Consider the following 144179-nt stretch of genomic DNA (forward strand, 5'->3'; position numbering starts at 1 on the left):
CTAACTTTCTAAATTATCTCCCCCCTCCACATGTCCCCTTTGGTAATCATAAGTTCGTTTCCAAAGTCTGTGAGTCTGTTTCTGTTTTGTAAATAAGTTCATTTGTATCATCTTTTTAGATTCCACATATAAGTGACATCATATGATATTTGTCTTTCTCTGTCTGACTTACTTCACTTAGTATAATTATCTCCAGGTCCATCCATGTTGCTTCACATGGCATTATTTCATTCTTTTTTATGCCTGAGTAATATTCCACTGTTGTATATATGTACCACATCTTTATCCATTCCTCTGTTGATGGACATTTAGGTTGCTTCCATGTCTTGGGTCCTGTAAATAGTGCTGCAATGAACATTGGGGTACACGTATTTTTTCAAATTATGGTTTTCTCTGGATATCTGCCCAGGAGTGGGATTGCTGGATCATATGGTAGTTCTGTTTTTAGTTTTTTAAAGAACCTCCATATTGTTCTCCATAGTGGTTGTACCAATTTACCTTCCCACTCACAGTGTAGGAAGGTTCCCTTTCTCCACACCCTCTCCAGCATTTATTGTTTGTAGACTTTTTGATGATGGCCATTCTGACCAATGTGAGCTGATACCCCATTGCAGTTTTGATTTGCATTTCTCTAATAATTAGTGATGTTAAGCATTTTTTCATGTGCTTTTTGGCCATCTGTATGTCTTCTGTTTTATTCCACTGAACTGTTTGTCTATTTCTGAGCCAGTACCAAATTATTTTAATATTTATAACTTTATAACACATTTATTTTCTTTTTAAAAATGGCTTATTTAGTGAAAGTATAATATACTTAGGGAAAAGGGCTCAGATCATAAGTGTAGGGGCCAGTGAATTATTTCAAAGTGAACACAACCATGAAATCACCACCCAAATCAAGAAATAGAATGTGACCAGCTCCCCTACAGGCCACCTATACTCATTGCTGGTCAGAATGTGTGGTTTGAACTGTGTCAATCTAATTAAAGTGGAACTACATTTTCCAGAATTCCTTTCTCTGAGTGGTTCCATGTTAAGTTTGGCCTGGGGAGTTTGTGTGTGTGTGTGTGTGTGTGTGTGTATAAAATTTATGTTTGTGCAGTTGACTGCTCCCCCTAACACCACCCCACTGCATTAGAAAATCCATGTGCTGCCATTTCTGCCTGAAAGACAAAGGAATTGATAGATGCCTCACTCAAGGGCAGGAAGGTAAAACCGTTTGTATAGAATCAGGACTCAAATCCTAGTTCTTTTTGATTCTACATATTGTGATCTCTAATTGAACACAGACTTTTCCCCACACTTAGTTAATTTAAGGTTTTGTAAAATGAAAATACAAGTGCTATATTTATTGAAAAAATTTGCATGCAAATGGACCTGTGCAGTTCAAACCCATATTGTTTAAGGATCACCTATGTGTATACACACACACACACACACACACACATATATACATATATATATAAATGTATAATTTTATATAATATATTTTATAAACATATATATTTATAGATAAATAAAGTGAAATCTGTATTTTTATATATATTTGCTCTTGTTAAAAACTCAATTCCTATTTTCTTGAATATTTTTATCTTCAATGGATGTTGATTTTTATTGAAGGCTTTTTAAGCAGCTATGAAAATAATTATGATATTTCCCATAGATTTTTAATATTTTTCCCTTTTGGTTTTTAATATGGTATATGATATTAACAGATATCCCAATATTGAACCAACCTTGCATTCCTGGAATACATCCCAGTTGGTTATACTATATTACTTTCTTGGTATGGTGTTGAATTCTGTTTGCAGATTCTTTAGTATTTTTGCATGAATATTCATGAGTGATATTGCTCTGTAGTTTTTTTATCATCTTTATCAGGTTTAGGTATCAATGTTATACTTGCCTTAAAAAAGGTATTAGGAAGTTTTCCTTCATTTTAATGTTCTGGAATAATGATGAAGCATTTGGGTACCAGTCTTTGAAGCTTTGGTAGAATTCCACGTTTATGTTAGGTAATTTCTTAATAACTTTCTCTATTTCTTCTACAGAAATTCATCTGTTTAAGCTTTCTATAATTAAGGGCATCAATTTTTTTTTTATGGTACGGGGGCCTCTCACTGTTGTGGCCTGTCCTGTTGCAGAGCACAGGCTCTGGACGCACAGGTCCAGCGCCCATGGCTCACGGGCCTAGCCGCTCTGCGGCATGTGAGATCTTCCTGGACCGGGGCACGAACCCATGTCCCCTGCATCGGCAGGCAGACTCTCAACCACTGTGCCACCAGGGAAGCCCAAGGGTATCAATTTTGATCAGCTGTATTTCCCTAGGAAATTATCCCTTTCATCTAAGTTTTCAAATTTATTTGCAACAAGATGTGCAAAGTAATCTCTCATGACTTAAAATTTCTTCTGTTTCAATGGTTATTTCTACCTTGTCATTTTTCAGTATTTATGCTTTTTCCCTTTTTTTTTTTTTTTTTTGCTGTACGCGGGCCTCTCACTGCTGTGGCCTCTCCCTTTGCGGAGCACAGGCTCCGGACACACAGGCTCCGCGGCCATGGCTCGCGGGCCCAGCCGCTGCGCGGCATGTGGGATCTTCCGGGATAGGGGCACGAACCCGTGTCCCCTGCATCGGCAGGCGGACTCTCAACCACTGCGCCACCAGGGAAGCCCCAACTTTTTCCCTTTTTAATGATCAAATTAACTAGTGGTTTTGTCTATTTTGTTAATTTTTTAAAATAGGATTTTAATTTATTTACTAGATCTATTTTTTAAATTCTCTATCATCAATTTCTGCTTTTATCTTTATTATTCCCTTCTTTGTATCTTCTTTTGGTTTACTTTTTTCTTTCACTAGTTTCTATGAGCTTGAAACTTGATTTATTGGTTTTCAGTTTTTCATTTTTATTGATAAAAATGTTTAGTGCTATGAATTCTGATCACTGCTAATATTTTGGTAAGGATTTTTGCATCTCTATTCATCAGGGATATTGGCTTGTAGTTTTATGGTATCCTTGTCTAGTTTGGTATTAGGGTAATGCTGGACTCATAAAATGAGTTTTGGAAGTGTGCCTTCCTCTTGTATTTTTTTGGGAGAGTTTGACAAGGATTGGTATTAATTATTCTTTGAATGTTTGGTAGAATTCACCAGTGAGGCCATCTGGTCCTGGACTTTATTTTGTTGGGAGGTTTTTGATTACTGATTCAATCTCCTTATTTCTCTTCAGTATATTCAGCTTTTCTATTTTTCATGATTCAGTCTCAAGGGTTGTATATTTCTAAGAATTTATTTCTTCTAGGTTGTCAAATTTGTTGGTGTGTAATTCTTCATAGTAGTCTGTTATGATCTTTTGTATTTCTGTGGTATCTCTCTTTTTTTCTTGGTGGGTCTAGCTTAAAATTTGTCAGTGTTGTTTATCTTTTCAAAAAACCATCTCTTAGTTTCATTAATCTTTTATGTTGTCTTTTTAGTCTCTATTTCATTCATTTCTGCTCTGTTCTTTATTTCTTTCCTTCTACTAACTTGGGCTTCATTTTTTTCTTTTCCTAATTTCTTGAGGTGTAGTGTTAGGTTGTTTATTTGTGATTTTTCTCATGTCTTGAGGTAGGTGTTTATTGCTATATACTTCCTTCTTAGAACTGCTTTTGCTGTATTCCATAAATTTTGGTGTGTTTTATTCCCATTTTCATTTGTCTTAGGTATTTTTTATTTCTCTTGTGATTCCTTCTTTGACCCACTCGTTGTTCCATAGCATGTTGTTTATTCTCCACATATATGTGAGTTTTCCAGTTTTCTTCTTGTAATTAATTTCTACTGTTATACCATTGTTGTTAGAAAAGATGCATGATATGATTTCAGTCTTCTTAAATTTATTAAGACTTATTTTGTGGCCTAACGTATGATCTATCCTAGAGAGTATTCCAAGCGCACTTGAGAAGAATGTGTATTCTGCTGCTTTTGGATGGAATGTTTTGTGTGTATCTGTTAAGTCTGTTTGATCTAATGTGTCATTTAAGGTCTATGTTTCCTTATTGATTTTTCATCTGGATGATCTATACATTGATGTAAGTGAAGTATTGTAGTCCCCTACTATTATTGTATTGCTGTCTATTTCTCCTTCTTTTTAGCCTGTTAATATTTGCTGTATATATTTAGGTGGCTGTTATGTTGGGAATGTAAATATTTATACCTGGTATATCCTTTTGCTGGACTGACCCCTTTATCATTATCTCCTTCTTTGTCTCTTATTACAGTCTTTGTTTTAAAGACTATAATATTTTGTCTGATAAGTATAGGTAACTCAGCTTTCTTATCGTTTCTGTTGCATGAAATATCTTTTTTTATCCCTTCACTTTCAGTCTGTGTTCTTACAGATGGAGTGTCTTGTGAGCAGCATAGATGGGTCTTAGTTTTTATGTGTGTTTTTTAATGCATTTAGCCACTCTTTGTCTTTTGATTGGAAAATTGAGTTCATTTACATTTAAAGTAATTATTGATAGATATGTATTTATTGCCATTTTGTTAATTGTTTTCTGGCTGTTTTGTACTTCTTCTCTGTTCCTTTCTTCTCTTGATCTCTTCCTTTGTGGATTGGTGACTTCCTTTAGTGGTATACTTAGATTCCTTTCTCATTATCTTTTGTGTATCTACCATAGGTTTTTGCATTGTGGCTACCATGAGGCTTATATATAACAAATTATAACAGTCAATAAGTTGATAATAAGTTTGAACATATTTTTAAGTTCTACCTTTTTATGCACCCCCAACGTTTTATACTTTTGATGTCACATTTTACATCTTTTAATCTTATGTATCCCTTAACTAATTATTATAGTTATTTTTACTACTTTTTTCTTTTTAGTTTTATAAGTGAATGATCCACTACATTTACCAGTGAGATTTATACTTTCATATGTTTTTCTGTTACTAATTAGTGCCCTTCCTTTTCAGCTTAAAGAAATCCCTTTAACATTTCTTTTAAGGCTGGCTTCATGTTAATGTTTCCCTTTAGTTTTTGCTTGCTTGGAAAACTCTTCATCTCTCCTTCAATTCTGAATAATAATTTTTCCAGGTAGAGTATTCTTGGTTGGAACATTTTTTTTTTCTTTTAACACTTTAAATATATTGTGTCACTACCTTCTAGCCTGTGAAGTTTCTGCTGAAAAATCTGTTCAGAGTCTTATGGGAGGGTTCCCTTGTATGTAAAAATCTGTTTTTCTCTTGCTGTTTTTAAGATTTTTTCATTGTCTTTCACTTTTGAAATTTTAATTGTAATGTGTTTCAGTGTGAATCTCTTTGGGTTCATCTTTTTTGGAACTCCCTAGGCTTTCTGGATCTGGCTGTCTATTTCCTTTCCCATGTTAGGGAAGTTTTAAGCGATTATTTCTGCAAATAAGTTTCCTGCCCTTTTCTCTCTCTCTTCTCCTTCTGGGACCCCTTTAATGTGAATGTTAATATGCTTGATGTCCCATAAGTCGCTTAGGCCATCTTAACTTTTTTCATTCTTTTTCTTTTTGCTGCTCTGATTGGGTGAGTTCCACTGCCTGGCCTTTGAGTTGATTGATCTTTCTTCTGCTTCATCTACTCTGCTGTTGAAACCCTTTAGTGTATTTTTCAATTCTGTTACTGTGTTCTTCAGTTTTGTGACTTCTATTTGGTACTTTCTTATATTTTTCATCTCTTTATTAAAGTTCTCACTAGGTTCATCCATTGTTCTCCCCAGTTTGGTGAGCCATTTTATTACCATTATTGAACTATTTATCAGCTAAATTACTTATCTCTGTTTCATAGGTTTTATCTTCTTCCTTTATTTGGAACATATTCCTCAATTTCTTCATTTTACGTGACTCTGTTGGTTTCTATATAGTAGATGAAACAACTACCTCTCTGTCTTGAAGGAGTGACCTTGTGTAGGAGATGAACCTTATCATTCAACCCTGCCCCAGCTCTTCGTTGTCTCTCAATCCTTTGTGACTGTCCATACGGCCTATTTTATTTTTAATAGTTCCCAGTAGTTGAGGGTGTGCCAAGACCTGTCAGTGTTACAAAGAGGGGTATTTCAGTCAGCACCTTGATTCAGGAAGATTTAGAATCCAGACCTTCAGGTAGCAGCTTTTAAAGCATGCAAATATACACAGTCCTGTGGAACTGCAAGTATAAATCCTGCTGGCCCCTAGAGCCAGGTGATCTGGAGGTGTTCCCTGGGCAACAGCTGCAAAAATCAAGGCTCCAGAGGAGTGTATAAGTTCCTTTTCTGGGAGTGAGGCAGAGGGAGAGAGTGTAGCTGGTGTCCTCTTGCCCATATTTCTTGAGAGCACCTCCACATGCCTCTAAATGCATGCTATACCTGAATCCTGTCCCTTAGGCCAAAGCTCCAGGATAAGTAAATACCTCTTTCACAGAAAGACCAAAGGTGTGTTTCAGGCTTCTGTCTGTGCAGTGCCCTGGGGGTGGCAGTCTGCCAAGAATTCTCTCTTCTATTGTTACAGTCCTGTGGAACCCAGGAAGGTGAGCCCCTGTGGCTACCAGAGCCAGATGATAAAGGGATGTTTCCTGGGTGGCAGCCACAGAAACCAGGGCACCAGAGGTAAAAAGTGGGGCGCTAGACATGTGTAAGAGCTCCTGCCCAAACAATACTGGCATTCTGGAGTGCAAGTCCCTGCTCTGGAGGGAGAGCATGAAGGCTGTGCCTGCCCTCTGCAGTCTCTAGAAAGGTTTACAGTCAGCCCTTGGTGTGTTTTTAATTAGAAGCCTTGCCCCTATGCTGAATCAGTGATGCTAATCTTTTAGGCCTCTTTCATAAGAAGACTGGGCTCCTGGCTCTCCTGAGCTCCTTGCCTCTTGCTGTGCCCTAAGGGTGGTAGCTGTTTAAGAATTCTTTCTCCTGGCTATAGTTCTGTGGGACCCATAGTGTAAGCCACCAGAGCCAGAAAATGTAGAGGTGTTCCCTGGTGGCAGCTGCAAAAATTGGGGCACCAAAGAAGGGTATAAGCTCCTTTCTGGAATATACCAGCAAGCTGGAGTGAAGCAGCGGGAGAGCCCAAAGATTGTGCCCTCCAGCCTGTCTTACCCAAGGTCACCTCCTAGAAGCATGCCAGACCAGTAAAGCCTGCCGCTCAGGTCAGAGCTCCTGGACGAGCAAATAGGCTTCTTTCTCAGAAACACTGTGAGTATGTTTTAGTAGGCTATCTTTGCAGTGCCCTGGGGGTAGTAGTCTGCCAAGAACTGTCTCTGATTGTTACAGTCCTCTGGCACCCAGGAATGTAAGCCCCCAGGCCTCCAGAGCCAAGTGATCAAGGGGCATCCTGTGGGCGGCACCCACAAAAACCAGGCACCAGATGCATATAAAACCTCCCCTCTGGGAGATGCTGACACTCTGGAGCACAGTAGAGAGAGAGCACAAAGATGGAGCCCACCCCAAGAAGAGAAAACAAAGGTCTAGAGTGGGGAAAAAAGATGGCACCTCTAGGTTTAACAAAATTAAAGTTTTAGTGAGGATGCCATTCCCTGGTTGGAGGGTAGAGATGACACCTGCCAAGGGGTGAGGAGAAAAGGCACCCACTGGCTATAGCAATGCAGAGGGAGAGTGTGAAAATGGTGCCCCCCATCCTCCGTCCCTGGAGAGTATTGCAGTGCATCCCACCCTTCTGATGGATGCTTTAAGATTAGCAGTTGCATCTCTTTCTTGTAAAGTCGAAGTGCTTTTCAAATGGCTGCTTCTGTGCTGGGCCCCGTGGTAAGTGAGTTCATGCAAGCACTTCAAGGGCCATTTCTCAGATTGTTGCAGCCCTTTGGGTCTCATGGACATGAGCCCTGTTGGATTTCAAAGCCAGATGTTCTGGAGGCTTGTCTCTCATGTGCAAATCTTAAAAGTTGGGGTGCCTTTTTTTGGGTACAAACCCTTCACTCCTCAGGGAGAAACTCTGGGTTTATGTTTCCTCCTGATTGTGGGTTGCCATGCCAGGGATGGAGTTTGTGATGAAATTGGATCTCAGCTTCTCCTACCGCTTTGATGTGGCCTTTTGCTCATTTTCCCCATGTAGAGAAGCTCAGCTAGTTTTCAGAGGAAATTGTTCCATATATAGCTGTAGATTCAGTGTGTCCGTAGGAGGAGGTGGGTCCAGAATCTTCTTACATCATCGTCTTGAACTGCCTCCCTTGCTTGTACTTTTTAAAAAGCTGTTAGTCCAGTTTCCTTATTTAACCTTTGGCTATCTGGTTTATCAAGTTTTTTTTTTTTTAATCCTCTAATGCCCTCCTGTGGCCTACATAGCATTATTCTATTTTTGTATTTCCTTCTAATTTTTGCCATTTTTGTAGTTGCATTTCTGCTTTGTCATAATATGTAACATTTGTACATCAGTTTTCCATTGTCATTCCGACCTTTGCTTCATATATTGCTTTATATATTTTAAAATGCTCACACCATCAGTCCTTTGCCTGAAATTTTCCCAGTTATCACTTGGTTGGATGAGGCTCATCTTTAATACAGAGGTTGTTCAAATAAGGCCCACAGGCCAAATATGGCCCATAGCCCATTGTTATATGGCTTATGAGCTAAGAATTTTTCTCCTTATTTTTAAAGGATTGTATAAAACACACACACACACACAAGCCAAAGAATAATGAGTGACAGAAACCGTATATGACCCTCAAAGCACATAATATCTACCATCAGGCCCTTTACAGAGAAAGTTTGCTGACCTCTGCTCTTGCAAATTCCTTAAGAAGGGCTGATGGGTACAGAATTCTCTGTTTTTATATGTTTCTAACCAATTTTCTTAGTCTTGTTATTTGAAGGACAATGTATCTGGATATAAAATCCTTGGTTCGGGCTTCCCTGGTGGCACAGTGGTTGAGAGTCTGCCTGCCGATGCAGGGGACAAGGGTTCGTGCCCCGGTCTGGGAAGATCCCACATGCTGCGGAGCGGCTGGGCCTGTGAGCCATGGCTGCTGAGCCTGCGGTCTGGAGCCTGTGCTCTGAAAGGGGAGAGGCCACAACAGTGAGGCCTGTGTACCGCAAAAAAAAAAAAAAAAAATCCTTGGTTCACACACATTCTTTGAGGGTTTTTTTAACACATTCTTAGAGTTTTAAAAAAATGCTACTTGTATTAACTTTTTATTGCTGCTACCTTAAACCCTTAAAATAATACACACTTATTATTTCATAGTTTCTCTGCATCAGGAATACAGACACAGCGAGGCTAGAGTCTCACTCGGGGTTTCATAGGCTGAAAGCAAGGTATCAGCAAGGCTCTGCTTCTCTCTGGAGGTCTAGGGAAGAATTTGCTTTGAAGCTCAACCTGGTTGTTGGCAGAATTCAGGTTTTTTCTTGGAGTTTTAGGACTGAGGTCAACATTTCCTTGCTGGTTTTCAGCCGGGGGCTGCTCTCAGCTCCTAGAGGACTCCTGCATTCTTTGCCATGTGGCCTTCTCCATCTTCAAGGCAGCAAGGGCATGTGAAATCTTGTGCTTCAAATCTCTGACTTCCCCTTCTGTAACCAGGTGGGGAAAACAGTTTTTAAAAGACTCACGTGATTAGACCAGGATACTCTTCCTTTCTTAAAGTCAATTGTAACATATAATTGAATCATGAGTAAAATCACCATTTTCACAGTCCCAGGGATGGTGTAGGCATGCATATCAGAGTGTAGGAAATCTCAGGGCCTTAGAATTCTGCCTACCACACTGCTGCACTTGTTGCTTTGCTTGGTGTGTTGGTTTTTAAATGTCTATTGCCAGTTTCTTTTGCCTTTTAAGTCATTTGATCTTTTTGCCTGTAGACTTTGATAACATTTTGTCTTTGAAATCTAATAGTTTTATTAGAATATGTCTCAAAGTTGATCAGTTTTCCCAGGGTACCCACAGCGTCCTTATAATGTAGATTCAGATATACATTTTTTTTCTATTTTTGGAAAGTGTGCTTAGGCTGTAGGTTAAAATATTACTTCTATTCTACTGTTTTTTCTTCCTCGGGGCCTCCAATAACACAATTATTATTCCTTCTTTGCCTATTTTCCATTCCATTTACATTTTCTCTGAACTTCTTTATACAATTTTCATTTTCTTGGTTGTTTTCCTGCCTTTCTTCAATGACTGTTATTTTCATCTGAATCTGTTCTCCCTTGAGCATCTTGTAACTTATTCCTCATTTCTGAGACAATTTTGTCTTTTTCTTCCATTTCTTTCCTGAGTTTAAACAACTCTCCTTTTACTTCTGATTTTTTTCCATTTCTGGTCTGTTTTTGAATTTGTTTCCCAGTGGTTTATCGTGTCCTCAAAAGTTTGTCTGAAATACATTTGTTTGGAATGTTCACTTTTCGTGTCCTCCTCCATGAATGCTTATTGGAAATTTTCCTCAGTTGAAATGTAGGGAATTTCACTTCCTGACTTTCTGCAGTAGCTCTGTATGGACTTAACTTTCCTCTTGTTCACAGGTATGGTATTTTATGCTTGTCTTTTTTCTTACTGGCCCTAAAATTCTCCTTTTTTCTCTTTCCCCTTAACACTTTCGAAAGAGGGCTTCTCCCTTTTGCCTTTATTACTCCTCCAGAATCTATGCATTTTGATTACTGCCCCCTTAAATCATGCCTGTACCTTTTAAATCATGTATGTACTTTGAAGTCCCTTTCCTGTAGTTCATGCTCTGATCTGCCTGCACACTTTTTAGTATTTCCAGATTTAGGGTGCATTTAGTCTTTGTGGTGGCAGTTCCAGATCAACCTTAGACTCCTTCCCTAGTTTCCTTTTTCTGTCTTCACTGCAGTTATTTTGGTCTACCTTTGTCTGCCACAGAGCCTTTTATTGAGGGAGGTGGGGCAGAAGTGTGAGAGAGCCATGCATGGGGATTTGGTGATTTTTTTCTCCTCATTTTACTTAATTATTTTGAAGATTTGACATTATCTGCCTTCGAGTTATATATAGTATGGTTTTGTGTAGAATTTACTTTTTCTTTCTTGTTTCATGTTGCTTGTGAAGGGAATATTAGGAGGCAGACAGCTAAGTAGCTGCCATGTCTTTAGTTACCTGAAAGCCCCTATACATAGGTTACTAACAAAATAGTTTTAAAAGCTTCAGGAAGAACTTGACAGCTTGTGGCTATCCATTAGTGCTCTGGAGGAAAACGAGTGTCAGTATGAGGACCCTATCTGCTACTCAGAGCTTTCTGGCTGCAGTGTAAATGAAGTTCACTAGTGACCTTGGTGTATTTTCTCCACTTACAAACTTTTGACATCTATGGTTTTGATCTGGTCCACCTCCATTTCCCCTTTCTTCTGGAAATATCACTTAGATTTCCTTTGGGGACCACCCTCAGTTTCAGAGATGGACACATCTCACATAGAGACCTAACCAGTCAGTATACAATTCATCTTTTAAGTCACAGTGATTGTTTGAGGGTGGCATTGAACCAATCCTTCCAATGAGACTCAATCCTGATCTCTTATTAGAACTATATAAAAGAAAAACACTCTGCTGGGGTTGGTAATCAGGAAATATTCCAGTCTGTTTTAGTCTTCTATATATTGTTCATCGTTTCTGACCATTTAGAAAAGGGATTACATTAGCAAATGGTTTACAGAATCCCTATTGCCCACGGAAATCCAAGGTGGAGAAAATATTATAGTGTGGTGCCACCATAGAGCCATCTCACTCAATGAAGTGAGAGATCACCAGAGATAAAAGCCCAGAATAAACACTCTTGAGAAGAGAGATGTCAAATATTATCAAATAGTCAAATTTCTTAGAAAATCTCCTCTTTTTTCCGAAAGTATTCTGGGGTAGACCCCAAAGCTGAAGTAAAGGAGGACTAGTCCTCCCTTTTTTTTAACAGGCTCAAATATAAACTAGGGAACTTATTAAGAAAAAAATTGAAATGTGAAACTATTTTTAGAAAATATATAATATGTGGTCAGAAGTTTTTAGAGAGGCTTAGAGAGTAAACAAGCTATGGCTCTCTAGATAAAAATTGACCCCTGAGATAAAAACTAGACCAAAAGGTCTTCTGTTAAGAATTGGAAGCCTGTAGGTAAAGAAGCCAGGAGAATAGTGCAAGTGAAAGGAGCACTGAAATAATAATTGTTCAATTCTGGCTAAGAAGCTGAAGGACAATCCAAAATCTGTCTAATCATGGCCACTCTGAGGGAGACCTGAGTCCACAACAGTTCCTCGTCCTTCCTCTAAACTCCCAAGTGGAACAATATGGCATTCTTGTTGATATTAGTGTTCTCTATCCTTAATCCTGCTACTCTGGAACATCAGATCCTCAGAGGAGTTTTGAGGGTGTCTAAAAAGCAAAATGACTTACAGTGAGAGAGAGAGAAAGAATTTTGTCTTAATGTAAAAATGACTGACAGGATAAAAGATGATGAAGAATTTGAAAATGTAATCATAGAAGCTTGAGAAGAAATAACCTTTATTTGATTTGGTCTACTAGAACCACTCTGAAAACTGAGAATTTACAACAGCTCTAAGTCTCAACCCATATCTGATACTTTGGGATCTCTGTTGGAGAAATATTCCTTTATTCTTTGTGGCACTTACAGATTTAATAGGCAGGATCTACTTCCAGAGAAAATATACTGCAGCCCTTTCATATTATCAGATTATAGCTGATGTGACATTAGATTACCTACACTAGCCTAAAGAAATGACTCAAGGAATTACCAAAGATACTTACATGTGGAATCCCCCCAAAAAATGTCAAACTCATAGAAATAGAGATTAGAAAAGTGATTTCCAGGGGCTGGGAGGTAGAGGAAATAGGAAGCAGTTGGGAAAACGGTACAAACTTCCAGTTATAAGATAATGTATAACATGATGATTGTGGTTGAAAATACTGTCTTGTATAACTAAAATTTACTAACAGAGTAGAAATTAAGTGCTGTCACCAAATTTTTTAAAAAAAAGATGTGAGGTGATGGATGTGTTAATTAGCAAGATGAGAAGAATCTTTCACAGTGAATATCAAATTATTAAAATGTATACTTTAAATATCTTATAATTTAATGTCAGTTATACCTCAATAAAGCTGACCAAAAAATTACCAAAGAAATAGCTATGGTCTCAGAATCCCCAAGGGTAAAAGACTTTACAGACAGGCTAACTGGAACAAAGTCAATTAGAGTTCAGATGGATTCTTCCTAGATTTTCATAAATCTCTTTTTGTACTGACGTGAAAAGGTTAGGCCATGCTCTAGGGGTGTTAAAAACATGGCACTGCCTGTCCCTTAAATCAGTAGAAGCCGTGGCTTAGTCTCCTTGCTTCAGAACAATTACAGTCTTCAAGAAATTAGTCAAAGCATCTTCAGATCTTGTGTTAGGCTCACCTTTAAATCCGATGTTACCACAGGCAGTAAATCTCTATTGCTAAAGGAAATCACTCATCATTTTTCTACTAGTTAAATAAATAATTATAAACTATTTACACTTTCTTTTTCTCATATTACCATCTACTGGTATAATATTCTTTGAATATACAGAATAGTTACAATAATTGTTTTAATGTCCTTTTCTGTCAACTCTAATGTTTGTGTTAGTTCTGGGTCAATTTTGATTTTCTCATTATGGGCCCTATTTTCCTGTTTCTTTGCATGCCTGATAATTTTGCCAGAAATCGTGATTCTACCTTGATAGGTACCATATTTTTTTGTATCCTTCTAAATATTCTTAAGCTCTGTTTTGGAACACAGTTACTTGGAAATGGGTCATTTGCGGCCATGCTGTTAAGATGTGTTAGGAGAAGAGCTATGTGGACTCCAGGGCTCACTATTCACTACTACTGAGGCCAGGCTCTGTTGTATACTACCCAGTGCCCGTAAATCACAAGGTTTCCAATTCTGGCTGGTGAGAACTGGTACTGCACACTTGTGTGTGTGTGCACGTATGTGTGCGTGCATGTGCATGCTGGGCACTGTCACTTCTAACCCTTTTGGATGGCCTTTTCTCCAGCCTTAGGTAGATTCCTCAAAGGCATGTGCTGCTCAGTACTCAGCTCAGTACTCAGAGAGGACCGTGTGGGCGTCTCTGATGTGCTCCCTCTGTGCGGCTCTCTCCTCTCCCGTCCTCTGTCCTGGAACGCTTGCAGCCTGTGTCTCCCTGGACTCTCAATTCTCATTCCTTAACCCAGGGAAACCATCCTGATTTCCACTCCTTGCATCACAGCCTGAACTCCCTCAAGGCTGTAAGTCGAGGCAACAATAGGGCTCACCTCACTTGTTCCCTTTCTTTCAGGGATGAGAGTGCTTTGTTGCTTGATGTCCAGTCTCTTAAAAACAATTGTTTCATATTTTGTCTGTTTTTTTTCTGTTATTTCAAATGAAAGTAGAGGGTCACAATAGAAGCTAGTATATATGACAGACACTCTAAACGTACTATAGAAACACTTCTAAAGTATCATAGAAATGCTTTAACAAATCATCACACTATATAGGCTGTTTTAACTATAATCTTGACTAGAAATGATCACCAGTCTAACTCTATAATTCTCCTCTTGTTCCGGAGGAGGATATTAATATTCTTGGCATGTGACTGTCACGACAACACTCATTTGCAACCCATTAAGATTGATCATCTCTCCTGTGCAATTGGGATCTTTGTTCCTATGCATAATTCAGGACAAAGGTTTTCAGTGCCACCCCAGGACCAAGGCTAATTGTTCTCTGGGGCTCTTAGTTAGGCTGTTTCAAGATTCTGACTCCCCAATACCATCAAATTGACAATACCTCCTTACCTCCAAAGGGATAAATACTATAGGAGTTAGACAGCTTAAAGAGGCTTTTACCAGCCTGCCAATCAGTGAGTCCCTCACTCTTGAAAGTCAGACACAGAAATGGATGCCCTCCAGGAAACTTGCCTCTGAATGTCAATTAATCAACAATAGTCTCACTCAAGTACTACACATCTGCAGATGATGTCAACCCACTTAAACCTCTGAAACTCTTCAAGTGCTTGAACTCCATGCTTCCTCAAAACCCTATATAAGTTCAGTAGTTTGCTCTGATCAGGGAGGCCACTGTCTAACCTCTCTCCCCTACCACAGTAAGCAATAAATTCAGCTGTGTTTTTTAATTTTTTAGTATTTTGTTCTATTTTATTTATTTATTTATTTTGGGCTGCATTGGGTATTCGTTGCTGCGTGTGGCTTTCTCTAGTTGCAGAGAGCAGGCACTACTCTTTGTTGCAGTGTGTGGGCTTCTCATTGTGGTGGCTTCTCTTGTTGTGGAGCATGGGCTCTAGGCGCACAGGCTGCAATAGTTGCAGCATGCGGGCTCAGTAGTTGCAGCACGCAGGCCCTAGAGTGCAGGCTTCAGTAGTTGTGGCACATGGGCTTAGTTGCTCTGTGGCATGTGGGATCTTCCTGGACCAGGGATTGAACCTATGTCTCCTGCATTGGCAGGTGGATTCTTAAACACTGCACCACCAGGGAAGTCCCCAGCTGTGTTTTTTTTTATATTAGATATTGAGTAGTGGGCTTATCAACCTCTGAGTCTTATATTTGATATTCTAATTTTATAATTGCTCATTTGATTTAGGTCCTAATACTATTATCAGCAGCTACCATTACTTGAGCATCAATTAAGCCAGGTATTATGCCAGCTGTTTACATACTTTAAATCTGGATTACTTAATCTGAAATGAGAATATAAAGCTGAATTTATTGCTTACTATAGTAAGGGAGAGCTACATTGGTCAGGCATAATCTCCTGGAACAGAGTTGAATAAACTTCTTTGTAAATGTCCAAGGAACCTGCAAATACAACCTCTGAGATATCTTATATACGAATAGAGATATGGTCTTATAAAAGGTGTGCTAGAGGGCTTCCCTGGTGGCGCAGTGGTTGAGAGTCCGCCTGCCGATGCAGGGGACACGGGTTCGTGCCCCTATCCCGGAAGATCCCACATGCCGCGGAGCGGCTGGGCCCGCGAGCCATGGCCGCGGAGCCTGTGTGTCCGGAGCCTGTGCTCCGCAACGGGAGAGGCCACAGCAGTGAGAGGCCCGCGTACAGCAAAAAAAAAAAAAAAAAAAAAAAAAAAAAATGGTGTGCTAGTAATTACCCAGCATAGAATGGTATATGTTTACTAGACAGTGGGAGAGTTTTTACCACTTTTCAGGTGATCGTATTTCCAGGGAGTATCTACTAGATGTTAGACTAGGACATCTCACTGAAATAAAGTATCATATCATTTAGTTGCCAAATCATCCAGTACCTCATTAAATGCATTTTGATAAAATTTACTTAAAACAATAGCCAGGTATCATGCAACAGCATCTCCTATCATACAACGCATTAATATAAATTTACTGGTTGGAAAATGGGGAAAGGGACAAAAAAGATGGGGTGGTTCTGTATTGATATCAAAGAGTTCATAAAAGGATAAACTCAGGTCCAAAATCTTCAGTCCACATCAAAGACTTCATGTCCTGATGACAGTGGAAACAGCCCAGCACTAGTTGCTGGGCTCAGGGAATCAGGGTGATGTAGATGTTCTAAGCGAAGAAGCTCCTCTGTCAAGGACACCACCTCTCTTTAGTTCAGAATGACACTTCTTGGGCACAAGCCTAAGGTTCTGTATATTCTCCCATTGATGTAGAGCAGACTGATCAGATATGCTGCTGTGCCTTTTATCTTGGTCCTATTGGAAAGAAAACACACCCCAAAACTGTTAGAAACTAACTGCAGAGCTGAGAACCTATTTTGTCTTTATGGACGTCATTTTTTTTTCAAGATAGGTGGTTCTAAACTAGACAGCTTGGGAGAGGTAGAACTTTTAAGAAAGAAATTCAGTTCATTGGTTTTCCAAACAGTAGTTTAAAGAGATCTACAGATTAGTGGAGAGTAGCTGGATGAAGAGAGAACTTGTGTAATTAGAAATCTGAGAAGGAACAAATCCAGAATTGCTTAAGACAGACAAATATTCCACCTCTTTCTGCCACCTGTCTTCCCTCTGCAATGGGTTTTTGGTCAGCTCAAGTTGTAGGCCATCGCATTTGCACTTAAACCAGCGCCAAGCTTCTTCCAGGTTAGCTGTTATCTGCACATACAAATGTTCTCATTAAAATTTACAAGAAAGGAACACTTAATCTTTTTGTGTATTAGTTAAAGAGACTCTTTTTTTTTTTTTGCGGTACACGGGCCTCTTACTGTTGTGGCCTCTCCCGTTGCAGAGTACAGGCTCGGGATGCACAGGCTCAGCGACCATGGCTCACGGGCCCAGCCACTCCATGGCGTGTGGGATCTTCCCAGACCAGGGCACGAACCTGTGTCCCCTGCATCAGCAGGCAGACTCTCAACCACTGCGCCACCAGGGAAGCCTGAGACTCTTTTTACACTGTATAATTTAAAAGCTTTATTTCCCCCCACAGTTAGCAAATGGGCTTCATATTAGTTAAACTGGAAGTTTTATTCCCATAGTTGCCAGTTCAAGAGACTTTACCTAGATATTAAAAGACTCAAATTCTAACTGCATGGTCTTTGCAACCTGTTTGCATAATACACATCCTCCTATAGATGAGAGAATAATTTCTGAATATGGAGTTAAACAATGAATGCAAACCTGATTTTCATGCATTTGTTAATATTTCCTGGATGTGAACTGAGGTGAGAGGGCTCGGGAGAAAGTTAAGATAGGAGTGAAAGTACAAGATGGCATTGAAAATTCATGTGGTAGTTCAAACCACACTTTGAGTTCTGTTCTCTAAGAAGACTAAACACTTCTCCAAAGTCCCTGAACTGTAAAGCCTAGAATTTCCTGCTGTGCTTTATAAAGGTAATAGAATGAATTAGTAAAAACACTGGACCAGCTTAGTGTAAATGGTATTTTTTATTTCCTTTATCAAAATATTTTATACTTTAGCTCCTAAGCACAAACTTCCAAATGATCTGTTAGACTTGAAAACAGTCCCTCTAATAGTCTGCCTTTGAAGATGATCTAGAATCAGTATTCATTTACTTGACAAATATTTATTGAGTGCCTATATGTGCCTAGCACGTTTCTATGTATTTGGGATATTTTGTTATTTTGAAGGTAGAGCCAACAGGTTTTTATTATATATAAAGGTTGCTTCAAAATAGCTGCAGAACATATCCTCTAGAATAAAAAGTAAAATGACTGGTTTTCCCCCTTTGATTATTTATGTTTCATGGACAGCATTTTCATGTTTTAACTCTGAGGTCTCAGAGACTAGTGTATTTCTCTCTTGCTTGGGAGAAGGCAAGTTCGATGAGACGAGGGGCTTTTTCTGGCTTATTCACCCTATAGCTCCATCACCTAGCATGGCACCAGCCATATAATAGGTCCTTTATAAATTTGTGCTACTATGTACTTGTCCCATATTAACCAGGTCACAGTGTGAGTAGAAAATAGTGAGATAAGAAAATAGAGCTCTGCTTGTCATTTAACTTTTAGAAAGCTACAAAGCTAAAGTATTTTCCAGGTCTGTTTGTGCATCCTGACGACAGACACACTCCCATCCACGCCCAAACCAAACCCCACTTTTCTCTTTATCAGAAGTGGAGGGAAAGATGCTTGAAATGACATTCATTGTACATCATGTCTCCTCTTGTATGGTGAATGAGAATGGAGCCAACATTTATTGAAACTTACTCCAAGCCATCTATCAGAGTAACAGTGGTAGGTAATAACTTCCTGACTATTATAGAAGTGGTAACTGATGAGTTACAGAAAGTAAATGTAACTTCCTTAAGGGCCCAGTAAGTGTCATTGTTGGCAAACTCACAAGAGACGAGTCCATATTCCTTTTAATTAATTAATTAATTAATTAAACATCTTTATTGGAGTATAATTGCTTTACAGTGGTGTGTTAGGTTCTGCTTTATAACAAAGTGAATCCGTTATACATATACATATGTCCCCATATCTCTTCCCTCTTGCATCACCCTCCCTCCCACCCTCCCTATCCCACTCCTCCAGGTGGTCACAAAGCACTGAGCTGATCTCCCTGTGCTATGCAGCTGCTTCCCACTAGCTATCTATTTTACGTTTGGTAGTGTGTATACGTCCAAGCCACTCTCTCACTTCGTCCCAGCTTACCCTTCCCCCTCCCTGTATCCTCAAGTCCATTCTCTAGTAAGTCTGTGTCTTTATTCCCGTCTTGCCCTTAGGTTCTTCATGACCATTTTTGTTCTTTTTTTTTTAGATTCCATATATATGTGTTAGCATATGGTATCTGATTTTCTCTTTCTGACTCACTTCACTCTTTATGACAGACTCTAGGTACATCCACCTCAGTACAATAACTCAATTTCGTTTACTTTTATGGCGAGTACTATTCCATTGTATATATGTGCCACATCTTCTTTGTCCATTCACCTGTTGATGGACACTTAGATTGCTTCCATGTCCTGGCTATTGTAAATAGAGCTGCAATGAACATTGTGGTACATGACTGTTTTTGAATTATGGTTTTCTCAGGGTATATGCCCAATAGTGGGATTGCTGGGTCATATGCTAGTTCTATTTTTAGTTTTTTAAGGAAACTCCATACTGTTGTCTATAGTGGCTGTATCAATTTACATTCCCACCAACAGTGCAAGAGGGTTTCCTTTTCTCCACACCCTCTCCAGCATTTATTGTTTGTAGATTTTTTTTTTTTTTTGCAGTACGCGGGCCTCTCACTGTTGTGGCCTCTCCCATTGCGGAGCACAGGCTCTGGATGCGCAGGCTCAGTGGCCATGGCTCACGGGCCCAGCTGCTCCGTGGTATGTGAGATCTTCCCAGACCAGGGCGTGAACCCATGTCCCCTGTATCAGCAGGTGGACTCTCAATCACTGCGCCACCAGGGAAACCCAATTGTTTGTAGATTTTTTGATGATGGCTATTCAGACTGGTGTGAGGTGATACCTCATTGTAGTTTTGATTTGCATTTCTCTAATGATTAGTAATGTTGAACATCTTTTCATGTGTTTGTTCGCCATCTGTATCTTCTTAGGAGAAATGTCTCTTTAGATCTTCTACCATTTTTGGATTGGGTTTTCTGTTTTTTTGATATTGAGCTGCATAAGCTGCTTGTATATTTTGGAGGTTAATCCTTTGTCAGTTTCTTCATTTGCAAATATTTTCTCCCATTCTGAGGGTGGTCTTTTCATCTTGTTTGTGGTTTCCTTTGTTGTGCAAAAGATTTTAAGTTTCATTAGGTCCCATTTGTTTTTGTTTCTATTTCCATTTCTCTAGGAGGTGGGTCAAAAAGGATCTTCCTGTGATTTATGTCATAGAGTGTCCTCTAAGAGTTTGATAGTGTCTGGCCTTACATTTAGGTCTTTAATCCATTTTGAGTGTATTTTTGTGTATGGTGTGAGGGAGTGTTCTAATTTCATTCTTTTACATGTAGCTCTCCAGTTTTCCCAGCACCACTTATTGAAGAGGCTGTCTTTTATCCAATATATATTCTTGCCTCCTTTATCAAAGATAAGGTGACCATATGTGAGTGGATTTATCTCTGGGCTTCCTATCCTGTTCCATTGATCTATATTTCTGTTTTTCTGCCAGTACCATACTGTCTTGGTAACTGTAGCTTTGTAGTATAGTCTGAAGTCTGGGAGCATGATTCCTCCAGCTCTGTCTTTCTTTCTCAAGATTGCTTTGGCTATTCAGGGTCTTTTGTGTTTCCATACAAATTGTGAAATTTGTAAGTTGCTTTGGGTAGTATAGTCATATTCACAAATGTTGATTCTTCCAATCCAAGAACATGGTATACCTCTCCATCTGTTTGTATCATCTTTAACTTCTTTCATCAGTGTCTTATAGTTTTCTGCATACAGGTCTTTTGTCTCCTTAGGTAGGTTTCTTCCTAGGTATTTTATTCTTTTTGTTGCAGTGGTAAATGGGAGTGTTTCCTTAATTTCACTTTCAGATTTTTCATCATTAGTGTATAGGAATGCAAGAGATTTCTGTGCATTAATTTTGTATCCTGCTACACTACCAAATTCATTGATTAGCTCTAGTAGTTTTCTGGTAGCATCTTTAGGATTCTGTATGTATAGTATCATGTCATCTGCAAACAGTGAAAGTTTTACATTTTTTTTCTGATTTGCATTCCCTTTATTTCTTTTTCGTCTCTGATAGCTGTGGCTAAAACTTCCAAAACTATGCTGAATAATAGTCGTAAGAGTGTGCAACCTTGTCTTCTTCCTGATCTTAGAGGAAATGGTTTCAGTTTTTCCCCATTGAGGACGATATGCCTACTTCCTGGAAGGTTTTTATCATAAATGGGTTTTGAATTTTGTCAAAAGCTTTCTCTGTATCTATTGAGATGGTCATATGGTTTTTCTCCTTCAGTTTGTTAATATGTTGTATCACATTGATTGATTTGCATATATTGAAGAATCCTTGCATTCCTGGGATAAACCACACTTGATCATGGTGTATGATCCTTTTAATGTGCTGTAGGGATTCTGTTTGCTAGTATTTGGTTGAGGATTTTTGCATCTATGTTCATGAGCGATATTGGCCTGTAGTTTTCTTTCTTTGTGACATCTTTGTCTGGTTTTGATATCAGGGTGATGGTGGCCTCATAGAATGAGTTTGGGCTTGTTCCTCCCTCTGCTATATTTTGGAAGAGTTTCAGAAGGATAGGTGTTAGCTCTTCTCTAAATGTTTGATAGAATTCATCTGTGGATCCATCTGGTCCTGGGCTTTTGTTTGTTGGAAGATTTTTAATCACAGTTTCAATTTCAGTGCTTGTGATTGGTCTGTTCATATTTTCTCTTTCTTCCTGGTTCAGTCTCGGAAGGTTGTGCGTTTCTAAGAATTTGTCCATTTCTTCCAGGTTGTCCATTTTATTGGCATAGAGTTGCTTGTAGTAATCTCTCATGATCCTTTGTATTTCTGCAGTGTCAGTTGTTACTTCTCCTTTTTCATTTCTAATTCTATTGAGTCTTGAGTCTTCTTCCTTTTTTTCTTGATGAGTCTGGCTAATGGTTTATCAATTTTGTTTATCTTCTCAAAGAACCAGCTTTTAGTTATATTGATCTTTGCTATTGTTTCCTTCATTTCTTTTTCATTTATTTCCGATCTTTATGATTTCTTTCCTTCTGCTAACTTTGTGGTTATTTTGTTCTTCCTTCTCTAATTGCTTTAGGTGTAAGGTTAAGTCGTTTATTTGAGATGTTTCTTGTTTCTTGAGGTAGGATATTTTTGCTATAAACTTCCCTCTTAGCACTGCTTCTGCTGCATCCCATAGGTTTTGTGTCATCGTTTTCATTGTCATTTGTTTCTAGGTATTTTTTTGATTTACTCTTTGATTTCTTCAGTGGTCTCTTGGTTATTTAGCTGTGTATTGTTTAGCCTCCATGTATTTGTATTTCCTACAGATTTTTTCCTGTAGTTAATTGATATCCAGTCTCATAGCATTGTGGTCAGAAAAGATACTTGATACGATTTCAATTTTCTTAAATTTCCTGAGGATTGATTTGTGACACAAGACATGATCTATTCTGAGTGTTCCGTGAGAACTTGAGAAGAAAGTATATTCTGTTGTTTTTGGATGGAATGTCCTATAAATGTCAATTAAGTCCATCTTGTTTAATGTATCATTTGAAGCTTGTGTTTCCTTATTTCTTTCCAGTTTGGATGATCTGTTCATTGGTGAAAGTGGGATGTTAAAGTCCCCTGCTGTGAATGTGTTGCTGTTGATTTCGCCTTTTATGGTTGTTAGCATTTGCCTTATGTTTTGAGGTGCTCCTATGTTGGGTGCATACTTACAATTGTTATGTCTTCTTCTTGGATTGATCCCTTGATCATTATGTAGTGTCCTTGTCTCTTGTAATAGTCTTGATTTTAAAGTCTATTTTGTCTGATATGAGAATTGGTACTCCAGCTTTCTTTTGCTTTTCATTTGCATGCAATATTTTTTCTATCCCCTCACTTTCTGTCTGTATGTGTCCCTAGGTCTGAAGTGGGTCTCTTGTAGACAGCGTATATATGGGTCTTGTTTTTGTATCCATTCAGCCAGTCTGTGTCTTTTGGTTGGAGCATTTAATCCATTTATATTTAAGGTAATTATTAATATGTATGCTACTATTACCATTTTCTTAATTGATTTGGGTTTGTTATTGTAGGTCTTTTCCTTCTCTTGTGTTTCCTGCTTAGAGAAGTTCCTTTAGCATTTGTTCTAAAGCTGGTTTGGTGGTGCTGAATTCTCTTAGCTTTTGCTTATCTGTAAAGGTTTTAATTTCTCTGTTGAATCTGAATGACATCCTTGCTGGGTAGAGTAATATTGGTTGTAGGTTTTTCCCTTTCACCACTTTAATTATGTTCTACCACTCCCTTTTGGGTTGCAGAGTTTCTGCTGAAAAAGCAGCTGTTAACCTTATGGGGATTCCCTTGTATGTTATTTGTTGCTTTTCCATTGCTGCTTTTAATATTTTTTCCTTGTATTTAATTTTTGATAGTTTGATTAATGTGTCTCAGCATGTTTCTCTTTGGGTTTATCCTGTGTGGTACTCTCTGTGCTTCCTGGACTTGACTGACTATTTCATTTCCCATGTTAGGGAAGTTTTCAACTATAATCTCTTCAAATATTTTTTCAGTCCCTTTCTTTTTCTCTTCTTCTTCTGGGACACGTATATTTCGAATGTTGGTGTGTTTAATGTTGTCCCAGAGGTCTCTGAGACTGCCCTCAATTCTTTTCATTCTTTTATTCTGCTCCCTGGCAGTTATTTCCACCATCTTATCTTCTAGCTCAGTTATCCATTATTTTGCCTCAGTTATTCTGCTACTGATTTCTTCTAGAGTATTTCTAATTTCAGTAACTGTTTGTTTGTTTGCTCTTTAATTCTTCTAGATCCTTGTTAAATGTTTCTTGTAATTTTTCCATACTGTTTCCGAGATTTTGGATCACCTTTACTATCATTACTCTGAATTCTTTTTCAGGTAGTTTGCCTATTTCATCTTCACTTATTTGTCTTTTAGGTTTTCACCTTCTTACTTCATCTGTAACATTTTTTTGTCATTTCATTTTTTTTTTGATGGGTGGTGCTGTATTCCTATCTATCTTACTGGTTGTCTGGCCTGAGACGTCCAGCACTGGAGTTTGCAGGCAGCTGGATAGAGCCGGGTCTTGGTGCTGAGATGAGGACCCTCCAGGATGCCTCACTCCCATTAATATACCCTGGGGTTTGAGGTTCTCTGTTAGTGCAGCGGACTTGGAGCTCCCACCACAGGAGCTCGGGCCTGACCTCTGTCCTGGGAAACAAGATCTTGCTAGTTTTGTGGCATTGTAAAAAATAAAAAGAAAAAGGAAAAAAAGGACCAGAGCAGCACAATATCAAAGAATAAAAAAATAAAATAAAATTAGAAAGATAAAAAATATATTAGGAAATATAAAACTATAATTGAAACAACTGCAACAAGGTAAAATAAAACTGCAACAGAAAAAAAGAAAAAAAAGGGGTGGGTACAAGCCAAAAGGAGAGAACAATAACAAAGTATAAAGAATAAAATAAAATTAGAAAAATAAAAGATTAGGAAATATAAAAATATAAGAGAGTCAACAAGGTAAAACAGAACCCCGATCTAAGAGAGGGAAAAAAATGCCTTAGCTATGGGGGGGTGGAGTTTAGGCAGGGGTGGAACTTAGGCAGGGGTGAGGTTTAGGGGGGGCAGGACCTAGACTCAAGACCCCCATAGCAGGAAAAGGCCCTGGGGGTGGGGCCTAGGTGGGGTGATGTTCAAGTGTGGGGCAGGGCCTCTGCTTAGGACCTGGGTGGAAGGAAGGGAGGGCCTCTGCTGTGTGGAGTTCTGGAGTTTGGAGGTAAGGCCCTGAGTGAGGGTTTGTGGGTGGGGTTTAGGCCCAGTGCCTTGGAGAAGATCTCTGAGTGTAGAGGTGGGGCCCTGGGTGGGGGGCATAGGGGCAGGCCTTGGGCTCTGCAGAGTAGGAGGGAGGATTCGAGGATTAGGCCCAGGAACCCAACAGGGAAAGCGCCTGCCCTGTTTCCTTCCATTCCTCTGTGCCCTCCCCCACTGTCTCCTCCAGGGTATCCCCCGTCACTGCAGGACCCCTAACCATGGGTTCATCACGCTGGGTATAGGAACTCCTCCCCTGCCCCAGCCACCCCTCAGGGGTGCCAGTCCAACAGGCCCAGCCTTTACTTTAGCTCCCTCAGGACCCGCACAGTTGGAAGAGGCCTCAGTGAGCAGAGGGTCAGGCCCAGGATCTCAGCAGGCTCCCAGGGGCCAAACTGGGCAGGAGAAACTTGGCCCAGGTCCATTTTGATCCTCTGCCTCCCAGTGGTACCAAAACTTCCCCCTTCAGGCATGCAATCCCTTCCCCTACACTAGCTGCCGGTCAGGTGGCAGTCCAGTCCCACCTCAGCTTCTACTCCCACATCACTCCCCCCCACGCCCCAGGTCCTACCTGGCTTCTGGGGGTTCCTCCCGTCCCACTAGGTGTCCGTGGTCCCCCAGGTGCCCACGTTGTGAGGAGACGCGAATTCCGCGTCCTCCTAGTGCACCGTCTTCACCTCGCCCCCCCCATATTCCTTTCAATATACCATTCTGACAGCCATATTATCATGTAACTTAATGGCTACAAAAGGGATAAACTGGCAGCAATGTCACTGTGATACCTTTAGCTTAAGAATCTCTTCTTTTTTGAATTTTATTTATTTTTTATACAGCAGGTTCTTATTGCTTATCTATTTTATACATATTAGTGTATATATGTCAATCCCAATTCCAGGGATTTCTGGAATTTCAGAGGCTTGGACTACCAAGTTAATATTAGTCAATGTCAATCAATATTTTAGCATTCTATGATGTCTCATCAAGACACAGAATCTTAATCTAAAACTATTCTTTATAATGGAGGCTGTACTAAGGTATTGGTTCTTGCCTTTTGCACTCCTGACAACTGTGTTACTGAAGGATATTACACGGACTTGTGTTTCAGGGTCATCGTGTCTGAGGAAGCTTGTCTAAGTCTTCATGTCCGTGGGTCTGGCTTACCTGTTCTGATTCCACACTAGCTTCTTTCAGTTTATCCTCTGTTGCCTCTTTACATTTCTTCAGGTGTCTAACTGTTTCTTCCAATTCCTGAAAACGTGATACAAAGATTTTTTACAAACTCCCAATATACTATATATGGAAGAAAAAGCTTCAATATTGTAATAAATGAGCAACCAAATTATGAAAGTATGATGGGGTACTTTCTAAGTCCAGGTGCTACCAGACTATAGGATAAAAACTATTATTTTCAGTTTAACCTACAGTATACATTTGTGTATATGATTATAGATTTTGATTTACAGATTCTCCTGAGAAAAGATGAATAACATCTCTTTCCAGAACTGGGGAATACTTTTCATAGCAGACAATCTCCGTTGGAAGGCAAGAGCTTGATGGTCTCTTGAAGTCCGTTTTCCATAATAAAATGTGCTTTTCATGAGGTTGGGAGTAGATAAAAGTCCTGTAATGGCAACAGGTGTATCTGAGCTACGGGGAAGAACCAAGGGGTGTAAAGTTCCTGAAAGACTATGAAGTTCACAAGTCTTACTTAGTAACTAGTACTTTGCATATGTGAGCTTTAGCCGTTCTTCAAAAATGAGTATCATTTTTATTAAGTTGAACATGAAGACGAGGTGCCATAGTCAAAGCTCCAGGCTTCATTCCTAGATATGATTCTAAGGACTTAGCTAAGATGAACGACTTGTAAGTTTGTCTTCTTCTATAGAGCCTAGAAAAGCCAGGTGCCCTCATGCTGGGTTTGGCACATGGCCTTTGCTGGTAATCTCTGAGATGAATCTTAGGAACCCTTTTACCTGGCACCGATGCTCCAGCTCCCACCTCCTCTTCTGCTCTGCCTCGAGCTGCAGCTCATGCTGTTTATTCTGAGCTGACAGATCACGTTGGCTCTTGGCCAACAGCTGCATCTCCTGCTGTAGGTTAGTCATTTCAGATACACATCTCTGGGTACTCAGTGACTGGTAGGGCACAAAGAGGGAGACGGTTGGTGAACCTGTCCAAGTTTGGGATTTCACGTGAATGGTAAACAGAGTGTGTGGAAATCATCTACCCGTTCATAGCTCTTTTTCTGATACTGATCCTTAATTAGCTCCATTTGCCTCAATTCTGTTTCTATTTGCTGAAAGTAAAGGTGGAAATACCATCAAAAGATGATCAGTGGAAAAACTGGCTTGCTCTTTTTGCCTATAGGCTGACACAAAGTATCCCACATGAGATCCACAGTTACCAGTTCCTGCTGGGCTCTCCTTCCCATCCAGCCCCCTGACCCCGAAAGAGCAAAGTCTTGTAAAATCACTGTGGAAGAGACAGCTGGGGAGCCAGAATGTGACACTGGCAGCTAATGAGAAACCAAACACGGTTGCAGCAGTATCTCTGCGGGAAAAGAGTCTCCCCCACCTCCCCCCAGGCAATCTGCCCACTTCCCAGGTGTAGCTGTAATTCCCAGAGAACACATGGTGGTGGTGGGGCTCTGAAACCATCTTCCCCAGACACCATTGCCTGCCTGGATCCTCATCAGATACTAAGGAGGAGAGGAGAGTTAGGCTTTCTCATACAACCTTCCTCCTCTCTATGTTCTGAGCATTATTGCCTTAGGTGATAAGTGGAACTTAATTTGGGCCTTTTGATCCTTTATTTTCTCTTTGCTGTTGTTCAGTACCTTTTCCAACTCTGTAAGTGTCTGCCGCAACTCCCGGTTGGTCCGGGATACTTCCACTGATCTGAAGTTGCTGTCCTCAAGGGCTTTCTTCAGCTGTGGGATACAAAGGGAAAATTAGAACATTTTAACCTTCCATTCAGTAAGAGAAGCTTATGTTTAGCTGTGTCCCTATATTTTGTTCTCTTTGGACCTTTCTTTTAAAAAGGATGTTAAGTGATGGGTGCTGCAGTGGCTAAGACTCTGGTGGTCCAGTGGCTAAGACTCAGTGCCCCCAATGCATGGGGGCCGTGTTTGATCCCTGGTCAGGGAACTAGATCCTGTGTGCCACAACTAAAGATCCTGTGTGCTGCAACTAATACCTGGCACAGCCAAATAAATAGATATTTAAAAAAGGAGGGTAAGTGAGGCAATAATAATAAGGAGATTTGTGGAGAAACACTCTCAGTGATTTTCATAAATTTTAACACTAAAGAACACAATTTTTCTTAGAACAGATAATGTAAATGTATGTTCGTCATTTGCTTTCTAAGAGCATGGCTTTGGAATCAGACAGAAGTTAAAATCTCAGCTTCACCACACACTAGTCAAGTAATTTCAGATAATTAACTTCCCTAAGCTTCAGGTTCATCACTGGAAAAGTATGAGAATAGCCTACTTCATAGGATTCATGTAACAGTTAGACAAGAGGAGGCAGAGAAGGAATATAGAGCCTGGCACACACTAATTGCTCAGTGCTCATTGCTGTGCTTTAAAGGTTTTTTTGTTTTTTTTTGTTGTTTTTTTAAACTTAAGCTCGTCTCTTTCTGTCACTTGTGACCTCATGTATGGAGAAGTGAAAATAAATTATATGGAGTTTATGTAAATACACCTGTCAGTCATTGACTATCCTTGCATGTATTTTTATAATATTGCTTTTTTTCTATTGAGGTATAGTTGATTTATGATATTATATTAGTTTTAGGTGTATGACATAGTGATTAAAAATTTTTATAGATTATACTCCCGTTATAAAATACTGGCTATATTCTCTGTGCTGTACAATATATCCTTGTAGCTTATTTACATAGTAGTTTATACTTCTTATGAATATTGCTTTTGGTTTAGAAAGTTTAATAAACTTGTCTAGTGGGAAAACAACATAGTGATTACTATTCAAAACAAGACAACAGGCCCACAATGAAGTCACTTATGCTAAACCTTATGTCACCAAACTGAGACTTAATTACAGTTTTGGCTCTCCCAGAAAAGGACTCTTAAACCAGTCAATCAGGAATGGCCTGATCAGCATTAGGTGAGTAATCTGCCTGACAGACCCCTGCCATCCCTTAAAGGAAGTAACTCTGCTCCTAGTAACTAATCTACTTTTTTGCCTAGTATAACTTCCTTGTTCCTGCGCCCCTCTTCCTATAGAAGTCTTTCATTTTATACAACTCCTCAGAGTGCCTTTCTGTTGCAATCGATTGCATACTGCCTGATTCAAATTGATTTTTGTTCAAATAAACTCTTAAATTTAGTATTCCTCAATTTATCTTTTAACATTACTTAAATCATTTTACAGAGTTCCCCCTCTTCCTCATATGCCCTTAAATGAGTACCACGTGATTTTTCGGAAGAAGAGACGGCAGCTCTCCTCCCCCTGCACTCCCCCCAACGCCCCAGGTCCTACCTGGTCTCTGGGGGTTCCTCCCGTCCCGTTAGGTGTCCGTGGCCCCTCAGGTGCCCTCGTTCTGAGGAGACGCGAATTCCGCATCCTCCTAGTGCAGCGTCTTCACCCCGCCCCCCATATTCCTTTCAATATACCATTCTGACAGCCATATTAGCATGTAACTTAATGGCTACAAAAGGGATAAACTGGCAGCAATGTCACTGTGATACCTTTAGCTTAAGAATCTCTTCTTTTTTGAATTTTATTTATTTATTATACAGCAGGTTCTTATTGCTTATCTATTTTATACATATTAGTGTATATATGTCAATCCCAATTCCAGGGATTTCTGGAATTTCAGAGGCTTGGACTACCAAGTTAATATTAGTCAATGTCAATCAATATTTTAGCATTCTATGATGTCTCATCAAGACACAGAATCTTAATCTAAAACTATTCTTTATAATGGAGGCTGTACTAAGGTATTGGTTCTTGCCTTTTGCACTCCTGACAACTGTGTTACTGAAGGATATTACACGGACTTGTGTTTCAGGGTCATCGTGTCTGAGGAAGCTTGTCTAAGTCTTCATGTCCGTGGGTCTGGCTTACCTGTTCTGATTCCACACTAGCTTCTTTCAGTTTATCCTCTGTTGCCTCTTTACATTTCTTCAGGTGTCTAACTGTTTCTTCCAATTCCTGAAAACGTGATACAAAGATTTTTTACAAACTCCCAATATACTATATATGGAAGAAAAAGCTTCAATATTGTAATAAATGAGCAACCAAATTATGAAAGTATGATGGGGTACTTTCTAAGTCCAGGTGCTACCAGACTATAGGATAAAAACTATTATTTTCAGTTTAACCTACAGTATACATTTGTGTATATGATTATAGATTTTGATTTACAGATTCTCCTGAGAAAAGATGAATAACATCTCTTTCCAGAACTGGGGAATACTTTTCATAGCAGACAATCTCCGTTGGAAGGCAAGAGCTTGATGGTCTCTTGAAGTCCGTTTTCCATAATAAAATGTGCTTTTCATGAGGTTGGGAGTAGATAAAAGTCCTGTAATGGCAACAGGTGTATCTGAGCTACGGGGAAGAACCAAGGGGTGTAAAGTTCCTGAAAGACTATGAAGTTCACAAGTCTTACTTAGTAACTAGTACTTTGCATATGTGAGCTTTAGCCGTTCTTCAAAAATGAGTATCATTTTTATTAAGTTGAACATGAAGACGAGGTGCCATAGTCAAAGCTCCAGGCTTCATTCCTAGATATGATTCTAAGGACTTAGCTAAGATGAACGACTTGTAAGTTTGTCTTCTTCTATAGAGCCTAGAAAAGCCAGGTGCCCTCATGCTGGGTTTGGCACATGGCCTTTGCTGGTAATCTCTGAGATGAATCTTAGGAACCCTTTTACCTGGCACCGATGCTCCAGCTCCCACCTCCTCTTCTGCTCTGCCTCGAGCTGCAGCTCATGCTGTTTATTCTGAGCTGACAGATCACGTTGGCTCTTGGCCAACAGCTGCATCTCCTGCTGTAGGTTAGTCATTTCAGATACACATCTCTGGGTACTCAGTGACTGGTAGGGCACAAAGAGGGAGACGGTTGGTGAACCTGTCCAAGTTTGGGATTTCACGTGAATGGTAAACAGAGTGTGTGGAAATCATCTACCCGTTCATAGCTCTTTTTCTGATACTGATCCTTAATTAGCTCCATTTGCCTCAATTCTGTTTCTATTTGCTGAAAGTAAAGGTGGAAATACCATCGAAAGATGATCAGTGGAAAAACTGGCTTGCTCTTTTTGCCTATAGGCTGACACAAAGTATCCCACATGAGATCCACAGTTACCAGTTCCTGCTGGGCTCTCCTTCCCATCCAGCCCCCTGACCCCGAAAGAGCAAAGTCTTGTAAAATCACTGTGGAAGAGACAGCTGGGGAGCCAGAATGTGACACTGGCAGCTAACGAGAAACCAAACACTGATGCAGCAGTATCTCTGCGGGAAAAGAGTCTCCCCCACCTCCCCCCAGGCAATCTGCCCACTTCCCAGGTGTAGCTGTAATTCCCAGAGAACACATGGTGGTGGTGGGGCTCTGAAACCATCTTCCCCAGACACCATTGCCTGCCTGGATCCTCATCAGATACTAAGGAGGAGAGGAGAGTTAGGCTTTCTCATACAACCTTCCTCCTCTCTATGTTCTGAGCATTATTGCCTTAGGTGATAAGTGGAACTTAATTTGGGCCTTTTGATCCTTTATTTTCTCTTTGCTGTTGTTCAGTAACTTTTCCAACTCTGTAAGTGTCTGCCGCAACTCCCGGTTGGTCCGGGATACTTCCACTGATCTGAAGTTGCTGTCCTCAAGGGCTTTCTTCAGCTGTGGGATACAAAGGGAAAATTAGAACATTTTAACCTTCCATTCAGTAAGAGAAGCTTATGTTTAGCTGTGTCCCTATATTTTGTTCTCTTTGGACCTTTCTTTTAAAAAGGAGGTAAAGTGATGGGACTTCCCTGGTGGTCCAGTGGCTAAGACTCAGTGCCCCCAATGCATGGGGGCCGTGTTTGATCCCTGGTCAGGGAACTAGATCCTGTGTGCCACAACTAAATATCCTGTGTGCTGCAACTAAGACCTGGCACAGCCAAATAAATAGATATTTAAAAAAGGAGTGTAAGTGAGGCAATAATAATAAGGAGATTTGTGGAGAAACACTCTCAGTGATTTTCATAAATTTTAACACTAAAGAACACAATTTTTCTTAGAACAGATAATGTAAATGTATGTTCGTCATTTGCTTTCTAAGAGCATGGCTTTGGAATCAGACAGAAGTTAAAATCTCAGCTTCACCACACACTAGTCAAGTAATTTCAGATAATTAACTTCCCTAAGCTTCAGGTTCATCACTGGAAAAGTATGAGAATAGCCTACTTCATAGGATTCATGTAACAGTTAGACAAGAGGAGGCAGAGAAGGAATATAGAGCTTGGCACACACTAATTGCTCAGTGCTCATTGCTGTGCTTTAAAGGTTTTTTTGTTTTTTTTGTTGTTTTTTTAAACTTAAGCTCGTCTCTTTCTGTCACTTGTGACCTCATGTATGGAGAAGTGAAAATAAATTATATGGAGTTTATGTAAATACACCTGTCAGTCATTGACTATCCTTGCATGTATTTTTATAATATTGCTTTTTTTCTATTGAGGTATAGTTGATTTATGATATTATATTAGTTTTAGGTGTATGACATAGTGATTAAAAATTTTTATAGATTATACTCCCGTTATTATAAAATACTGGCTATATTCTCTGTGCTGTACAATATATCCTTGTAGCTTATTTACATAGTAGTTTATACTTCTTATGAATATTGCTTTTGGTTTAGAAAGTTTAATAAACTTGTCTAGTGGGAAAATAACATAGTGATTACTATTCAAAACAAGACAACAGGCCCACAATGAAGTCACTTATGCTAAACCTTATGTCACCAAACTGAGACTTAATTACAGTTTTGGCTCTCCCAGAAAAGGACTCTTAAACTAGTCAATCAGGAATGGCCTGATCAGCATTAGCTAAATAATCTGCCTGACAGACCCCTGCCATCGCTTATAGGAAGTAAGTCTGCTCTTAGTAACTAATCTACTTTTTTGCCTGGTATAACTTCCTTGTTCCTACTCCCCTCTGCCTATAAAGGTCTTTCATTTTATACAACTCCTCAGAGTGCTTTCTATTGCAATCGATTGCATACTGCCTGATTCAAATTGATTTTTGTTCAAATAAACTCTTAAATTTAGTATTCCTCAATTTATCTTTTAACATTACTTAAATCATTTTACAGAGTTCCCCCTCTTCCTCATATGCCCTTAAATGAGTACCACGTGATTTTTCGGAAGAAGAGACGGCAGCTCTCCTCCCCCTGCAATCCCCCCAATGCCCCAGGTCCTACCTGGTCTCTGGGGGTTCCTCCCGTCCCGGTAGGTGTCCGTGGCCCCTCAGGTGCCCTCGTTCTGAGGAGACGCGAATTCCGCATCCTCCTAGTGCAGCGTCTTCACCCCGCCCCCCATATTCCTTTCAATATACCATTCTGACAGCCATATTAGCATGTAACTTAATGGCTACAAAAGGGATAAACTGGCAGCAATGTCACTGTGATACCTTTAGCTTAAGAATCTCTTCTTTTTTGAATTTTATTTATTTTTTATACAGCAGGTTCTTATTGCTTATCTATTTTATACATATTAGTGTATATATGTCAATCCCAATTCCAGGGATTTCTGGAATTTCAGAGGCTTGGACTACCAAGTTAATATTAGTCAATGTCAATCAATATTTTAGCATTCTATGATGTCTCATCAAGACACAGAATCTTAATCTAAAACTATTCTTTATAATGGAGGCTGTACTAAGGTATTGGTTCTTGCCTTTTGCACTCCTGACAACTGTGTTACTGAAGGATATTACACGGACTTGTGTTTCAGGGTCATCGTGTCTGAGGAAGCTTGTCTAAGTCTTCATGTCCGTGGGTCTGGCTTACCTGTTCTGATTCCACACTAGCTTCTTTCACTTTATCCTCTGTTGCCTCTTTACATTTCTTCAGGTGTCTAACTGTTTCTTCCAATTCCTGAAAACGTGATACAAAGATTTTTTACAAACTCCCAATATACTATATATGGAAGAAAAAGCTTCAATATTGTAATAAATGAGCAACCAAATTATGAAAGTATGATGGGGTACTTTCTAAGTCCAGGTGCTACCAGACTATAGGATAAAAACTATTATTTTCAGTTTAACCTACAGTATACATTTGTGTATATGATTATAGATTTTGATTTACAGATTCTCCTGAGAAAAGATGATTAACATCTCTTTCCAGAACTGGGGAATACTTTTCATAGCAGACAATCTCTGTTGGAAGGCAAGAGCTTGATGGTCCCTTGAAGTCCCTTTTCCATAATAAAATGTGCTTTTCATGAGGTTGGGAGTAGATAAAAGTCCTGTAATGGCAACAGGTGTATCTGAGCTACGGGGAAGAACCAAGGGGTGTAAAGTTCCTGAAAGACTATGAAGTTCACAAGTCTTACTTAGTAACTAGTACTTTGCATATGTGAGCTTTAGCCGTTCTTCAAAAATGAGTATCATTTTTATTAAGTTGAACATGAAGACGAGGTGCCATAGTCAAAGCTCCAGGCTTCATTCCTAGATATGATTCTAAGGACTTAGCTAAGATGAACGACTTGTAAGTTTGTCTTCTTCTATAGAGCCTAGAAAAGCCAGGTGCCCTCATGCTGGGTTTTGCACGTGGCCTTTGCTGGTAATCTCTGAGATGAATCTTAGGAACCCTTTTACCTGGCACCGATGCTCCAGCTCCCACCTCCTCTTCTGCTCTGCCTCGAGCTGCAGCTCATGCTGTTTATTCTGAGCTGACAGATCACGTTGGCTCTTGGCCAACAGCTGCATCTCCTGCTGTAGGTTAGTCATTTCAGATACACATCTCTGGGTACTCAGTGACTGGTAGGGCACAAAGAGGGAGACGGTTGGTGAGCCTGTTCAAGTTTGGGATTTCACGTGAATGGTAAACAGAGTGTGTGGAAATCATCTACCCGTTCATAGCTCTTTTTCTGATACTGATCCTTAATTAGCTCCATTTGCCTCAATTCTGTTTCTATTTGCTGAAAGTAAAGGTGGAAATACCATCGAAAGATGATCAGTGGAAAAACTGGCTTGCTCTTTTTGCCTATAGGCTGACACAAAGTATCCCACATGAGATCCACAGTTACCAGTTCCTGCTGGGCTCTCCTTCCCATCCAGCCCCCTGACCCCGAAAGAGCAAAGTCTTGTAAAATCACTGTGGAAGAGACAGCTGGGGAGCCAGAATGTGACACTGGCAGCTAACGAGAAACCAAACACTGATGCAGCAGTATCTCTGTGGGAAAAAGTGTCTACCCCCACCTCCCCCGAGGCAACCTGCCCACTTCCCAGGTGTAGCTGTAATTCCCAGAGAACACATGGTGGTGGTGGGGCTCTGAAACCATCTTCCCCAGACACCACTGCCTGTCTGGATCCTCATCAGATACTAAGGAGGAGAGGAGAGTTAGGCTTTCTCATACAACCTTCCTCTTCTCTATGTTCTGAGCATTATTTGCCTTAGGTGATAAGTGGAACTTAATTTGGGCCTTTTGATCCTTTATTTTCTCTTTGCTGCTGTTCAGTACCTTTTCCAACTCTGTAAGTGTCTGCCGCAACTCCTGGTTGGTCCGGGATACTTCCACTGATCTGAAGTTGCTGTCCTCAAGGGCTTTCTTCAGCTGTGGGATACAAAGGGAAAATTAGAACATTTTAACCTTCCATTCAGTAAGAGAAGCTTATGTTTAGCTGTGTCCCTATATTTTGTTCTCTTTGGACCTTTCTTTTAAAAAGGAGGTAAAGTGATGGGACTTCCCTGGTGGTCCAGTGGCTAAGACTCTGTGCCCCCAATGCATGGGGGCCGGGTTTGATCCCTGGTCAGGGAACTAGATCCTGTGTGCCACAACTAAAGATCCTGTGTGCTGCAACTAAGACCTGGCACAGCCAAATAAATAGATATTTAAAAAAGGAGGGTAAGTGAGGCAATAATAATAAGGAGATTTGTGGAGAAACACTCTCAGTGATTTTCATAAATTTTAACACTAAAGAACACAATTTTTCTTAGAACAGATAATGTAAATGTATGTTCGTCATTTGCTTTCTAAGAGCATGGCTTTGGAATCAGACAGAAGTTAAAATCTCAGCTTCACCACACACTAGTCAAGTAATTTCAGATAATTAACTTCCCTAAGCTTCAGGTTCATCACTGGAAAAGTATGAGAATAGCCTACTTCATAGGATTCATGTAACAGTTAGACAAGAGGAGGCAGAGAAGGAATATAGAGCCTGGCACACACTAATTGCTCAGTGCTCATTGCTGTGCTTTAAAGGTTTTTTTGTTTTTTTGTTGTTTTTTTAAACTTAAGCTCGTCTCTTTCTGTCACTTGTGACCTCATGTATGGAGAAGTGAAAATAAATTATATGGAGTTTATGTAAATACACCTGTCAGTTATTGACTATCCTTGCATGTATTTTTATAATATTCCTTTTTGTCTATTGAGGTATAGTTGATTTATGATATTATATTAGTTTTAGGTGTATGACATAGTGATTAAAAATTTTTATAGATTATACTCCCGTTATTATAAAATACTGGCTATATTCCCTGTGCTGTACAATATGTCCTTTTAGCTTATTTACATAGTAGTTTATACTTCTTATGAATATTGCTTTTGGTTTAGAAAGTTTAATAAACTTGTCTAGTGGGAAAATAACATAGTGATTACTATTCAAAACAAGACAACAGGCCCACAATGAAGTCACTTATGCTAAACCTTATGTCACCAAACTGAGACTTAATTACAGTTTTGGCTCTCCCAGAAAAGGACTCTTAAACCAGTCAATCAGGAATGGCCTGATCAGCATTAGGTGAGTAATCTGCCTGACAGACCCCTGCCATCCCTTAAAGGAAGTAACTCTGCTCCTAGTAACTAATCTACTTTTTTGCCTAGTATAACTTCCTTGTTCCTGCTCCCCTCTGCCTATAGAAGTCTTTCATTTTATACAACTCCTCAGAGTGCCTTTCTGTTGCAATCGATTGCATACTGCCTGATTCAAATTGATTTTTGTTCAAATAAACTCTTAGTTTTATTATTCTTCAATTTATCTTTTAACATTACTTAAATCATTTTACAGAGTTCCCCCTCTTCCTCATATGCCCTTAAATGAGTACCACGTGATTTTTAGGAACAAGAGACGGCAGCTGAGTAGGGAGACATTAGGAGGGTGATATTCTCTGTGGCTGGTAAGTTTTTAACATGTCAAAGAAAAAAGTCAAAATTATGTGTTACCTTTTCTCTTTATACTAGCTCATTCCCTCACATCCTAACCTCACAGTACAGTGTTATTCTTTTATTATCACCCAACTATATTTCTGTTAGATATTCCACCATTACCTCAATTAGAGCTTTGTCAAAACTGGGTAATCCCTAAAAACTAACCCTCCAACCCACCCTGGAAAGCAGTTGTGATGATTTCCATTTTGATTGAGGAAACTGAGACTCAGATGTCAAGTCATCTGCACAGATAGTAAATTTACACATTGCTAATAAGAGGCAGAGCTGGGAGTCTTAAACAGTGCACCCTGAGCCCACCCCTGCCACTAACTGCTCAAGACATCACACTCATACTGTTCCTTGGTCTCTCCTGCACAAGTTCACCATCTTTACAGATCCCTGTTAAAAGGATTTAAACTTTTAAATATTCTGAACAACTCTCTCTGAATAAAAGTACTTTTAATTTCAGTGCCCATTTTTGTTTCCCCCAGAAATTATTTTTATAATATTTTTAACACTTATACAGTGCTTTTTCAATTTACAAAGCACCATATAAACAATTGAATCTGATTTTGTGACTGTGCACTATCAAGTACAATTGCTAAATATGCTGAATTTGGCAAAATACAGACTGGCCACCCCAACCAAGTCTTGGGATTATTTTAATTACTCCCTCCCCTTTGCTTATGATACATTTAGTGTCTGATTTTTCTATTAATTAAAATGGATTTTTGATTTGATCGTTCTCTATTTTCAACAGAAACACTTTGCTTGGCTCTAATCATCTGAAGCCCAAAGTTACTGCTCTAGTTCCCCTTAGCCTCCATGTTTCCAGTTTCTCTTCATTCTTACCTACTCTCCACTGCTAACAGACTAACCTACCTAAAATTGTGCTCCCAGCCTCCTCAGAAACCTACAGTGCTCTACTTGTACCTAATACTTTCCATCCAACATTCTGGTAGTCAAGGCCATCTACCAGCTGGTCTCATCTAAGCTAACCCCTTTTTCTCAGAAATTTCCTAAAGTCTCTGCTCTGATCAAGAGAGGCAAATCCTTTTTCTTTGCTCACATGTCCTATTTATTTCTGTAACTAAGCTTTGTTCATCCTCTTACACAGAGTGTCACAGCCCTGTCAGCTCTGCCAGCCTCAACCCTGTTTAATTTCGTCAAGCTTCCCCTCTTCTTCGATCACCCAACCAGCCTAAAACAAACTTTCCCTTACTTTTGAATTCCTTTAAAATTGTACACAGCTTCTAGCTGTCCAGGAAACATCTTCTGATGTCTTCCTAGTTGTCTCATCTAAAGAGTGGAGATGACAATTAAATAAGGGGTAATTTAGCACGGACCACATCTTCTTCTGTTTTTACTTGTGCCTCTCAGGAGGAGGTAGGTGCATGATGGATGCTAGTTAAGTGAGTTGAGGAGACAGGTGATTTGCCATCTGTTTAGCAGATGGCGGTCTCCTTCCCACTCAGTTATTATTCTCCAATGGGAAGGCTGTCACCAAGGCATTCCTTCATTGGGCAGATAACTGTATACCAGAAACTTTTTGTGTGTTAATTTACAAACGGCATAGAGATGTGTCTGGCTTTCTGGCAAAAAGGGGATTAGAAGAACCAAAGAACAACTGTAGCCATTCTCGGAAATCCTGTGGCTGGTTCTCCTCTTCAAAGGCATTCACCTAGAGGGAGACTTTTGTCACTTGCCTCCATACCTCAGTCACTTCCCGTTGTGCTGCTTTCTTTGCAGTTTCTCTCTCAATTTGAAATTGTTTCTTAGAGCATCTATGCATTCAGCATGCAATTCTGCTTCTATTTTGGATTCTTCACTCATCCATTCTCTGTTTTGAAAAAGAGACATGATAAATCACCTTTAGAAAACATCTTAGTAGGCGTCATTTACCAATGAGAAGCAGATCAGTCACCAGGTAAAAATCACTGATCTGGAACTCATTAACAGAAGAAGAAATAAGCATTTACCTACAGCATTAAAAAACAAAAAGTTATTCGATATAAAGAGATCCACCCAAAAGAGTGAAACACATACTCTTGTTTTAACCAATACTGAGTAGTCTTGAGCCAGCAACATTTCACCAGAATATAAAATTTGTACAGATTACAAATATGAAAAATACCTTCTTTGCTTTAGCTTATACTTGTCTGCTATATCAGTATGTTCACTACGTGAAAGGAATAAAGATCCACGTGCACAATGCATTTCCCTTGGGTATAAATTTTCATGGGATGTTATTAATATCTAAATCCTATTTGCCTAGATAAAGTTTAACAATAAACTTTAGTGCCTTGACCTGAACTTGATGGGTTTGACCTAACTAATCTCAGGAAAAAAGTTGAAAACAATGAATGGTTTAGCAGCTGCTTAAATGGAATTATCCCACTCCTGGAGGGATTATTCCCATCCATGCTTCTGTTTCTCCTTTTCCAAATCATTCTTTTAAAGGACACATAAGCTTCTGATAGAAAAGGTTTGGCAGAAACATGTAAGTATCCCTTCCAACTTGGTTTAAACCTTCATGTACGGAAGAAGACCGACACTAGATGAGGGAAGAGCTGAGAAGGAACGTACCCCAGCCAGCTAATATCTGCTCTGCACAACTATGCCTGCTTCCTTCACATGGCTCTGCTGGGAGTACTAGCTCAAAGTAGGGAAAAAGGGTTTAACTGCTTTATGTTAATTAGCCAAACTTTCTCTCCCAGAGGCTCTTCCTTAATTCCACTGTGACTATACTGCCCTTACATGAAGGTTTCCAAATTCCGTTGCTCAAGTTCTTTGCGTTCCTATTTCTCTTAAACAGGATCAAGCTTTGTTTGCAGCTGATGATTTGTCTGGAGAGCTTGCTCCAGGCTCATAGCCAGTTTCCTGTTTTCTTCTCTAGCTACATCTAGAGCTTTTTGTAGAGCCTCCATCTGAAAGAGAGAAGAAAGAAGATTGTTTTTAATTCCACTGTAACAGATACAAGAAGTCCATAACACTGTATATTCACTCTTTAAACTTGGAAACAATAATTATTTGGAACCAGAACCAAAGACTCCAGATGCCTGGAATATATATATATGTGAGAACTTATTACAGACAGTCCTTAGGTGACTCTTAGAAGGTGATGGGAAGGGTATGCTCCACTGGTCACTAGAGAGTTTTGGAAAATAGAGCCAACTTATTTATCCTAATTTCTAAGGTTTTAAACCAGTTAAACTCCCCTTCCTGATCCTATGACCCTCTGGTCTCGCTGCCTAGAGAGATAAGAACTGGCAACTGTTCCTTGTATATCCTTCTAGAAAAAGCTTTTTTATAGGAAATATCTCTATTTTATATGTGTGCATACATGTAGATACATATTCATGTGTGTATACACCTATAAACATGTGAGTATGCCTCCTTATTAAGTGGGATCACTCTAGCTACTTCTGACTAAAGTTATGTTGTTTTCTAAGCCCTTTAACTTCACTTATGCATTAATACATGAAAAGAATGCAGACCATATAAGACAAAGAGAGTCAGGCATAATTATGGTCCTGGTTTGCCCATAAATGGTTCACTGTAAGATCACAGACCCATTTCCCATTTGGAAATATGTCACTGTTCAAAACTCAGACTTGAATGGAAAGGAAATTTACCTGATTGTTTTACTCCATTTTTCCAAAATAGCAATATCCCAATAAAATAAAAAAAATATCAACATTATCATCTATAAAAACCTGGCTTCTACCTTACTGTTGTGCTGGGCATGCACGACAAGGATTCAGGCCCGCCACTGGTCCACTTCTGCTTCCAGCTTCTGTACCCACTGTTGATTTAGAGCCCTGTAAATGAAGGGCACAGGGAGAGTGACCATAGAAATGTACCATCTAGGAGTGATACCACTGGGAGTTACAGGGCACCTTCCAGGAAGCCCAAATGGCATATGTAGTGGGCTACAGATGCTCAGAATATCTGAGAGTTGGCAGGTGACAATTAGTAGCCTCAGCTTCAGGTTAAGAAACTAATTTTCCTATGGATTAAAAACTTGTCCCATTTATGATTCAATTTGGCTTTATATATTAAAGTATCAGTGCATGTTAATGACTAAATTATGGGCTGGTAACTTTATACTATATATATATTACTAGTACAAAAATATATCACCTCTGTATGGACTGGCTTGCTGTTGAGATTTCTGCTTTTTACCCAGAATTTTATTGTGAATAGTAAACAATTTTTAATACCATTCCCTTGACTTTTTTTTTAAGTTCAGAGGTAATACAGATTCATAATATGTAAAAAAAACAAGCACAACGAATAATATAAAACTCACTTGTTCTCCCATAACACAGAGGGAATATGCTCCACTAATGTATTACAATATGTCTTAGAGGTCTGATTAAACTCAAACCATTTGTTAATTAACGTAAAAGGGAAACTTTTATGTAATTTTTGAAACATTTAAAGGAGTTCACTTACAAAACATGGCTAAAAGTAGTTCTCAGAATGATTCATCTAAAATAAATAGGATACTAATAAATGGATAATTAATTCAAACAGAAGTAGACACTTGGCTTAAATCTTGACAATTACCATTCTGTAGACCCAAGGGCAGGTATAAATGGTGTAGAAAACAGCAAGGATAAAACAGCATATATCACATGAATTTTTAGAATACATAATTATTTACATCACTACAAAATAAGAGAATTTTTGGATATCATTTTTATTTATAATTCCAGATTTTCCTGAATTTGCTAGTTCTTTAAATACCATTTTACTACTTTATTTTCACAAGGGAATCAACAGAAAATGACTGTTTCTTGACTGCACTCTGTTCTTTACTACAAGGCAGCAGAAAAATACAAGTACAAAGACAGAAAAATAATCTCTGGTACCTTTCTTTCTTGAGGCCTGCAATCTCTGCATCCCTCTGCCCAAGCTCTATTTGCACTTTTTCCATAGCGCCTTGCATCTTACTGTGAGAAGCCAACACATTCTCCAACATGATTGTAACTTTGCAGTTGTCTTCTTTAGCTTCTGACAGTTGTTGCTGAAAGTTTCCCACCTAATAGAAAATGAAATAAGACAAAGATATTTGATCCTTTCTGGTTATTCTTCTGCTGAGTCCCATGACTTCTAGAAGAGTATGGAAAACAGGTCTGGTAGAATGTTAAGAGGAATAATTAAAGTATATTTTATATTTATTTTGTTTCTTAAGTTATTCTGACTTTTTGAGAAAAAGAAAACTAGACCCTAGATCATATGGATCCTATGAAGAACTCTGCAGTGCATCCTAACTATTGTCGTGTCACAGCACATATATTAACTGAGACATAAGGACCAACAGCTTCTTGGGGCTAGAGGTGGTCCCAGACTGGCCTGTGCTAGCCCTCCTCAGCTATCTTACCATGGGGTCAGAAGAAGATAACACATTTGAAGCCCATCAGAATTATCTGAGGAAAGAGGACCATAAGTGGAATCTGCTGAAGAATGATGTGACTCACAGCCCTCTTCAGAGTGGCAAAATCTAGCACCTGCTGTCAAGAATTTTGGGATGTTACCTCTCTTCCCACTAAGTACACATACTGTTAAGCAGAAAGCATTTGGTAATTTGACTTAACATAAAATCTTAACAGTGTTATATCACATTAATAATACATAAGTAGGTGGTTATTATTACCAAGGTCAGATGTGTTTCAACAGAAAAAAATAGAACTTTTGATTATTTTAAGACAGGAAGAAAAAAAACATTGGGAGTTAAATCATGTATTTTTAAAGGAAATATTTTAGAGCTCTTCTACAGTTGTCCTTTCTTTAGGAAAATAAAATCCTCCTCTGATCAATCCTCATTCTTTTTTACTAAAGGTAACAAGAAAAGAAAGAATATGGCTCATGAAAGATATCAGAAGCGCTTCATTTCAGTAACAGACTTCAGAAAGGATTGATGTCTTGCCTTCTTGTTCTCCCTGTCCTGCAAAGCTTCGAGGTCATGTTTCAACTTCTGACTCTCTTTCAGGGCTGCAGCCTGACCCTTCACAACACGTGAGAGCTCCCTTTCTTTCAAGAATGGATTTCGCCTTAGTAGAAAAAAAGAAATGATAAATGATTCACCCAAAGCACAGTCAATCAGCAATTAGAATAAGACACAGCAATTTAGAAACCAAATTTAAAATGTTTAATTAAATATTCTTACATATTATGGTAAATAAAAACTAGCTTTAGTAGCTGTTTTTCCCCTTAAAACTACAAAGCAAAAAAAATCTGTTAATAAACATGGGCAAATCTCTAATATATGTCAATCTCTATGAAAGCACAGAATGAAGATAAGGGAGATAAGACAATGATGCCAAGATGAAAAACGGGGGAGAAATTGATTATCACAGAATTTGAAAATACAACGTAAATTAATATCATAAAAGCAAAGGTGAATAAGTACTAGTGTCAAGAAAATAGTGTTACAGAAGTGTTCTAAATAGTGTCCTAATCCTAATTAGAAGTATTAGAATTTTACATCTCTGAAATACTTTTAGTATATCTACACAGTTGTTTCAGATTCATCATACTATTCTAAATACTACTCTTTTAAAAAATAATTTATCTTGAAATACAGAGTCATGGGAGTTTACAAAATTAGTGCAGAGTCCCCATGCACTCTTTTCCCTGCTTCTAATGATGACATCTTATATTGTAGTTCAACATTAAAACCAGGAAATTGACTTTAATGAGATTCACTAGACTACAAAACTTATAATTTTCACTTTTTTTTATTTGCAGTATGCGGGCCTCTCACTGTTGTGGCCTCTCCCGTTGTGGAGCACAGGCTCCAGACACACAGGCTTAGTGGCCATGGCTCACGGGCCCAGCTGCTCCGCGGCATGTGGGATCTTCCCAGACGGGGGCACGAACCCGTGTCCCCTGCATCGGCAGGTGGACTGTTAGCCACTGCACCACCAGGGAAGCCCTTCACCATTTTTTTAACCTGCATTCATCTGTTTATGCACACATGCACATAGCTCTATGTAATTTGACCCCACGCACATATTCCTGTGATCACGACAATCAAGATACAGAACTGCTCCACTGTCACAAAGGACTCACTTATGCTACTTCTCTCTGTTCACACCCTCCCCCAAACATCCCATGTCCCCTGGCAACCAGTAATTTGTTCTCTATTGCTACTGTTTTTGTCATTTCAAGAATGTTATTTTAAACATTTAAAAATAATTAATTTTAGTATAATACATTCACATTTTTAAAAACACCCTTGCTGAGACATAGTTGAAATACAATAAGCTATGTATATTTAAAGTGTACAATTTTGATATATGTATAAACCATAATCATGATAATGAACACTTCCATTATCCCAAAAGTTCCCTTATGCCTTTTTGTAATTTCCCCCACTTCTATATCTCCCTGTTCCTACACATCCACCCAAGGCTACCACTGACCTGTTTTCTGTCACAATCAATTCACTTTTATTTCCTAGAATTTTATATAAATGAAATCATATTTTATGTACTCATTTTTGAATGGTTTTCCACTCAGCACATTTATTTTGAGATTCACTCACTCTTCTTTATATATCAATACTTCTTCCTTTCTGTTGCTGAATAGTGTTCTGCTGAACACTTGAGTTGTTCCAGTTTTAAGCTGTTACAAGTAGAGCTGCTCTGGGCAGTTGTATACAGATCTTTGTGTAGATATATGTTTTCATTTATCTTTGGTGAATGCATAGGTGTGGAATGGCTCGGTTGTATGGTAGTAGTATGTCTCACTTTTAAAGAAACTACCAAACTATTTTCCAGAGTGGCTGAGTGATTTTACATTCCCTTCAGCAATGTATGAGAGTTCCTCCACATCTTCACTAACACTTGGGGTAATCAGTTTTTCAATTTTAGACATTCTAATAGTGTGTGGTAGTATCTCACTACAGTTTTAATTTGCATTTCCCTAATGACTGATGTCTAACATCTTTTCAGGTGCTTATTTATCATCCGTATATCTTTTTTTTTTGTGAAACGTGTGTTCACCAAATAAATAAAATACTTTGCGCCTTTTTTTTCAGATTGTTTTTCCTTCTTAGTGAGTTTTGAGAGTTTTTAATAAACTGTGGAGACAAGACCTTTATTAGATATGTGATTTGCAAATGTTTTTCCCCCAGCCTGTAGCTTTTCATTTTCTTAACAATGTCTTAGAAGAGCATACGTTGTCAATGTTACATTTTTTTCCTTTATGGATCATGCTTTTGATGTCAAATCTAAGAAATCTTAGTGTAATCCAAGATCACAATGATTTCATCCTATGTTTCAGAAGTTTTACAGTTTTAAGTTTTACCTTTAGGGCTTTCATCCATTTTGAGTTAATTTTTATATATGGTAAGAGGTATGGATCAAAGGTATTTTGCTTTTTTGTTTCTGCATATGATACCCAATTGCTTTAGCACATTTGTTGAAAAGACCATCCTTTCTCTACTTTTACTTCTGTTGAAAATAAAGTGTTCATAAAATTATTCTGGATGGGTAGCACATTCACATTACTCTTAAGGTACAAAAGGATAAAGTGAAAAATCTCCCAGCCACCCAGTTTCCTTCCTCGAAAATAATGTTGCCAATTTATTACGATTCATTTTAGAGAGACTCTATTCAAAAGTGAATACATATGTATACTTCATCACCCCAACCCTTTTGCACACAAATAGTAAAATACTCTGTATAGTCTTCTGAACCTTGACTGTTTTAACCTAATAATAGATATGTTATGATTAAGATAAATATATCTTCAAACAGTATTCCAAACTATGGATATACCATGATTTATTTAGCCAGCCTCTTACTGATGGAATTATGGTTGTTTCTAGTCTTTTGCTAATAACAAACAATACTTCAGAAAGTAACCTCGTAAACATGTCTTATGTACAAGCTAGTGTATCTGTAGGAAAAAGTACAACTGTGGGTGTAAAGTGATAAACAAAGCCAAATTGTCCTCCACAGGAAAAGGGCACTCCAAACAGCAGCAAAGAAGAATGCCTTTTCCCCACATCTTCCTCAATATTATACTTCCTTATAACTTTTAACCTGTAACATGATGAATACTTTAACGTCTTCTGTAAGGATTCAAGAATAGTACAGAAGATGCTAACTTATAAGGTTTTGAAAACCTATTGGATTTTGTTCTAGAAAAGTATATTAGGAAGAATATAGTTTTTATAATTTTATCAGTGCTTATAAAATATTTATAAAAATGAAAAGGCCACTAGCAAAAGTGCTTACAGAAAGGGTCTAAATTGTAGTTAACTCTAGAAGACAAGCTATAGTACTTTCTATTTTTAAATACCAAACAAAGATGTATGCTCTAGTAAGTTTTCTTTGGAAAGTATTTTCCAGTGTTCAAGTTCTCAGGGTTTCTATTTATGTATTTCTACTTTAAAATCAGGCTTTACCCATTTTACTGTAAATGTTAAGACTATTAGCATTAATTTTTAAAGTGAAAATTAGATTAAAAATCTCAATGGTTACTCATAAGCCAAATATGACATTTCTGTGTCCAAAACAAAAACTAAGTATGCAATAGCCAGAATGATGGTTTTGATCTACATCATCAGTTTTTCCTGTTTGTGAAGAAGTTCTTTCCTTGTTGTTCCTCACACCTCCAAACGTTATCTTTCTAGATGTTACTACTTTTCTTCATTGTTGTATAAATCTGAAATTTCCTTATGATTTAATTTGTGGCCTTCACTTACTGAATCCCGGTGAAGAAAATTTGGTGACTCGTCATTTTTTAATGGTGTTGAGGCAAGAATGTCTATTTTACCTTCCAGTCTTCCCTCCATGGTTTTAATGGCATTCAAAAGAGTCTTTAGAGAGATCCCAGAGTCTCTGATCTCCTGAGAAGACCTCACAGAAGTCAGGGTAGGTGCAAACGTCACATGGTGTGTAGGGTTTGACCTAACACTGGGCAAAACAACTGATGAACTTCATTCCTTTACATTGTTGACACAGGGCCTATGGCTTTAAAGTAATCTTGAAGATGCAGGCCTCTCTGGAGACTTCCTTCTTCTTGGAAGCATCACCAATTTAAAAAGACAAAATCAACTAAACCTAGAATTATTTTTCAGTGAGTGCCCCCTTTACTATGAGAAACAACACAACATTCTAAATGAAGCTGGGATGGAAAATATACTTAAAAATGTGTTCCTTTGTTTACAAAATGAAGAAAATACTAATGTAAAGTATGTCCTCATGAAGAAACAAAGCATATCTAATGAGGTCCCCTTTACCAGTATAGTCAGATTGTTAGAACCATTTGAAGACACATTCTAGTTGCTTGGTTACCAAGGGTATACATACACAAACGTTATAGTTAAAGAAGTTACACATGCTTACACTGTTAAAAATTAAAAATAAATAATGTGATAAATTTGTAAATCATTGAAATGAATCACTTTCTTTTAGTAACATATTCCTGGATTATTTTCTTCACTAAATGTTTTAGATATCTTCTTTGTCTAATTTTCTCTGTTCATGTTAAATTGTTATGTGACCTACGAACAGTTTTAATAGTCTCAATAGTCTCAGTCTCAATAGTCACCATGCTAACAAGTAAGCACCTTCACTACTAATACCTCTTTCAAGTGCGTTATTGCAGGTATATCTTGTTGGCAACAAGTTCTGCATTCGCCTGTAATTAAAAACCCAAAGATACTTGTTCCTCACGTCTGCCAAAAGTTTTAAGGTTCAAATTAAAAAACCACTTCCTCTATGATAGAGATTCTCGATACTTTCATCATGATGATGTTCCCTATGCATGCTCACAATACAATCTATTGTGTTTCTGAAAGGCATAACCTTCTATTCTATAATAAAGTCTGCTGAGTACATTCCTAATCCTGCAATTACAGCATGCAAGTTGAATGTCCCAATACTGCTTCAGGCATCTTTATGAATTCTTCTGTGGTTGAGTGGAACCTTGTACATCGAGGGTGTTTAAAATATTTTTGATAAATTGCATCAAGTGAGAGAATATTCATCTTTCTGGGATCATACGGTGAGGTGGGGAGAAAGTCATCAATTTCTTAAAAGCTAATTAAAACAACAAAGACACAATCTGTTTTATAGCTATTAATCACTCCTGAGCATATTTGCCCTCTAGTGCCTTATTCAACTTGCGTAGATGGTCATTCTGTGAACTGGTTTCAGTAAAAGAATGTAGTTGTTCTTCTAGCTGCTTAACGTTTATCTAGAGGAAAAACAGAAGAATAAAAAAACAAGTCTCATTAACGAAATATATATATATATATACTCCAAAACAGAAAAAAAAGATGTCACAAGTTTTGCAGAAAAAAAATCACAGAAAATCCTTAAAACTTGTAAAAAGCGATCCTGTTTTTTTCTAATGATGCTATTTCAACTAAAATAGCTATTTCAACAAATAAAATAGGCTATAGCCCTATACATGTACTGAGATAATTCATTTGGTTTATAGCATTTATGGAAACTCCAAATTAACATGACTCATGAATATAACAGTGAGACTTTGTGGGTAAAATATTTCAATTTTAAAGAAATTGTGGTATCTAGTATTCAAAACTCCGAGTACAGATAATTAGAATTGTCAATATGTAAGGAGACAAGAGTCTTGTGTTTACCCACAGAGAATTACGAAAGTTGAATTAACAGAATTCTTATAGGCTGAATTATATTTGAAAACTAACTCATAAAGCTGACCACTCACATCTTTCACTTTAAAGAAAAGATGATTTGGGGGAATAAAATCATTAATATTTTACTCACAAATCTCCAAATTGTGTGTTTGTCTACATTTTCTTCCTCTTATTCCCAACCCTCTCAATACAAATCGACAATTAACATTACTGAGCTTATCTCTGAATCAGAAAAAAATTCATCCAAAATTTTTAATTTAAATCAACTTTTTCCTCTCTCACTATCTTTTCTTGTTTCCCACCTCTGAAGGGCAAACCCCTCTTGGTTGTAGCCACTGATTGTTTTCAAGAACTGTTAAAATTTGAGTGCTAATACTTAGTTTTTTTTAGAAAGGCTACATGAAAACACATTTTGTCTTAGGAAATCTCTCTTGTTCCATCAGCAGAATCCTTTTTCTCATCTTTGCCTGTTTCTGGTGCTCTGTTCCACAGTGTACAGTATAAAACATGTTCCATGGATCCCCCTTAAGTGTATTCACTTAAGGTTCAGAATTAGAATGGCTGCCTCTAAAGAGAGGTATTGATGCAACACTTATTCTCATTTTAAATGTAAGCAAACTGCTGTTAACCTTAGAACTCAGTGGAAAATACTGATGAGCACTCAAGAATTTTAGATTTGCCTCTCTTCAAACAAAACACAGAATATCTTTATTCCACAATATTTCTCAGGTAACTTACGCTACCCCAGCCTCAGAGTACTCAATAAAATGCCCTGAAACTTGTCAGATGGCATGTTCTCATCTATAAAGCACTTTACTTTTTATACTGGGTTTCTTTTTTGGAAGAATTTCTAATTCAGGACACTGAAATGTGGAAGAACACAGAAGCAAATAAATCCTGCTGCCCTCAGAGATCTGATGTTTCTGTGTCATTAAAATCCAAGTAGCTTCCACAGCTAGCTTACCAGGCAGTCTCAGAAATACCAGTATTTAGGTCAAGGTCATATCCTCCTATTGTTTCAAATGGTCTAAATATATATAGATACATATTTTTAAAAATTGAGGTATAGTTGATTTATAATATTATGTAAGTTTCAACTATACAACAAAGTGATTCACAATTTTTAAAGATTATATTCCATTTATAGTTATTATAAAATATTGGCTATATTCCCTGTAATGTACAATATATCCTTGTAGCTTATTTTATACACAGTAGTCTGTACTTCTTAATCTCCTACCCTAATACTGCCCCTTACATATATTTTCTAATATAAAACTATAAAAACATAACACTATAGAAACTGTGAGACACCTAAGAAATGGATGAAAAGGAACTTTTTGTGTGTGTGTGTGTGTGTGTGTTACACAGGCCTCTCACTGTTGTGGCCTCTCCCATTGCGGAGCACAGGCTCCAGATGTGCAGGCTCAGCGGCCATGGCTCACAGGCCCAGACACTCTGCGGCATGTGGGATCTTCCCGGACCGGGGCACGAACCCGCGTCCCCTGCATCGGCAGGTGGACTCTCAACCACTGCGCCACCAGGGAAGCTCGGAACTTATTTTTATGTGTTTTATAATGCAAGTATTCTAAATTAATGCTATTAATAAATTTCCTAGGTTTTTTCTTCTTCGATACATATGATAAGTTGGAAATAAAGTAGGACAAGCCTAAAACGTTACCCCAAAGTTTGAAATGAGCTACAGAGTTGAAACAACCTAAACTGCCAGAGTTATGTATTTTGACTAAAAGTATGAAAATACATTCATAAAACTGATAATTTCAGCACAGAACCCTTAATAATATTCATATAATTCCATGAAGCAATTCAAATCAAAGAAGTACAACAACAATCAACATGGATGGATCTCTCAATTATAATTCTGGGTGAAAGAAACAAGACACACAAAAATTATATACCGTATTATTATATAAAGTTCAAACATTAATCTGGGGTATTAGAAGTCAGGATGATGGATAGTAACATCATGGGGGACAGTGACTGAAAAAGGCTATGAAATGGGTTCTGGGTGCTGGGAATATTCTGTGTGCTGGTCACATGGTTACCTCTACTTTGTGAAAATCCATTACCTGTATCCTGTGTACTTTTCTGTATAATATGTTATAGTTCAATAAAAATTTATTAAAACAAAACAAACAAAACCTTTAAATAATCTCTAAATTAAGGTCACAAATGCAGCTGCTCCTAAGGGGCTAGGCAGCTAACATAATATTTGAATCCAGTTGGTATAAGAGTGATGGGGCCAGTGGTAGATTAAAGTGAGCATAAAGCACTAACTAACATATGTTTAAAGACAAGAAAAAGGTGTTGGGCTTGCCTGGTGGTGCAGCGGCTAAGAATCCTCCTGACAATGCAGGGAACACTGGTTTGATCCCTGGTCCAGGAAGATCCCCTATGCTGCGGAGCAACTAAGCCTGTGCACCACAACTACTGAGCCTGCGCTCTAGAACCTGCGAGCCACAACTACTGAAGCCCGTGGGTCTACAGCCCATGCTCTGCAATGAGAAGCCACTGCAATGAAAAGCCCACGCACCACAACGAAGAGTAGCCACAGCTCACAGCAATTAGAGATAGCCCTGCATGCAGCAATGAAGACCCAATGCAGCCAAAAATAAATAAAATAAATTTATTTAAAAAAATGTTGGAAATCTTTCAGGCATATATAGCAACATCCCTTCTATTCATCACTCAACTTAAAAAGAATAAAACATTACTAATATAGTTGAAACCCTCTGTGTAGCCTAATCCAACTAAATCTCTTCCATCCTGGAGTTAACCACTATCCTGAATTTGGTGTTTTATCATTCCTATTCCTTTTTAATAATTTTACTATAAATGTATCCCTCAACAGTACGTAGTATTATTTTATGAGATTCATCCATGTTAACACATGTCACTCTACATCCTCTTATATAGACTGCTTTCTAAACTGGTATAATTACTTTTAGGAGAAATTTGAAAAACTCCAGTAAATTTCAATTTATGTACATCATACAACCCAGCAATTCTCCTCCTAAGAATTATACCTAGAATAGAGAATATTTTGGGTGAGTACAAAGACATGTGCAAGAATTCATCATATCAGCATTATTTGCAAACAAACGAAAACTGCCTAAATTTCCATCGACATAAGAAAGGATAGTTTTTTAAGGAACCTCCATACTGTTCTCCATAGTGGCTGTACCAAAAATAGAACTACCATATGATCCAGCAATCCCACTACTAGGCATATACCCTGAGAAAACCATAATTCAAAAAGAGACATGTACCAAAATGTCCATTGCAGCTCTATTCACAATAGCCCGGAGCTGGAAACAAGCTAAGTGTCCATCATCGGATGAATGGATAAAGAAGGTGTGGCACATATATACAATGGAATATTACTCAGCCATAAAAAGAAACGAAACTGAGCTATTTGTAATGAGGTGGATAGACCTAGAGTCTGTCATACAGAGTGAAGTAAGTCAGAAAGAGAAAGACAAATACCGTATGCTAACACATATATATGGAATTAAAAAAATGTCATGAGGAACCTAGGGGTAAAACGGGAATAAAGACACAGACCTACTTGAGAATGGACTTGAGGATATGGGGAGGGGGAAGGGTAAGCTGTGACAAAATGAAAGAGAGGCATGGAGATATATACACTACCAAACGTAAGGTAGATAGATAGTGGGAAGCAGCCTCAGAGCACAGGGAGATCAGCTCGGTGCTTTGTGACCGCCTGGAGGGGTGGGATGGGGAAGGTGGGAGGGAGGGAGATGAATGAGGGAAGGGATGTGGGAACAGATGTATATGTATGACTGATTCACTTTGTTATAAAGCAGAAACTAATTAAAAAAATAAAAAAAATAAAAAAAAGAAAGGATAGATATATTTGGGCATATTTAGATAATGCAATAGTATACAGCACCATATATGAAACTGAAATCATGTTTGAGTGTGAGGCGACAATTTCTGACAGTCTGCATTAACACATAAAACCAGGTATTTACATCATTAAGTCAATTTTGACAATGCAATATTTTATCTAATATAGTTCATATGTAATATTTTAATCGATTATAATCCAATTGAGAGAACACACAGCAGACTATTGTTTTGATTACATTTAATATGTAGCTCTTCTTTTAGATTATCTTGTGAGAGTAATATGCTATACATTTACAATAGCCAAGACATAGAAGCAACCAAGATATGCATCGATAGAGGAATGGATAATGAAGATGTGTGTGTGTATATATGTATGTGTGTGTGGGTGTGTGTGTGTGTGTATATATATATATATATACACATATATACACACACACACAATGGTCTATTACTCAGCCATAAAAACGAATGAACTAATTCCACTTGCAGCAACATGGATGGCCCTAGAGATTATCATACTAAGTGAAGTAAGTCAGACAGAGAAAGAAAAATACCATATGATAGCACTTATATGTGGACTCTAAAATATGATACAAATGAACTTATTTACATAACAGAAACAGACTCATAGGCATAAAAAATAAACTTATGGTTACCAAAGGAGAAAGTGAGGGGAAAGATAAATTAGGAGTTTGGGAGTGGCAGATGCAAGCTACTGTGTATAAAATAAACAACAAGGTCCTACTATGTAGCACAGGGAGCTATATTTAATATTTTTAAATAAAGTATAATTGAAAAGAATATGAAAAAGAGCATATATACACACACACATATATATAAAACTGAACCACTTTGCTGTACACCAGCAACTAACACAAGATTGTCAATTAAAAAAGAAAATAACGTGCTATATAAGAGCACTTTCCCTTGGGCTGATGAGGTCAGTGCCTTTTGGAATGTGCCAACCCAAAGCATGACATAAAAACACCAGTGAATCAATAGTTTCAAAAGTGTTTCACCTTTCAAAGGCTATCAAAAAGCTTCAGCCCTTATTACAGGAATATGGACAGAAAAAAAGGCATGTATTTTCCTTAAGATTATAAGGATGATCTCTAACATGTAATCAAGGTTTAAAAGGTTAGATGGGGGCTTCCCTGGTGGCGCAGTGGTTGAGAGTCTGCCTGCCGATGCAGGGGACACGGGTTCGTGCCCCGGTCTGGGAAGATCCCACATGCCGTGGAGTGGCTGGGCCTGTGAGCCATGGCCGCTGAGCCTGAACTCTGCAACGGGAGAGGCCACAACAGTGAGAAGCCCTCCAATGGCAAAAAAAAAAAAGGTTAGATGGGTAACATCAGACTCACTAATAAATCTTAAAATGTATTCCACTCCCAGCTAAAGTTTGGCATCAAGGGTTTAAGATTTGGCTATGAGTATTTAAGAGTTTTCTCACACACTTAAAAATATACTTCATTTCTCTTGGGAAAGCTAAAAGCAGGTCAAAATCATGGGCCACAGCTTCTACGAGATGATTAGTTTCACAAAGGAGAAAGTATATACCCAGCCTATTACACTGATCACTTTTCCCCATGAGAAGTAAATAAGAGAGGTGTACTCCCCCAGCTCATTTCATAGGTGAATAAGATGAAACAAGAAAATTAAGACTTGTGCAAGGTTACACAAGTATAGATGATTATACTTAAGTGCATCACTGCCTCTGGAAAATATTAATTAAAAGCACACAAATAGTAGCCAAATAGCTTTATCTATTTTTTTTTGTGGTACACAGGTCTCTCACTGTTGTGACCCCTCCCATTGTGGAGCACAGGCTCCGGACATGCAGGCTCAGCAGCCATGGCTCACGGGCACAGCCACTCTGAGGCATGTGGGATCTTCCCGGACCGGGGCATGAACCCGTGTCCCCTGCATTGGCAGGCAGACTCTCAACCACTGCACCACCAGGGAAGCCCAGTTTTATCTTTTTACTGGACAACATACTGTTTCACAACCATGGTTTATCAACTGCCTTTCAGATCACCTGCCATTTCTGGGCTGGATCTTGTCTGCTAACCCTATGGTAAGTCCCTTGGGAAGATGAGATAAGATTAACACTGAGGTGTTCAGCAAATCTCTAGGGAGATTACTTATTCAGTCAGCTCTATAGCTACCAAGCCTAACCAGACTTCACTTCATACCATTCAGTCCAGTGGTGCTCAACTATGGGTGCACATTGGAATCACCGGGGATTTAAAAATTATTGAAGCCTATGACTTATTTCCTGAGATTCTGATTTAATTGCTCTGGGGTGCAAGCCTGGTCATGGGGAGTTTTCCCTTTATATTTTATTATGAAAAAATTTAAATATACAGAAAAATTGAAATGTGCATACACCTGCCATTCAAATTCAACCATTAACATTTTTATACTTACTTATCATATATCTATCCATCATTTCCTGTATCAATCTACCAAACTATTTTCTTTTTTCTTTTTTTAATGATTCATTTCAAAGTAAATGGCAGACATCATATACTTCCTAGCATGAAGAGTTTTTAAAATTCCCCAGGGGAGGGCTTCCCTGGTGGCGCAGTGGTTGAGAGTCCGCCTGCCGATGCAGGGGACGCGGGTTCGTGCCCCGGTCTGGGAGGATCCCACATGCCGCAGAGCGGCTGGGCCTGTGAGCCATGGCTGCTGGGCCTGCGCGTCCGGAGCCTGTGCTCTGCAACGGGAGAGGCCACAACAGTGAGAGGCCCACATACCGCAAAAAAAAAAAAAAAAAATATTCCCCAGGGGAGCCTACTGTGTAGCTAAGGCTGAGAACCACTAATTTAGACTTCAATGTTTCTACTGAAGTTGGTTTAAGGCTGGTCTAGCCTTATTAGTGGCAAGCTTCCTGCTCTGAGGACACTTTAGGGACAAAACTCACATGGAGTGAAAGAACAGTATCATCTCATGCACAAGTCAATTCTATTGCCTTGCATCTCAATTTCCAGGGTTACTTCTTTTTAGGAATGTTATAAAAATTCTGCAAAAAGGAAAACATATGTGATGGAGGGAATCAAGATGGTGGAGTAGGATGATGCTGAGCTCACCTACCCCTTCAAACAAATCAAAAACACATCTATATGTGTAGCAGCTCTCAGTGAAAACATACTGGAGACTGGCAGGAAGATGTCTACAACCAAGGCTGCAAAGAAAGATCCACAGAGTTTGGTAGGAAGGGAGAAGTGATCAGGTCGGGACCTATGTCCCTAGTAGGGATACAGAAGAGGAGGGGATATCACAGGTTCAGAGATCCTCCCTGGGGATTTTGGGGCTTGAACCACATATTAGGAACCCCAGTCCTGGGGACCAACAATGGAAAGATGAATCCCACTAGCTGGTTTGAAAATCAGTGGGACATACCAGAGAGCTGTAAGAACCTGAGACTCCGCTCCTGAAGAGTGCACACACGCTTGCTTACTCCCAGGAACAATGGAGAGGAAACAGATTAAAAATGGCCTGGGGCTCTGGCCGGTTTCCCAAGACCACCCCAACAGCTGCCCTAGCCTGCACGGATGCCAGCTCCAGCCCCTCCTGCTCTGGAGCAGCTCCCCATTAGGTAAATGCTGCCACTGTCAAGGAGGATAAGCACTTGGGGAAGATGGAGCAGTTCAGACTGGGCCCTGCATCTGAATAGGGTGAGGGCAATCATTACCAGTGTGTGTAGAAGTGGTGGGGCAGGAGCTACCTGGAACTCCTACTGATGTGCTGGAACCATCCCAGTGCATACCCCAGCCCATGCCAGGCACCTACTCTGGACCCTTTTGCTCGGATACAGCTGCCCACTAGGGCGAAGGCTGCCATTGCTGGAGGGGAGAAGGAGTGCACACTTAAGAGGGAACAAAACCAGCCTGGACCTGACCCTTAGGGCTTCTGCTCCAGCACCTTGATACCTGGCCCTACACCTGATAGGGTGGCTATAGCCATTGAGCAGAGGAGAAATGCCAGCTCACACCTGGCTCTGGCTCTAGCCTCTCTGTCTCTGGCCCTACCTCCCACCAAGGTGGTAACTGCCAGCACACCCTGGGGAAAGATGTAACCTGTGCTCACTTCAGATTCAGTTCTCCCAACAAAGCCACTGGACATGAGCAGACTGCACAGGGACACTCCCACACAAGGACACCCCTTTAAGTTTGGGATAAGTAACTTTTACCTAGAGATACAGAAAGTAAAACAAAATGAGAAGATAAAAGAATTTATTTCAAACAAAAGAACAAAAAACACCCCTGAAAAAACAACTAATGAAATAGAGATAAATAATTTACCAGATATAGAGGTCAAAGCATTAGTAATAAGAATGCTAATTGAACTTGGGAAAACAATAGATGAACAGAGTAAGAATTTTAACAAGGGACTAGAAAATATAAAAAAGAACCAGTTGGAGCTGAAGATCATAATAACTGAAATGAAAAGTACACTAAAAGGAATTAATAACAGACTAGGAGATACAGAACAATGCATAAGTAATCAGGAAGATACAATATTGGAAATCACCAATTCAGAAGAGCAAAAAGGAAAACAAATTAAAAAAATGAGGATAGTTGAAGGAACCTCTGGGACAACATTCCCATTTTAGGGGTCCTAGAAGGAGAAGAGCAAGAGAAGAAGGTTAAAATGTATTTGATGAAATTATGGCTGAAAAAAATTATTCCTGAGGATGAAGAAAGAAACAGATTTCTAGGTATAGGAAGTACAAAGAGTTCCAAATAAGATGAACCTAAAAAGACCCACACCAAGATATATAATTAAAATGGCAAAAGTTAACGAGAGAATTTTAAAGGCAGCAAGAAAAAAAAGTAAAGAGTAACATACAAAGGAACCTCCGTAAGGCTATCAGCTGATTTTTCCATAGAAACTTGGCAGGTCAGAAGGGAGTGGCATGATATATTTAAAGTATTGAAAGGGAAAAACCTACAAGCCAGAATACTCTACCCAGCAAAATTATTATTCAGAATTGAAAGAGAGATGAACAACTTCTCAGAGAAGCAAAAACTAAGAGAGCTCATCTAACTGATGTTACAAGTGTTAAAGGGTCTTATCTAAGTGGAAAAGGCTACAAGAAGAATTTATAGGAAAGGAAAATCCCACTAGTAAAGGCAAATATAAGATAAAGGTTGTGGATCAACTACTTAAATAAGCTAGTACAAGATTAAGAGACAAAAATTATAAAATCAGCCATAACTACAATAAATAGTTAAGGGATAGACATGAATATGTAAAATATGACATTGAAAACACAATGTGGGGGGAGGGAATAAAAAATGTAGCTTTTTAAAAGTGTATAAATGTATCTGAACTTAAATGACTATCGGTTTAAAATAAGCACATAAATTTCTAGGTCAACATATATGAACTCCACAGTAACCACAAATAAAAAACCTACAATAGATACCCAGAAACTAGAGAAAAGAAAACAAGCACACCACTAAAGAAAATCATCAAACCACAAGGGAAGGAAGTAAAAGAAGAAGATAACAGAGAAGAACTATAAAAACAACCAGAAAACTAGTGACAAAATGGCAATAAGTACACACTTATCAATAATCACTTTAAATATCAATGGGCTAAATGCTCCAGTCAAAAGACATAGGGTGGCGGACTGGATAAAAATGAAGACCCATCTACATGCTGCCTGCAAGAGACTCATCTCAGAGACACACACACAGCCTGAAAGTGAGGGGGTGGAAAAAGACAGTGCATGTAAATGGAAGAGGAAAAAAATGCTGAGGTAGCAATACTCATATCAGACAAAGTAGACTTTAAAATAAAGTCTATAACAAAAGACAACAAACAGCATTATATAATAATAAAGGGATCTGTACAAGAATAGGATTAACTTTCATTAACATATATGTACATAAAACAGGTGAACCTAATCAGGAGCATCTAAACATATAGAGCAAATACTAACAGACATAAAGGGAGAAAATGACAACAATACAATAATAGTACGGGACTTTAACACTCCACTTGTATCAATGGACAGAAAATCAATAAGGAAACAGTGGTCTTAAGTGGCACATTAGACCAGTTGGACTTAATAGATATCTACTGGACTTTCGTCCAAAAACTGAAGAATACACATTCTTTTTAAATGCATATGGGGGTTTCCCTGTTGGCACAGTGGTTGGGAGTCCACCTGCCAATGCAGGTGACACAGGTTCGAGCCCTGGCCTGGGAAGATCCCACATGCCACGGAGCAACTAAGCCCATGTGCCACAACTGCTGAGCCTGCACTCTGGAGCTCGCGTGCCACAACTACTGAAGGCCGTGCACCTAGAGCCCATGTTCCACAACAAGAGAAGCCACTGCAATGAGAAGCCTGTGCACCGCAATGAAGAACAGCCCCTGCGTGCCACAACCAGAGAAAGCCTGCACACAGCAATGAAGACCCAATGCAGCCAAAATTTTTAAAAAAAATAAAAAATAAATAAAGTTTAAATGCATATGGAATGTTTTCCAGGATAGATCACATGCTAGGCCATAAAACAAGTCTCAACAAATTTAAGAGAACAGAAATTATATCAAGCATTTTTTTTATGAACACAATGGTATGTAACTAGAAATCAACTACAGGAAGAAAAATGGGAAAACCACAAACATGTGGAGCCTACACAACATGCTATTAAAACCTATGGGTAGGTAAAGAAATCAAAGAGGAAATCAGAAAATACCTTGAAACAAATGAAAATAAAAACACAACTTTCCAAAATCTACGAGATGCAGCAAAATCAGTCCTAAGAGGGAAGTTTATGGCGACACAGGACTACCTCAAGAAAAAAGAAAAATTTCAAATGAACAACCTAACATACCATCTAAAGGAATTAGAAAAAGAACAAAGCTCAAAGTCAGCAAAAGGAAGGAAATAATAAAGATCAGAGAGGAAATAAATGAAAAGGAGACTAAAAAAACACCAATAGAAAGGATCAATGAAACTAAGAGCTGGTTTTTTGAAAAGATAAATAAAATCAATAAGCCTTCAGCCAGGCACTTTAAGAAAAAAAGACAGAGGACACAAATGAACAAAATAATAACTGAAAGAGGAGAAATTACAACTGATATCACAGAGGTACAAAAAAACATCAGAAGAGAATACTATGAACAGCTATATGCCAACAAATTGGACAACCTAGAAGAAATGGATAAATTTCTAGAAACATACAATCTTCCAAGACTGAATGAGGAAGAAAGAGATAATCTGAACAGACTGATCACTAGTAGTGGAATTGAATTAGTAATCAAAAAACTCCCAGCAAACAAAAGTCCAGGACCTGACAGCTTCACAGGGAAATTCTATCAATAACAAACATATAAAGAAGAGCTGATACCTATCCTTCTCAAACTACTCCAAAAAACTGAAGAGGAGGGAACACTCCCAAATTCATTCTATGAGCCTACGATTATCCTGATACCAAAATCAGACAAAGACACCACAAAAAAAGAGAAAATTACAGGCCAACATCTCTGATTAATATAGTTGCAAAAATCCTCAACAAAATATTAGAAAACTGAATTCAACAATTATAAAAAGGATTATATACCGTGATCAAGCGGGATTTATTCCAGGGATGCAAGGATGGTTTAATACCTACAAATTAATCAATGTGATACACCACATTAACAAAAGAAAGGATAAAAATCACATGATCATCTCAACAGATGTAGAAAAAGCATTTGACAAACTTCAACAAACATTCATGATACAAACTTTCATCAAAGTTGGTATAGATGAAACATATCTCAACATAAATAAAGGCCATTTATGACAAACCGACAGCTAACATCATACACAGCGTTGGAAAGCTGAAAGTTTTTCCTCTAAAATCAGAAACAAGACAAGGATGCTTACTCTTCCCATTTATATTTTACACAGTATTGGAAATCCTAGACACAGGAATCAGACAAGAAAAAGAAATAAAAGGCATCAAACTGGAAGGGAAAAGGTAAATCTGTCACTATTTGCAGATGACATTATACTTATATATAAAACCCTAAGTCTCCACCAAAAAACTATTAGAATAAATTAATTCAGTAAAGTTGCAGGATACAAGATTAATATACAGAAATCTGTTGCTTTTCTATACTCTTACAATGAACAATCACAAAGAGAAAGCAAAACAATCCTGTTTAAAATCACACCAAAAGAATAAAATACCTAGGAATGACCTTAACCAAGAAGGTGAAAGACCTATACTCTCCAAAACTATAAAACACTGGTGAAGGAAATTAAAGATGATATAAGGAAATGGAAAGATATCCCATGTTCACAGAAATTTTGGTAAAATGTCCATACTACACAAAGCAATCTACAGATTTAATGCAATCCCTATCAAAAACCCATGGCATTTTCCACAGAACTAGAATAATCATAAAATTTATATTGAACCACAAAAGATCCTGAATAGTCAAAGCAATCTTGAGTAAAATGAACAAAGTTGGAGTTAACATATGCTCCCTGACTTCAGACTATACTACAAAGCTACAGTAATCAAAATAGTATGGTACTGGAATAAAAAGAGACATATAGATCAATGGATCAAAACAGGGAGTCCAGAAAGAAACCCACACATATATGGTCAATTATTTTACAACAAAGGAACCAAGAATATACAATGGGAAAAAGGTAGTCTCTTCAATAAACTGTGTTGGGGAAATTGGACAGGCACTTGACAAAGAAAGAAAATGGACTAACTTATACCATTTACAAAAATTAACTTGAAATGGATTAAAGACTTGAATGTAAGACCTGAAACCACAAAACTCCTAGAAGAAAACACAGAACACTCTTTGACATACACTGTAGCAATCTTTCTTTGGTTCTTTCTCCTAAGGCAAAGGAAACAAAAGCAAAAATAAAACAAATGGGACCTAATTAAGCTTAAAACCTTTTGCACAGCAAAGAAAACCATTGACAAAATGAAAAGACAACCTACTGAGTGGGAGAAAATGTTTGCAAATGGAATGACTGATTAGGGGTTAATATCCAAACTACATGAACAGCTAATACAACTCAATATCAAAAAACCCAAATGCCCCAATTAAAACAATGGTCAGAAAACCTGAATAGACATTTCTTCAAAGAAGATGTACAGAGGGCCAACATGCACATGAAAAGATGCTCAACACTGCTTATCATCAGGGAAATGCAAATCAAAACCACAATGAGCTATCACCTCACACCTGTCAGAATGGCTATCATCAAAAAGACCACAAATAACAAACATTGGCAAGGATGTGGAGAAAAGGGAACCCTAGTGCAATGTTGGTGGGAATGTAAATTGTTGCAGCCATATGAAAAACAGTATGGAGGTTCCTCAAAAAACTAAAAATAGAACTACCATATGATCCAGCAATTTCTCCCAAATATATATCTGAAGAAAATGAAAATACTAATTCAAAAACCCCAATGTTCAATAACAGTGGGGGACTTTAACACCTCACTTACACCAATGGACAGATCATCCAAACAGAAAATTAATAAGGAAACACAAGCGTTAAATGACACAATAGACCAGATAGATTTAATTGATATTTATAGGACACTCGATCCAAAAACAGCAGATTACACTTTCTTCTCAAGTGCGCATGGAACATTCTTCAGGATAGATCACATCTTGGTTCACAAATCAAGCCTCAGTAAATTGAAGAAAATTGAAATCATATCAAACATCTTTTCTGAGCGAAACGCTATCAGATTAGACATCAATTACAGGGAAAATTACATAAAAAAACAGAAACACATGAAGGCTAAACAATACGTTACTAAATAACCAAGAGATTACTGAAGAAATCAAAGAGGAAATCAAAAATACTTAGAGAAAATAACAATGAAAACATGACGATCCAAAACCTATGGGATGCAGCAAAAGCAGTTCTAAGAGGGAAGTTTATAGCTATACAAGCCTACCTCAAGAAACAGGAAAAATCTCAAATAAACAATCTAACCTTATACCTAAAGGAACTAGAGAAAGGAGAACAAACAAAACCCAAAGTTAGCAGAAGGAAAGAATTCATGAAGCTCAGAGCAGAAATAAACGAAATAAAAACAAAGAACACAATAGCAAAGATCAATAAAACTAAAAGCTAGTTCTTTGAAAAGATAAACAAAATTGATAAACCATTAGCCAGACTCATCAAGAAAAGGAGGGAGAGAACTCAAATCAATAAGATTAGAAATGAAAAAGAAGTTAGTTACAACAGACACCACAGAAATACAAAGTATCCTAAGAGACTACTACAAGCAACTCTACGCCAATAAAATGGACAACCTGGAAGAAATGGACAAATTTTTAGAAAGGTATAACCTTCCAAGTCTGAACCAGGAAGAAATAGAAAATATGAACAGACCAATCACAAGTAATGAAATTGAAACTGTGATTAAAAATCTTCCAACAAACAAAAGTCCAGGACCAGATGGCTTCACAGGTGAATTCTATCAAACATGTAGAGAAGAGCTAACACACATCCTTCTCAAATTCTTCCAAAAATTGCAGAGGAAGGAACACTCCCAAACTCATTCTATGAGGCCACCATCACCCCGATAACAAAACCAGACAAAGATACTACAAAAAAGAGAAAATTTCAGACCAATATCACTGATGAATATAGATGCAAAAATCCTCAACAAAATACTAGCAAACAGAATCCAACAACACATTAAAAGAATCATACACCATGATCAAATGGGATTTATCCCAGGGATGAAAGGATTCTTCAATATATGCAAATCAATCAATGTGATACATGATAATAAAAATTTGAAGAATAAAAACCATATGATCATCTCAATAGATGCAGAAAAAGCTTCTGACAAAATTCAACACCCATTTATGATAAAAAGTCTCCAGAAAGTGGGCATAGAGGGAACTTTCCTCAACATAAAAAAAGCCATAAATGACAAACCCACAACAAACATCATTCTCAGTGGTGAAAAAGTGAAAGCATTTCCTCTAAGATCAGGAACAAGGATGTCCACTCTCACGACTATTATTCAACATTGTTTTGGAAGTCCTAGCCACAGCAATCAGAGAAGAAAAAGAAATAAAAGGAATACAAATTGGAAAAGAAGTAAAATTGTCACTGTCCTAGCCACAGCAATCAGAGAAGAAAAAGAAATAAAAGGAATACAAATTGGAAAAGAAGTAAAATTGTCACTGTTTGCAGATGACATGATACTATGTAGAGAGAATCCTAACGATGCCACCAGAAAACTACTACAGCTAATCAATGAATTTGGTAAAGTTGCAGGATACAAAATTAATGCACAGAAATCTCTTGCATTCCTATACACTAATGATGAAAAATCTGAAAGAGAAATTAAGGAAACACTCTCATTTACCACTGCAACAAAAAGAATAAAATACGTAGGAATACACCTACCTAAGGAGACAAGAGACCTGTATGCAGAAAACTATAAGACCCTGATCAAAGAAATTAAAGATGATACCAACAGATGGAGAGATACACCACGTTCTTGCATTGTAAGAATCAACATTGTGAAAATGACTATACTACCCAAAGCAATCTACAGATTCCGTGCAATCTCTGTCAAACTACCAATGGCATTTTTTACAGAACTAGAACAAAAAAACCTTAAAATTTGTATGGAGACACAAAAGACCCCGGATTGCCAAAGCAGTCTTGAGGGAAAAAAACGGAGCTGGAAGAATCAGACTCCCTGACTTCAGATTATACTACAAAGCCAGAGTAATCAAGACAGTATGGTACTGGCACATAAACAGAAATATAGATCAATGGAACAGGATAGAAAGCCCAGAGATAAATCCATCATCAGAAAATCTATGAACAACAAATGCTGGAGAGGGTGTGGAGAAAAGGGAACCCTCTTGCACTGTTGGTGGGAATGCAAATTGATACAGCCACTATGGAGAACAGTATGGAGGTTCCTTAAAAAACTAATAATAGAACTACCATATGACCCAGCAATCCCACTACTAGGCATATACCCTGAGAAAACCATAATTCAAAAAGAGACATGTACCAAAATGTTCATTGCAGCTCTATTCACAATAGCCCGGAGCTGGAAACAACCTAAGTGTCCATCATCGGATGAATGGATAAAGAAGATGTGGCACATATATACAATGGAATATTACTCAGCCATAAAAAGAAACGAAACTGAGCTATTTGTAATGAGGTGGATAGACCTAGAGTCTGTCATACAGAGTGAAGTAAGTCAGAAAGAGAAAGACAAATACCGTATGCTAACACATATATACGGAATTAAAAAAAATGTCATGAAGAACCTAGGGGTAAAACGGGAATAAAGACACAGACCTACTTGAGAATGGACTTGAGGATATGGGGAGGGGGAAGGGTAAGCTGTGACAAAGCAAAAGAGAGGCATGGACATATATACACTACCAAACGTAAGGTAGATAGATAGTGGGAAGCAGCCGCAGAGCACAGGGAGATCAGCTCGGTGCTTTGTGACTGCCTGGAGGGGTGGGATGGGGAGGGTGGGAGGGAGGGAGATGCATGAGGGAAGGGATGTGGGAACAGATGTATATGTATGACTGATTCACTTTGTTATAAAGCAGAAACTAATAAAAAAGTAAAAAATAAAGACAAATAAATAAATAAATAAATAAATAAATAAAATAAACAAGCTACAAGGACTGATTGTTCAGTACAGGGAATATAGCCAATATTTTATAATAACTTTAAATGGAATATGATCTATAAAATATTAAGTCACTCTGTTGTACACCTGAAACTAATGTAATATTGTAAATCACCTATACTTCGATAAAGAAAGAGAGAACATAGGCTTTCTACATTGGCAGCAAATGACCATGCATAAAATAATTATAATAAAGTTTTATACTGTCATAGAATGAGCCTTGGCTTCACAATTTTAGGTTTCTGTATTATATTATAGGTGTGTAAATAGAAGTCACCTGGATTTGAATGAGGGACCAAACTTAGGGAGGCTTAAAAACTTGTCCAAAGTTATAGAATTAGTAAATGACAGAGTTAAGTCCTCTCAAAATCCAGCAAAATTTAGCTTGACAACTGGCATTAAAAAATTAGAAAATAAAAATCAAAAAACGAAATCTCATACCTGTAGTCTTCCCCTTTCATAGGCCAGTTTATTTTTACCCTCAGTAATTTTTCCCAAGACATTTTCCACCTGCTGTTGGGCAAGCTGATAAAGCAAACACAGGTATCAGTACCTCTAGGCATAGAATGAATAATCATTTTCTTTCTTAAACAAGTATTTATACCCTATTTGTAAAGTAATGAATCCAGGATTCATATTTATTTGCTACTGCTACCTCTTAGTCTGTCTTTAGACAGCTGATCATAGTGTAATATGAAACATGTAGAGAGACTGCTAATGAAAATATGAGTGCCTTAGGACTCACTGTTGTTCTTTGTTTCCTAATTCTGTTTTTGTTATGTCAAGTATTCCTTTGTAGTTGCAACCTAACCCAGATGTGGGGTGGTTTTATCAGTGGTTGCAGATATGCAGTTTGAGGATTATATGCAGTCGGCCCTCTGTATCCACAGGTTCCACATCCACTGGTTAAACCAACTGTGGATCAAAAATATTCAGGAAAAATTAATTTCCAGTAAGTTCCAAAAAGCAAAACTTGAATTTGCCACACACGGACAACTGACAACTATTTAAATAACATTACATTGTGTTAGGTATTATAAGTAATCCAGAGATGATTTAAAGTATATGGAAGGATGTGCATAGATTATATGCAAATATCACACCATTTTGTATAAGGGACTTGAGCATCCACAGATTTTGGTATCTGGGGGGTCCTGGAACCAATCCCCCACAGATACTGAGGGATGATTGTAGTTATTTAAGACAATGGGAGCTACAAATGATCACAACCATTTGGTCAATAGCAGACACCTCAGTTACCATAGTAAAAGGCAGTAAAAAAAGAAAAAAAACTGAAAAAAATAAACAAAAGAAATGTTTGTCAGAAACTCCAACATTGTTTGATCAAGTACTCAACATAATGTTATCTAGGACAAACATTACTGAAGTCTCTATATTTCATGAAATTACATATTTAATCATTTAAACAGCCTTTAATAATGAGGGTTTTTTGTTTGTTTTTTTTTGCGGTACGCAGGCCTCTCACTGTTGTGGCCTCTCCCGTTGTGGAGCACAGGCTCTGGATGCTCAGGCTCAGCAGCCATGGCTCACGGGCCCAGCCACTCCACAGCATGTGGGATCTTCCTGGACCGGGGCACGAACCCGTATGCCCTGCATTGGCAGGTGGACTCTCAAACACTGTGCCACCAGGGAAACCCTGGGATTAGGTTTTGATCAAGCCTTCAGCAGAAAATATATGACAAGGATGGCAAATAATGCTACAAAAACAAAGCTACACCATAACCATAAAAGCTGAATTATTTAAAACTTAAAATTCAGTTCCAAGTCCTATAAATCAAGGTGCCCAATGTGCTGCAAAATGTAGGTATAGCTTATAAAAAGTCAAGAGCCAGATTTAACCAAAAATATGCTAGCTATTACAAATAAAAACACTCAAAAATAACTTTGCTTGCCTTCTTGGAATGTGGAAGGCTTTTTATTTTTTAAAATAACTTGGATAGTCTGGGTCTCTTATAAAATGTGTCCAAGAATTTTAAAATAATGGCACTTTTTTCTTCAATAAAATTCCCTCTTTTAGGCAAAGACATAAAGAATTCTATTACTCTTTCAAATACACTTTTAAAATAATTTCCCCTTTTTGCTACCCAAGAGAACACTAATGCACTGATAAGTGAAAACTAAGAAAAATCAAAATGTGATACTGTTTGACACAAAGTCACTTATTTAAATTTATGACAAACAAAAAAAAATTGTTCCAGTTGCTAAAGGAAAGTAGATGTTAAGGCAGTCACTTAAATTACTGTTTTCAGATTATTTAAATAGGCTCTGTACTTAAGAAAATTGGTGGAACACCAAAAATTAGAGAGAGACCACTTAAATGAGTGAATATCTCAGATTCTGAGTTGTGGAATGCAGAACTCAATGTACCTTTGCTTAAATAATCTTGGCAATATACTATAAAATTATTAATATACAGAGCAAAACAGAAACTGGAGAATCACCTGAGAAACAGCATACAAAGAAAAAATGCGAATGGTTAGAATATACATTTTAACTCAAGCACAAAAACATCACTCCTTGGAAAAGCAGGAAGCTAACACAGAAAGAATTATCTTAAGATATGAAAGGTAGGTTGACAAGGATCAACAGTAAGCCACAAAGTGATTTCTAAAATAATTTTTAAAATCTGGGTAAGCTCTAAAAGTTAGCAGAAGCTGTTAAAAGGATACATAAAACCAAGAGATAGTAGCATCTTGGTAAAGCTGTTTTATAAGTAGATTGTTAAGTACGAATTTTATTCAAAATGTTTAACAACCAGTATGACATAGGCCCCCGCAAATGGAACCAACTCTGTCACCCTCACAAGTATACACTGACCGAATGTCACCCTAGTTTTAAGAAATACTACATTTAATACATTGTTTAATTCCAAGTCATTATAATCCTAGATGTGTGTATAACTAATTCTACTTCTGTCTGGTGCTACCATTTGAAAACGTATGTTTAAAATACAAATGAGAAGTGGGGCAAATAGTCATTTAACTTGAATCCAGGAATAGTAACCTTCTCACATTTGGATTTTTTCTCATTGTGTTGCCCTGCATGACTGCCTGTGGTAACGGACTTAAATTACACCATTATTCATAGCAAACAGACTTGGGGTTGCCAAGGGGGAGTGGAGAATGGGGGAGGGAGGGAGTGGGAGTTTGGGGTTAGCAGATGCAAACTATTATATATAGAATATATAAACAACAAGGTCCTACTGTATAGCACAGGGAACTATATTCAGTATCCTGTGATAAACCACATGGAATAGAATACTTAAAAATATAGAAGTATAATCGAGTCACTTTGCTGTACAGCAGAAATTAACACAACGTTGTAAATCAACTATATTTCAATAAAAAAAATTAAAAATTACACAGTCATTAAAGGCTGAAATGGCAAACATAAACCTAAAATTAGGAAGTGTGAGAAAAAGAAGAAATTATATTTGTACAAGTATACTGTATATGTTGGCCCTGTGAGGGGCACTTTACTCACAGTATGACATTTAATCCTCACAGCCTGGTAAGACGGACATGACCCTCTTTGTGCTCTACCCAATCAACATTTCTTAAACACCTATTATGTATTAGGCGTTACGGTAGTCAAGGGAGTATACAGATAAGTAACTACTCTTCTTGCATTAGAAGAGAGTGAAGGCAGATGCATAAGCAGGTCAATTTCTAACTTAGCAGTTAGAAATGTAGTAACTACTTTGATATGGGTTTGCACAGTAGAACCCCACAGTTAGGGCAGATCCCCTTGGTGCTGAAGGCCATAGAGTTTAAGAACTTGCTCAGGTCACACAGTAAATGGGGCCGAGTATTGTAACCAGGTCTGAATTTAAATCTGTGGTGTGGCATACACAACACACATTCATATGTATATCTCTAAAAATCAGTCAGAGGTTATACCAGAGGGTAGTTTTTATTGAGAATTTCAAGTGTTAATTCTCAAAGAACAATAGGTTTAATGACATTGCTCGGATTGAAAAAAAAAAAAGTTCTTAACCTCTTTCCTCAAGACTCATACAGCCAAGTGAAGCACTTCCAGGCAGGTTTGGTCAGAGAAGATTCTATGCATAGACATATACGCTGGAATTGAGGTATGGGATATCACTGGGAGACCTTAATCAAGAAATGCTGTGGACAGGCAAGAATCAACATTGAGCAAATCACTTGCAAGACCCATCAAAGTCACTAATAGGATAAGGCCACAGGCCTTCTCACTGGCAGTACAGACATGAAAGAATCATGCAGACTGAGATATGGTCTTCCAGAGAGACCCAAACCAGGTGGGTGGATAAGCCCAGCTGAGGCCTGGCCAACAGGAAAGGACATGGATGAATCTTTAATCTTGGGGGAGGGAGGCGTGGTTTGAGACAGTACCAGGAATTAGAGCTAATGCACCTTGTTGCTCTGAAAAGAACTTACAGGCTTTCTTCTGAGACAGTTGAGATACTAAGAATTCAATAAATGTCAGAATGCTCTACATGCGTTACATGTATTAACTTACTTAACCTCAACAACCTCCTAATAATAGTATGATTATCCCCATTTTGAGAGATTAAGAAACTCAGGCTCCGAGAGGTTAAGGATCACACCCAAGGTCACAGCCAAAATTGAAACATAGATAGTCTGGCTCTAAAGCCATGAAAATATAAGAGTATTTATACATATATTTTTAATTTTTATTTATTTATTTATTTTTGGCTGTATGGGGTCTTCATTGCTGTGCACGGGCTTTCTCTAGTTGCAGTGAGTGGGGGCTACTCTTCATTGGGATGTATGAGCTTCTCATTGTGGTGGCTTCTCTTTGTTGCAGAGCACAGGCTCTAGGCATATAGGCTTCAGTAGTTGTGGCACGAGGGCTCAGCAGTTGTGGCTCGTGGGCCCTAAAGCGCAGGCTCAGTAGTTGTGGCACACGGGCTTAGTTGCTCCATGGCATGTGGGATCTTACTGGACCAGGGCTTGAACCCATGTCTCCTGCATTGGCAGGCGGATTCTTAACCACTGCACCACCAGGGAATTCCCAGGATTTAGTCTCTGTAATTTTTTATAGTTGAAGTAATGAGCAGCTTATGACAGAGTTTGAAAGAATTTAGTTCAGATTAAGGCAGACTTCACAACAGGGCCTTCTTTGGAATTTTGAAAGTTGATTTGCATGTTATAGAAGCAATGGTTAATTCTTTCTCAAGTATTCAGAAGCACATGGAAAACTTATTAGCTGTTTAACATAATCATCTCTTTAAATCTCCTTCACTTGGAGATGTTTTAAGAATTCTACCATTTATTTGTAATGGATTGACCTTGTCAAGTAGCTTTTAGGAATCGAACTTACTATTGATTTCCTAATGGATGGAACTGTCAGAAAGAGAAAAAAAATACAACTTTGTTCCTCACAATTTATGGAAAAGAAAATATTTTAAAACGTTAGAAATATTGGTGCTTTTCAGCATTATAGATCATCTGTGTAGGCAGATATTTAAAGGCTGTCTTAAACTCTTGTTTTCCTAAATCCTGCATTGTCTGAATACTGTAGGGCTCTCTAACATACTTAGCCTGCATTATTCAGACTTGTGATAATTATCAAAAAAAATGAAGGAAACCCATCTCCTGATTTCTGATTGTTTTTAAAACTCATAGTCATTAATTGCTAATTTAGACTGGATTTTTATACCCCCAGTGGTAATCAGAAGTTGCTTGCTCAAGTTCTAGGGAAGCAATTTGATCTGCCAGTTGCTTATTCTTTTCTTCTAGAGTTTGCAGGTTGAGGGTTAATGCATTTATGCCTACCTTTAGAAGAAAAAAGAGAAAAGAATTCTATGCCAGATCCAAAAATATTATCTTGTTTTTTTTGTTGTTGTTTTTTTGTTTGTTTGTTTTTTTGCGGTACACAGATTTCTCACTGTTGTGGCCTCTCCCATTGTGGAGCACAGGCTCTGGACGTGCAGGCTCAGTGGCCATGGCTCACGGGCTGAGCCGCTCCACGGCATGTGGGATCTTCCCGGACTGGGGCATGAACCCGTGTCCCCTGCATCGGCAGGAGGACTCTCAACAACTGTGCCGCCAGAGAATCCCTTATCTTGTTTTTAAAATGACATTTTTAACTGTAAAATAAATGGTATCTTATGAATATGTTTCCCTGCTTTTTAGTTGTCTTTAGCAGGAGAGTTATTACAAATTGCATAATGTACATTTACTAGAAGTGAAAGTCCTTCTGGTACTTGGTACCTAGTTATATATTAACTCGAGCATATAAATATAGAGGCAAAAGTACTCCAAAAAATATGAGCAAAATGAATCCAGCAATATATAAAAGGATAACAAATCAGGACTAAGTGTAGTTTATTCCGGTAGTACAAGGCTTGTTCAACATTCAAAATTAATTACTATAATTCACCACATCAATAGACTATAGAAGAAAAACCATATGACCATCTCAATAGACACAGAAAAAGCATTTCACAAAATTCAAATTAATTTATGATAAAAACCCATTAACCTAGAAATAAAAGGGAACCATCTCTATGTGATCAATTATGTCTGTAAAAACCTACAACTAACATCAGTATTGGTGGAAGACTGAATGTTTTCCCCTAAGACTGGGAAAAAGGCAAGGATATCTGCTCTTGCCATTCCTATTCAGTATCATACGGGAGACCTTAGCTGGTGCAACACGGTAAGAAAAAGTAATAAAAAGCATAGAAATTGGGAAGGGAGAAATAAAACTGTCTCTACTTACAACAGACATGATAGTCTACATAGGAAATCCCAAAGAATCTACAAAAGAAATCCTAGAATAAGTGAGTTTAGTAAGGTTGAAAGATACAAGGTCAAATCAATTGTATTTCTATATATTAGTAACAAACAATTGGAAATTGATATTTCTTAAAAGTTCCATTTATAACAGCACCAAAATCCATGAAATTCTTAGGTACAAATCTAAGAAAAAATATGTCCAATATTTGACATGCTGAAAATTACAGTATGCTGACAAGACAAATCAAAAGCCTAAATAAAATGGAGAGACATACTGTGTCCCTGTATTAGGAAGATACAATATTGCTAAGATGTCAATTCTCTCTAATCCCAATTTAAATTGTGTGGGATAATTTACCAGTGTCCACCCTTTGGTGGGGTCTAGACTGTGAGGCTAGAAAAAAAATGCCCTGTACGAAATGCTAAAGGGAGCTCTTCAGGCTGAAATAAAAGGGGATTAGATAATAACTGGAATCCACATAAAGAAATAAAGGGTACCAGAAAATGTAGCAACATAGGTACATGTAGAAGACATATAAATATGTAGTTTTTGTTTGTAACTCAGTTATCTATAAATCAAAAATATATAGTAAAAGAAAGGTTAAGGGAATTAAAATAGTGCACCAGAAATATCTACTTAACACAAAGGAAGGTAATACTGGAGAAACAGAGGAACAAATATCACATAAAACATATAAAAAATAGTAAAGTGGCAGATGTAAATCCTACCTTATGGGTAATTATGTTAAATATTAATGGATTAAACACTCCAACTAAGAAGCAGAGACAGGCAGAATAATTGTTTTAAAAGACCCAACTGTATGCTGTTTATAAGAGACACACTTTAGATCCAAAGACACAAATGGGTTGAAAATAAAAGGATGGGAAAAGATATATGATGTAAACAGTAATCTGAAAAGAGCTGGAGTGGCTACACTAACATGAGACAAAGTAGATATTAAGACAAAAATCTGTGAGATAAAAAGGACATTATGGGGTTTCCCTGGTGGCGCAGTGGTTGAGAGTCTGCCTGCTGATGCAGGGGACATGGGTTCGTGCCCCGGTTCGGGAAGATCCCACATGCTGTGGAGCAGCTGGGCCCGTGAGCCATGGCCACTGACCCTGCGCATCCAGAGCCTGTGCTCCACAATGGCAGAGGCTACAACAGAGGGAGGCCCACGAACCAAAAAAAAAAAAAAAAGGACATTATATATTGAAAAAAGGATCAATCCATTAAGAAGATAACATTTATAAATGCATTTGCATCTAACAACACAACCCCAATGAAGCAAAAACAATACAGCAAAAACTGACAGAATTGAATGGAGAAATAACAATTCAACACTAACAGTTGAAGACTTCAATATCCCTCTTTCAATAATAGGTGGAACAGTTAGATGATCAATGAAGAAACAGCTGATGACTTGAACAACACTATAAAGCAACTGGACCTAACAGACATCTTTAGAACACTCCACCAAACAATAATAGAATACACATTTTTCTCAAGGGCACATGAAGCATGCTCTAGGATATACCACATGTTAAACCATAAAACAACTCTCAATAAATCTGAAAGGACTGAAATTATATAAAGTATGTTCTCCAACAAAAATGAAATAAAATTAAATGAATAAAAGAAGGCAATTTGGAAAATTCACATATATGGGGAAATCAACAACATATTTCTAAATAATCAATGGGTCAAAGAGGAAATTACAAAGGAAATTAAAGAATATTTTGAGATGAATGAAAATGAAAATATAACATGATAAAGAAAATGTATGGTATGCAGCTAAAGTGGTGCTTAGAGGGAAATATGTAGCTGTATAAACTTATATTTAAAAAAAGAGAAATATCTCATATCAGTAACATAAGCATCCATCTTAAGAACCTAGAAAATTAAACTCAAAGCAAGCAAAAGGAAGAAAATAATAAGGATTATAGCAGAAATAGAACAGAGGCTAGAAAAACAATAGAGAAAATCAGTAAAACCAGAAGTTGGTTCTTTGACAAGATCAACAAAATTGACAAACCACTGTGGTATTAATCAAGAAAAAAATATAAAGAATACACAAATTGCTAAAATTAGAAATGAAATAAGAGACATTGTATTGAACTCCCAGAAATTAAAAAGGGGTTACTATGAACAACTGTATGCCAATAAATTACATAACCTAGATGAAATGGACAAATTCCTAGAAAGACCCAAATGACTAAAACTCAAAAAAAGTAGAAATATGAATTGAACTATAATAAATAAAGAGACTGGATCAATAATAATAATAATTAAAAACAAAACACTCCCCACAAAGAAAAACCTAGAACCAGATGGCTTTACTGTTGAATTCTACAAAACACTGAAAGAATTAACACCAATCCCTCACAAAGTCTTCTCAAAATAGGAGAGGGAACACTATCAAATCATTTTAAGAGGCCAATATTATTGAATACCTTGATACCAAAACCAAAGATGGCACAAGAAAAAAAAACTATGGGATAACCCTTATTAATATAGATTTTTAAATCCTCAACAAAATAATAGCAAGTCAAATAAAACAACATATGAAAAGGATTATACACCATGATGAAGTGAAATTTATCACCCAAAGGAAAACTTGGTTCAACATTTGAAATCAATCAATGTAATACACCTTAGTAATAGAATAAAGGACAAAATCCACAAGATTATTCCAACAGATATAGAAAAAGCAACTGAACAAGTTCAACATATTTTCAAGATAAAAATTCCCAACAAACTAGGAATAGAAGGGAATTTCCTCATCCTGGTCATGGGCATTTAGGAAAAACACACAGCTAACATCATACTTAATGGTGCCAAACTGAAAGCTAACCCTCTAAACTCAGGAACAAAACAAGGATGTCTGCTCTCATCACTTCTATTCAACATCTCATGGCTGGAGGTTCTAGCCAAAGCAATTACACAGGAAAAAGAAACAAACAGTAACAAATTGGAAAGGAAAAAATAAAACTATCTCCACTTGCAGATGGCACAATCTTATATAGAGAAAATATATACTCTATTGTTAAGATCACCATACTCTCCAAATTGATCTACAGGATCATACAAACCATATCAAAATTCCAGCACCTCTTTTTTTGCAGAAATGGAAAATCTGATCCTGAAATTCATATAGACATGCAAGGATCCAGAATAGCCAGAACAATCTCAAAAAAAATAAAGTTGGAGGGCTCACACGTCTCAATTTTAAAACTTATAACAAAGCTACAGTAATCAAGACCATGTGGTACTGGCATACGTACAGTCATATATATCAATGCAATGGAATTGAGAGTCCAGAAATAAGCCCATGCATCTATGGTTAACTAGATTTTGACAAGGGAGCCAAGATCATTCAATAGAAAGAACAGTCTTCCAACAAATCGTCCTGGGATAACTGGATATCCACAGGCAAAATAATGAAGTTAAACCTCTACCTCATACCATATATAAAATTTAACACAAAATGGAACAAAGACCAAAATGTAATCTGTAAAACTATAAAATTTTTAGAATAAAAATGGGTGCAGGATGACAGTTGCAAGATGGGGGAGTAGAAGGACATGAGCTCACTCCTTCATACAAAAACACCAAAATCACAACTAACTGCTGAACAACCATAGAAAATAAAACACTAGAACCTACCTAAAGAGACACCCTACATTCAAAGACAAAGAGGAAGCCACAACGAGATGGTAGGAGGGGCACAACTGCAACAAAATCAAATCCCATACCCACTGGGTGGGCGACCCACAAACTAGAAAGTAATTATACCTGAAAAGGTCTCCCACAGGACTGAAAGTTCAGAGCCCCATGTCAGCCTTCCCAGGGTGGGGGCCTGCTAAGAGGAGGAAGAGCCCCCAGAGAATCTGGTTTTGAAGGCCAGTGGGGTTTGATCGCAGGAATTCCACAGGACTGGGGAAACAGAAACTCCACTCTTGGAGGGCACAGGCAAGGTCTCATGTGCACCAGGTCCCAGGGAAAAAAAGCAGTGACCTCATAAGAGACTGGGCCAGACCTACCTGCTAGTATTGGAGGGTCTCCTGGAGAGGCAGGGGAGGTGCTATGGCTTACTGCAGGTACAAAGACACTGGCAGCAGTAGTTGTGGGGAGTAATCATTAGCATGAGCACTCCTGGAGGCTGCCATTTCCTCCCAATGACCTAGCCCCACCCAACAGCCTGTAGGCTCCAGTGCTGGGACGCCTCAGGCCAAACAACCAACAGGGCGGGAATACAGTCATACCCATCAGCAGACAGGCTGCTTAAAGTCTTCCTGAGCATGGCCCTGCCCAGAGGGACAAGAACCAGCTCTACCCACCAGTGGCCAGGAACCAGGAAGCCTGCACAAGCCTCTTAGACAGCCTCATCCAACAGAGGGCAGACAGCAGAAGCAAGAAGAACTACAATCCTGCAGCTTGCGGAATGGAAACCGCAATCACAGAAAGTTAGACAAAATGAGACGGCAAAGGAATATGTCCCAGATGAAAGAAAAAGATAAAACACCAGAAGAACAACTAAGTGAAGTGGAGATAGGCCATCTACTGGAAAAAGAATTCAGAGTAATGATATTGAAGATGTTCCAAGATCTCAGGAAAAGAATGGAGGCACAGACTGAGAAGATACAATAAATGTTTAAAAAAGACATAGAGGAACTAAAGACCAAACAAACAGAGATGTACAATAAAATAACTGAAATGAAAAATACACTAGAAGGAATCAATAGCAGAATAACTGAGGCAGAAGAATGGATAAATGAGGTGGAAGACAGAATGGTGGAAATCACTGCTATGGAGCAGAATAAAGAAAAAAGAATGAAAAGAAATGAAGACAGTCTGAGAGACTTTGGGACAACATTAAATGCACCAACATTCACATTATAGGCCTCCCAGAAGAAGAATAGAGAGAGAAAGGACCTTTGAAAATATTTGAAGAGATAATAGCTGAAAACTTCCCTAACATGGAAAAGGAAACAGTAACCCAAGTCCAGGAAGCAGAGAGACTCCCAGGTAGGATGAACCCAAGGAGGAATATGCCAGGACACACAGTAATCAAACTGACAAAAATTAAAGAAAAAGAAAAGATATTAAAAGCAACAAGGGAAAAGCAACAAATAACATACAAAGGAATTCCCGTAAGGCTATCAAGTGATTTCTCAGCAGAAACACTGCAGGCCAGAAGGGAGTGGCAAGATATATTTAAAATGATTAAAGGCAAGAACCTAAAACCAGGAATACTCTACCCACCAAGGCTCTCTTTCAGATTTGAAGGAGAAATCAAAAGCTTTATAGACAAGCAAAAGCCAAGAGAATTCAGCACCACCAGACCAGCTTTGCAACAAACACTAAAGGAACTTCTCTAGGTGGAAAAGAAAAGGCCACAACTAGAAACAAGAAAATTATGAATGGAAAGCTCAGCAGTAAAGGTAAACATACAGTTAATGTAGGAAATCATCTGCACACAAATATGATATCAAAACCAGTAACTGTGAGAAGAGGAGAGCACAAAAGCAGGATATTGTAAATGCATTTGAAATTAAAAGACTAGCAACTTAAAGCAATCTTCTTTATATATAGACTGCTATATCAAAAGCTCATGGGAACCATAAACTGAAAATCTGCAATAGATACACACAAAAATGAAAAAGGAATTGAAACACAACATTAAACTTGGTCATCAAATCACAAGATAAGAGAACAAAAGAGGAAGGAAAGAAGAAAGACCTACAAAAACAAATCCAGGGAATGTCCCTGGTTGTCCCGTGGTTAGGACTTGGCACTTTCACTGCCATGTCCCAAAACAAGGGATGCAGCCAAAAAAACCCACAAAAAACCCAAATCCAAAACAATTACGAAAATGGCAAGAGGAACACACATATTGATAATTGCCTTAAATGTAAATGGATTAAATGCTCCAACCAAAAGACACAGACTGGCTGAATGGATACAAAAACAAGATCTGTATATATGTTGTCTATAAGACACCCACCTCAGATCTAGGGACACATACAGACTGAAATTGAGAGGATGGAAAAAGATATTCCATGCAAATAGAAATCAAAAGAAAGCTGAAGTAGCCATACTCATATCAGACAAAATAGACTTTAAAATAAAGACTGTTACAAGAGATAAAGAAGGCCACTACATAATGATCAAGAGATCGATCTAAGAAGAAGCTATAACAATCGAAAACATATATGTACCCAACATAGGAGCACTCCAATATATAAGGCAAATACTAACAGCCATAAAAGGAGAAATTGACAGTAATACAATAATAGTGGGGGACTTTAACACCCCACTTTCATCCAAGAACAGATCATCCAGAAAGAAAATCAATAAGGAAACAAAGGCCTTAAATGACACATTAGACCAGATGGACCTAACTGATATTTATAGAGCATTTCATTCAAAAGCAGCAGAGTAAACATTCTTCTGAAGTGCACATGGAACATTTTCCAGGACTGATCACAAAGCGAGTCTTGGTAACTTTAAGGAAATTGCAGCCGCAGAGCACAGGGAGATCAGCTCAGTGCTTTGTGACCACCTGGAGGGGTGGGATGGGGAGGGTGGGAGGGAGGGAGATGCATGAGGGAAGGGATGTGGGAACAGATGTATATGTATGACTGATTCACTCTGTTATAAAGCAGAAACTAATTTTAAAAAAAGAAAATTGAAATCATATCAAGCATCTTTTCCAACCACAATGCTATGAGATTAGAAATAAACTACAAAAAAAACTGTAAAAAACACAAACATGTGGAGGCTAAACAATATGTTACTAAACAACCAATGGATCACTGAAGAAATCAAAGAGGAAATAAAACAATACTAACAGACAAATGAAAACCAAACCACAATGATCCAAAATCTATGGGATGCAGCAAAAGCAGTTCTAACAGGGAAGTTTCTAGCAATAAAATCTTACCTTAGGAAACAAGAAAAATCACATATAAACAACCTAAACTTACACCTAAAGCAACTAGAGAAAGAAGAACAAACAAAACCCAAAGTTAGTAGAAGGGAAAAAATTATAAAGATCAGAGCAGAAAGAAATGAAATCGAGACAAAGAAAACAACAGAAAAGATCAATGAAACTAAAAGCTGGTTTTTGAGAGGATAAACAAAATTGATAAACCTTTAGCCAGACTCATCGAGAAAAAGAGGGGGAGGGCTCAAATCAGTAAAATTAGATATGGCACAGTAGAAGTTACAACAATCACCATAGAAATACAAAGGATCATAAGAGACTGCTAAAAGCAACTATATGCCAATAAAACAGACAACCTAGAAGAAATGGACAAGTTCTTAGAAAAATATAATCTCCCAAGACTGAACCAGAAAGAAATAGAAAATATGAACAGACCAACCACAAGCCCTGAAATTAAAACTGTGCTTTAAAAACTCCCAACAAACAAAAGTCCAGGACCAGATGGCTTCACAGGCGACTTCTATCAAACATTTAGAGAAGTGTTAACACTTATCCTTCTGAAATTATTCCAAAACACTGCAGAGGAGGGAAGACTTGCAAACTCATTCTATGAGGCCACCATCACCCTGATACCAAAACCAGACAAAGATACCACAAAAAAGGAAAATTATTGGCCAATATCACTGATGAACACAGATGCAAAAATCCTCAACAAAATACTAGCAAACCAAATCCAACAATACATTAAAAGGATCATACACTATGATCAAGTGGAATTTATCCCAGGGATGCAAGGATTTTTCAGTCTCTACAAATTAATCAGTGTGATACACCACATCAACAAATTGAAGAATAAAAACCATATGATCCTCTCAATAGATGCAGAAAAAGCTTTTGAGAAAATTCAACACCCATTTATGATAAAAACTCTATAGAAAGTGGGCATAGAGAGAAGCTACCTCAACATAATAAAGACTGTATATGACAAACCTACAGTTAATGTCATACTCAACTGTGAATAGCTGAAAACACCTCCCCTAAGATCAGGAACAAGACAAGGATGTCCACTCTCACCACTTTCATTCAACACAGTTTTGGAAGTCCTAGTCATGGTAATCAGAGAAGAAAAAGAAATAAAGGAATCAAAACTGGAAAAGAAGAAGTAAAACTGTCACTGTTTGCAGGTGTTTGAAGATACTATACATAGAAAATCCTAAAGATGCTACCAGAAAACTACTAGAGCTCATCAATGAATTCAGTCAAGTTTCAGGATACAAAATTAATACACAGAAATCTGTTACATTTCTATACACTAACAATGAGAGATCAGAAGGAGAAATTAGGGAAACAATCACAGTTACCATCATATTAAAAAGAATAAAACACCTAGGAATAAATTTACCTAAGGAGGCAAACGACCATTATTCTGAAAACTGTAAGATGCTGATGAAATAAATCAAAGATGACACAGATGGAAAGATATACCATGTTCCTGGATTGGAAGAAGCAATATTGTCAAAATGACTATACTACCCAAGACAATCTACAGATTCGATGAAATCCCTACCAAATTACCAATGGCACTTTTCACAGAACTAGAACAAAAAATCTTAAAATCTGTATGGAGACAGAAAAGACCCTGAATAGCCAAAGCACTCTTGAGAAAGAAAAACGAAGCTGGAGGAATCAGGCTCCCTGAGTTCAGACCATACTACAAAGCTACAGTAATCAAAACAGTATCATACTAGCACAAAAACAGAAATATAATTCAATGGAACAGGATAGAAATCCCAGAAATAAACCACCCACCTATCATCAATTAATCTACAATAAAGGAGGTAAGACTATACAATGGAGGAAAGATAGCCTCTTCAATAAGTGGTGCTGGGAAAACTGTATAGCTACATATAAAAGAATGAAATCAGAACACTCCCTAACACCATACAGAAAAATAAACTCAAAATGGATTAAAGACCTAAATGTAATACTGGACACTATAAAACTCTTAGAGGAAAACATAGGAAAAACACTCTTTGACATAAACCACAGCAAGATCTTTTTTGACCCACCTACTAGAGTAATGAAAATAAAAACAAAAATAGACAAATGGGACCAAATTAAACTCAAAAGCTTTTGAACAGCAAAAGAAACCGTAAACAATATGAAGACAACCCACAGAATGGGAGAAAATATTTGTAAACAATGCAACCGACAAGGGATTAGTCTTCAAAACAAACAGCTCATGTGGCTCAATACCAAAAAAAACGACCCAATCAAAAAATGGGCAGAAGACCTAAATAGACATTCCTCCAAAGAAGACATACAGATGGCCAAGAGGTACACGAAAAGATGCTCAACACTGTTAATTATTAGAGAAATGCAACTCAAAACTACAATGAGATATCCCCTCACACCAGTCAGAATGGCCATTATCAAAAAGTCTACAAAAAATAAATGCTAAAGAGGGTGTGGAGAAAAGGGAACCCTCCTACACTGCTCATGGAAATGTAAGTTGGTGCAGCCACTGTGGAGAACAATATGGAGGTTCCTTAAAAAAACTAAAATTAGAACTACAATATGATCTAGGAATCCCACTCCTGGGCACATATGTGCAAAAAAACATGGTTTGACAGGATACATGCACCCCAATGTTCACTGCAGTGCTGTTTACAAGAGCCAAGACATGGAAGCAACCTAAATGTCCATCGACAGAGGAGTGGATAAAGAAGATGAGGTACATAAAAATAATGGAATATTACTCAGCCATTGAAAAGAATGAAATAATCCTATTTTCAGCAACATGGATGGAGTTGGAGATTATTATACTAAGGGAAGTAAGTCAGACAGAGAAAGACAAATATCATGATATCGCTTGTATGTGGAATGTAAAAAAAAGATATAAATGAACTTATTTACAAAACAGAAACAGACTCACAGACTTAGAGAATGATCTTATGGTTACAGGGGGAAGGGTGGGGGAGGGGAGGGATTGGGAGTTTGGGACTGACATGTACACACTGCTATATTTAAAACAGATAAGTAACAAGGACCTACTGTATAGCACAGGAAACTCTGTTCAATATTCCGTAATAACCTAAATGGAAAAAGAATATGAAAAAGAATAGGTACATGTATAACTTAATCACTTGGCTGTACACCTGAAACTAACACAACATTGTTAGTCAACTATACTTCAATATAAAAACAAAACAAAACAAAAAGGTGTAAATCTTTGTGACCTTGGATCAGGCAACAGTTTCTCAGACGTGACACTTAAAGGAGAGGCAACCAAAGAAAAAATTGATAAACTGGACTTTATAAAAATATAAAAATTTAAACAGAACCCACAGAATGGGAGAAAAATATCCGCAAGTCACATATCTGATAAGAGTCTACCATCCAAAATATATAAAGAACTCTTACAACTCAACAATTAAAAGACATTAAAAACCCACCTTAAAAATTGGTAAAGGATCTGAGTGGACAGCTCTCCAAAGAAGATATACAAATGGCCAATAAACACATGATAAGATGCTCAACATTATTTGCCATTAAGGAAATGCAAATCAAAACCAAAATGAGGTATCACTTTCACATTTACTAAGATGGCTATTATCAAAAAACAAAATATAGGTGCTTCCCTGATGGTGCAGTGGTTAAGAATCTGCCTGCTATCCAAGGAGAAACACACTAAGACACATATTAATTGAACTGTCGAAAATTAAATACAAAGAAAACATATTAAAAGCAGCAAGGGAAAAACAACAAATAACACACAAGGGAATCCCCATAAGGTTAACAGCTGATCTCTCAGCAGAAACTCTGCAAGCCAGAAGGGACTGGCAGGACATATTTAAAGTGATGAAGAAGAAAAACCTACAACCAAGATTACTCTACCCAGCAAGGATCTCATTCAGATTTGATGGAGAAATTAAAACCTTTACAGACAGTCAAAAGCTGAGAGAGTTCTGCACCACCAAACCAGCTTTACAGCAAAAGCTAAAGGAACTTCTGTAGGCAAGAAACACAAGAGAAGGAAAAGACCTACAATAACAAACCCAAAACAATTAAGAAAATGGGAATAGAAACATACATATGGATAATTACCTTAAACGTAAATGGATTAAATGCTCCCACCAAAAGACACAGACTGGCTGAATGGATACAAAAACAAGACCCATATATATGCTGTCTACAAGAGACCCACTTCAGACCTAGAGACACAAACAGACTGATAGTGAGGGGACGGAAAAAGATATTCCATGCAAATGGAAATCAAAAGAAAGCTGGAGTAGCAATTCTCGTATCAGACAAAATAGACTTTAAAATAAAGACTATTAGAAGAGACAAGGAAGGACATGACATAATGATCAAGGGATTGATCCAAGAAGAAGATATAACAATTGTAAATATTTATGCACGCAACATAGGAGCACCTCAATACATAAGGCAAATTGTAACAGCCATAAAAGGGGAAATCGACAGTAACACAATCATAGTAGGGAAAATTAACACCCCATTTTCACCAATGGACAGATCATCCAAAATGAAAGTAAACAAGGAAACACAAGCTTTAAATGATACATTAAACAAGATGGACTTAATTGATATTTATAGGACATTCCATCCCAAAAAACCAGAATACACATTTTTCTCAAGTGCTCATGGAACATTCTCCAGGACAGATCATACCTTGGGTCACAAATCAAGCCTTGGTAAATTTAAAAAATTAAAATTGTATCAAGTATCTTTTCTGACCACAACACTACGAGACTAGATATCAATTACAGGAAAAGATCTGTAAAAAATACAAACGCATGGAGTCTAAACAATACACTACTTAATAACGAAGTGATCACTGAAGAAATCAAAGAGGAAATTAAAAAAAAATAACTAGAAACAAATGACAATGGAAACACAATGACCCAAAACATATGGGATGCAGCAAAAACTGTTCTAAGAGGGAAATTTATAACAATACAAACCTAACTTAAGAAACAGGAAACATCTCGAATAAACAACCTAAACTTGCACCTAAAGCAATTAGAGAAAGAAGAAAAAAAAAACCCAAAGGTTAGCAGAAGGAAAGAAATCATAAAGATCAGATCAGAAATAAATGAAAAAGAAATGAAGGAAACGATAGCAAAGATCAACAAAACTATAAGCTGGTTCTTTGAGAAGATAAACAAAATTGATAAACCATTAGCCAGACTCATCCAGAAAAAAAGGGAGAAGACTCAAATCAATAGAATTAGAAATGAAAAAGGAGAAGTAACAACTGACACTGCAGAAATACAAAAGATCATGAGAGATTACTACAAGCAACTCTGTGTCAATAAAATGGACAACCTGGAAGAAATGGAAAAATTATTAGAAATGCACAACCTGCCAAGACGAAATCAGGAAGAAATAGAAAATATGAACAGACCAATCACAAGCACTGAAATTGAAACTGTGATTAAAAATCTTCCAACAAACAAAAGACCAAGACTAGATGGCTTCACAGGCGAATTCTATCACACATTTAGAGAAGAGCTAGCACCTATCCTTCTCAAACTCTTCCAAAATATAGCAGAGGGAGGAACACTTCCAAACTCATTCTATGTGGCCACCATCACCCTGATACCAAAACCAGACAAGCATGTCACAAAGAAGGAAAACTACAGGCCAATATCACTGATGAACATAGATGCAAAAATCCTCAACAAAATACTACCAAACAGAATCCAATAGCATAATAAGAGGATCATACATCATGATCAAGTGGGGTTTATTCCAGGAATGCAAGGATTCTTCAATATACAAAAATCAATCAATGTAATACACCATATTAACTGAAGGAGAAAAACCATATGGTCATCTCAATAGATGCAGAGAAAGCTTTTGTCAAAATTCAACACCCATTTATGATAAAAACCCTCCAGAAAGTAGGCACAGAGGGAGCTTTCCTCAACATAATAAAGGCCATATATGACAAACCCACAGCCAACATCATCCTCAATGGTGAAAAACTGAAAGCATTTCCACTAAGATCAGGAAGAAGACAAGGTTGCCCACTCTCACCACTCTTATTCAACATAGTTTTGGAAGTTTTAGCCACAGCAATCAGAGAAGAAAAGGAAATAAAAGGAATGCAAATTGGAAAAGAAGAAGTATACCTGTCACTGTTTGCAGATGACATGATACTACTATACATATAGAATCCAAAAGATGCTACCAGAAAACTACTAGAGCTAATCAATGAATTTGGTAAAGTAGCAGGATACAAAATTAATGCACAGATATCTCTGGCATTCCTGTACACTAATGATGAAAAATCTGAAAGTGAAATCAAGAAAATATTCCAATTTACCATTGCAACACAAAGAATAAAATATCCAGGAATAAACCTACCTAAGGAGACAAAAGACCTGTATGCAGAAAATTATAAGACACTGATGAAAGAAATTAAAGATGATACAAATAGATGGAGAGATATATCATGTTCTTGGATTGGACGAATCAACATTGTGAAAATGACTCTACTACCCAAAGCAATCTACAGATTAAATGCAATCCCTATCAAACTACCACTGGCATTTTTCACAGAACTAGAAGAAAAATTTTCACAATTTGTATGGAAACACAAAAGTCCCTGAATAGCCAAAGCAATCTTGAGAACGAAAAACGGAACTGGAGGAATCAGGCTCCCTGACTTCAGACTATAGTTACAGTAATCAAGACAGTGTGGTACTGGCACAAAAACAGAAAGATAGATCAATGGAACAGGATAGAAAGCCCAGAGATAAACCCACGCACATATGGTCACCTTATCTTTGATAAAGGAGGCAGGAATGTACAGTGGAGAAAGGAGAGCCTCTTCAATAAGTGGTGCTGGGAAAACTGGACAGGTACATGTAAAAGTATGAGATTAGATCACTGCCTAACACCATACATAAAAATAAGCTCAAAATGGATTAAAGACCTAAATTTAAGGCTAGAAACTATCAAACTCTTAGAGGAAAACAAAGGCAGAACACTCTATGACATAAATAACAGCAAGATCCTTTTGGACCCACATCCTAGAGAAATGGAAATAAAAACAAAAATAAACAAATGGGACCTAATGAAACTGCAAAGCTTTTGCACAGCAAAGGAAACCATAAACAAGATGAAAAGAGAACCCTCAGAATGGGAGAAAATATTTGCAAATGAAGCAACTGACAAAGGATTAATCTCCAAAATTTATAAACAGCTCATGCAGTTCAATAGCAAAAAAACAAACAACCCAGTCCAAAAATGGGCAGAAGACTTAAATAGGCATTTCTCCAAAGAAGATATACAGACTGCCAACAAACACATGAAAGAATGCTCAACATCATTAACCATTAGAGAAATGCAATTCAAAACTACAATGAGATATCATCTCACACCAGTCAGAATGGCCATCATCAAAAAATCTAGAAACAATAAATGCTGGAGAGGGTGTGGAGAAAAGGGAACACTTTTGCACTGCTGGTGGGAATGTGAATTGGTACAGCCGCTATGGAGAACAGTATGGAGGTTCCTTAAAAAACTAAAAATAGAACTACCATATGACCCAGCAATCCCACTACTAGGCATATACCCTGAGAAAACCATAATTCAAAAAGAGACATGTACCAAAATGTTGACTGCAGCTCTATTCACAATAGCCCAGAGATGGAAACAACCTAAGTGTCCATCATCGGATGAATGAATAAAGAAGATGTGGCACATATATACAATGGAATATTACTCATCCATAAAAAGAAACAAAATTGAGCTATTTGTAATGAGGTGGATAGACCTAGAGTCTGTCATACAGAGTGAAGTATGTCAGAAAGAGAAAGACAAATACCGTATGCTAACACATATATATGGAATTTAAGAAAAAAAATGTCATGAAGAACCTAGGGGTAAAACAGGAATAAAGACAGAGACCTACTTGAGAATGGACTTGAGGATATGGGGAGGGGGAAGTGTAAGCTGTGACAAAGTGAGAGAGAGGCATGGACATGTATACACTACCAAACGTAAGGTAGATAGCTGGCGGGAGGCAGCCACATAGCACAGGGAGATAGCTCGGTGCTTTGTGGCCGCCTGGAGGGGTGGGATAGGGAGTGTGGGAGGGAGGGAGACACAGGAGGGAAGGGATGTGGGAACAGATGTATATGTGTGACTGATTCACTTTGTTGTAAAGCAGAAACTAAAATAAAAGAATAAATGCATTCTTCTGATATTTAGGCTTCTTGGGAGTGAGAAATAGATATTAGACTTAATTACTAGCAAAATTACATTAGACTGCTTAAACTAATGTATCATAACTTTCCCTTAAATTGCACATTCTTTTTAATCCAGTAAGAAGGTAAATGAAAGACTTTTGTAAGTTTTAATATGGAAAGATCTATGGTGCCATTAAAGCGAAAACCTTGCGGGAAGAAAAAAGAGTCATGTACCAAAATGTTCATTGCAGCTCTGTTTACAATAGCCAGGAGATGGAAACAACCTAAGTGTCCATCATTGGATGAATGGATAAAGAAGAAGTGGCATATATATACAATGGTATATTTCTTAGCCATAAAAAGAAATGAAATTGAGCTATTTGTAATGAGGTGGATGGACCTAGAGTGTGTCATACAGAGTGAAGTAAGTCAGAAAGAGAAAGACAAATACTGTATGCTAACACATATATATGGAATTTAAGAAAAAAATGTCATGAAGAACCTAGGGGTAAGACAGGAATAAAGACACAGACCTACTTGAGAATGGACTTGAGGATATGGGGAGGGGGAAGCTGTGACAAAGTGAGAGAGTGACATGGACATATATACACTACCAAATGTAAAATAGATAGGTAGTGGGAAGCAGCCGCATAGCACAGGGAGATCAGCTCGGTGCTTTGTGACCGTCTAGAGGGGTGGGATAGGGAGGGTGGGAGGGAGGGAGACACAAGAGGGAAGAGATATGGGAACATATGCATATGTATAACTGATTCACTTTGTTATAAAGCAGAAACTAACACACCATTGTAAAGCAATTATACTCCAATAAAGATGTAAAAAAAAAAAAGAATCTGCCTGCTGATGCAGGGGACATGGGTTTGAGCCCTGGTCCAGGAAGATCTCACATGCTGTGGAGCAACTGGGCCCATGTGCCACAACTACTGAGCCTGCACTCTAGATCCCACGTGCCACAACTACTGAAGCCTGCAACCCTAAAGCCTGCGCTCCACAACAAGGGAGGCCACTGCAATGAGAAGCCCGTGCACTGCAAGGAAGAGTAGCACCCGTTTGATGCAACTAGAGAGAGCCCACGTGCAGCAACAAAGACCCAACACAGCCAAAATAAAATAAATAAAATAAATAAATAAATAACGTGTTGGTGAGAATGTGGAGCAACTGGAGCCCTTGTACACAGCTGGTGGGAAGAAAAAGTGGTTCAGCACTGTGTAAAACAGTCTGGTGGTTCTTCAGAAAGTTAAACATAAAATTACCATATGACCCTGCAATTCCACTAATAGTTATATATCTCAAAGATATGAAAACAGGTACATACAAATACACATACAAGTGTTTATAGCAGCACTAATCACAACAGCCAAAAGGCAGAAACAATGCAAACATCCATCAACAGATAAACAGATAAAGAAATTGTGGTATGTGTGTGTGTACATACATATACGTGTGTGTGTGTGCGTATATACACACACACATACATATATTGGGTTGGCCAAGAAATTCGTTTGTGTTTTCTGTAAAATCTTACAAAAAACCCAAACGAACTTTTTAGCCAACTCAACACACACACACACACACACACACACACAAAATGAATATTACTCAACCATGAAAAGGAATGAAGTACTGATACAAAAACATGGATGACCCTCAGAAACATTATGCTAAGTGAAAGAAGCCACATACAAAAGATCCCATATTGTATGATTATATTCATATGAAATATCCATAATAGGCAAATCCATAGAGACAGAATGCATAGTGGTTGTCAGGGGCTGGGGGAAGGAGTGAATAAGGAATGATTGCTTAATGGGTATGGGGTTTCCTTTCGGGGTATTGAAATGTTTTGGAACTAGACAGAGGTGGTGGTTGCACAATATTGTGAATATTGTACTAAATGCCACTGAATTGTTTGCTTTTAAATGGCTGATTTTATAGTATGCGAATTTCACCTCAGTTAAAAAAAAGAACCGCAATGAGATACTTCACACCTACTAGGATGGGTGTAATTTTTTTAAAGTTTTTTTAAACAAGTTTAGGTGAGGACGTAGATAGTGGAATGCTCATACATTGCTAGTGGGATTGTAAAATGGTGCAACTACCTTACTTGTGAAACAGTTTGGCAGTTTCTCAAAATGATAAACAGAGTTATCACATGACCCAGTAGTTTTGCTCCTGGAGAACTGAAAACATATGCTCACAAAAAGAACTCTACACAAATGTTCATAGCATTATTCTTAATAGTCAAAAAATGGAAACGGCTTAAATGTCTATCAACTGATGAATGGATAAATGAAATGTGTTATATTCATACAATATTATTCAGCCATAAAAGAAATGAAGTACTTATATACACTACAAAATGGACAAACTTTGAAATCACCATGCTAGGAAGCCAGACCCAAAAGGCCACATACTATTTGATTCTATTTACATGACATGTCCAGAACAGACAAATCCATTGAGGTAGAAAGTAGAATAGTAGTTGCCAGAGGTGGGCAGGGGTTAAATAGTGAGTGACTCCTAATGGGTACTAGGTTTCTTTTTAGGATGATAAAAAGGTTCTAGAATAAGATAGTGGTGGTATTTGTGCAAACTTGTTAATATACTAAGAATTCACTAACTTGTATATTTTAAGAAGGTGAATTTATGGTATATTAATTATATCTCAATAATAAAAGGTACTAAAACAATCAGATGATCCACCTAAGAATAAATGAACCTTGGACTACATCTTGCATGATATACAAAAATTAACTTGAAGTGGATCATACACCTAATATTGAACAAACAAGTTCTAGAGAACAAAGGAGAAAATCTATGTAATCTTAGATTAGGCAAGAATTTCTTAGCTACAACACAAAAAGTATCATCCATAAAAGTTGAAAAAATGATAAACTGGACTTAATCAAATTATAAAACTTCTGCTCATTAAAAGAGCATGAAATGGCATAATACAGAAGAAAAGTAGGTAAAGCACATATAAAATTTGTTTATATACAAATAGTAATAACTATTACATGAGGATTAATATGACACTATTTTTAAAGCTCTGAAATATAAATTATAAGAAAACAAACAATTGAATTAAAAATGGTTAAAAGATTTGAAGAGACACTTTAAGTTGTTGATGGCAAATAAGCAGATGAAAAGGTACTCAATGTTACTAGTCACTGGAGAAAAGCAAAGTACACCACAATGACATACCCCTACACACCAATCAGAATGGCTGAAACTGAAAGAACTGACAATGCCAAGTGCTGGTGAGAGTGTAGAGAAACTGGAACTCATATATTCCTGGTAGGAATGCAAGATGGCACACATCCTTTGGAAGACAGTTGAACATATATTTACTGTAGGATCTAGAAGTCCAATTCCTGATATGTATCCAAGAGAAATAAAAATACATGTTCACATATGAATATTTATACAGGTTTTTTCATAACTGCCAAAATCTGGAAGCAATCCAAATGTTCTTCAATTGGAAAATGGGTAAAGAAACTGTGATATAACAGAACATAAACTACTGATATATACAGTAACATGCATGAATCTCAAATCTCAAATGCTTTATGCTAAATTAAAGAAGCCAGACTTATAATGCTACATATTGTATGATACAATTTATATGATATTCTGGAAAAGATATAACTACAGGGATAGAAAAACAGATCAGTGGTTGCCAGGGGATGGGGATGGAGGAAGAGGCTGACTACTAAAAGGCACAAGGGAACTTTCCGGGGTGATAGAAATGTTCTATATTTTGATTGCTGTGGTGGTGGTTACATGATTGTGTTTATCAAAGCTCACAGAACTGTACAGTAAAAAAGGGTGAATTTCACTCTAAATTATAACTCAATAAGCCTGACTTTAAGAAAACATAGCTTTACAATGAGTACACATGTAAAAAATAGCAAGTTAGACCAAAAAATGGAACTCTGTAGAAGCACTGTCATTTGGCTTAATAGAACCTCTTTCAGCCCCCTGAACATACACTTAGTCTACATTAAAACAAATGAAATCAGACAAGCAAAATAATAATACCATGTTTTAATCACAAATAGCATTTGCCTCAGCCATGAAATATTCACTAGCATTTTAAAGCAAAACATATTAATGAATTTAATAGTATCCACCAAATTCCCAAATTTTAAAAAACATATTTGAGGTCACATTGACACCAGCAAAGTCCTTGCCACAGGAAGTCAGCTTTATTTAAAAGATATTTTGGGTGGACTGTTTTCAAATCACTAGATATGAGTGACTAAACCACAGAAGGTACCTGCCAGCTTAGTGAACTGTCTTTGAGCTCCAGCTCAGAATTTAGCTTTTCTTCTCTCCCCAGTTCTTAAACTAAAAGTTCACATATATGGTACTAAGAATGCTGTTTAGTTGAGCCAAGAAACAGTCAAGGCTTGATGACTATATCTGACACCTGTTGCTGGGTTTACTGAATGGGGATGGGCTGAGAGTCCTTGATGCTCCAGATATATTCTCTAGATGATAGTGATACATAATCTTTACCCTGTTCAAATTTTGAAATGCAAACAGCAATGTCTGAAAGATTTTTTTTGTTTGAATAAGGATTGTATTTGTTTCTCTGGCCATTCTACCTTCATAGAACCCAGAAAGGGGTATCTCACAAATAAAGTGGCAAGTGCTAACAAGTTAGGAAGCTTAGTTTAAAATAAACAAACAAACAAACAAACAAACACCAGCATCGTCAGCAATCATCCCTTTGCAGCCCACAGGTCCATTAGCTCACTCTCAGGGGACTCCGTGGCTAAACTACTCGGTGAACACTAGGGTCCGAGGCAGTGATGACTCAATGGCAAACACGAGATGCTCAGCAAGCAAACATTCCCCAGACGCAGCCTTATGCTGAAGTGACTGGAGTGCTCCAAGTGCATCCAGCTTCGCGGCTTCTCTATTTCCCCCATGTTTTGGTATTCAACAAAATAACCCATCTCCTCATTAAGATAAGCTGATAAAGGAGGCAGCAATACAGAAGGAATTAAATATAATGACATAACAACAAATAAAATGTGGAATACCTTGCTTTTAGCTAATTCCTTTTCCAAGTTGCATTTTTCTTCTGCTATTTCTTTCTCAGTTTTATTAACCTTCCCAAGAGAAGGGAAAAAAAAGAAATGGGTCATTTTAAAAACAGCAGACAGGCTCTACTATAGCAGATACACCCTGCATGTCAATTAATACCTACACTGCAGAGATAGCACATCCTCTCAGCAAAGGGGCCACTCGCGGAGTCTCTGAGGCAGAGCAGACTTCACAAAGAGCCCTGAAATTAGAAAGACACGTCCGCATGTCAGACTCTGCCGGTTCTTTCCTAACTAGGAAGACAGGGCTGTTTCCCCTTACATTGTTTCCGCTACACTGTCCCACTTCTACTGGGAAAATCGAGTTTTAAATGTGACTCCTTAACTAACATGAGGATGTGTGAATGGTTAACATTCACTCACGCTATATAAGGGCAACTATTTGGCACAGTGCACTCACGTGCTAAAAGACACAGATTAGCCACCCAAAGGTTTCTTTCATGGGCAACTCAGACAAACTGCATCTGGGTTGTATTTCTTGTCTTTTGCACTTACAAGAAAATTTTAAAACAAGATCAGCACCACAACCAGGAGGTAACATAAATCTGCCTCTACCTACCTCTCCCTGAAGTCCTTCTTTCTCCTCTAGCAGAGAGGTCTTCTCTTGCATTGATGCTTCCAGTTCACCTCGCAATCTTGCAATAGTTGATTCTAGCAGCTATTTTTGCACAGCTGCCCTCTTCTCAGCATCCTGTGCTTTCTGGATACACTGGTTATTCTCAAGGACTAAATGGTCCCTGCAGGAAGAGAACAAGGAGATATGAAAGCTGAATGAGAGTTCTTCTTTAACAGAAAGACTAAATGTTTTTACAGAACATATCTCCTGCCTGAGAGCAGTTACCAAAATGTTCTAACAAAACTAGTTCCTTTAGGGCAGAGTCTTTATTTTTGTGACTGGCCCAGCAAATGCAGAATTAAACATTTTCATTAAAGATAAGAAATACAAATGCAAAAACAAAAGTTGCCCACAGTTTACTTACAGATGCATTTGGAGTTGTGTTTTCTCATTCTGAACAGTCTGAAGCTCACTTGTGATACTGACATGGGCTGCATCCAGCAGTAAGTTTTGTTCTTGAAATGTCTGTGTCATCATTTTCTGTTCTTCCTGAGTGTTAGAAGCAATATTAAAAGTTGAGATGCCAGAAGTCATTTGATAGAGTATCACTCTAAACAACTGACCAAAGATACTGATACTTACAAAAGACAAATTTAAGTTATATAAATAGAACCCATTTTTAAAAGAATTTATCTTAATGTCCAGCTTGCTCTTTGTACCTACCCTGGCCTGACCACAATTCTATCATTTTATAGCTCTTCTAGCCAATAATCAAGAGGTATTATTTATCCAGCTTGCTGCAAAATTTATAAAACTCCTAACATGAACAAATTTTTAGATACCATGTACAAAATAGACAACTGATAGGAACATACTGTATAGCACAGGGAACTCTACCTAATGCACTGTGGTAACCTAAATGGGAGGGAAGTCCAAGAGGGAGGGGATATCTGTATGTGTATGGCTGATTCATTTTGTTGTGCAGTGGAGGCTAACACAACGTTGTAAAGCAACCATACTCCAAAAAAAAAACATATTAAGTATATTTTGGTACTTCAAAATTTCAACATGATACTATATTTTAAAAAGTAAAACAATATCAACGTATATAAAGTGAAATGATCGCTCCACCTCTATCTCCCCCACATCTCTTCCAAATAATCCCATTCTCCAGGGACAATCATGTTTCATAGTTTAAATTATTTTGACAGTATCTGAAATTGCACTCAGACACTGCTACAGCAGACGTCTATAACTGTTCTGCACAATTTCCTCTTGCTTACTATTTTCAATTATCAAACCAGCATTTTTATGCACACCTCCTCTACCTACAATTTATAAAGCTTTTGTAAATATAGTACATATTAATAATTATATTTGTAAACATATTTTAAAACACTTCTTTTTGAACAATATTTGATTGCAAGGTAAACCTTCACACCTTCATACTTGGTAAAATGGGATCTCACTTGTGTCATATTCCAAGGTTTTAAAATGTTTGTGAAAGTGTTACATACATAAGTCACATTCTTCAGTCTACTAAATTGTAAGTTCCATGAAAGTAGGGACTTGTCTTGTTCACTGCCATAATTCTATCTAGATCTAGCAACATACTTGCATGAGGTAAACACTAAATGCTTGCTGAATAAAACATACTTATTGAGTACCTGTTATGTGCAAAACACACTTAGCCCTATAGGTAATAACAAAGGTATGTAAGACAATGACCTAGGAATGTAGTACAGGAAATGAGCCATGCACATAAACTACTACTATAGAATGCAGAACAGGAGAAGCAACATAACATAAATGATTAAAAACACTGAGTCTGGAGTCAAGTCTAGATTTAAATCTGGCTCCACCCTATACTAGCTGGGTGATTTTGGGCAAGTTGATTAACATCTCTAAATCTTATTTTTATTATCTGTAAAACGAGGATGATAAATATCCCTTTATGTAACTGCTAGGATTAAAGGAGGTAATATATGTAAAATCCTTAGCACAATGCTTGGTATATAGTAAATACGCTCAAAAAAGAAAAAAAAAGAGAGAGCCTTATTATTACAGCCTGTTTAGTGTCCTAGCAGTAGAAATTAAAAGACAAAACTGATTTTTTCTGATTGGAGTGATCAAGCTTCTGTGTGAAAGTGAGTCTTAAAGAATGAACACAATCTCAAACAGTTGAAAATGAAGTAAAGACCATTCTCAGCAGAGGGAATGGCATAAGCAAAATGGGAAAGCACAGGTCTTTGGGGAAAAGATAAATACTTTAGGGTCAGTCATAAGTATTCTCCATAATTCTATCAATACTGGGACAGGTAATTACTTTTCCTAAAGTAATGATATTTGAGAAGAAACCATTAAGAAAGCTCTGAGTGTAAGGCCAAATGACCCCTCTGATGAAAACAGAAAACAACTAATTAAAAAATTAAATAATTCAGAAAAATCCTTGAAATTAATTGCTAAAATATTTTATGTATCCAGTTGGCTATTTGTATTTCCTGATCTCTTAGCCAAGGAGGCTTCCTGACGACTCTACCAGCAATTGACTAGTGTTAAAAATGAATACCTGCAGAATGGCTTGGTGGTCAGCAATGATTCTGGTATTTTCCATTCAAACAGTCTGAAGCATTCTGTTCAGCTCTGAACACTTTCTAGTCAGTTTGTCATTCAAAACCTAAGACAACATATACAGCAAAGCACAGATCTCTCCAATAAATAAGTAAATTATGTATCATCATTTTTAACAATGGCATAGTATTTCACCATACATGTGAACTTAATTTATTTAACCTAATCTCAATTGATATTTCATTAGATTATAAAATACTTTCAAATATTTGGAGTCATCATCCTAAACAACTGTAAATTAAAAGGGGAAATTTGGTGATAAAGTGGAACAACTGAAGCATTTGGCAGTTTACCAATCTTCCATTCTTCATAATTTTGAATGCTGGTCAATTACAGCAAGACATCTACAGAATGGAATTTACAATGTAGATGCATGGCCAATGTTATAGAAATCCTTTCTCAAAACTGGATGATGAGCTTTCAGAACTGTTTAGCTGATAACAAAATATCTAAGCTCCTTCATCACCAATTACAGTATTCAAAAAAGCAAAATACAGATCACTGTGTCATTTCACAAGATTAACCTTCCAAAATAAAACAAAAATCTTTTCTGTAACATACATGTAGTTAGTTTATAATTCTCTTGTCCTTTTGGTATTTTGAAATTTGTATTCCTGTGGAAAATATTTATCTTAATTCTCAGTTGTTTTTGCAAAGTATATTTGGTAAGGATCTTATGTTTTAATGTATAAACTCTTTAAGGATGGGGCAAATAACTCTGAAGGGTTAATAGAAAAATCCCTCAAAAAAACAGCAACAAGAAAGGAGAGATAAAGATTATCTGGACAGCATCATAAGTGGGGCAGCATCATAAGACAGGAATACATTCATGGGCATTTTAAAGTTATAACCAGATGCACAAACTACTTATCAAGGAATACTTGGGGGTAAGACAGAGGAGAACTCTTGCTCCTTGAAAAGAAATAGCTCATTTTCTTTACAGCTAGATTGCTGGGCTCAAATTCCAACTGGGTCACTTACTAGCTATATATATATATATATTTTTTTTAATTTATTTTTGGCTGTGTTGGGTCATCATTGTTGCACGCTGGTTTTCTCTAGTTGCTGTGAGCAGGGGCTACTCTTCATTGCAGTGTGTGGGCCTCTCATTGCGGTGGCTTTTCTTGTTGCAGAGCACGGGCTCTAGGCTCGAGGGCTTCAGTAGTTGTGGCATGCGGGCTCAGTAGTTGTGGCTCGCAGGCTCTAGAGAGCAGGCTCAGTAATTGTGGTGCACAGGCTTAGCTGCTCTGCAGCATGTGGGATCCTCCCAGACCAGGGCTTGAACCCTGTTCCTTGCATTGGCAGGCGGATTCTTAACCACTGTGCCACCAGGGAAGCCCTAGCTATATTATTAAACTTCTCTGTATATCAACTTTCTTATCTTTAAAATGGGAATAATAATAGTTCTAAAGAAGTCCTATTGAGAGGATTACAATTTGTTAGTAACATGAAGTGCTTAGAATTGTGCCATGACTGTAGTATGGATTCAGTAAATGTTAACTATCATTTATAGTAAGAGTAGTAGTAGTTACTGTTATCATTATTTTATGAAAGAACACATTTTGTATTTTCTTTATCATAAAAAGAGCATAACAACACTATGATCCTAACATTGAAATAATCAAATTGTACTAAGAAAAAGTTCTTTTAAACGATCGATACTATTTCTTTGGGCCCTATGAGAAATAACTCAGTTGCTTGCATATGTGGTGACTCCTCTCCATATATATGCATATACAGAAAACATCAGCTGAATGTGGGAACCACCATCCCACATAAAATGATTACACATAACTCCAAAATCAGCAAGTATTTATTAGGTTCCTACTGTGCTTTGCCATAGAAGATACAAAGAAAGTATAAGATAGCCCTTGGCATTGAACTGCTTAGAGTTTCATAGGGGGAAATAAAAGGTATACATTTAGTGAGTAAATTAGAAAGCAAACAAGGCAAAGTTTAAACTAGTGCATGGTTTAGCAGTATATCTCAAATACCTACGTATCACAGGAATTTAGAGGGTGAAATGGGAAATGTGGTTAATTTGATGATGTTTCACAAATGAAGTAAATCTTATGGAAATAAAAATTTTGGATGATGGCAATGGATGAATTCATGTAACCAGATTAATCTTGGTTCTTGGTTCTTTAACTGAACAAAATTAACATCTAAACACTAGAGAAATGGGAAGATTTACCTGTGCTTTTTCTGATGCTTCATGAAGGGATATTATTTCAGACCTCAAATATGCATTTTCTTCATGGTCCTTGTTGAAAGACAACTGTATATCCTACAGGAAAAAAAAGAATTTCTCTTTTTCTACATGTAAGAGCTATTACATGTATCTCTATCAAAATACCTGTTCTGTATTGTGGCTAGTACCAATTCAAGTTCTAATATACATAGATAAGTGTCTTATAAAGGATTTTTTAAAATCTTGATATATCCAACTCCCAAACTTCTCTTAATTTATAAATTATTTATCAAAACTATTTATTAAAAATATTCTCATACTGGGACTCCAATTAGAAAGAATTTGCCTAAAAACAAACCTTGATATTTACCTGGTATCCTTATGTCAAAAAAATTCTACTAAGATGAAATATTTTTAGTTTATGTTACATACACATTTCTTCCTATTAGTAGTATGAGCTTATTATTTCAAAGAAACACATGCAAGGATCTTTTAAAATTATAAGTAGGGGAAGAGATTTTCATCAAGGAATACCTGAGGGTGGAGCAGAAGAAAGCACCTTTGCTCTGTGAAAAAAAAATGTTCTCTTTGAGATGAGGGAAAGTTGATAGGGATGTGAGTTTTGGGCTGGGTTTTACCTAATAGGTACTTAGTCAAATGGGGAAGAACAAAGTCTAAGTCCTCTTCCTTCAGAGAGAGAACCACTTTTCTAGCTTTCCAGAAGAAGCATCTCAAGAAAAGTTAACATCATATAACATCTACACCATGAGATTGATTTAGAAATGTCTTGATATAAAAGTAGTAACATTTATTCTATTTTTTATTTTTTATTGTGGTAAAATACACATAACAAAATTTATCATTTTAACCATTTTTAAGTCTTTTTAATGAAATGTCTTTTTTATTGAAGTATAGTTGACTTACAATATTGTGTTAGTTTCAGGTGTACAGCACAGTGATTCAGTTATATATAATAATAATAATATTAATATTATATATTATATACAAATATACATTATATTATTATATAATTACATATAACAATATGTATTCTTTTTCAGATTCTTTTCCCCTGTAGGGGAAAGGGGCGGGGAAGGATAAATTAGGAGGTTGGGATTAACATATACACACTACTATATATAAAATAGATAACCAGCAAGGGCCTACTGTATAGCACTATACTCATTTTAACTATTTCTAAGAGTACAGTTGACTTAAAACTATTTAAGTGTTAAGTGTTAAATTCAGTGGTAGTAAGTACATACATTCATGTTGTTGATAAACCATCACCAAAAATAGTTAATATTTCTTACATTTCATTAAAAAAGCTTCCCAGCAATTCATTTGCAATAGGTATAAAATGCAAACAAGTCTCATTAGTTTTGCCAACTCACCTTTTTTCAAACTATACTAACCTGAATGAAATGATTTATTTCCTAATACCCAGTTGACAACAGTTCTGGATATACACTCATTTACACTGAAACTTTTTTTCATAAAGATTTTAGGAGAATCAGAAGGACTGTAAACCAACATGAGTGAGGAAATACTATTTAGTGAAGAGATGAAAGAAAACCTCTGTACTCAAAACCTCAAAACCTACCTTATTTTCTTCAACCAACTTGGAAATGAGGTCATCTCTAGAAACTAAAAACAAAAAAAAGTCCACATAACTACGATGATAATAACTTACAAGTACACTGAAATCACATGGTATTTTCCCTGAGAAACTGATTTAAAAAATTGTTTTCGTCTGTAGTTTGCAGAAATAAGCAGAACGTAAGTATTTCTATCATATTTTTATAGACTGGAAACTAAATCCTAAAATTATCAAGAAACTAGTCCACAGTCACGTACAATGGTAAATGAGGTCACGTTTTACTCAATGCACAGATGATGATGAGTCTGAGGGATTTCAAGACAGAGAGGCACACAATCAAAAAGATCAAAAAGCCTTTTGTTAGATCACTCTGACAAAGGCTCAATAAAGACAGGGAGATCAGTTTAGTAGCTGTTGCAGTAACCCAAGTGTAAAACAATGAGAGCTGGCTCTGAGGTAATGATGCAGAAGGAAAAGACTTGTGAAAAGCAAGCAAGGAGAATTGTCAAGACTTGGTGACTGACCGGTGGTGTAAAGGCAATAGATGAGTCAAGGAAAATATCTAGTGTACAGACCTGGACAGTGGGGGTGGTTGGTGGATTCTAACAGGGAATTCAGGGCAAAGAGCAGGTTTGGGGGATATAATGAGTAAAGATGACTGCAACACTTAAGCTTTCATCATGTGTTTTGAGGTATCTGCAAAGCATCTAAATATAGATGATTAGTTGGCAGTAAGATACCATCTGGAGCTCAGGAGGATGATTTGGTGTAGGAAAAAAAAAGATTTGAAACCACTCAGAGTATGTATATACAGTGAAAATAAAACCAAAGGCAGAAATAGGAGAACAGTTTGGCACTGTATACTAGTAGCCAAGAGATATAAACTTTTCTGAGGTTAATGTTTGGCTTCATAGAAAATTCATAAAGATCTATTAGTTTTGTTTCACTTAAAAATTCTAAAGCCAGAAAATTATAAAACATATAAAAACTCATTTTATTTATGATATACTCAGAAAAACTGTACTTCTTGAAAATGAGTCCAAGACTTATTTTAAGTAAATTCTAATTTAACATATGTGAAGGATCAAAAAGATAAACTACATGATCTATTTTGAAAATTCCACTAACCAAAGAAAGACTAAAAGGGGAATGTTTATCCTACTTTGGAGAACAATTTAATCACTTTAATTAATGTGTGTATAATACACACACATATACACACACATATATACATATAACGTTTATTGCTAATAAATAAACAATTATTAATAAATAAGTACATTTTAAAATTCATTGAAGCAAATATCTAAAGACATTCCTTTTATTAATATAGTTAGAATAACTATTTGTACCTTAAAGTAAAATTGCATGCATGTAAAGCATTTATTATTCACTATGAAGCATATAGCTGGTATTCAGACAGGCTTCCTTTTTATGTTAATTTGAATTACTGTTATTCTAATCTAAATGTTTTTAATGGTCTTCCATATATTCTTACAAAATTCAAAAAGCATTAATCCATTAAGAAAGTAACATTTTAAAAAATCACTTAATCAGAAGGACAACTAATATAATAGAAAGATCTGTGTTTAGTCCCAGCTATTCTATTTACTGTGGGTCGTTCACTATAGATCTTTTCATCCTTTTGTAGAATGGGGTACATTTTCTTATCTTTCTCACTAGTTTGCTGTAAGGCTCAAATGGGATAATGTGGTAGTACAATAAAATGTAACATGTATTTTTGTAGGCATGCAGTCACAGGAAGACAGAAAATTATTTAGGGACATTATCAGTGAGAATTTCACAGAATAATTCATTACTCAACAACTATATGGAAAAAGAATACTTTCTGCTAAAAGCAGTAAGTAAAAGCATTGAATGGGTTACCCTTTATGGTTTCTTTTTTCTAATTTTCATTTCCCATTTGGTATTCCCTGTCTTCATTACAGCCACAGAGCAGGCGGGCCACAGTGGCAAGAACATTGGGTTTGTAGTTAGAAGATCCAGGTTGAAGCCTCACTTCACCATTTATTCATTTTGTAACTTTAGGAATTACAGATAGTTTTGTGTATTACATGAGATAATGTATGTGAAAGCCCTGTGTAAACTATGAAGTGTTATTCATGCGTAAAGCACTGCACTGGAACTCTGTGTGATCTCTATAGTGAGATCTACCTGAAAACTGCTGTTACAATTATATATTAACAAACAGTAGTCTGATAAGGGCTGTTGGGTTGGAAGAAGCATGTCTCTGAGCAGCCTGGGATCAAGTCTAGACACTTCCATTTCCTAGCTCTGTCACCTTTTAGGACTATTTTTTTTAAACAGATGTTTTTTTTCCTCCTCAAATGAGTAGTTAATCTAACCTCTCTCTATGGTACCTTACAACTATCCATCTCTACAAATACCAGTTGACCAAAATAGGTTGATAACCTGAAGAATGGAGAGTCTGACATGATAAATTGTTAGAATCAGTAGGATAGCAAGGATTAATGACCTCATTTCCTTATTAGCATTCTATTATCCAATATTCAATCTAGATTTATAGAACCCAAATGTTCCCAAGTCCACAGTTAAATAAACCTGAAAAAAATCCACATAAGTTTACAATTAAGAGGGTCAAATTCTATTTTATTACCAACATTCTCTGTCTTTCTCAGTGCCACAGATAAAAAGGAAATCAGCAACTTTTTACATTCAGGTCTGTGGGAAATACCAGTAACACTGGCCACTTCGAGAATTTGGAGTCTTAAGAGTTTTCGCATGAAATCTCAAAAATCTAACAAAAGTGTAATTTCTAGCATCTGTTTTCATACCTAGATCAGACTTGAGCTGTGAGGTAGCGGTCTCCAACTCTCCTTTCTGTTGTCGCTCCTGTGCCAGTAGTTCTTGGTGGTCTGAAAACAGCAACGCAGTTTTGCTGCAAAATTTGCACCTGAAATCGTATAAGAAAAACTCCTTTTCTGTAAGGTAAAGATTTCTACTAAGCTAACTTATAGCACAGGTGTAAGGCAGATTTTTCTGATCTTAATGTTCCTGGAGGAAGAAGCAGTGTTTATGTGTTACAGTTAAAAGATCTCAACAGAGTGCCGTGTCTTACAGCAGTGCTGTCCAGGAGAACTTTCTGTGCACTCTTCAACAGCACTCAAAATGTGGCCAGAGTGAGTGAGGAACTGAATCTTTAATTTTGTTTAATTTTAACAAATAAAATTCATTTTCATTTAAATAGCCGCATGTGGCTAGTGCCTACTATATTGGCAGTATAAAGTGTAGCAATAAAGGATCATTTGCAAATTCTTTAAGTAGAATCCTCTTTATTCTACTTAAGGACATTGTAGAAGGACAGCACTCATTAAAATAATAAAAATTATGTAATCTAATAATAGGTATTATGATTTGAAACTACTAATTGCCTCGGTACTTAGAATTTAAAATATTCTAAATTACATATAGATATTTCAAATAACAACTTTGATGAAAGCAAAAATATTATGCTAAAATAAATAATGAGACTTGAAAACAGCAATGTAAACACATTCCTGATTATCTGACTTATTCCTTGCTTCAAATGTCAGCTCAGTTTAATCTTTCTTTTCTATGCACATCATATACAATACATATAGCATGAGACTAGGTCAGTGCCTTCCAAAATCAACTCTTGTAACAGAGATTATATGGTGTAGAGGGAAGGATTCCCTCCCAGGAACTAAGAGTTCACTTCTGTAAAGTCTGAGACAATATAACCTCTCTGTCCTTAGCTCCCTCATTCATAAATTAAGAGCACTGGACTAAATGGCATCAGAGTCCTTCTTATTTTGCACTAAAATTTTTAAATTGTAGTAAGAATGTTAATAGAGGAATACTAAAGAAAAGAATTTAATAAATCTAGAGGAAATAAGCAAAACTATAGGTTTGTAGGTAAAACATTAGCTTTTACCTTTTGGTTTCACTTTCCCAACATAAACAAGGAGAGAATCTCTCTACCTGTTTCCGTCCCACCTCCACTGTTGATCCCATTTCTTGAATTTTGAGTAGCATGGCTGATCCAGATTTCTCAAGAGATTCCCTTAGGTGCTACTCTTGAGACAATTGTCTCCTTAGCTATAGAGCAACACTGCAGCTAGGCAAGACCAAGGGAACTTCATAGCAGTTTAACAAAGATCAAAGTCACCATGAAAAGTTTACCAGACACGCCATCTCACCCCCATTCTTTGTTCATTTATGACTACTCAGAAACATGCTTTTGTTTCTCCCTAACGGATAACCTTCTAGAAAATGCAGAGTCAAATTTGTAACCCTCATCTTCCTACTGTGTAAGTCTGTTTTCCAAACTGTGGGTCAAGACGCATTAGTAAGTTGCAAGAAGCACTTGAAAAAGGGTGGAGAAAAGAATAGAAAGAAAATATCAGAGCACATAGCAAGTAGTAAGGAAGGGTAAGTACTGCTTCATTAAATGTTTGTGTATATGCATGTATGTATGGTGTTGCAGTGTAAAATATGTCTTACAATGTATTGCTGTCAAAAGAAGTTTGAAAAACACTAATATGTCTTAGTATACGTATTTTCTGTATTTCTCTATTTTCTAACTTTATTTTTTAACTCTTTATTTTCCTGTATTTTGATTTCTTCACCTATATACATATATATATATGTATATATATATATACATATATATGTATATATATATGTATATATATACATATATATATACATATATATACATATATATACACACACACATATATATATATATATCTTTTTTATCCCATAGTATTATAAACATTCCTCTGAAAGCTGTTTCAATTATGTACTGGAATTTTTTTTTCCTGTATTGGAACTTAAAGATCAAAACAAATAATGAAGTAGTTGTTAAGCAGCAGACAAAAACAACACTCAAGAATTTGGGTACACTGACCTTATTTCTATCAATAAATGACTATAAAATGAGTCAGATAAAGATACAAAGAAGGTTAAGAGTCTCTTTTATCATGAAGTAAAGAAATCCTTTCTAATTTAAATGGGAACTGAAAAATGCTGTTCCTTTTATGAAGTGACATTAAATTGAAAGAATTTCTTTTTTAATTTATTTACTTATTTATTTATTTTTGGCTGTGTTGGGTCTTCGTTGCTACACGTGGGCTTTTTCTAGTTGCAGTGAGTGAGGGCTACTCTTCATTGCGGTGCACACGTTTCTTGTTGTGGTGGCTTCTCTTGTTGTGGAGCACGGGCTCTAGGTGAGTGGTTTTCAGTAGTTGTGGCGTACGAGCTTAGTTGCTCTGCAGCATATGGGATCTTCTCGGACCAGGGCTTGAACCCATGACCCCTGCATTAGCAGGCGGATTCTTAACCACGGCGCCATGAGGGAAGTTCCAGAAATTCTATTTTTAAACCCCAGTAAACATGACGTAAGAGTACACTTTATAACTTCTCTACATTGCACATATGCACTTTATATGTGTTTTCTTGAAGGATGATATACTTAACAATTTAAGAAGTTTTTAAAAAGTGAAATAAGATGAAAAATATGTTGACATGAAATAGTTACAAGATAGCCCATTTTGGAAATGTTCTATGATTTTCTTAACCATATACCTAATATTGAACATTTGGATATTTCCAATGTTTTGCTATTCTAAATACTGTTCTGCTGAACATGCTTGTGAATAAATCTTTCACTGAATTTCTGATTATTTCCTTGGGATAAATCCTACAAAAGGAATCACTAGGTTAAAGGTATAAATTAGACTTTTGATACATTTTGTAATTCTACTTCCAATTTTACCTTATCAGTAGTATTTGAATAAATCTCATAAGCACTACAGATTATCACTTTCTTAAATCTTTGCTAATAAATGAAAAACAACACCTTAATATTTTTGCATTTCTTTGGTTCCTAGTGAGATTAAACATTTTCTAATATGGTTATTAGTTCTTTATATATTTTCTGAACTGTTCTTATCCTTTGCCCTCTGTTTTTTTAAGTCAATTTAAGGGAAGATTATTAACTGTCTAGTTTTGTTATGGTGTATTAGTTTTGCTTTTTTTATACATATATAAGATTTTAATTTTTATATGGTCAAACTTATCGAGCTTTTTATAATCCTGTTCTTTTCAAGCTTAGAAATTCCTTCCTTATCCAATAATCAGTTAAATATTAATATTAGAATCTTACTTAAGAGTGAGCTATAGTTTTTGTTTTGGGCTATATTTTTCAGGTTTTATTTTAGTATCAGATTATAATCACTTTATAATTTAGAGTAGCATAATATACTTTTCTAAACTCTACATCGGATTATATAGTATAATTTGCTCAAGATATAATTTAAGTGCCTTATAAAGGAAATCTTTATTTGATAACTATACTACTAAGATATTCATCCCTAAAGCATTATGAAGGGCTATCAGTTAATCTATTTCATGTTCATCGGAACCAGATTTCATTCATATATATACATATTTCTTATCTCTTAGAAAGATATATACGGCATTTAATTTATCTTTGTATAGTCCTTTGTTATGGGCTGAACTGCATCCCTCTGAAATCCATATGTTGAAGCCCTAAACCCCAGTATCTCAAAATATGACTGTGTTTGGAGATAGGGCCTTTAAAGAGTTGTTTAAGTTATGATGCCACTGGGGTGGGCCCTAATCCAACATGACTGTTGTCCTTATAAGAAGAGGAAATTTGTACGCAAAGAGACACCAGGGATGTGTACACAGAGAAAAGACCATGTGAGGACACAGAAAAAAGGCAGCCATCTGCAAGCCAAGGAGAAAGGACTCAGGAAAAAACCAAACCTGCTGATTATATCTTGATCTTGAACTTTTCACCTCCAGAATGGTGAGACATAAATTTCTGTTGTTAAAGCCAGTCTGTGGTACTTTGTTATGGCAGCCCCAGCAGACTAATACATCGTTCCTGCCTCACATACCCTCAAAATGTCCCTATTTGACTAACACAGTCCTTCTTCAGGTCCTTGACAAGTTCCATGAAAATTCAACATTTTACTACAGCACCAAGAATTAAGACTTCCCCAATAAAAAAATAATGTTAAGTGGCAATCCAAAGGATAGTCTTTTCAACAAATGGTGCTGGAACAACTAGACATACACATACACAAACTCACGCAAAGAATCCTGATACAGAACTCACACCTTTCACAAAAAATAATTCAAAACCTAAATGTAAAATGCAAAGCTATAAAACTTCTAAAAGATATCATAGAGAAATCTAAGTGACCTTGGGTTTGGCAATGATATTTTATTAATAGATATAATACCAAAAGTACAATCCATGAAAAAAAATGGGTAAGTTGTACTTCATTAAAATTAAAAGCATCTGGGGCTTCCCTGGTGGTGCAGTGGTTGAGAGTCCACCAGCCGATGCGGGGGACACAGGTTCGTGCCTTGGTCTGGGAAGATCCCACGTGCCACAGAGCGGCTGGGCCCGTGAGCCATGGCCGCTGAGCCTGGGCGTCTGGAGCCTGTGCTCCGCAATGGGAGAGGCCACAACAGTGAGAGGCCCGCATACCGCAAAAAAAAAAAAAAATTAAAATCGTCTGCTCTGCAAAAGACACTGTTAAGAGAATGAAAAGATAAGCTAAAGATTGGGAGAAAATATTTGTAAAACACATACTGGATAAAGGATTCGTATCCAAAATATAAAAAGAACTCTAAAAACTCAACAATAAGAAAAAAAAAACCCAGCTGCAAAGTGGGCAAATGATCTAAGATACCTCACCAAAGAAGATAGATGGCAAATAAGCATATGAAAAGATGCTCAATATCACGTCTGTAGAAAACTGCAAATTAAAACAAGATACTGTATATACACCTATAAATTTGGCAAAAATTCAAAACACTGACAACACAAAATGCTGGTGAGGATGTGGAACAACAGGAACTCTCATTCACTGCTGGTGGGAACACAACATGGCATAGCCACTGCAACAGGTTGGCAATTTCTTAGAAAGCTAAACATAAGCTTATCATATGATAAGTATGAATCGTACTCCTAAATATTTATCTAAAGGAGTTGAAAACTTATGTCCATATAAAAAGCTGCATATGAATGTTTACAGCAGCTTTATTCATAACTGCCAAACTTGGAAGCAACTAAGATGTCCTTCAGTAGGTGAATGGATAAACTACGGTACATCCAGACAATGGATTATTGTTCACTGATAAAAAGAAATGAGCTATCAAACCATGAAAAGACATGGAGGATTAAATGCATATGCGAAGCGAAAGAAGCCAGTCCAAAAAGGCTACATGCTGTATGATTCCAACTAGAGAGACAGTGAAAAGATCAGTGGTTGCCAGGGGCTTGGGGAAAGACAGGGGTTGGGGAGAGAGGCGCGGGGTGATGTGTATGTAGAGCACAGGGCATTTTTAGGGCAGTGAAGCTATTCTGTATACTGTGATGACCAAAAAGTAAAACTTAATCTAAACTGTGAATTTAGTAATCATGTATCAAAACTGGTTCATCACAGACTAATACAGAATGTGAATAACAGAGGAAGCTCTGGGGGTGGGGAGAAAGGATATATGGGAACTCTGTTTCTGTACAGTTTTTCTAAAAACTTAAAATTGCTCTAAAAAGAATCTATTAAAATAGCCAAAATATTTTTTAAAGCATGAAACAATATACTCCAACTAACAATGAACAATCATGCTTTTATCAGTAACTATTGGCAAAAAAAATACTCTACATGAGAGAAAGTCCCAGATAGCTACACTTACCACCCTAAACACACTGAAATTCATAACTTTTAAAACAGTATATCTATTTCTGTTTTGTATAACAGAATATTTTAAATATAACTTGATCCTTTTGGTTTGGACTAATGTCAACTATTATTCTGTCAAGGAATACTGAGGTTTTTAGGCCACTGTCAAGGTGTATTGAATTGGTAATTCTTCTGACTCTTCCACTGCTTTCAGCTGCAAATTTTTAGTCCAAAAACTTTTAGCAGCCACCTACTCCATAATTCCAATCTGTTATCTACTTAAATTTAGACTGAAATGAAAGTTTTAAGGTAAAATTAGATGAGCAGACTTATTAAAAGCTTTTTATTTTAAACACAACTTTAGTGTAAAAGGTCTTTTTATGTCCACTTAACTCTAGTATATGGGCAACTGCATGAGTTTCATGGTAACTGTTTCCCTCCTGGCTCAGAGAGCATTTATTTTTTATTTCTGGTTTTGTGGCAGTACTGAGGTGAAAGGAAGTCTTAATGTCACATACGGGCAGGTATAACTTCATGTGGCATATTTTTAAAATCTTCCTAATAAACAGCCACATATTTACTTCTTCAATGGTTTCTTCTCATTCTATCCATTACCTTGACTTCCCCCTCTGCAATTCCAACGCCCCCTTCACCTTCCAGCTTCCTTTTTATCTTACCTCCTGAATTTTAAGGTTCATTTTATGTTTTATGGTCTTCAGTTCCTCTTCAATACTGCATTCTTCTAAAAATAGTAGGAGAAAAGGTTCTAAATAATCTGAAATGAGAGGAAGAAACTGTCTATGGTATATCACAGTTCAAATCTAGACTTTTTGGGGGCAACCTATAAATGCTATTCTGAATACAGTTATAAACACTTCTTATTATGAGTCTAAAGTAATTATTACAATGAGATATTTAAAGTTATTTTATTACTTTCATTCATGACTTCTATCATTTTCCCTTTCAGATAATTACAAAATGATTAGTCACATGTACCTCCTATGTAAAATTCAATAATCAGAGGAAAACCTGGTAATTGCTAGACATTTTTCTTACAGGGTATGGTCCTATTTTATTAAGTACTCCACTTTTTCTAGCCTCAAATATTATCTATGCTTAGGAGTTGAGGATGAAAAACACAGCTTTCACTATTCATCCCCTTTTATATTATTATTAATGGCACTATAATCTAAGATGTAAAAACTCAAAGCTGTCCTTGCCTTCTTCTCTACCTTCAGCCCCCATCCAATACCACATTCTAACATATCTTTCCTCTCAAAATGCCACAACCGTAGTTCAGACCTAATAAGGTCTATGTCTCAAATAAGGCAATGGATTCCTAAAGGGTTTTCCTATCTCCAATCTCTTCTCCTATAATTGATACTCTACACTACTGCTAGATTAGTTTTCTTGTTTTCAAATATGTCACTTTCTTATCAAAAATTTAATCACTCCCCATAGGATCAAGCCCAACTATTTAATTATTCTTGAATTTGAGATCCTCTTTGACGTTATCCCTTGCCAATTTCCAACTTATTTTACACAAACAAATCCTCACTCCTGTCCAGCTAGTTTATGAATTGCCTCCTAACTGCACCCAGGGGAAAGATCTAGGTTCAAATCTGAGTTACAGGAAGGAAACAGGCAAGTGTGATCTCAGAGAGATGACTTCTCTCTGAGCCCCAGCACACTTATCATTAAAATAGAGACAGGAGGGCTTCCCTGGTGGTGCAGTGGTTGAGAGTCCGCCTGCCGATGCAGGGGACACGGGTTCGTGCCCCGGTCCGGGAAGATCCCACATGCCGCGGAGCGGCTGGGCCCGTGAGCCATGGCCACTGAGTCTGCGTGTCTGGAGCCTGTACTCCGCAACAGGAGAGGCCGCAACAGTGAGAGGCCCATGTACCGCAAAAAAAAAAAAAGAGACAACAATATCCTACATCTTGAGGTTTTTCAGAGATTAAACAAAACATGTTTTAAACAAAATAACATCTGTTACACTGCCTGGCCTGTGAAGGGAAAACAAAATAATTAGTTTTTTTTTCCCTAGTCTTATTTTTTGCTGCCTCTGTGTGATGTCTTTTAAATGTCCTCACCTCACTGCTTTGCCTTCTAAAGGCTCATCTCAAGTCCCATGTCTTCCTTGAAGCCTAGCCTAATCTGTTCTAGACAGGACATGCACACCTTCTCAATCCCACCTGAATACAGAACACTTAGTTGGCAATATTTGCTTATTGTCCTACACTGTCCTTTAGTATTTCTTATACCCTTCTTTTCTCTCTTTTCTCCTGCTGTGCTTTGTTCTCCCAGCTAGCAGACAAGCTCTTGTAGAGCACAGACTCCCTCATATCTCTGGATCCGCACAGTCACAGGTAGAGGGTAGGAATCTATAAATACTCAATTACCGACAGCACACAATGTTATATGCTGTCAATGTAGATAAATTTCAGATGTCAAGAATCCTCACACCAACATCACCTATTTTTAAAAGTCAGCTTTATGGGTCTGTTGCCTCCTCCAGCTAACACATTAACAGTGAGTTTGTATTCCAGAACTCTGGACTCAAACTTTTGTCTCTGAGGCAAGCTGCAGTCACAGTCAACCTTTGCACCTCATCTTGTGCCATGTCTTTTTTCTCTTTTACATCTCTTGGTTGCTGGCACAAATTCATCACTTCCAGTTACAATAGCTTCAGATCCTTGGAATGCTCCTCCTGTGTGGTATTCAGTCTTTCCTTCAGAAAATCTATCAGACAGGACAGGAGGGTCATCAAGCAGTTTAAAGAAGGTCAGGAAAGGAAAAGAATCATGAACTCATCGAGCACCCACACAGGACCAAATTTCTGATGACTCTCTTCTCTCTATACCTGTTTTCTGTGGGTTCAAATCTTTTTCAGTTTGCAGACAAAGATGTTCATCTTCAAGGACTGGATGAGGCTTTCCAGGTGGCACATTCGATTTACCAGAAACTCACAGTTCTTCCATAAAATATCTGTTTTTCCTTAACAAATTATTTCATTCTGGATAGGGTTAATGATGTTCTGGCTCATGGGCTCTTCTAAATATTTTGGAGTTTCCTAGTGGCCTCTGGACAAAGATCCCAATATAACAATATTATAGGGTAATCCCAACCATCGAATCAATGTAACACTTCTACTGAGTATAAAAACTATAGTCTTTAGTTAACCAGTATCTGATAGCCCCTGCAAATTTAAACATAGAGAGCATTATTAGGGAAAGAGGATGAGACCAATGTGGGATGGGTAAAGACCACTGATTTTTTTTTTTTTTTTTGCAGTACACGGGCCTCTCACTGTTGTGGCCTCTCCCGTTGCGGAGCACAGGCTCCGGACATGCAGGCTCAGTGGCCATGGCTCACGGGCCCAGCCGCTCCGCGGCATGTGGGATCTTCCCAGACCAGGGCACGAACCTGTGTCCCCTGCATCGGCAGGTGGACTCTCAACCACTGCGCCAGCAGGGAAGACCAAGACCACTGATTTTTTTAATGGTTATTTTAATCGGAATGTTTTGTAAACTTATTTTGTATGTAAAAGCAAGTGATATATAAAACAGGTTAAATGCTAATTCTATAATGGTAAACTAAGAATTAAAGTTAGCATGGAGGCAGTATTTCACATCCTTTTTAGAAAATTTTTAAACAAGGTGATAATAAATATTCTCATTTTGTTCTAACATACTCAACAGTGGTACAAATTTAATCTTTGCTGAAGAGTTATTTATTCTACATGTGCTATAATACCAACTATACCAATTTTAGGTCTTCATAAGAGACACTCAGGAAATACATACATAATTTTAAAGAAAATCACAACATTAAATTCAACATTGGCCACTTAAGCACCCAGATTCCTCAAGGTCTTTTGACAATCTAACTTTTAATGGCAATAGCTTCTTCAGGAGCACAAAGGAAAAACACAGTTCTTCTTTTGAGTACTTCATTCTAAACTATGAATTTTTTTTAAGACTTATAACCTTTCTTTTAATTTACAATAAATTTGGAGAAAGAAAATACAGACCATATTAATGGCATGAATCAAGCTGTAGATGTTCACCTTAACTGATATCAAAGTCTATTTTTATTTTTTAAAAAGGCCCCCAATTTCTTTTCTAATTATGTAAAAAATTACATTTGTTTTTAATCAAGTATTGAGGGCGAATAGGATATCAAAGTTTGTGCACCTAATTAACACACTTTAAAAATCTGTTTAGAATAGTGGTAGTAGCTCCATTACAGGAGGACAACTCTTTATCTTGCAAATATTTCCTAATTAGTATTCTAATGTTATTTCTCAATTCTTTTCTAAGTACCTATTTCACCTGCCAAACCACCACACTGTGACTCCTTATTAGTAACCAGTGAGGCAAAGTTTCTTCAACCTACAAAGATATTGTAACACAATTTTTTAAATTGTTACCTTTTTCACCAAACTCCAACATTATTAGGTCATCCCTCAGAGAACTGGTCTGTTCCTCAACTTTTCTCATCCTTTGCTGAAGTACCATGAATGTTTCAGAAGCTGTAGCATTGAAGCGGGCTGGAGAGAGGACTGGTCTGGACATTGTAGTTTACATATGCACCTGAGATTAAAGTCACAATATTAGTGTAGTTGGTTCTATTATTGTGCAGAATAGCCACTGCCCCTTCCTGTGGAGGATTATACATCCCTGTCCTGTTGAGCTTGGAAATGGCCATATGTCCTGCCTTGGTCAATTAAATGTGGGTAGAAGCTTTAAGAGCCAACTTGTCATTCATCATCACTTTTCCCTTCTCCATGCAATGAGCAACATCCCAGATAGGGCCTGCTCCATGTGCCAAGATCCCAGAGTAAAGATTACATGAGCAGAGCCATGGCCCATCCTTGACATACAGTGTGAGTGAGCAAGAAACTAATGTTGTTATAAGCTGCAGATTGTTAGGTAGTTTGTTACTGCAGCACAGTCTAGTCTAACCTGTCTGTTACTATTAGACATACACTAGGACCTATGACTTGGCTGAAGGAGTTATTACCTCTTTTCATTGCCAGCCATTTTCATTTTAACATATTCCCATCCAACCTTTCTGAAAACAAAACAAAACAACACTCTACAGTACTTGGATCTCCGAGCAGTTGTCATAAAATAGGTTTACCAACTACCTTGAAGCAGTGACTTTTAAAAAGAACTTGCAAACATAACTTCATAGCAAAGACTCTTTTACACTTACTGACATCAAATTTCCAGACTCCTCCCGCAAGACCACATGAGAGTAAATGAGAGTAGTGAGACTACTCTTTCAGGTATTAGTAACAGAAGCAGAATCAGCTTAGAAGAAGTCCCAACATTTAAACGAATCATGTGCTCAAAGTTCAATGACAAGATCATTGGTGGAAACTTTAAGGACATTTTCCTGCAACTCTATCCTGTACAGACAGTTCTATACTAATCAAACCATAAACCTTAAGCATCACTAGCAATAGTGTATCTGTATGAATGTGTTCACAAAGACCCCACCTGGGATATTCGTAATACAACTTTCTCTCCCACTTGCTGTGTGATTAGATGCCTCCCCGAGGTATCCCAGGCAATGGAAGTGGGGACTCCCTTAGGTTCAAGTCACTGAAGGTGGTCCCCAGGACCCAGGGAAGGAATTAAGGAAGTCTTAAAACTGGTGGCAGGATTTAAGGGGGCACCAGCGGAAAGGCTGATCTTCTTGCCAATGTAACACTGTTACAGCCACTGAGGACAGCTCTCTAACCACCTTCTGTCTTTCCCCCACTGGTCCCAGAGAACGGCCTGTTTCTCTCTTTTTACTTAAAACAAAACAAAACAAACCCCAAACAAACAAACACTTTACCGAGGAATAGTTGACAAATATAATTATATACATTTAAAGTGTACAACATGATGATTTTATAAACATATACCTTGTAGAATGGTTACCAAGATCAAAATAATTAACACATCCACATAATTAACAACCTCACATAGTTAACGTAAGTAACTTTTTTTCTTTGTGGTAAGAATACTTAAAGATCTACTCTCAGCAACTTTCAAGTATACAATACCATATTATTAACTATAGTCACCATGTTATACATTTGATCCTCAGAATGTTTTATTTGAAAAGGCAACCTGCAGAATGGGAGAAAATATTTGCAAACCGTATATCTGATAAAGGGTTAATATCCAAAATATATAAAGAACTCATACAACTCAGTAGCAAAGGAAGAAATAATCCAATTAAAAAATGGGCAGAGGGCCTAAATAGACATTTTTCTAAAGAAAATATACAGGTGGCCAACAGGTACATGAAACGATGCTCAACATCACCAGTCATCAGGGAAATGCAAATCGAAATCACAAGATAGTAGCTCACACCTGTTAGAATGGCTAGTTTTAAAAAGACAGATAACAAACGTTGGCAAGGATGTGGAGGAAAGGGAACCTTATGTACTGTTGGTGGGAATGTAAACTGGTACAGCCATAATGGAAAACAGTATGGAGGTTCCTCAAAAAATTAAAACTTGAACTACCATATGATCCAGCAACCCCACTCCTGGGTATATATCTGAAGGAACTAAAATCAATATCTTGAGATATCTGCATATCCATGTCCACTGCACCATTATTCACAATAGCCAAGAGATGGAAACAACCTAAACGTCCTTCAGTGGATGAACAGATAAAGATGTGGTATATATATATATATATATATATATATATATATATATATATATATATATATAGAATGTTATTCAGACACATGAGAGGAAATCCTGCCATTTGCAGGATGAATCTGGAGGGCATTATGCTAAGTGAAATAAGCTGGACAGAGAAAAAGCAGTGTGTGGTTATCACTTATATATGGACTCTAAAAACCAAACAAACAAAAAAATCTGATTTCATAGAAACAGAGAATAGAATGGTGGTTGTCAGGGGCTGGAAGATAGGGGAAATGGAATGATGTAGGTCAAAGGGTACAAATTTTCTTTTTATTCTTATTTTATGCTCCTGACCAAGATTTCTCTCCTTTGTGCTCCTCTATAAAACAGAATGCATTTCCGACACACATAACCTTTTTGAATTCTTTAGATTTTCTGTTAACAATCAGCTTAAGGACAGGGGGTAAAGAAGTTCTCTTCTATTAACTGCTTTTCATGCTTTCCAGTCATTCTTGAAGGGAATGACAAAAGTAGACACAGATATTAATAGAGTCTCTGGATACACAAAGATGTGAAGCAAGGTTCATCTACATTTCTGAAAAAAGCCAGGTTTGGAGTTTCCTGCTCAGGTTACCACATGGGCCAGGTTAGTGTGCCTCAGGTAACAGAAAGAAGAGCCTCGAAGACAAACCTTAGGGCTGGTTTTACTGCCATGAAAACAGGGCTAGGGTTGGGGGAACCACCAATAGTGTGGGGTGGGAAGAAAATAGAGAGGTAACAGTGAAGAAACACCAGATGGGTTTACCCTCCATTCCATTTTCTGTCACCTGCTGTCTGGCTACTGCCAACATAGAAATAAACCAGGCCTGGGGTTGGGACAAAAAGTATGGAAAGGGTGTTTAATGGGGTTTGTGACAGGCAGTTGGCTCCTTTGTCCTACCTCCAAAAGAAGTTGAAAAGTTCATGTCTCCACCCTCCCTTACAGCTGGAACATCCATGTCACATATCCTGGCCAGTGAGACTTTAGGCAGAAGTTTGCAAGAAGCTTCTGGGAAGACTTTTTTTTCTGATAAAAAGAACAGAAATGATGGCACCTGTCCTTTCCTTCCCCTGTATGATGCCCGGAGCTCTGAGGGCTCTCTTTAAGTCAGCCATGCAGTACCTCACTGTTAAATGTAAACAAAGAGTCGGGGATCCCCAGCATCTGAGAAACAAGGAAAAGGCCAGAGAAGCTCAGATTAACCTGACTTTTTGAAATAAAACTAGTAAACTCCAAATTTTGCTTATGTGAGAAATATAAACTTTTGTTTAGTCACACATTCCTGTTGCTTGCAACAAAAGCAGTCCTGGAATACATAGTAGTCCCAGATAATAGTTGGTAGAGAAATAGGAAGAAGGAGGAGGTAAAGAAAATGACAAGCGGTGCCGGAGGTGGGAGGGGAGGGCAATTTCTGTGGCAACTTGTTAGGCCCAGGGAGCTGGTTATAATATAAAGGACTGTCTAATTAATTTATGTCAGAAGTCAGATACATAATACTAACACAAATATAAAAGTTCATTTTTTGGGAAAAAATACAGAAAATGGAGTACAAGTTTCCCACATATTTTTAATAAGATGCAGATTCCCACCTAAACTTTTTTCGTGTAATTGTCGAAATGTCATAATTTTGCTGTTATTTCCCCAAGGTACCCAAAATAGATATAAAAGGCTTACATAACCTTACAAGGTATGTATGCGCATTCAGCCATAAAAACAAGATGGAAAACAACACAAATTAAATGGCTTCATTTTCTCAGAAAATAGAAAGTAAGTCTATATATGTTTAGGCAAGAACTTGATTGGCATCATCACTCACACCCACCTGAACCTGGTCTATACTTCAGTGTCTCGGGCTTCTGGAGAGAAAAAATACTCTCAAACAAAAAGGAAGAAGAAACTTGGCCCCCAGCCTCTGAGGGAGAGGAGGTTTATAGAAAATTCATCCTAAGGAGGGAGAGATCGAGGTGCCTGGGGCACTGACTGACGGTGGGCAGAGGATAAAGCTTTTGAGTGAAACACATGGTGTTGTCCTTGAAATATCCTCTTAGTCAATCAGTGAGGTTCAGGTCATCAAAGAAGTGGATTCAAAAACGAAACAAGACAATCTACCCTTTGAGGATTTATTACAAACAGGTCTCAGGGTTAGTTGAAAATTCTTCCCTACCCCCTCTCCACATGGGGAGAAAAACAATGTCAAGGTCAGGGGAGCCCTCAGAAACAAAAATGGAAGCAATGGTGACTCAGTAGCGAGAGCAGGACAGCCTTAATATCCACCAGGAAGTCCCTGAGTACCTGCGAGCCTGTTAAAGGAAGAGTAAAGTAAGAACTTGGGATCCAGTGAATCCGTTGAGTTGAGGCTTAGAGTCAGGAGAGATTCTCATTTTCGTTGCAGTTGCTCATACCCCTGCCTCTCCTCCCTCATCCGGCAGGTCCAAGCAAGGGTAACAGAAACACCATGCCTCCACACACAATCCGCAGGCCACCTGGAGGTCAGTGGCCGTAACTCTATGACTTCCATGCTCAGTAAACTTATAACTCTATATGTTATTAAGAAGTTACAGACTTTCAACTCTATCTATAACTTATGGGGATAGAAGCCATAACTCTTCTTAAAAGAAGAGAACTTCGCTCTAATTGCTAATATTCCAGCAAAGAGACTATAGCTTGAACATATCTGTGCTTTGCTGTTTTTGAAAGAGAGTAAATATCATTGAATGCAGCCTTGAACCTAAGCCCTGATGCTTGATAGCAACGATAATAAAAATAGGAAGATATAAGCTTTTATTTTTTAAAAAGTTAATTCACAATTACTTTCCGAAATATATCATTATCAAATTAATACAGTGCTGTCTCTGTTTAGGGAAAGTATTTCCAGAGAGCTCAGGTTACCTCACTGAAAGCATGGCATGAATAAGACCAATGTCATAAGTAATATACTAGTAAAAGCCAGGTGGCTTTGAAAAGGCAACACTTGCTTCTGTAAGCACAGGCTCCATTCTTATATCTGGCAATAGCTACAACTATATGCTGTTGGTTCCAAAGTAACAGGCCAGGAACTCAGTGTTGTTTACCACAATCACTGGAAAATAATTTGGTCAGAAATATTTTCTTCATTCACTCATATGTCCAATAAACGTTTCCTGAATGCCTACCATGAGCCAGAAACTGTTTTGACACCAGGGAATACAGCAATGATCGAAAGAGACTAACTCCCTGCCCTCCTGGAGCTTATATTCCAGTTGAAGAAATAAGTAAAATATATAGTTTGTTCACTGGTGATAAGTACAATGGAGAAAAAGTAGGAAAGAGGATGGGAGGGAGGCTGTGGTGCAGGCTTCCATTTTAAATACAGAGGTCAAAGGAAACCTCACTGAGATGACATTTAAGCAAAGACCTGGGAAGGAGGTACAGGAGTGACATCTGGATGGGACAGAAAGGTCCAGAAAGAGTGAACAGAGAGTGCAAGTCAGAAGGCCTGATGGGTCCACAAACAGTAAGGAGGTCAGTTTGACTGGGAGGCACAAAGTGAAGGAGAGAATAGTGGGAGGTAAGGTCAGAGAGTAATAACAGGACAGGTTACATAGAGCCTTAAAGGCTATTGTAAAGGTCTGCCTTTACTTCCAGAGCTATTGGAGGGTTTAGAGTGGAGAAGTGTTGTGATCTACCTTAACTTTTAACTGGATCAGCCTGCCTAGATGGTAGCCAGGCAGAGATGGTAGAAAGACAACAGCAAAGTAGGAAGACCAGTTGTAAAGCTACTACGATAACCCAAGGGAGATGCCACTGGCTAGGACCAGGGTGCTAGCAATGGAACAGTAAGAAGTGGTCAGAGTCCAGACATATTTTAAAGATAGGTTTGGTTGATAGATTAGATGAGAAAGGATGCATTGGAAGGATGCATTGGATGCCATTAACTGAGATAATGAAAGCCTTTAGGAAGAACAAGTTTCAGGAGGAAAGATCAAGAGCTGTTTTGGAAATGTTAAATTTAAAACACGAAAGATGCCCAATACCTGACTGAACTTGTAGATTTGGAGTCAGGGGAGAAAGGTGAACCTTTCTCCCCTGACTCCAAATAAGGGATATAAATTCTGAAGTTGTCAATATATACATGGCTTTTAAAGCCACGGAGATTGGATAACAGAGAACAGAAAAGATTCAAGGACCCAGTCCTGGGTGCTCCAAGATCAGTGTGGAGCATTCAAGCCAGACTAACCCGAGCTTCACCTCAGTAAGGTCAGATTCTTAATCATTTTCTATCTTCAGAGCCCAGACAGTACATGGGACATTGTGGGTGGCAAACAGCGGTATAGTTCAACAAAAACTTAACGTTGTTCCAGCCTAATTGGTAGGAGCTGGGGAAACAGCAATGAACGAATGTAAATTCCTGACACCTGCATTCAAACGAGTGGGCCAGGGAAGATAACCGGTGGCAAAACCATAAAATTAACGAAATGGCTTTCCCAGGAACCTATAACGCCAACCTAACATATAAATAAAGAAAAGTCGGACTGGGGCTTATGCGCGGCCCTCTCTGGTGGCTATCCTTCCCCCGCTGGAGCCAGGTCAATGCAAACCTCGCTCCTAAACGGTTTTCATCGGCATCCAGCGCAGAAGCGCCATTAATCAGGGTCCTGAGGTCCAGAGGGCAAGAGTAAACTCTGCCAGCTAGGGGAGAGGGCGGCAGGGAGAGATGACTGGGACCTTATCTGAACTGCCGACCCGCCCCCGCGGACTCCGGACCTCCCAGGGCCCCGCAGCCTCACCCCACAGTCCATCTGTCCGCCTGTGGCTCTGTCCTGAAGCAGGTGGGCTGGTTTCTATGGAACTAAGACAGCGCTTAAACCTACCCGCTCTCCCGCGCGGTAGCTCCCGTACACAGGCGCACCCGTGGCAGGGCATGCCGGGAATCACAGTTTTCCCGGCCCTGGAGGGCCCTCCGCCCCGGGCGGGACCCAGGCCTCTACCCGGGGGCGCGCACGGAGCACGCAGCCCCGTGACCCGGATGACAACAGATCTTCGTTGTGCTCGCGAGTGGGGCACGCCGGGATAGGTAGTTTCAGCCCACTCACGTCCCTGAGGTCCTGCAGCGTCCGCTTTGCGGAATTACCCGTCCCATGCCGGTGAGCGTGCGGAGTTTGGGTCATTTGACACATACCCTGCATCCAGTCAGAGTCCAAGAGAAGAAAATGTTTTGAGTTTTAGAAGGATGAAAGTATGAAGTAACTTATGAACGACAGGAAAATAAGATTTTGTTAATGAGCATAAAAAATGGTAAAAATACCGAGCTCAAACATTCTCATTGAAGAAAAAAACAAGCCCCTCTTCATCCTCATTCATCATGGCCAGACCGAGAGTAAAACACATGTCTGCCCCCTGGTTTTTTGTCTCTTCAGCATAATTTATTTCTTGCTTTGTCTACAGGTGAGTAGGTATTTCTGTTTGACTGTAAGTAGCTGTGAAATGAGAGAAAGCACCAAGAATAAAACTGCAGTCGTTTCTGAGTTTTGCTGTAAGACTGGGAATCCACACTTACTGGGAAGTCTTCTACAGTGAAAAGGCAACACGGCTTTGCTTTAGGTAGCTGGACAGAACACCTTTTACCAGCACCAGGGCAATTAATGTATTCTTCTCGTCTCTCTGGGGTTGCAGCTGAGAAGAACTTTAGCCCTCAAGTGAATGCAGTCAGATCCGAGATGAGTCCTCCTTTGCTTAACGAGTGGCTGGCTGAATTGATCTGGCAATTCTTATTCTGATAGATGAGACTCACGTGAGATGGAGAGAATGTCCAAACCACAGCTGTAAGGCATATTCATCAAACTGTAGGGCCATTCGCTGAAGGAGAAACGAGCATCGCAAACGTTATTCAGGTGAAGGGGCCAAATAAAGCTTTTAATATAAAAAGTGGGAGAGTATTTTAGAGCGTCAATGCAAAGAGCCAATTACTCGTAAGTTTTCTCTTGCAGTAACCTCTGATTTATGGATGAAGATGGGGGATATGTGTATGCACCTGGTAGATAATCTGCACACTTCAGTGTAATGAGAGTTTTCACCTTCTCCTTGACTCTCCATATTAAACAGCAGTCAGGGAGCCAATTGATTAAATTTAGTGTTTTTAATTTATTTTCCTCTGTCTACCATTTGGTAAACCACATTAGAACTTAAGTCAGGCAATTACAGAGTTAAAGAATCTGAAGTCGTCAATAAACTAATTCATCTGTTAGAGAAGGGGTTTCTGGACACCTGAGAATTTACTATATTAAAAGTCTGTTTTTTGTTTTGTTTTGTTTTTTTGTGGTACGCGGGCCTCTCACTGTTGTGGTCTCTCCCGTTGCGGAGCACAGGCTCCAGATATATAATATTATATATTATATATATATATATAATCTATATTTCTGTATCTATCTGTGTATATATATATATATATATATATGTTTTACATGTATGTAAATGTGTGGATATATAAACAAGACGTGAGTTCATACTGATATTCCCACTCAAATCCAGCACCACAGTTTATTCTAACTTTTGCCCTTTTCTTTTAACTTCTTTCTGTGACTGTGGGAAACCTGGCTTTCCTTATCCACAATACATCTACTTGTTTGTTCAACCCTAGTACACATATAAAGCAGTTTTAAAAATTGCTAATCCATACCGGATAAGAAACACATTTAAAACTAGAGCATGTTGCTTGGGCACAGATCTTTTTGTCTTTAGCCTTATAGCACCCAGTCCAAACACCGTTTTCCAAAGTTACTTGGGTCACTCCTTTCTTCTCCACCTGCTTCAGGGTGGCTATTTGATTTACTTGTAATACAGTTAGATTCATATGTCCCAGTCTGCATTCCAGCTTGTGTTCTGTCCAAATCCTGGTTGGTTTTATCTAATTTCCATACGGTAAAATGTACTATGTGTGGTGTACAGTCCAATGAGTTTCAGCAAATTATTAGAGTTTTCTATCTCCCACCACAGTTGTATACAGAAGTTTCCTCACCCTCAAAATTCCATCATTCTACCCCTTAATAGTCAACCCCTCCCCCCACCTCCCAGCCTCTGACAACTACTGATATGTTTTCCATACCCATCATTTTGCTTTTCCAAAATGTCAATGTTAATGCAGTCATACCCTTTGGGTCTGACCTCTTTCATTTAGCAAATGCATTTAAGATTTATCCATGTTGTTGCATGAATCAATAATTCATTTTTGGGCTTCCCTGGTGGCGCAGTGGTTGAGAGTCCACCTGCCGATGCAGGGGACATGGGTTCGTGCCCCGGTCCGGGAAGATCCCACATGCCGCAGAGCAGCTAAGCCCGTGAGCCATGGCCACTGAGCCTGCACGTCCGGAGCCTGTGCTCCGCAACGGGAGAGGCCACAACAGTGAGAGGCCCGCGTACCATAAAAAAAAAATCATTTATATAGCTGACTAGCATTCCACTGTATTGATATATCAGTTCGCTTATTCATTCACTGGTTGAAGGACATCTCAGTTGTTTCCAGTTTGGGGAGGTGGTTGTTAATAAAGCTTCTATAAATATTTGCATAGAAGTTTTTGTGTAAAAATAAAGTTTTCATATCTCTTGGATTAAACACTTAGGAGTGGGATTGCTGGATTATATATTAGATATATGTTTAAATTTGTAAGACACTGCCAAACTGCTTTCCACAGTGGCTCTACCATCTTGCATATACATCAACAATGTATGGCATTCCCAGTTGCTTCTCATCCTTGTCCACACTTGATAGTGTCAGTATTTTTTTTCTTTAGCCATTCTAGTAAGTGTGTAGTGGTATCTTGTGGCTTAGTTCACGTCTCCTCAGTGACTAATGATGTTGAACATATTTTCATATGTTTATTTGACATGAATGTATCTTTTATAATAATTTGTCTGTTCATACCTTTTGCCCATTTTAAAAATGGGGTGGTTTTTTTCTGATAACTTTTTTGAGATACAAGTCCTTTATCAAAATGTGATTTGACAACATTTTCTCTTAGTCTGTGGCTTGTCTTTTCATTCTCTGAACGGTGTTTTGCAGAGCAAAAGTTTTTAATTTTGATAGAACCAACTTACCAGTTTTTTTTTTCTTTTATGTATTGCTCTTTAGGTGTCATACCTAAAAATTCCTTGCCTAACCCTAGGTCATGCAGATTTTTTCCTAGGATTTCTTCTGGAAGTTGTACCATTTGGTGTTTTACTTTTAGGTCTATGATCTAGAGTTGTTTTTTTTTTTTTTTGCGGTTTGCGGGCCTCTCACTGTTGTGGCCTCCCCCGCTGCAGAACACAGGCTCCAGACACACAGGCTCAGCGGCCATGGCTCATGCGCCCAGCCGCTCCGTGGCACGTGGGACCCTCCCGGACCCGGGCATGAACCCGCGTCCCCCTCATTGGCAGGTGGACTCTCAATCACTGCACCACCAGGGAAGCCCTAGAGTTATTTTTTTTTAAATTAAGTGTGAGGTATAAGTTGTTTTGGTTTTGGTTATGGACATCCAATTATTCTAGCACTATTGTTGGAAAGATTATCCATCCTTTGTTTTAGTGCAACACTCTCTTTGGTTAGTGTAGTTTACAGTATTTCTTGAAATCAGAAAGCGTAGTCTTCCAACTTTGTTCTTCTTTTTCAACTTTATTTTGGCTATTCTAATTCTTTTGCCTTTCCCTAGAAATTTAAAAATCAACTTGTTGATACCTACAAAAAATTCTGCTAAGGTTTTGATGGGGAATATGCTGAATCTGTATATCAAGTTGGGGAGAATTTAGGATTAATATTATTGAGTCTATCAATCCACGAACATGATATATCTCTCTACTTATTTAAGTCTTCTTTGATTTATTTTATCAGTATTTTGTAGTTTTCAGCATATAGATCCTATTCATAGTTTGATTTATATCTATGTTTTCTTTTTTGGTGCTATTGTAAATATTGTTTTAAAAATTTTTAAATCCAAGTTAGTTTATAGAAATGTAATTGACTTTTGTATTTATCTCTTATCCTGTGACTTTGGTAAATTCACTTACTAGTTTTAGGAACTGTTTTTGCTATATTTGGGGGGATTTTCTATGTAAAAATCCTGTCATCTGTATATAGAGTATTTTCCCCCCTTACAATCTGAAATGACTTTATTTTTCTCACCTTGTTGCACTGGATAGGACTTTCACTGTGGTGTTGAGTAGGAGTGGTGAAAGGAGATTATCTTTACCATGTTCCCATTAAGTTTGATATTAGTTGTAGGTTTTTTATGGTTATCCTTTATCAGGTTAAGGAATTTTCCTTCCATTTCTAGTTTGTTGAGAGTTTTTATTATGAAGAGTTGTTGAATTTTGTCAAATGCTATTGAGATAATCATGTTTTGTTTTGTTTTGTTTCTTCTTTGGTCTGGTAATGTGGTGAATTACACTGTGTTTTCAGAAGTTGAACCAACCTTGTATTCCTAGGTTTTGCCCAACTTGGTCATTCTGTATTATTTTTGTTATATATGCCTAGATTTGATTTGCTAATAGTTTTTCTTTTAATTTTTATTTTATATTGGACTATAGTTGATTTACAATGTTATGTTACTTTCAGGTGTACACAAAGTGATTCAGTTATACATATACGTATATTTATTCTTTTTCAGATTCTTTTCCCATATAGGTTATTACAGAATATTGAGTAGAGTTCCCTGTGCTATACAGTGGGTCCTTATTGATTATCTATTTTCTTTTTGTTTTTGTTTTGTTATGTTTTTTTCCGGTATGTGGACCTCTCACTGTTGTGGCCTCTCCCACTGCGGAGGACAGGCTCCGGACGCTCAGGCCCAGCGGCCATGGCTCACGGGCCCAGCTGCTCTGTGGCATGTGGGATCTTCCTGAACTGGGGCACGAACCTGTATCCCCTGCATCGGCAGGCGGACTCTCAACCACTGCACCACCAGGGAAGCCCTGATTATCTATTTTATATTTATTAGTGTGTATATGTTAATCCCAACCTCCTAATTTATCCCTCCCTGCAACCTTTTCCCTTTGGTAACCATAAGTTTGTTTTCTAAGTCTGTGAGTGTTTCTGTTTTGTAAATAAGTTCATTTGTATCATCTTTTCAGATTCCACATATAAGTGATATCATATGATATTTGTCTTTCTCTGTCTGACTTACTTCACTTAGTATGATAATCTTTAGGCCCATGCACGTTGCTGCAAATGGCATTATTTCGTTCGTTTTTATGGCTGAATAATATTCTATTTATATATGTACCATATCTTATTGCTAATAGTTTATTGAGGATTTTTGTATCTATGTTTGTGGTGGGGATACTGGTATTTATTTTCAGTTTATTGTAATGTGTTTGGTTGTGATATTAGGATAATCCTAGCAGTATAAAATACATGAGAAGTGTTTCCTCTTCTTATATTTTTTGAAAGGGATTATTTAGAATTGATATTATTTCTTCCTTAAGTGTTTTTTAGAATTTGCCAGTGAACATTTGGGCCTGGAGTTTTCTCTGTTGTAAGGTTTTTAACTACAAATTCAGTTTCTTTAATAGCTATAGGACTAGTTTTTTTTATCTTTTTTCTTTCCTTTTTTTTCTTGGTATTGCAGTGATTTTTAGTGAGTTTAAGTAATTTTTGTCTTTTAATAATTGGTCTCATTTATCTGAGTTGATTTATAGGCATAGAGTTGTTTGCAGTCTTCTTTTATTATCCTTTTATTCTCTATAGGATCTGTTGTGATAGTTCCTCTTTCATTCCTAATATTGGAAATTTTTGTCTTCTGTCTGTTTTCTTGGTCAGTATGGCTAGAGGTTAATCAATTTTATTGATTTTTTTTCAAAGAACAAGCTTTTGGTTTCATTGATTCTCTCTATTGATTTTCTGTTTTCAAATTTATTGATTTTTTTCTCTCATGTTTATTATTTAAACCAGAACATTTTCAAGAATAAAAAGGGGGTACTATTAATAATTAAACCAAGATAAAAAGCACAAACTGGAAATGTTCCAGGAAAACCAGGGTGTATGTTCACTCTGCCTATAGGATACGTGGTATGGGGAAAATGGTAGCTGGGAACCTCTGTGGGAATAAAACTTTACAGTGTATACCTTTTAGTATTATTTTCATTTTTAATAATTTGAATGTATAACCTATTAAAAATAAAATAAATGTACTTCTTTAAATATCTGGCATAAAGTAAGATCTCAGTGTATGCTGTTGAAAAAACGAATGAATCAGTCAGTTAGTTAGCATCGGTGATTACCTGAGTTTCATTGGAAAAAGTGGGATAATCATTATATATCCAACTCTGAAAGTCTACAACATATGTATCAGAATTGAATGATTAGTTTGCTCTGTATTCCTAACCTGCAGGATTGGTGACATGAATATTATCATCTCAGACTTGGTTATATTGTTCTCATTATTTATATCTTTCTTTGCCTGTTTTTTATTTATTTGAAACATCTTACATATGAAGAAAGAGTAAACTGCAACTTACTGTAGAAAATCGGGAGAAAAGAAAGGGGCATCATTGAGGTCCTGCAGAGGGCATCATTGAGGGTTTCCTCAGCACTGTTCCTTTTCCTCAGAACCTGTGCCTCATCTCCAGGGTTACTGTGGGGATTTCCATTTTCATACTTTGTTCTGTATATATGTCTCCAGCACAGCCAGAGTCTTTTCCACATAATTTTTGGACAAGAGAAGCTGCACAGTAATGGGAAAATTGATGAGAAATAAAATTTGTAAAGTGGTTATTTAGAATTCAATGGGTGAAATGTTATAACTGCAGCAAGGACCTTAGTTCAGTTGTTTCTGAAATTTAGCTGCATTATTGTATATTCAGTACCTCCTTGAGTTCCGTGAGTCAATAAATCATATGAATAGAATAAAATTTTTATTTATGGAATGAAAAAGGTTCTTAAGGAACTGATCTGATAAGTTAAATGTAAGTAGTGAATTCAGATAAGTGTTACTATAAATAATAAGAATGCTCCTATTTTTAATAATCAAAGATTAACTCAGCCCTTCAAAACACAAGGCTCTGGAATGAGCTACAGGTCAGTATTACAACAGGAATGTGTCTCATCTAAAATATAGGAAATTTCAGGTGGGTGAAAAAGGTGGAAATCAAAATAATGTTTTACCCAGACATTGAATTCTAAACAGCCAATTTATAGATATTATTTCTCAGAATCTGTTCCATTATTGCTAAGGTTCTATGATTCCTTTATAGACCTCTCATAATTATATTTGGACAGAGATGACACCTTGTTACAATAGTGACAATCCCTACAGAATATAAATATATGTATTCCACTAAAAACATTCAAATCGAGATCAAGGTATCACATGGATATCTCAGTGAAACAATGATCAAATGGTAAAAGGTTAAATCTTTATAAAACACTATTTAATAAGATTATATGACAAAGTAGAACTGTTTCTCCTCTGGCACTCAACAAACAGAAAAATCCGTATTCACATTGCTTTCTTCTCTGTTTCCTCCATAACAATCAGTACTGAAAACCCACAAAGATAGTAAATTCAGTCAAACATATTGATGATAAAATCAAGCTTGTATATTAGCTCTAAAGTGGATACTGTCTCTTGAAACCTTTGACAACTTGGCTGGTTTCATTTTCTACCCCCATGTATTCTCTTCCTGGAAAGCGTCCTGACTTCTTAAAATAACTGTTCGTGGAAAACATTCTCTCTAGATACAGTGCTATGAAGATATAATATTTTTCCTTATATAAACTCAACAGCTTAATAAAGTCAAAAGGACTACTATTTAATATGATAATGAAGAAATTGAGTTCATATATTCCTTATTCTAGAATTACAGTATTAAAGATTTTTCTTAAACAGAAATCTATCTTTGTTCTAGAAATATTAACCAATATGCCTGACTCTTTAGCTGTATGATCTTGGGAAAGTTACTAGACTCTCCGTACTTTAGTTTCCATATTTGTAAAGTAGAGAGGATTAAGTAAGTTTATAATACCACCAGGATACAATTGTCTATAGGTCTCTCACATTTCTCTATGACTTGTGAAGAAAGACACTGATTGCCCTTTCTCTGGACTCTCTTCTCAAGAATATTTTTAGAGGGAAAATAGAGATAGAGTCTGCCTCTGGAGCAAAGGGAAGGCTTGCTTACCATCCATTATAAAAGATTTGGATTCCCAAAGCTCAGGGATCCCTTCCTGTAATACCATCCACTTCATATGCAATGAGGCCCCTCTGGTAATTTGAGGAAAAGGGAACTAATTCAAACATGCTGATCCTTATGCTGCTTGCTATGTCCAGAGTAACAAAGTCCTTTGTCTCTTACCCAGGAGTCTCGTGTCTCTGTCAGCATCCATGAAACTGTGGCAGAATAACTTGTTAGCTTGAAAGTAGGGTAAAATCTGAGACCCTTTACAGTTTTTGGCACATATGACAGTCTTGGAGTCTGGAATGTAGAAAATGTTCAACAAATATTAATATTTATCACCATCAACATTATTTAGCATCAAAAATACTAAGATTTGACCTAGCAATTATACTTCTGGGAATTTGTCAGGCTGAAAGTTGTGAGATATGTGTAAAGTGCTAGATATTAATTGTAAATTTTTAATAAAAATTGGAATAAACATAAATGACCATCCTATAAAAATGCTATCACCACAGTAATACCATCAAACACAGCCATTCTAAAACTCAGTGGCATAAAGCCAAGCATTTATTTTCACACTCGTGATGTCTGTAAGTTGGCTGGGAAAACTCTGCTCCATGTGTCCCCTTCTGGGGCCCAGGCAAAAGGGGGTAGTGACTATCTGGGGCATACTCTTCTTGGGAATGACGGAAGAACAAGAGGGCAAGCCCAATTGCACAAGCACGTTTCAAGCCTCTGCTTGTGTCATATCTGATAATATCCTAATGGTCAAAGCAAGTAACACAGCCAAGCCCAAAGTCAAGACATGGGAAATTATACCAAGACCACCACAAAGCCATGGTGAGGATGTTCAATGTACTATAGAAGAGTGAAAGATTGGAATCCACAATTTACTCTACCATAATCAATAGGAAAGTGGCTAACTAAATACAGTGTATTCATACTAAGCAGCCATCAGAAAGAATGAGTGAATCTGAATGTTCTAAAATGGAAAATGTATACAATACATTACTGAATGAAAAGGACAAATTGTGAGATATGCATACGATCCTATTTTCATTTAAAAGAAAAACCTGTATTTATTTTATATGGACAATAAAGAGCTTGCATAGATGCACAAACCATTAGTATTTATCTTCAGGATTGGAATTGGGAGATGAGGGATAAATTCCTTCCACTTTATGCTTTATGCACTTTTGTATTATTAGAAAAAATGTTTTATAAATATGTTTTACTTTTGTAATAAAAAACCTGATACAGATAAGACAAAAATACTAAAAGAAAATGACAAAAATGTTTTTAGCTTCCAGGTATTTTTTAGTTGATGACTCATTTTCCATTCCCTTTCCCCAATATACATAAGAATAAAATAATTCTCATACCTAGAAGATTTTGGTCTCAGATCCTGCCCCTACAAAACTTCATTCTGCTTCAGAAATGATTTGTTTCATTCCACATAATCACCTTTAGACTTATGTGATACATTTTGATACTGTTGGGTCTCTCGGTAGAGCAGAGAATTCCTAATAATATTTAAGGATTTTCTGAGTTTCTTGACATTTATTTCAGATATGTAGTTTTTCTGTTTTAAAATTCCCATTTGGTTCTTTTTTTATTATTACTATAGTTTCTATTTCTTTATTTTTAAAAATAAATTTCTTTATTTCTTTCTTTATTTTTGGCTGAGGTGGGTCTTCGTTGCTGCACCCAGGCTTTCTCTAGCTGTGGCGAGTGGGGGGCTACTCTTCGTTGTGGTGCATGGGCTTCTCGTTTCAGTGGCTTCTCTTGTTGCAGAGCATGGGCTCTAGGCGCACGTGCTTCAGTACTTGTGGCACGTGGCCTCAGTACTTGTGGCTCGCGGGCTCTAGAGCTCAGGCTCAGTAGATGTGGTGCACGGACTTAGTTGCCCCACGGCATGTGGGATCTTCCCGGACCAGGGCCTGAACCCGTGGCCCGAACCCGTGTCCCCTGCATTGGCAAGAGGGTTCTTAACAACTGCGCCACCGGGGAAGCCCTAGTTTCTATTTCTTAGTTGAGAAGATCTCTATCTTTCATCCATTTCAAGTGTTTACCTTTACCACATGGTGTATTGTTAAAATAGCTACTTTAGAATCTTTGTCTGATGTTTCCACCATCTGTATCAAGAGCCAGCACACTGAAGCCTGTAAACCAAATCCAACATATTGTCTGGTATTGTTTGGTTCATGAGCAAAGAATTGTTTTCACACTACAGTTTTAACCAAAGCTAAACTTTTAAATGGTTGGGAAAAAATTTTTAAAGGCTAATATTTTGTGATGTGAAAATTACATGAAATTAAAATTTCACTTTCCATAAATAGAAATTTATTGGAACACAGCCATGCTTATTCATCTACATATTGTATGTAACTGCCTTTGTACCACAATGACAGAGCGGAGTTGTTGTGACAGAGATCATATGGCCCAAATAACCGAAAATATTCCTTCCATTTGGCTGTTTACATAAAAAGTTTGCACCTGATCTGGGTTATCTCAGGCTTTGCATCTGTTGAGTGTCTTTTCCATTAAGAATTGGCCACATGTTCCTAGTTTTTTGTATGTTGAGTAATTTTGGATTGTGTTCTGGACATTTTGAATAATATATAGTGAGACTCTAGGACCTGTTAAAGTCCTCTGGAGAATGTTGATTACTTTTTGATTTAACAGAAATCCACCTAGTTAGGTTCACACTTTAAGCTCTGTCTCAACTTCTGTGGGAGTGACTCCAATATCATTTCAATTTTTGAAGGCTTTTCTATGCTACTTCACATCTATTCATGTGTGTACAGCTCGGTGGTGAGCTTGTGACTTATGTTGGTTCATACACAAAACCAAATGATCTCCTTTAGCTCTCTCCTCTCTGATATTTCCATCATTTTCTCCAACTTTTTAGGACCCATTTTCCAAGTCTTCCGACTAGAAAGATTGTATTTCTCTCAGAGTTATAGTTGCCCATGGTACTGCACAGTTACACACAACTGGAGTTTTCCTTAGCTTAACACCAGCAGATAAAAGAGAAAAAGAAAAAAAGAAGAAGAAAGGAAAATTAACCCCTGCACAGGCCATTCTTCAAATTTTGAATCCTCTCCATGGTCCACATGTTATTTTTCTCCCTGAAATCCCCAGGTAGTTGCTATTCATATACTGTCCATGGTTTATATTTGTATAAGGTTTTAGCTCCTGCATGGAATTAAGGGGTTGAGATTTCCAGGGCATAAACACATCCTAAGCAATATCTTAATAATCCATATAGCACTATTTGGTAATAATTTTGCTCTAAAATTTTGGACTTCGTGGGATTCAGAATATGCAAAAGGCAATATCATGTTTGATTTACCCAAGACCATCAATCCTCATGAATCCTGAGAATCTATACTAGAATGTAACAGGTGAATGAATTCCCATGATGAATCCTCATTGACCTGGGTGAAGAGGTTTACAGACCATGATAAATCCAAGTGGACTCAAACTATTTATTCTGGAAGATTTAATATGAGGTGTTTTGTGGTCAGTCAGTGAGGCCAGGACTCTTATTTGCAAGTGACAAGAGGAAGAGAAGAAGAAAATATTTTTTTACAAGTCCAGGGAGGATTTAGTGTGGTAGAAAGACCAATGCCCCCCCCCAAAGATGTCCACATCCTAATCCCCAGCACCTGTGAATCTGTTACCTTGCATGGCAAAAGGAACTTCACAGATGAAGATCTTGTCATGGAGAGATTCTCCTGGATTTTCTGGGTCCAAGTAATCACAAGGGACTTTATAAGGGAAAGAGGAAGGCAGGAATGTCAGAATTATAGAAGAAGATGACATAATGGAAGCAGGGTTCAGAGAGAGAGAGAGAGAGAGCTTTGAAAATGGAGGAAAGGGCCATGAGCCAAAGAATTCAGGTAGCCTCTAGAATCTGGAAAAAGCAAGGAACCAGATTCTCCTCTAGAGTCTCCAGAAGGAATAAATCCTGTCAATAACTTGACTTTAGCCCAGTGACACTGATTTTGGATTTCTGCCCTCCAGAACTGTAAGGTAATAAATTATATTGTCTTGAGCAACTAAATTTGTAGCAATTTGTTATGGCAGCAATAGGAAACTAATACAGTTAGCTCAGCGACAAAACGGATCCATTGACTTAAATTATTATTAGCAAGGCTAGGGCCCAACTCCTCCCTCTCTCTCCCTCCCTCCCCCCCAACTTCCACCAACTTACCCTTCCTTCTGTTTATCTCTACTTGACCTCACTTCTATTGCAGATACAGGCTTTTCCCACATGGTAAGGAACATGGCTGTAAGCAGCACCAATTTCACCTCTTTCACCTCTTTGGAGTCAAATGGGACTTTATGCCCTAGAGCCATTTAGAATCTCAGATGAGGACTTTAATTGGCTTGGCTAGGGTCAGGCGCCCAACCATTGAACCAATTATCCCAATAAATGGAAGAGGGAATAATGATAAGCCAGAACTGCCTGAGTTACCTGCAGAGCCCTCCCCCGCAACTATGTGGAAGGTAATGAAATGGCAGTCCCACTAGAAGCACATGGAAAAAGTAACAAATTCTCCGAAGGAGAAAGGGGTGCATTCAGACAAAGTGAACAAATGTCCATGACAGCTAGTCATTTTACTAGCTAGAACCAGCAAGGATAATGTCAATACATAAACCTGAATTTCCATTGAGATTACCAACTAAGACCACAGTCCATCTCCTTTTCTATCAACGTGGCTGCACTCACTTGCTCACATCCCCAGATGCTCAGTTAATGTTAGATTTTGTGTTAAGTGAAAGTAAACTGAAAATAACAGTGACTTAAATAAGATGGTGTTGGGGGAGGGATTGTTTCTCGGTCATGTAAATGAAATCAGGAGGTGGACAGTTCAGGGCTGGCAGATGCTCCTTGGTGCCAGGGTTCTAGACATTTCTTGTCTACCATCCTTAAAAGGGACTTCCACGTTATGGTTCCAGATGGTTCCTCAGGCTCTAACCATAATTTTTGTACCGCACAAGGCAGAAAAGAAGAAATAAAGAGGAGCACCTCCCCTTCCTAAAGATATTCCCTAGAAGTTAAACTCATCCAGTTGATCAAAATATAGTCACATAGCCTCGTTCTCAAGCCACAGGCTTATTTCCTGAAAGCTACTGGAAAATATTTTTTAACATCGTTATTGGAATATAATTGCTTTACAATGTTGTGTTAGTTTCTGCTGTATACCAAAGTGAATCAGTTACATGCATACATATATCCCCATATCCCCTCCCTCTTGCACCTCCCTCCCACCCTCCCTATCCCACCCATCTAGGTGGTCAAAAAGCACCGACCTGATCTCCCTGTGCTATGCAGCTTCTTCCCACTAACTATTTTACATTTGGTAGTGTATATACATCAATGCTACTCTTTCACTTTGTCCCAGCTTACCCTTCCCCCTCCCCATGTTCTCAAGTCCATTCTCTATGTCTGTCTTTATTCCTGTCCTGCCCCTAGGTTCAACAGAACAATTTTCTTTTTTAGATTCCATATATATGTGTTAGAATACGGTATCTGTTTGTTTTTTTAACAACTTTATTGGAGTACAATTGCCCCAAAATGGTGCATTAGTTTCTGCTTTATAACAAAGTGAGTCATCTATACATATACACATATCCCCATATCTCCTCCCTCTTGCATCTCCCTCCCATTGTTTTTTCTGTTTCTGACTTACTTTACTCTGTATGACAGACTCTAGGTCCATCCACCTCCCTACAAATAACTCAATTTCATTTCTTTTTATGGCTGAGTAATATTCCATTGTATATATGTGCCACATTTTCTTTATCCATTCATCTGTTGATGGACATTTAGATTGCTTCCATGTCCTGGTTATTGTAAATAGTGCTTCAATGAACATTGTGGTACATGTCTCTCTTTTTAAAAAAAAATCTTTATTGGAGTATAATTGCTTTACATGTTGTGTTAGTTTCTGTTGTACAAAAAAGTGCATCCACTATATGCATACGTATATCCCCATATCCCCTCCCTCTTGTGTCTCCCTCCCACCCTCCTCATCCAACCCCTCTAGGTGGTCGCAAAGAACCAAGCTGATCTCCCTGTTCTATGCAGCTCCTTCCCACTACCTATCTGATTTACAGTTGGTAGTGTATATATGTCATTGCCACTCTCTCACTTCGGGTCAGCTTACACTTCCCCCTCCCTGTATCCTCAAGTCCATACTCTAGTAGGTCTGTGTCTTTATTCCTGTCTTGCCCCTAGGTTCTTCATGACCATTGTTTTTTTTTTTTTTTTTTTTTTTTTTTTAGCTTCCATACGTATGTGTTAGCATATGGTATTTGATTTTCTCTTTCTGACTTACTTCACGTTGTATGACAGACTCTAGGTCCATCCACCTCACTACAAATAACTCAATTTCATTTCTTTTTATGGCTGAGTAATATTCCATTGTATTTATGTGCCACATCTTCTTTATCCATTCATCTGTCGATGGACACTTAGGTTGCTTCCATGTCCTGGCTATTATAAATAGAGATGCAATGAACATTGTCGTATATGACTCTTTTTGAATTATGGTTTCTCAGGGTATTTGCCCTGTAGTGGGATTGCTGGGTCATATGGTAGTTCTATTTTTAGTTTTTAAGGAACCTCCATACTGTTCTCCATAGTGGCTGTATCAATTTACATTCCCACCAACAGTGCAAGAGTGTTCCCTTTTCTCCACACCCTCTCCAGCATTTATAGTTTGTAAATATTTTGATGATGGCCATTCTGACTCGTGTCAGGTGATACCTCATTATAGTTTTGATTTGCATTTCTCTAATGATTAGTGATGTTGAGCATCTTTTCATGTGTTTGTTGTCCATCTGTATTTCTTCTTTGGAGAAGTGTCTACTTAGGTCTTCTGCCCACTTTTGGATTGGGTTGTTTGTTTTTTTGATATTGAGCTGCATGAGCTGCTTGTATATTTTGGAGGTTAATCCTTTGTCAGTTGCATCATTTGCAAATATTTTCTCCTTTTCTGAGGGTGGTTTTTTTGTCTTGTTTAAGGTTTCCTTTACTGTGCAAAAGCTTTGAAGTTTCATTAGGTCCCATTTGTTTATTTTTGTTTTTATTTCCATTTCCCTAGGAAGTGGGTCAAAAAGGGTCTTGCTGTGATGTGTGTCATAGAGTGTTCTGTCTATGTTTTCCACTAAGAGTTTGATAGTTTCTGGCCTTACATTTAGGTCTTTAATCCACTTTGAGTTTATTTTTGTGTATGGTGTTAGGGAGTGTTCTAATTTCATTCTTTGACATGTAGCTCTCCTGTTTTCCCAGCACCACTTATTTAAGAGGCTATCTTTTATCCATTGTATAATCTTGTCTCCTTTATCAAAAATGTGACCATATGTCCTTGGGTTTATCTCTGGGCTTTCTATCCTGTTCCATTGATTTATATTTCTGTTTTTGTGCCAGTACCATTGTGTCTTGATTACTATACCTTTGTAGTATAGTCTGAAGTCCAGGAGCCTGATTCCTCCAGCTCCATTTTTCTTTCTCAAGATTTCTTTGGCTATTTGGAGTCTTTTGTGTTTCCATACAAACTGTGAAATTTTTTGTTCTAGTTCTGTGAAAAATGCCATTGGTAGTTTGATAGGGATTGCATTGAATATGTAGATTGCCTTGGGTAATAGAGTCATTTTCACAATATTGATTCTTTCAATCCAAGAACATGGTATATCTCTCCATCTGTTTGTATCATCCTTAATTTCTGTCATCAGTGTCTTATAGATTTCTGCATACAGGTCTTTTTTCCCCTTAGGTAGGTTCATTCCTAGGTATTTTATTCTTTTTGTTGCAGTGGTAAATGGGAGTGTTTCCTTAATTTCTCTTTTATAATTTTCATCATTAGTGTATAGGAATGCATGAGACTTCTGTGCATTAATTTTGTATCCTGCTCCTTTACCAAATTCACTGATTTGCCCTAGAAGTTTTCTGCTCGCATCTTTAGGATTCTGTATGTATAGTATCATGTCATCTGCAAATAGTGACAACTTTACTTCTTCTTTTCCCATTTGCATTCCTTTTATTTCTTTTTCTTCTCTGATTGCTGTGGCTAAAACTTCCAAAACTATGTTGAATAATAGTAGTGAGAGTGGGCGACCTTGTCTTGTTCCTGATCTTAATGGAAATGGTTTCAGTTTTTCACCATTGAGGACGATGTTGGCTGTGGGTTTGTCATATATGGCCTTTATTATGTTGAGGTAAGTTTCCTCTATGCCTATTTTCTGGAGGGTTTTTATCATAAATGGGTGTTGAATTTTGTCAAAAGCATTTTCTGTATCTATTGAGATTATCATATGATTTTTCTCCTTCAGTTTGTTAGTATGTTTTATCACATTGATTGATTTGTGTATACTGAAGAAACCTTGCATTCCTGGGATAAACCTCACTTGATCCTGGTGTATGATTCTTTTAATGTGTTGTTGGATTCTGTTTGCTAGTATTTTGTTGAGGATTTTTCATCTATGTTCATCAGTGATTTTGGCCTGTAGTTTTCTTTTTTTGTGACATCTTTGATTTTGGTATCAGGGTGATGGTGGCCTTGTAGAATGAGTTTGGGGGTGTTCCTCCCTCTGCTCTATTTTGGAAGAGTTTGAGAAAGATAGGTGTTAGCTCTTCTCTTGCCTTGCCGGAGCACCAAGATCCTGACAGCCACATGGCTCAGAAGAAAAGGAAGGGGCTTCTTAGTGTGTGGAAACTTTTCCCTCTTCACAGCTGCCTCCCAGAGGTACAGGTCCCATCCCTATTCTTTTGTCTCTGATTTTCTTTTTTCTTTTGCCCTACCCAGGTATATGGGGATTTTCTTGCCTTTTGAGAAGTCTGAGGTCTTCTGCCGGCATTCAGTAGGTGTTCTATCAGAGTTGTTCCAAATGTAGATGTATTTTTTTATGTATTTATGAGGAGGAAGGTGATCTCCACGTCTTACTCCTCTGTCTTCTTGAAGGTCTCCAGCTGGAAAATAATTGAACTTGAGGGAGAAAAACTTTCTAGATTTGTAACTTTGGGAAGTCATAATCTAAGACTCAGTTTGAATTTGAGGGTGTGACAGTTAAAATAATTTTTAACTAAAAAAACACATTATTTCTCTTAGTTTGTAATGGAATGTTCAGAATGTTCTGAACTGATTGTTTTCCATGTCTCTTATCTCTCTTTAGATATTGTAATTGGGTGACTAGCTTCAATACTTTCCTCTAATGGCCATTTGAAATGGCACTGTTGACCTCCACTTTGCAGAATCCCAATGGCTTTTATTTGCCACCATTCCTCCCGACCTCTGTGCAGATATGACCCCATTATCACCCTTATCCTTTTGGACATACTCTCTTCACTTGAATTTTAGAATGGAGCACTCCAAATCAAGCACAGACTTAAATCCTCAAAGCTGAGCTTGAAGCTAGACTCTACGCTGTAAAAAAAAAAAACTTCACTGAAGTCTCAGAGGATATGGAAGGGAAACCCAGTACAGACTACAGGCTACCTGGTGTGGCTGGTTTTGTAACCCTGGTTCATCCATACAGCTTCTCTTCTGCCTAGTTACCACATTGCTTCTGTGGCAGAGGCTGGTTTCCTTCTCCTCTTATGAATAGCTTCATGTACTTGGAACCCAGGCCTGGAGAAGGGGGAAAAATTCCCTTCTCACCGTATTTAAGGTCTTTATCTTCCAAAGATGATTGACAGTGACAATAATCACACCCTTCATAACAGCTCAATACCGTCCCTGACATGACAGCTCAATGCACAGTATCTGATATGAGTACGGGAGATGCACTCCCAGCAGCAGAGAGATTGCAACCTTAAATCCCCCACTTCCAAATAGCAGAGAGACAGATTTTTAAAAACATTTCTCAACCCTGTGTTATTATATTTTAAATAATATACGTGGGACAGCAGCAATTCAGTCTGAGATGAGCTTTGTCAAAACCAGTCTAGTTTCTTTTATGACCTCTTCTTCAGTGTGAGATGAAAATATATGCACATGCTCCTGCCATTCTTAGGATTATGGGGTCTTATCTGTGATAACCACTCAAGTGAGAACACAGCCATCTCATCAGAACCCAGCAACATTCTATAGGCACAGTGCAGTTTAAATCTACTCACAGTAAACTTTTCTCCAAAGAGGAAACAGATTGCAGAGATTCAGTTCTGGATCAAGCAAAGAGACAAAACCATGATCACAAATTCAGTTCAGCTTTTTAGAACACACAAAGCAGACACTTGGGTGGCCCATGTCATATCCCATTAGCTCATGTGATTCCAGCACAGAGGTGGTGGACAATTCAAAGCACAGTGCCAGTGTCTAGTCTGAATGTGGGCAGTGAAATCTCTCCACCTTTCTAGCTCACGGTTTTCTATGAAGCCACAGAAGGCCACTCAGAACAAGCATTCTCAGCTGGAAAGTTGGGAGAGGGGATAGTTAACAGCCCTGTGGGCAACCATCAACCAATGGTGGGGGAGGTGAGAAAATAACCAGCCGCCCTCCAGTTCTTTAGTAAAATGATTCTGGAGCACATTCTACATGGTTCTTCAGAGGGTTCCCAGGGGGAATCAAACCCCAATTGCCCACAGGTCAATGAGGCACTCTTTGTTGGCTCTTCTCCTTTCTCTATTTCATTATTTCCACCCTTTTATTTCAGCTTCCTGGGATCACCTCCTAAATAAACAACATGCACCCAAGTCCTGATTCTGTTTCAGGTATTGGGAAGACCCAAACTAAAAATCACAGAACTCCAATTCTACACCATTTTACGTAGGCTCCAGTTTTCTTTTGTATATTTATTTTTTTGACTATTTTTATTAGTTTCTGCTTTATAACAAAGTGAATCAGTCATACATATACATCTGTTCCCACATCCCTTCCCTCTTGTGTCTCCCTCCCTCCCACCCTCCCTATCCCACCACTCCAGGCGGTCACAAAGCACCAAGCTGATCTCCCTGTGCTATGTGGCTGCTTCCCACTATCTATCTACCTTACGTTGGGTAGGGTATATATGTCCATGCCTCTCTTTCGCTTTGTCACAGCTTACCCTTCCCCCTCCCCATATCCTCAAGTCCATTCTCAAGTAGCTCTGTGTCTTTACTCCTGTTTTACCCCTAGGTTCTTCATGACATTTTTTTCCTTAAATTCCATATATATGTGTTAGCATACGGTATTTGTCTTTCTCTTTCTGACTTACTTCACTCTGTATGACAGACTCTAGGTCTATCCACCTCATTACAAATAGCTCAGTTTCGCTTCTTTTTATGGCTCAGTAATATTCCATTGTATATATGTGCCACATCTTCTTTATCCATTCATCCGATGATGGACACTTAGGTTGTTTCCATCTCTGGGCTATTGTGAATACAGCTGCAATGAACATTTTGGTACATGTCTCTTTTTGAATTATGGTTTTCTCAGGGTATATGCCTAGTAGTGGGATTGCTGGGTCATATGGTAGTTCTATTTTTAGTTTTTTAAGGAACCTCCATACTGTTCTCCATAGTGGCTGTACCAATTCACATTCCCACCAGCAGTGCAAGAGTGTTCCCTTTTCTCCACACCCTCTCCAGCATTTATTGTTTTTAGATTTCTTGATGATGGCCGTTTTGACTGGTGTGAGATGATATCTCATTGTAGTTTTGATTTGCATTTCTCTAATGATTAATGATGTTGAGCATTCTTTCATGTGTTTGTTGGCAGTCTGTATATCTCCTTTGGAGAACTGCCTATTTAAGTCTTCTGCCCATTTTTGGATTGGGTTGTTTATTTTTTTGCTATTGAGCTGCATGAGCTGCTTATAAATTTTGGAGATTAATCCTTTGTCAGTTGCTTCATTTGCAAATATTTTCTCCCATTCTGAGGGTTGTCTTTTGGTCTTGTTTATGGTTTCCTTTGCTGTGCAAAAGCATTGAAGTTTCATTAGGTCCCATTTGTTTATCTTTGTTTTTATTTCCATTTCTATAGGAGGTGGGTCCAAAAGGATCTTGCTGTGATTTATGTCACAGAGTGTTCTGCCTATGTTTTCCTCTAAGAGTTTGATAGTTTCTGGCCTTACATTTAGGTCTTTAATCCATTTTGAGCTTATTTTTGTGTATGGTGTCAGGGAATGATCTAATCTCATACTTTTACATGTCCCTGTCCAGTTTTCCCAGCACCACTTATTGAAGAGGCTGTCCTTTCTCCACTGTATATTCCTGCCTCGTTTATCAAAGATAAGTTGACCATATGTGCGTGGGTTTATCTCTGGGCTTTCTATCCTGTTCCATTGATCTATCTTTCTGTTTTTGTGCCAGTACCACACTGTCTTGATTACTGTAGCTTTGTAGTATAGTCTGAAGTCAGGGAGCCTGATTCCTCCAGCTCCGTGTTTCGTTCTCAAGATTGCTTTGGCTATTCGGAGTCTTTTGTTTTTCCAAACAAATTTTGAAATTTTTTGTTCTAGTTCTGTGACAAAGGCCAGTGGTAGTTTGATAGGGATTGCATTGAATCTGTAGATTGCTTTGGGTAGTAGATTCATTTTCACAATATTGATTCTTCCAATCAATGGAGACACGACGACCCAAAACCTATGGGACACAGCAAAAGCAGTTCTAAGAGGGAAGTTTATAGCAATACAATCCCACCTTAAGAAACAGGAAACATCTGTAGTAAACAATGTGACCCTGCACCTAAAGCAATTAGAGAAAGAAGAACAAAAAAACCCCAAAGTTAGCAGAAGGAAAGAAATCATAAAGATCAGATCAGAAATAAATGAAAAAGAAATGAAGGAAACGATAGCAAAGATCAATAAAACTAAAAGCTGGTTCTTTGAGAAGATAAACAAAATTGATAAACCGTTAGCCAGGCTCATCAAGAAAAAAAGGGAGAAGACTCAAATCAATAGAATTAGAAATGAAAAAGGAGAAGTAACAACTGACACTGCAGAAATACAAAAGATCATGAGAGATAACTACAAGGAACTCTATGCCAATAAAATGGACAACCTGGAAGAAATGGACAAATTCTTAGAAATGCACAACCTGCCAAGACTGAATCAGGAAGAACTAGAAAATATGAATAGACCAATCACAAGCACTGAAATTGAAACTGTGATTAAAAATCTTCCAACAAACAAAAGCCCAGGACCAGATGGCTTCACAGGTGAATTCTATCAAACATTTAGAGAAGAGCTGACACCTATTCTTCTCAAACTCTTCCAAAATAAAGCAGAGGGAGGAGCACTCCCAAACTCATTCTACGAGGCCACCCTCACCTTGATACCAAAACCAGGCAAGGATGTCACAAAGAAAGAAAACTACAGGCCAATATCACTGATGAACATAGATGCAAAAATCCTCAACAAAATACTATCAAATAGAATCCAACAGCACATTAAAGGATCATACACCATGATCAAGTTGGATTTATTCCAGGAATTCAAGGATTCTTCAATATACGCAAATCAATCAATGTGATACACCATATTAACAAACTGAAGGAGAAAAACCATATGATCATCTCAATAGATGCAGAGAAAGCTTTCGACAAAATTCAACACCCATTTATGATAAAAACCCTCCAGAAAGTAGGCACAAAGGGAACTTTCCTCAACATAATAGAGGCCATATATGACAAACCCACAGCCAACAGCATCCTCAATGGTGAAAAACTGAAACCATTTCCACTAAGATCAGGAACAAGACAAGGTTGCCCACTCTCACCTCTCTTATTCAACTTAGTTTTGGAAGTTTTTGCCACAGCAATCAGAGAAGAAAAGGAAATAAAAGGAATCCAAATTGGAAAAGAAGTAAAGCTGCCACTGTTTGCAGATGACATGATAATATACATAGAGAATACAAAAGATGTTACCAGAAAACTACTAGATCTAATCAATGAATTTGGTAAAGTAGCAAGATACAAAATTAATGCACAGAAATCTCTGGCATTCCTGTACACTAATGATGAAAAATCTGAAAGTGAAATCAAGAAAACACTCCCATTTACCATTGCAACAAAAAGAATAAAATATCTAGCAATAAACTTACGTAAGGAGACAAAAGACCTGTATGCAGAAAATTATAAGACACTGATGAAAGAAATTAAAGATGATACAAATAGATGGAGAGATATACCATGCTTTTTTGTATATTTAAATGTTCTACTTGGGTGGCTTTTTTTCAAATTAAAAATAACTCTTATCAAAGCTGCATTCAATCCTCTATATCTTCCAATACTCAAAGACTGATTGTAACTCTGAGATGACATTTTGCCCCATCCCCAGATTTCTACTATTTCCATCAGTGCCTCAAAGATCTTAGAAATGTGTTGAGCCAAGACTGAAGCCTAAAGAACCACGTTCAATACCCCTCCAGCTCTTTCTGCAAAGATGAAGTGCCTGTGAAGCACATGCCTTAGAAATGGGAACTTAACCTTGAGCTGAGGGCAGAGGAAAGGCTACTTTTCTCTTTCACATCTTGCTCCAAGAGTCAATACCTTCTCACTGTGTAGTTAACTGTGTTCTCTGCCAACTTCCATGTATCTTAAAGGTGCAAGCTTATTGATTCATTAATTAAACAACCATTTATTGCTTGAGTCAGACACAATGCTAACTACAGGGGGAACAGAAATTAATAAGACAAGAATCCAGAAGACAAGGGGATCACTATCTCATAAAAGAGACTGAAATGCAAACAATCCATCTGCTGTGATCAAGCCTAATAAAGCCCAGAGAGTACATAGGAAAGGCATCTCAAGAGGACATCTCACATGGATCCAGGTAGTGAGGTCTGAGAAAATTTTCTGGAGGAAATAATGCCAAGATTAAGTAAAAAGAGATGAGTAGGTGTTGTCCTGTTGACTTAAGGCCAGAAAGGGAACTCCAGGATGGAAGAACAGTATGTGCAAGTGTGTTTGTGGGGAAAAGTAAGATATATATGGGAACTGAAAATGCTGTGTGAGTAGAGCAGAAATGGTGAGAAATGAAACTAGACAAGGGTAGTCGGACCAAAGTTATGCTAAGGAATTTTGTCAGTAAATATGTAGTTATTTGCCTAGGGAGTGAAATGGTTAGATTTACACTTTAGAAAGATAGATTTGTAGTTCTATGAGAACAGATTGGAAACAGGAAAGGATAGATATAGAGAAACTGATTAAAAGGCTATAGCAATATCCAGGCAAATGATTTTAAAGATCTGAATTTATATATGGCATACTTGATATATCACTGAAAAATTTTTGTGTGTGCCGTATCTACTTACAGTCTGTGGAACAGAGTTTTCGAATTGTTAAATTAAGAAGCTATTCAGGAGGCAGAAATGGTGGCCCACAGAGACTGGTTGAATGTAGAGGTGAAGAGGGAAGAATTCAGGATGGCTTGGTCAACAGGGTAGAACATATAGCCATAAGGAGACAGAGAAAAGTGGAAGTGGATGATATTCTCGTGTATATTAGTTATCACTGCTGTGTAACAAATTTCCATAAACTTAGTAGCTTAAAACAACACATTATCTCACAGTTTCTGTGAGCCAGAAATCTGGGCATGACTTAATTGGGTCCTCTGCTTAATATCTCACAATGCTGTAGTCAAGGTATTGGCCAAGTTTGCATTCTCATCTGGAGGGTCAACTGGGAAAGTATATGCTTCTAAGCTCACTCAGACTGTTGGCAAAATTCATGTCCTGTGATTGTAGAACTGAGGGCCCCAGCTTATTGATGATGACAGCTGGAGGCTGCCCTTAGCTCCTTGAGGCCCCTTGCAGTTTCTAGAGGCTGGCCACAGATCCTCACCCCTTGGACTCCCCCAACATGACTACTAAGTTTGTTTAGCCAACAAGGAGTCCCTAGAGGAAGTCTGCTAGCAAGACAGAATCTAGTATAACTTAACGCCACAGAAGTGCCATCCCACCAACGTTGCCATATTCTACTGGTTAGAAGCAAGTCTCAGGCCCCACCCACTGTCAGGGGAAAGGGTTACACAAAGGTGTGAACACTATGAGGCTGGAATCAAGGGCCACAGAGGGGAAAGATGAGTTCAGTTTGGACATGTTGAGTTTCATGTAACATCTAAGTAAAGATGTCCAGTGGGATATGTGAGTATAGAACCAAAAGAGAAGCTTAGGGCTGAAGCTATAAACCCACAATCCATGTTGAATATAAATGGCAGGTGAAATGATGGAAGTAGATGATGTTGTCCAGGA

General features: G+C 37.6%; 1 pseudogene across 1 annotated transcript; it reads right to left on the minus strand.

Moving 5' to 3' along the window:
• Nucleotides 1-16736: 16736 nt before the first annotated feature.
• LOC308608046 (coiled-coil domain-containing protein 150-like) lies at nt 16737-119735 on the minus strand (annotated as a pseudogene). Its single transcript has 26 exons — nt 119719-119735; nt 112583-112765; nt 111034-111243; nt 110730-110912; nt 108848-108912; nt 103426-103542; nt 102258-102376; nt 99445-99488; nt 97845-97937; nt 95589-95696; nt 93444-93568; nt 93023-93200; nt 92401-92469; nt 71078-71193; nt 65834-65917; nt 48283-48392; nt 43108-43231; nt 42050-42219; nt 40900-40993; nt 39930-40099; nt 38887-39012; nt 35385-35579; nt 34875-34943; nt 34621-34782; nt 33809-33895; nt 16737-17031 (listed from the first exon to the last, which is right to left on the minus strand). The product of its transcript is annotated as a coiled-coil domain-containing protein 150-like (transcript).
• Nucleotides 119736-144179: the final 24444 nt, after the last annotated feature.

The sequence above is a fragment of the Mesoplodon bidens genome (assembly GCF_964165515.1).
Source record: "Mesoplodon bidens genome assembly, chromosome: 20".
Lineage (NCBI taxonomy): Eukaryota > Metazoa > Chordata > Mammalia > Artiodactyla > Ziphiidae > Mesoplodon > Mesoplodon bidens.